The 101,509-nt window shown below is 34.8% G+C and overlaps 2 protein-coding genes, 1 long non-coding RNA gene and 1 pseudogene across 5 annotated transcripts; 3 read left to right on the top strand and 1 right to left on the bottom strand.

Moving 5' to 3' along the window:
- Positions 1 to 19,943: 19,943 nt before the first annotated feature.
- LOC122042398 (2-hydroxy-palmitic acid dioxygenase MPO1-like) lies at positions 19,944 to 27,861 on the top strand. Of its 2 annotated transcripts, none has more exons than XM_042602506.1 (4): positions 19,944 to 20,451; positions 25,335 to 25,453; positions 27,110 to 27,172; positions 27,276 to 27,348. In XM_042602506.1, the coding sequence occupies exons 1-3, from the start codon at positions 20,107 to 20,109 to the stop codon at positions 27,153 to 27,155; spliced, it is 510 nt and encodes a 169-aa protein (XP_042458440.1). In that variant the 5' UTR covers positions 19,944 to 20,106; the 3' UTR covers positions 27,156 to 27,172; positions 27,276 to 27,348. The 2 variants fall into 2 exon arrangements, with proteins under 2 accessions (XP_042458440.1, XP_042458439.1); XM_042602505.1 differs by lacking the exon at positions 25,335 to 25,453 and adding an exon at positions 27,417 to 27,861 and having other exon boundaries at positions 19,956 to 20,451; positions 27,276 to 27,347.
- A 2,214-nt stretch (positions 27,862 to 30,075) lies between these two features.
- On the bottom strand, positions 30,076 to 61,921 carry LOC122042399. Of its 2 annotated transcripts, XM_042602507.1 has the most exons (25): positions 61,765 to 61,921; positions 60,688 to 61,367; positions 60,495 to 60,619; positions 60,299 to 60,393; positions 59,981 to 60,208; positions 58,887 to 58,977; positions 52,772 to 52,823; positions 51,016 to 51,081; positions 49,327 to 49,463; positions 46,880 to 46,950; positions 46,480 to 46,674; positions 46,295 to 46,336; positions 42,422 to 42,529; positions 39,821 to 39,910; positions 39,638 to 39,713; positions 34,974 to 35,070; positions 34,812 to 34,881; positions 34,508 to 34,684; positions 34,180 to 34,302; positions 31,637 to 31,720; positions 31,331 to 31,515; positions 31,108 to 31,246; positions 30,972 to 31,031; positions 30,715 to 30,783; positions 30,076 to 30,626 (listed from the first exon to the last, which is right to left on the bottom strand). In XM_042602507.1, exons 2-25 carry the CDS (start codon positions 61,275 to 61,277, stop codon positions 30,501 to 30,503), a joined length of 3,096 nt encoding a protein of 1,031 aa, XP_042458441.1. In that variant the 5' UTR covers positions 61,278 to 61,367; positions 61,765 to 61,921; the 3' UTR covers positions 30,076 to 30,500. The 2 variants fall into 2 exon arrangements, with proteins under 2 accessions (XP_042458441.1, XP_042458442.1); XM_042602508.1 differs by lacking the exon at positions 51,016 to 51,081.
- A 4,439-nt stretch (positions 61,922 to 66,360) lies between these two features.
- On the top strand, positions 66,361 to 67,306 carry LOC122042401. Its single transcript, XR_006129212.1, has 2 exons — positions 66,361 to 66,839; positions 67,169 to 67,306. It is a non-coding gene; the product is annotated as an uncharacterized LOC122042401 (long non-coding RNA).
- Positions 67,307 to 68,325: 1,019 nt separating this feature from the next.
- Positions 68,326 to 69,417, top strand: LOC122044018 (annotated as a pseudogene).
- Positions 69,418 to 101,509: the final 32,092 nt, after the last annotated feature.

The raw sequence follows: 101,509 nt of genomic DNA on the forward strand, positions 1-101,509 counted from the left end.
GAAAGAGCCCAAAATGTAATTTGGGATTGGTGCGGTAGTTCAATAATAGTTCTCTAGTGGAATGAATTATTATTGATAAAATTAAGTTGTGTGTTCGGGGCGAGCACGGGATGCTTAATTTTATCGGGAGACCAAAACCAATTCCTCCTCTCGGTCCCTATCGTAGCCTCTAGTATATAGAGATTTATACCCACCGCATACCCACCTTTTTACCCATCCAATGGGGTCGGCCAAGGTAGCTTGGAACCCAAGCTAGGGCCGGCCAAGACCAAGTGGATGAGCCATGTAGGTGGTCGGCCAAAGCTTGGGTCCCAAGCTTAGGTGGCCGGCCACTAGAATATTAAAAAGGATTTTTATTAAAATTATTTCTTATGTGGATATCATGATTTTAAAAGAGAGTTTAAAAATTAAAAATTTCCTTTTATAGCTTTCTACAAAAGATTAAGAGAAGAGATTAATCTCTTTCCTTATTTGTAATTTAAAAGGATGGTTTTAATTTTTGGTAAAAACTTTCCTAATTTGTAAATCATCTACATGTTTAAAAGAGAGTTTAAAATTTGAAATCTTTCCTTATTTGTTGATTAAAGGAGGATTTTAAATTTTAAGAAAACTTTCCTTTTTAACCATATTCATGATTTAAAAGAGAGTTTAAAATTAAATATTCTCTTTTATAAGTTTCTACAAAAGATTAAGAAAAGATTTGATATCTTTCCTTATTTGTAGATTAAAAGAGTTTTTAATTTATAGAGATAACTTTCTTTTTATCCACATGTTTAAAAGAAAGATTTTAATTTATTAAATTTTCTTTTTATAAACCAATCATGAAGGGATAAAATTATTGGACAAATTTTATATAAATTTCTGGAAGCAAATAAGGAAGTTTTAATTTTTGTTTAAAATTTTATTTGCTTGGAGAATTTATGTGGTGGCCGGCCATTACAAATTGAAAATAAAAATTATTTTTAATTAAATAAATTTTTCTTTTCAATAGCAAAAGAATTAAGGAAGTTTTTATTAAATTTTCCTTATTTGCCAAGACTAAGGATTATAAAAGAGGGGGTAGAGGAGGCTTCAAGGCGAAGGACTCTATTCTATTTTTCTCCCTCTTTTCCTTGGTGTGGTGGTCGGCCCTTCCCTTTCTCTTCTCTCCTCTTGTTGTGGCCGAAATCTATCATCTCTTGGAGCTTGGAGGATGTGGCCGGATCAAGGAAGGAGAAGAAGGAGAGAAAGCATGCATCCCTTGGAGCTTGGTTGGTGGAAAATTCTTCATCCTTTGAAAGTTCTTGTGCTTGGCCGAAACTTGAAGGAAGAAGGAAGAAGGTGCCTAGGTGGTTCTCATCTCGGAAGATCGTTGTCCATACAACGTCCGAGGTTAGAAGAGGAATACGGTAGAAGATCAAGAGGTTTTTCTAAAAGGTATAACTAGTAATTTTTCTTTCCGCATCATACTAGTTATTTTTGGAAATAATACTAAATACAAGAGGCATACGATTCTAGTGTTTCGAATTTGTTTTCGATATAGTGTTCTTTTATTTTTCTTTTCCTTGTGATTTGATTGTTCTTTTCGGTTGACCTAAAGTTATTTTAGGAAATTAAATATTAGATTTCCTTAAAAGGTTTTGTCTAGTCGGTGGTGGTTGCTCCCATATCCAAGAAGGCCATGTGCCTCGCCACGTCAGTACTGGGAACCAATTTTGGAAATTAATATTTAATGGAATTAATAACTTAGGTGATTTGGATCAAACGTGTTAAGTTCCGCAGGAGATCCAAGTCAAAACCTAAAAGAACAAATAAATTAAGTTTTGGATCAAACGTGTTAAGTTCCGCAGGTGATCAAAAATTTAATTTAAAAGAACACATGGTAGCTAGGAAAAGGTTCAGACCTTTGTACAAAATTTTTGTACAGTGGAACCTCTAGGTTTTCCAAGTAGCAACTAACAGGGACTACATCAAAGAATCTGGAAGCAAGGACGAATCGGAAGCTGAGTCTGAGAGAACTCACGGATCTGTATCCATTTCCGAAGGGCCTGACCTCGCTGTAAGTATCTTGCGTTTACACAATTTAATAAATTATTTAATATGAAAATTAGCAAAATCAAACATTAGGATCAAGTCACTTCTAAAGGAGGTAACAACCCTTAAAGAAGTGACTAACTTCGAACCCTTGTCTGACCCAGTTTAGACTGAAAACTCAACTCAAGTCCAAAAGCTTGAGGAAGAAAATTCTAGCCTGAAAACTCAGGTCAAGGATTTGAAGAAAATGTTGGAACGGTTTTCTTTGGGCTTCAAGAACCTTGACCTAATTCATGAAAAACAAAGAGTCATTTACAACAGATCCGGATTAGGATTTAAAACTAAATATCGATCCTATCTATCTTTAGTTAATAGACCAAATAGTAAGATAGTTCAAGCCTGGGTACCCAAGTCCAACTTAGTTAATCAAGTTGGACTTGGTTAATATTGGATTCCCAAGGATCAAGTACATTACCTTGATAGACCATATCGAGGATATGATCTAGGGGGAGCCAAAAGAAAAACTATATTAATAAACAGATAAATCATTAAAAGAACATAATTAAAATATAATTAAAAATCTAATCTATAAATTAAATAAAAATATATAAAATTATCAATAATTTAGGTGGAAGCTCCAGAATAGCTGGCACCTCCAAAACTAACCTACCCGGCAGGGTAACCCAAACCAAACTACCCGGCAGGGTAATTAGAACTAATTAGAAAGTGAACGAGTTTAACTTGACCTATGGTACTGGTGAAATTTTGGATAATAGTACGTTAGGGAAGCTTAGTCTATGCATATCTAGGAAGATATGGCTTCGACCTGGTGCATTTGGCTAAGTGGAACTAATCAAAGCTACCCTTTATGGATCCTAACCAGCTAGACCAAGGTTTTGTATTAAGTTCAGTGAATAGGACTATTTGGAAAATCTCGAAGGCATGGTTACTTTAATGATGTCTAAGTGACTCACCATAGCCTAGAAGTTTATCCGAAGAATGCCTATTTGTTGAGCCTAAAATTAAACCTGAATCTAACATAAAGTTAAACCAAACCCTATAATTTAATCAAATTCATCTCACAAAATTATAGGATCCCCTGATTGATCATTTAGATTGGGTGAAATGGAAAATTAAATTGATTACAGTCAAACTATCCTCTAAAATCCAGTAAATTGCCCCAAATCAACTACTTTATGTAGGATCATAAAGATTTGGATCAATAGATGTTAGATAGTGGATGCTTCAGACACATGACTGGAGACAGATTGAAATTCACTAAGTTGAAACTCAAGAACCTAGGGTCTGTCGCATTTGGCAACAACGGAACTCTTAAGGTAATCAGAATAGGTAATATCCAGTTAAATTCTGATTTTTATATTCAAAAAGTGTTATTGGTTGAACAGTTTAGTTTCAATTTACTTAGTATTAGCTAGTTATGTGACTCAGGTTATTTAGTCACATTTTCAAAAACTGAATGTATAATTAAGAATATTAAAAATCTTGAAATTACACTTAAGGGAATTAGAAAAAAGAACATTTATACTATAGACCTACCAACTTCCTCACTAGAGTGTTTATTAATACAACAAGAGGAAATGAAGTTGTGGCACAGGAGACTGGGTCACACTCATACTAAAGTCATTTCAAAAATGAGTCAAAATGATCTAGTTAGAGGTTTGTCCAAATTAAAATTTATTGAAAATGTAACTTGTGATGCTTGTCAACAAGGCAAACAAACTAAGTCAAACCACAAGTTAACCAACCTAAACAAAACAACTTCAATACTTGAGCTCCTTCATCTAGACTTGTTTGATTCACATGGAGCCAAGTCATTAAGCAAAAATCAATATTGCTTAGTAATAATCGACGACTACTCAAGATTTACTTGGGTAAAATTTTTAAAAACTAAAGATGAAACTTTTGAAGTCTTTAAAATCCTTTGTAAATTAATAGAAAATGAAAAAGACACTCAAATAAAAAGGATTATAAGTGATCATTGGGGGGGGGGGGATTTGAAAATTATAACTTTATTGAATTTTGTGAACTTAATGGGTATAAGAATGAATACTCTTGCCCTAGGACCCCTCAACAAAATGGTCTAGTAGAATGTAAAAATAGAACTCTACAAGAAACCGCTAGAACCATGTTAAATGAATACAAACTATCTAATCAATTCTGGGCTGAAGCAATTAATACAGCCTGTTATATACAAAATAGGATTCTAATTAACAAATTTCAGAATAAAACACCCTATGAAATATACTATAATAAAATTCCTAACTTAAACTATTTAAAAGTATTTGGGTGTAAAGTATTCATTTTAAACACTAAAGACTACTTAGGGAAATTTTCGTCAAAAACAACCCCAGGAATATTTTTAGGGTACTCAACAACCAGTAGGGCATATAGAGTTTACAACAAACACACCCTAAAAGTTGAAGAAACAATAAATGTAATATTTGATGAAGAAAATAAACCACCCAATATAATAAATAATAATACAAAAAATATTAATTCAAGAAACACAGAAGATGATGACGAAATTCAACCTGAAGTTAATGAATCACAAGAACCAATTACCAATCCAAATATAAGACCAACTAGAACAAGTACTAATCACCCACCTGACCAAATTTTGGGTGACCCAACTCAAGGAGTCAGAACTAGGTCATCTTACAAGAACCTAAGCCAAATAGCCCTGATTTCCAAAATTGAACCCAAAACTATTGATGAAGCCCTACCAGATCCGGACTTGACCTTAGCAATGCAAGAAGAATTGGCCCAATTTGAAAGAAATCAGGTCTGGGAATTAGTGCCTAAACCCATTAACAATACCATAATTGATACTAAATGGGTCTTTAGAAACAAATTAAATGATCAAGGTGAAATAGTTAGAAACAAAGCTAGGTTAGTAGCTAAAGGATTCAATCAAGTAGAAGGGTTAGACTATGACGAGACCTATGCCCCTGTAGCCAGACTTGAATCCATTAGGATGCTGCTGGCCTATGCATCACATAAGGGATTCGAGCTATTTCAAATGGACATAAAATCCATATTTTTAAATAGATTTATTAAAGAAGAGGTATATGTAGGTCAATCCCCCGGATTTGAGGACTTAAAACAACCAAACCATGTCTTTAGACTAAAAAAGGCCCTATATGGACTAAAACAAGCACCTAGGGCTTGGTATGAACGTTTGTCCAATTATCTAATATTAAAATGGTTCAACCAAGGTCAAATAGATTCAACCCTTTTTTAAAAAACCTTAGAAAAAGATATTTTTATAGCCCAAATTTACGTAGATGACATTATTTTTTGATCAACCAACTCTAAATTTTTAAAAGAATTTACCAAACTAATGAAAAATGAATTTGAAATGAGTCTGGTAGGTGAACTTAATTTCTTCTTAGGATTACAAATTAAACAAACCAAAGATGAAATTTATATTTACCAAACTAAATATGCTAAGGAATTAATTAGAAAATTTGAAATGGAAGACTCAAAAAATATTAATACACCAATGGCTATCAATGTTAAAATTGACTCAGACTTAGAAGGTAAACCGGTAGACTTGAAATACTATCGAAGTGCAATAGAAAGTTTACTATACCTAACTGCGAGCCGACCGGACATTCTTTTCACAGTAGGTATGTGTGCAAGATACCAATCTTGTGCAAAAGAGTCTCACTTAACCTTTGTCAAAAGCATCCTAAGGTATATTAAGGGAACCCTAAAGGTAGGGCTATGGTACCCTAGATCTTGCACCCTTGACCTTACCGGCTACTCTGACTCAGACTATGCTGGGTACAAGATAGATAGAAAAAGCACAAGTGGTAGCTGTCAATTTCTAGGTCAATGTCTAGTAAGTTTGTCAAGCAGAAAGTAACATTGTGTTGCTTTATCTACCACTGAAGCTGAATATATAGCCCTAGGTGAATGTGCATCTCAACTGCTATGGATGATGCATACCCTTAAAGACTATCAACTAGAATATCATAAAACAAAAATTTCAATTGATAATATAAGTTCAATAAATCTAACAAAAAATCCAATTCACCACTCAAGGACTAAACATATAGAAGTAAAACACCATTTTGTAAGGGATCACGTAGCTAAGGGTGATATTATACTTGACTATGTTGAGTCAAAATTAAACCTAGCTAACATTTTTACAAAACCCTTACATGAACTTGAGTTCAATTCACTTAGAAGACAAATAGAGATGTGCTTAGTAGAATAAGACTTATCTTTACTTGAAAATTCTGCCTTTAAAACAGTTTGGTTTTAAAATCCTAGGAAAAATATTTTTCAAAGTTCCAAATTTTGTTAGTTTTTCAAAAAATTGGTTTAGCCTAGGACTTTACCCCCTAGAAATCATGTACCCCTAGTTTCAGCAAAGCATCTCACAAGCACACTAGGACTAACTTGCTTGTATTTGAAAATACTTAGAATGGTGTGAGATGCATAGGGTACTGTCTGGACTTCAGAATGCTTATGTCAGTGCATCGACATAAGTCTAGGCGTTAAATACTAAAAAGACATTAATCAAGTTAAGTAATCCTGTCTTAGTCAAATCTAATTGAATCACTGACTTAACTTGATTAACCAAGTGAAAATTGTTGCCCTCTAGGTAAACAGTGAATAGCAAATGGTTAGACATGTGGCTAAGGAATTGAAGTTACTCATGCTTGAACTGTAGGACTCTTTGAATGTTAGCTGTGAAAGTGGCCTTAACTAAACTTATTTAATCAAGGAGTTTTAAATCGATTTCTTTTCTCTTTCATGTTAAACATCTTTTATCCTAAAGTTTTTACATCCTTTTTCAAATCCTTTCTGCTAAATTATTTTTCAACCTTCCTTTAGCCAAATTTGTTTATATAATTAAGCCTTGAAATTTTTAGTTTACTTGCCCAAAAAATTCCTCTAAAAAGCTAAGTATTCTTGCAAAAAAAATTTTTACTAAGTACTTTTCAAAAGTATTTTTAAACTTTTACAAAAAAAAAAAAAGTTCCTCTAAAAAGCTAAGTATTCTTTCAAAAGGCTTTTTACACTTATAATAAAACTTTTCCACTTAGCTAAAAAGTGTTACAAGGAAATTTATTCTAAAAAGCTAAGTATATTAAGTTAGCTAAATTCAAATGATCTTAAGATTATTTTCTTATTTTTGATAAATATTTGTTCACTTAGCTAAGTATTTTAATATTTTACATATCTGTTTTCTTTAAGTATTAGCTAAGAAGATTTTGTGACAAACTAAAATTCTCTAAGTCGAAATTTCTTTTTAGCTAAGTTATACTAATAACTTAGGGGGAGAGTAAAAGTAAGTTTTAATATATGGCAAAGGGGGAGAGTATAAGAAAATTCAAAAGAAGTTAAGAAAATTCAAAGAAATTTAAAGAGAAGCTTTTATTAAGGGGGAGTTCTTCACTTACTGTACTTAATTTATACTATCATGCTTGTATTGTTCTTTGAAAATTCTTTATAGCATTATTTTACTTAACTTTGAATTTTTGTTGCCATGATTAAAAAGGGGGAGATTGTTGGTGCGGGAAGCATCCGACGATCGAACCCGAGTTTTGATAATGGCAAAAGGATTTAAAGTTAAGGTGTGGTGTTATTTGATATGTTGATTGAGTTGGTTAGTCCTAGAAAAACGTACCGGTTCCACTGTATAAAAATTTTGTACAAGTGTCGAACCTTTCCTTAAATAACATATTGTGTTCTTTAGAAGTTAAATTAGGAATCATAGACGGAACTTAACATCATTGATTCCAAATTTAACTTATCTGTTCTTAATGGTTTAGATTTCAATCGCAAGCGGAACTTAACACTATTGATTCAAATCCACCTATGTTATTAATTCCATTAAATATTAATTTTCACAATTGACTTCCAGGACTGCATGGCGAGGCACATGGCCTTCTTGGATATGGGAGCAACCACCACCGCCTAGACAAAGCCTTTTAAGGAAAGCTAATATTTAATTTCCTTAAATAACTCTAGGTTAACCAAAAAGAACAATCGAATCATAAGTTCGAAAAAGAAGAAAACACAAACTCGAAAAACTAATTCGAAAAACTAGATCTAATGCCTCTTGTGTTTGGAATTCTTACAAAAAGAAATAACTAGCATGATGCGGAAAACAATTGCTAATTATACCTTCTCTTTGTAAACTAATGACCTCGAGATCTTCTGCCGTATTCCTCGCCTCGCCTTGGACGTCGTGTGGGTGATGATCCTCCAAGATGAACACCACCCAAAAGCTTCCTTCCTCTTCCTCTAAAATCCGGCCACCACCACCACCACCACCAAGGAGAAGAGAGCAAAGGGAAAGGGAGAAGAGAGGGGGTCGGCCACCAAGAGATCTCTAAGCAAGAGAATAAGAGTTGTGTCTCATGAAGCCTCCTCTCCCCTTCTTTTATAATACTTGCCCAAGGCAAATAAGGGAAGAATTTTTACAAAAATTAAAATCTTCCAAGAGTTTTTTCTTTTCCCTTTTATTTTTCCTTTTTCTTTCCTATTGATTGAATCAATCACCAAATCAATTTGGATGATGATTTTATTTTTTTATTTTGGCCGACCACATTGCTTGGGGACCAAGCAAGGGTGGTCGGGCCCTATAAGAGGAAGGAAATAATTTTTCTTATAAAAGTTTAAAAGAAGAAAAACTCTTATAAAATTTTACAAACTCTCTTTTCTAAAGTAGGAGTTAAAAAAAGAAAGTTCTAAAAATTAAAACCATGTTTTAAAATTTAAAACTTCTCTTATAAAATTTCCCTTTTTAACATGGTGATAGAAAATTTAAATTTTAAAACTTATCTTCCTTTTTTCTTCTTAAACCATGAGGATGGTTAAAAAAAGGAAAATTTTAAAATCTTTTAAACTTTCTTTTAAAACATGTGGCCTAATTCAAATAAGAAAAGTTTTTGAAATTAAAAACTCTCTTTTAAAACTTATAGTTTTCTACAAAGAGAAGATTTTAAAAATTCAAAACACCCCTCCTTGTTTGAATTATTGTGGTCGGCCCCTACATGCTTGGTCACCAAGCAAAGGGTCGACCCCTATAGAAGAGGATGTGGCCGACCCTTGCTTGGTTACCAAGAATTGGACCGGCCTCCTTCTTAGACACCAAGATGGGCTTATATTTGGATGGACTTGAGGCTATAATGAGGCTACGACAAGACCTAAAGGAGAAATTAGTTTTGGCCTTCTGATGAGCTTGAGTATCCCGTGTTCGCCCCGAACACACAACTCAAGTTCATCGATAATAACTCATTCCACTAGAGAGTTATTATCGCACTACCACTCCAATCCCAAATTACATTATGGGCTCCTTCTTATCATGAGTGTGTTAGTCTCCCTGTGTTTAAGATAATGAATGTCCAATAATTAAGTAAGTTACTAACAACTCATTTAATTAATATCTAGCTCCAAGAGTAGTACCACTCAACTTTATTGTCATGTCGGACTAAGTCCACGTGTAGGGTTTAACATGGCAATCCTTATGAGCTCCTCTTGGGGGCATTCTCAACTTAGATAACTAGGATACAGATTCCTTCTATAATCAACAACACACACTATAAGTAATATCATTTCTCAACTTATCGGTCATATTGATTTATCGAGCTAAACCTCACCCTTTGATAAGTCAAAGAAATAAATATTAAACATATGTGCTTGTTATTATATTAGGATTAAGAGCACACACTTCTATAATAACTAAGGTCTAGTTCTTTTATTAAGTCAGTACAAAAAGAACTTACCTAAATGGTCCTACTCAATACACTTAGAGTGTATCAGTGTAATTTATTAATCAAGATAAACTAATACTTAATTACACTACGACTATTCCGATGGTTTGTTCCTTTCCATCTTAGTCGTGAGCAACTATTTATAATTTATAAAGAACCGACAACATGATCTTCTGAGTGTGACACCGCACTCCATGTTATCTACTATATAAATTAATTAAACAATTACATTTAATAAATAAATGCAGATATTGACCAATGTGATTCTTTTATTTCAAAAATAAATGTTTACAAAAGCTAGGCTTTTAGTATACACTCCAACAGCTTGAGCTTTGCAGGAAAGTCTTAGCTGCGGTTAGGCAGATAGAAAACCCTAGGGGGTGGTAACCCTAGGTCCTAGGGATGGTAACCCTAGGCAGAAAGTCTTGGCAGGTCAGAGGTTGGGCAAAAACCCTATGGGGCGGTAACCCTAGGTGGAAATCCTGGTGTCGCGAACCAGGTGAAAGTCTAGATGAGTCGTGGAGCGGGCATCCAGCATGAAGACCGGAAGATTCGAGTGTCGAGCAAAAGTCCAGTCGATCCGGAGGACCAAACTTGCAAAAGGTAACTTCTCCTGAATGGAGTAGGTGAGGGCGCGTTCCCCGGAAGAGGAAACAGTAGGCGTCGGTTCGACCTAGGATTTTCGATCGGAAATTAGAAGTCAGAATCGGACAGTCCGAAGACTGTCAATCTATTTACTTATAAATCTGTAATATTCTAACTCTGTTTTACAAGAGAACGTTTCTAACAAATTCTGTACAGGGTCAAAATTGACCGGGATCGGTCGATCGAACCCTCAAAGCAGCTGATCGGACTTCCAGCAAGTGGACCGGGCTCGGCCAGGGGATCGGTCGACCGAACCGGGGTTTCAGTCGACCGAACCAGGGATAACTCTTGACTAGATCGAAGCAGAACGAGTGGATCGGGCAGATCAAATAGGAGGAGACCGCCTGATCGGTCGACCGAACGTGGGGATCAGTCGACCGATCCACCTCGGGTCAAACCTGATCCTGAAACTTGGGGATCCAGATCAGTCTTGTAGAGCCTATAAAAGGGAGCCTCGGGAAGCAGCCTAAAATCAACTCGATCAGAACATCCTGTGCACTCATACGCTGCTCCGAATGCTCATGCAACGCTCTGCTGCTCCGAGAACTGACGACTAATTTCCATTCATCTCTTGTATTGTCGGTATTGCCTTAATTTGAGCTGTAAACTATTATACTTGTACACCTACACCTTCTCGATATTATAGTTGTTGCCCACCGAAAGCGATCAACGATCGTGGGCCTTGGAGTAGGAGTCATCCTAGGCTCCGAACCAAGTAAAGTCTTGGTGTCTCTCTATGTCTGTGCTTATTTTGTTTATCATTTTCGCTGGTTCTAACTCGAACGTTTTTTTGAATCCTAAACAAGTGAAAGCCACGAGCGCTATTCATCCCCCCCCCCCCTCTAGCACTTTCGATCCATCAATATGTGTACTGCGTAGGTGATATCCGGACGAGTAATGGTCAAATAAATTAGGCGTCCAACAAGTTGCTTATATAAAGAAGGATTTTTTAACAATTCTCCTTCATCAGATAATTTAAAATTTTGCTCCATGGGAAAATCCACAGGTTTGGCTCCAAAATATCCTCGATCTTTTAGAATTTCCAAAGTGTATTTTCTCTGTGAAATGAAAATACCTTTCTTTGAACGAGAGACTTCCATACCCAAAAAATACTTTAAGTCACCCAAATCTTTAATCCGAAAATGATTATGTAAAAACTATTTAAGAACAGTTATAGCAATTGGATCATTGCCGGTTATGAGGATATCATCAACATATATCAATAAGATAGTAAATGATTTGCCTTTCTTACATGTAAACAAAGAGTAATATGCTTTGGATTGAACAAAACCAGCATCTTGAATAGTTGTAGAAAATTTCGCAAACCATTGATAAGAGGCTTGTTTTAATCTTTATATGGACTTGTTTAGGCGACACACAAGGTTCTCCCCCTGTCACTGAAAACCAGGAGGAAGAGACATATAAATTTCCTCTAAAAGATCTCCATGAAGAAAAGCATTATGGACATCAAGTTGAAAAAAAGACCAATTTTGAGCAGCTGCCAAAGCTAATAAACAACGTACTGTAACCATTTTAGCAGTAGGTGAAAAAGTGTCATGATAATCAACACCTTTAAGTTGCGTGTAACCTTTTGCTACGAGCCTTGCTTTATAACGTTCAAGGGAACCATCTGATTTACGCTTGATTTTGTATACCCAACGACAACCGATAGCTTGTTTTCCAGGAGGAAGGGGTGTGAGAGACCATGTATTGTTAGCCTCCAAAGCAGCCAATTATGATTGCATTGTTGTTTGCTAATAAGATTGGGAGGCGACTTGGTCATAACATGTAGGCTCAACATCATTAGTAATAGTAGCAATAAAAGACCTTTGTTGTGGTGAGTAACGACCATAAGAGATAAAATTACTAAGAGGATAACATGTACCTTTACTTGGAAAAGATGACGAGGATGACAATGATTCAAGTGAACTTACTTGATTACAAAAATAGTCACGCAAGGCTACAAGGGGAACATGAGATCGTTGAGAATGACGTAAGGGGCCTATTGGTGAAGTAGTAGAATCGACAGGGATGTATTCTGTAGGTGTTGGTTGAACAGAAGAGGAATCTGGGATTGCAACAGGTATAACAGAATCTGATTGAGGCTCAACAGATATGAACTCATAGGGAAAAATATCTTCATAAAAAATAACATCACGACTAGTGAAGCCTTGATGAGTTTCAATATCATATAATTTGTAAGCTTTCTAACCAACAGGCTACCCCAAGAAAAACACATTTTGTGGCACGAGGAGCAAACTTATGTGAAACATGAACATTAGTGGCATAAGCTAGACAACCAAAAACTCGAAGATGGGAATAAGTAGCAACTTTTCCATAGAGTTTCTCAAATGGAGTTTGGTGAGAAAGTATAGGTGTGGGTAGCCTATTAATTATATGAACACCAATAGAGACACATTCTACCCAAAAATGTAAAGGGAGATGAGCTTGAAAATGAAAGGCTCTAGCTGATGTAAGGATATGTCTATGTTTGCGCTCGACCACCCATTTTGTTGAGGTGTGTAAATGCAAGTATGTTGGTAAGTAGTGCCTTGTTGTTTAAAAAAATCTCACATAGAAAAGAACTCTCCTCCATTGTCAACCCTAATATTTGCTATAGGAGTATTGAATTGGGTTTTCACAAAAGAGAAAAAATTGATTAGGAGATTTTTCATCTCATTTTTATGATGCATAAAAAAACCCAAGTAAAGCGAGAAAAATCATCCACAATAGTCAAAAAATATTTAGCACCAGAAAAAGAAGGAACTTTGAAGGGGTCCCAAATATCACAATGGATTAATTCAAATGGTTTAATGGAAGAAATAGAACTAGTTGAAAAAGGAAGCCTTGTTTGTTTTGCAGACGCACAAACATCACAATTATTATGTGGTTCCAAAGGGAAATGTAACAAGGTTTTAGACATAAAGTCTAATCTAGAAGAGGATAAGTGTCCTAGACGTTGATGCCACAAGGTAGTAGTGTTTTGAGAAGAGGAAGCTTTGATGGTATGGATAGATTGGACAGGATGGTGTGACTTATTTTTTGATATTGCAATTAAGTAATATAGTCCATCTCGTTATTTACCCAAACCAATCATCTTCCCCGTCATCAAATCCTACGAAATACACTAATAAGGAAAGAATGTTATTGAGCAATTTAAATCTCTTGTGACCCAACTCACCAACATCAAATCCACCTTACAAGATGGCACAACAAGAACATTCTTTAAATAAATAATAGGACTCAAAGGTAAATTTTCAGTAGAGATAATTTGAGTCTGGTCTCCATTTGGCATAACAACTGGTGGTAAAGAAGTGTTCTCCTTACTGTTGACAAGCAAAGCTGGAGAAGAAGTAATGTGATTTGTTGCACCACTATCGATTATCAATTCAGGTGAGGACAAACCTGAAGTAGTAGTGACATTATTTGCATTAGGAGTAGCTATTTGAGATGTTCCATTGTTCTGTATAATGGATAAAAGTTGTTGTAGTTGTAATTCAGTCAATCCAGTCATAATTGGTTGAAGTTGTTGCATCGCTGGAGTCTCTCTGATATTATGAATTGAAGATTGATTGCTATCATTGTGCTTGAAATGATTATTTTTGGTCGTTGAATGCTTGGAATGTCCAGGTGGATAACCATGTAGTTTCCAACATGTCACTCTTGTATGATGATCTCTATCACAATAAGAACAATGCAGCGGCTTGCGGTTATTGGAATTAGGGCAAAAAGAGGGACTAGATTTATATCGAACGGCAAGGGCTACTGGTTCACTTTTTTGACCAACCATGGCAGAAGCTTCTATTGTCTCCCATCTTGCAACTAAATTTGGTTGCTTTTCTTCTTGAATAATGGAAGAATAAGCTTGTGAAACATCAGGTAATGGGTTCATGAGAAGGAGTTGACCACGAATAGCATTATAAGACTCATTCAATCCCATGAGGAATTGCATCAACTTACGTCTTTTATTGTTTACACCACAAGTGCAAGCAACATCATTGTAGGATCCTAACTCATCCCATAATTTGTTTAACTTTGTATAATAAGACGCAACTGTCATATGATCTTGAGCAAGAAAAGTAATCTCTTTCTCGATCTGGAAAATTCGTGGTGAGTTTCTTTGAGAAAAGCGATTTTGAAGATCTTCCCAAACTTCATGAGCAGTGTCATAAAAAATGACGCTATCTGCAATATCAAGTGTCAAAGAATTAAGAATCCAGGATAATACCATATCATTGAATTTTTTTCCATGTCGCGGAGTCCTCTGGTTTGTTTTACGCAGATGGTGCCTCGAGGGTTCCATCAACAAAGCAAAATTTGGATTTTACATTTAAAGAGATGGTCATTGCTCTGCGCCAAGTTGAATAGTTGTCACCATCAAGAGATTTAGAAACAAGAATCATTTCGGGATGATCCAAAGGATGTAGAGAATAAGAATTGTTGGGATCCATGTAAAAATAGAGTAGATCGTCATCGCTCTGATACCATGTAAAAATAAAAGAAGAAAATAATAATATGTTCTACTTTTCTCATTAACAAGACGTAATATATATACAAGTGTGCATATCTTCCTCTCCTATAATTTAGTAATTCTCATAGGATAGTTACCATATTTATAGCAAGAATCATTAAATGTCATTTACTTCCCTAACATATTTAGAGCAATAATCATGGGATACGATTTTCTTTCCTAACATGAAAACGTATTATACTGCTAGATGTTAAGGTTGTACATGCACAAAAAGAACAATGGAGGAATAGAATGAAGTAACATGAATAATTTCAGATATTTGTACCTGTTGGTTACCCAACCCTTGTACATGTGATATCTGTACATGTTGGTTACCCAATCCTTATACATTTATGAAAAATAACCTATTTGATAATCATTTATAAAAGAACAATACCTTTTCTAGAAGTTCTTTCCAATGTGATAAAGCTCTAACTTCAGAACTGTCGGTATTCAATGCCTACAAACGAAATTGTAAAAAAATTAAATGTGCATCATGACATTAAAGGATTGACCACCCATCTTCAATTGTAACGTAAAAAATCATCACTAGATCTAAAACCTTATGAATAGATTATAGAAGTGAGTGTATGAGTGAATCTTGTAAAAGTATGTTTGCTTTGTTTGGTATACAGTAAGTAATAATCTTAAAATTGTTGGGTTCTCAAAAGTAATTATATTAACCTTTTATTGAACATCTTAATTTCAATAGGATGGGGAACCCAAAATAGAAGCAAAACTCGAACAACACGTTAAAACATGTCAAATTTTGAAGTGGTGTGATTAATTTCCTATCACTCCCAGCATCACCAATAGACAATTTCCTCTTTTTGACTTGTAATCTATCATATTAAAATTAGGCTAATTTCGCCACCGCATCCAAAAAATTTTTCAACCAGTGCCACAACAAAATACTACTAAAATCAAATCAAAGGCAATAAGAGATATACCATGTAAATTGATTTACCGACGTGGTCTGATCAGGCAGATCATAGGGCGGGCACGACAAGGTGAGAAGAAGACGAAGAAGGCAGAAGTGGCGGCAGCGGCGGAAGTGGTGGCGGTGTCGAAATCGACGGCGGTGGCAGAAGCGGCGGCGACGACGAAAGCGGTGGCGGCAATAGCGGGGGCGATGGCAGCAACAAGAGCAGCGACGAAGTGATTTAGGGCACAGGCTCGTGAGAAGCGAAGTTGAGAAGAGAAGAGAAATTAGAAAACAACATTAATAAAAATTTACAACTTATAACTTAGTTAATAAATAAAATCAATTTTCTAAAATATACTAATTTAAATATATAATATAATAAAATATAATAAAATTTCATTTTAAATTTTTAAAAAATCAAAAAATTCTATATAATCATATAAATTTATTTTCATGTTAATCCTAAATAAATTTAATTAAATTAAATTTATACAAATTTAGAACGTATAACTTAGTTTTGATAAATAAAATTAATTTTCTAAAATATACTGATTTAAATCTATAATATAATAAAATATAATAAAATATAATAAAAATTTATTTTAGATTTTTTAAAAATCTAAAAAATTTTATATAATCATTTTCTTATTAACTATTAATTATATTATTTTTATTTTCCTAAATAAATTTAATTAAATTAAATTTATACAAATTTAGAACTTATAACTTAGTTTTGATAATAAAATTAATTTTCTAAAATATACTGATTTAAATACATAATATAATAAAATATAATAAAAATTCATTTTAAATTTTTAAAAAATCTAAAAAATTCTATATAATCAAATAAATTTATTTTCATATTAACTATTAATTATATTATTTTTATTTTCCTAAATAAATTTAATTAAATTAAATTTTAATTAGTTTTAATTAATATCATCCTCTCTCTCTCTCTCTCTCTCTCTCTCTCTCTCTATATATATATATATATATATATATATTCTTATTATTATGTTATTTAGTGTTTAGGCATATCTTCATAATTCTTAAATTATCAATATGTTTTATTATATCATTAAGTAATAAATTAAATATTTAATATGTTTTATTTTCATAATTCATAAATTATCAATAGTACCTAAACACAAATTATAAATTAAAAAATTTCATTAATTAAGTTAAATTTTGAAAAAATATTTTTCTATGTTATTATTGTATAATAATTATATAATGTATATATATAAATCTGAGCTAGGACCATTCCGTGAAATGATATTGGACCTAGAATAGTAGAGTCTGTGACAGATACCGTGACCGTTCCAACGAATCATAATCAAGATAATTTGAGACAAATACTTTTTTACCGTCTTATTTGAATGTCTTATATAATTATATTTTCAACCGTCTTTATTAAGTGTCTTATTTAGTTGAATTTGAGACAAAATCTTAAATACTGTCTTAAATTTAATGTCTCCATGTAAAATTTTAAGACACCTATTATTACTATCTTAATTACGTAGTATTTGAGATGAATTTTGTCATTGTCTTAAAATATTTGTCTCAAAAGCCTAGTTTTCTAGTAGTGTGTTAGTGTACTCTTCACTGCTTATGATGATGTTGATGTTGTAGATAAAAGTGTAGGGACTTATGTTATAGAAGTAACACTCCAAGAATTACTTCCTTTGATCATATAACCACTTGACACTATCGAAGTTACAGGAATTGAATTATTGATGATAAATGTGTAGAGACTTTTGTAGTAAAGGAAAATCCCCAAGAATCACAACCTTTAGAGGCACCATCACTTGAGCCAGAGCTAGAGCTCTTACTAGGTCCAGAGGAAGTTGTTGGGATCTTGACGCCCGCCAGAGGGGGATGAATAGCGTCTCACCCAAAACGTCGCTTCCTACAATGATTAGTGTGCACAACGGAAATACAAGACAAACACTAACAAAAGAAGGCAAACCTAACACGTTATTTAATGTGGTTCGAAGATGAAGCTCCTACTCCATAGTTGTCTGTAAGGTGGACGATCCCGATCTGTCAGTGGATGACTCCTACTCCGATCCACAGCTATCCATAAGGTGGACGATCTAGATCCGGCTAGCTTGAGTAGCTCCTTGTAGGTGAAGAAACCTCGACACAACCTCATACAAGCACGCTAGATCACTTGGGCACTTAGAGACTCTAATTAGGGTTAACCACCACTAATTTTATCAACCTTGGCCAAGCACCCCGAGCTCTATTAAATAGAGCTCGGGAGGAAAACACCTACTATTTTCCTTGCCACCAGTCGACTGTTACAACCACCAGTCGACTGGTCCTAAGTGAAATTCAACCGTTACAAGCCAACGATTGACTATCAGTCGACTGATGAAAACACCAGTTGACTGCTACAGTAACGCTACAATGATGCTACAATAACGCTACAGTGATGCTACAATAAAATCATAATCCTATGATTTAACCTCCGAGTACATTCACTCAGCATAGGTTCTCGCCCGACCAACCTAGACTTAGCCTTCTAGCCTCCTCCATCAGCCTTGCGTCCCTCAGATGCCTCCCCATCCTTCATGTCTTGCCTTCTGGAGCTTCCATCAATATTGTCATTGTTGTCGGGTCTTCTTTTGTCAAGAGGTCGCGCGTTCGGGACTTCATCCATTGTCAAGTCACACTTGGACTTACGTTGCCAAGACTACATGCTTGGACTTACACCGTCAAGACTCATCCTTGGACTTTCCTCCTTTGCCAAGATCACACTTAAACTTTCCTTGTTGTACGTGTATCCTGCACACTCACAATGCATATCAAATACAATAATAAACCTAACTTAAACCTTTACCCAAATATCAAAACCTAGGGTCACTAGATTGCTCCAACAGAAGTTACATTCACTTATTTAGAACTTTCAAGTATCTTTCAATACTACAAGGTTAGTATCTCTAGTAATCCTTTAGAAAACATCATTGAGGTACCTGTAATTAATTTTGATGGGTGTGATTCTTTTTTTTTTATACATATTTAGTTAAACTTAATATGGTTCTAGTTCTTTCTTATCTCACATGCGTGTGGGAGGTGTACTCTTTCATTGGGTGTGCAAGTTTCTATAGGGCCAGGGATTGGATTCTTCAATAGAATCATCTCCGACCTCCAGGAAAAACCTTCAAAGAGATGAAGATGGAGGGAGCGATACTTCATAATATTGATCCCATGATAATAGCTCTCTCCACAATTTAGGTCATTAGCAAGAAAGTCTGAAAGTATCTTGTTTCGATAAGAGTGAGATTTAGAAGAACCTAATAAAGGGTCGAGCTAGTGATAAAAAACAAGTGATTCTTGGCTTAACGAGATGCCCTAACTAACTCTATAAAGGTTAGATTCCACATCTCTACAAACTCCTCATGCCTTGTGCTTGAAGTTGGCGAAGACCCTCACTTTGTGATTTTGGCAAACATGCAAGAACAGCGTGGGATGCTCTCATATAGCTTACACCAGACTTTTTCTAAAAAGACAATGTCAAGGCATGACTTAAAGTAAAATTAGCCTGATAGGACGTCTCTCACTTTGGAATGCATTGACCCTTATTTAGTTTTGTAATTTAAAAATTAAGAACTCGGATAAACCTAACTAGCTAGCATTGTATGGTGAAAACTTTTACGCGGCTGTTGAAGCTTGAAAATGTTACAGTAGGTACATGTAGTCCTTGAGTTTGAGCTCATAGCCACCAAATCCAAGGAGACAATGGTTGTAGATAATTTTAGGAGCTCATAGCTTTGCAAAGAACTACTACACCACTCAGGTATGGATTTATCCTTATTTGTTCAATGATTTAACCATTGTATGATTGCTCCGAGGGTGACATTCATTATAATTTTTTTTTTCAATTGACATCATGTATCTAAGATTTTTTTATTTTAATTTTATGAGTGGTCGATCCAACCTTAAGAAAGTGACATTCATTATGATTGGTTTAATTAGTAGTCGTATAATTTTAATTATCTACATATATTATGAGTCAATTGTACGACAGATCAGGTGCATTATTGTCTTGAGGACGGTGGTGGCCCCTCTGAGCCGGCCCAAGAACGTTCCACTCGCTCAAACTGGTTCAAACAACGTCATTACGGCGTGTACGCCCCGGCGACCTCTTCTTATCCTTTTTCGCGGCGGTTTGTTGGAAAATTAGACCTACCTGCCTCTCTTTCTTCTCACCGGAATTATCATTCGATCGATCCACCGGCAGCAGAACAGCAGCGATGGCGAAGCAGGCCCTTTTCGATCTCGAGCGCCAGTTCGCCTTCTACGGCGCCTACCACAGCGACCCCATCAACGTTCTCATCCACACGCTCTTCGTCTGGCCACTCTTATTCACATCGCTCCTCCTCTTCCAATTCACCCCTCCCTTCTTCCACCTCCCCTTCCATCTCGCCGATTCCGGCACCCTGCCCCTTAACTTCGCCTTCGTCTTCGCCCTTGTCTACGCCCTCTTCTACGTCCTCATGGACAGGAAGGCTGGATCCCTCGCCGCCCTCCTCTGCTTCCTCTGTTGGATCGGCAGCCGTGCCCTCGCCCTTCGCCTCGGATTCCCCCTCGCCTGGAAGGTAAGTTTTATTTTATTTCTGACAATTTGATACAATTTCGCTCGTTCTCGATGAAATTGAGAGCGTGTAGATCTGAAAATTTTCTTTCCCTGCTCATCTTGGAGCAGAAATGGTAAGATTTGGGCACACCTTCGTCCTAAATCATTTTATCTACTGTCTGCATGTCCTTATCAGTTTTCTTTAATTTTCAAACTTTTTTTTGTCTCTCCGAGAACCAAACACGGTGCCTGTATATTTTTTTTGCTTTTGTAACCTTATTAGAATGCCAAAGGTACTATATCTTTTAACTACTAGCTGAGACAATTTCAAATAGTTTTGTCCATTGAGTCTTTAAGAGTGGTGGGTATTTTGATATTCAGTAATTCACTAGTAAGGAGATGGGTTGTTGTCACTCTTCATCAAATTGAGGAGGGTTGTTTGTTTCTGCAATCTTAGATTTTGTAGAATATGAAAAAAAAAAAAAAATACCAGCTATCAAGCTCGCACTACAGGAAGAAGAAGAGGATATCGGTAATGAAGACCAACAATAAATAGACAATGGAAGAAGAGAAAGAGCAAACAAAAACTTGGCAATAAATGTCGAGAAAAAGAAAATCTCAGAGGCACAAAACCCTAGAGCTATGATTCCATGACAAGAAACGAAGAATGAAATTCTCTCTTACTTTTTTCATTATGCATATTAATGTGTATATACATTGTACATTGATTAAGTATATAAATCAAAAAATAGAAAATAATAAATTAAAATATTTTATTCCTAAATGGATCCTCGTAGCAAGGGATGTCCATAATAAGGGATGCCCCATATCAAGGATTTCCATGATCAACTTTCCTAAAATAATTATCAACTTTCCAACTGCATATGTTGTGCATTTTGCATCATATGATTGACATTTGCTTTTTATGTAAATTTGAATTCAATGTGCTTATTATTATCCATTATTGGATATATGTTAATTATAAGTAATTTTTTGTATTTTATGTCAACCGCAAATGCATCCTTATATACAATATGGCGTCCCCTCGAGGCGGTCTAATGGCTAGCGCATGAGGTTTTGCCTACTTAAAGTCTGGGGTTTGAATCTCGGCATAGTCGAGGTAAATGTCTCCCTCATGTGTCAATCACTATTCCAAGGGCTAGTAGTCACCCGTGATTTACCTCATCCGTGTTGTCTTGGGACGGGTTGGCGGGGCCGAGCATAATCGTCTTTTGCCAACTTATATGCAATATGACAATTGCATTCCACCCACATGTGCATTTAAAACTTTAGTTGCAAATGTTTTACGCATCCATTTATGCACTGTGCAATACATCAATTGCATGTCACCTACATGTGCATTTTGAAACCATCATTGCAAATTTTGGATTCACATTGTCTTGTTTCTTAGAGATTAAAATAAGTCATCCTTCTTCCTAAACAAGGACTTTATGTTTAATGTTGAAGTAACTAAAACCTAGGTTCCTACTAAGGTTCAAAATCCCAAGCTATGTTGAAATTTTCGTCTTTGACTAGAACAATATTGTTTGGTCTTGTGCCAACATTTCAATATATGCTGCTAGTGGTGAATTAGAGGTGAAAGGAGGAAAAACTAAATAAGAAAAGAATAAGATGACCGCATTATCTTAATTTATCTCTACCCATATTATAACATGTCAAGGGATATCAAGGGCTATTAAGTGTTGGCATAACATCATACAGCGACACAAAAGACATTGTTTGTACCGAGTAGTATCAAATTTTGGTAATTTATCCGTATAATACATTTCGACCATGCTGCACGGTACTATATGAGATTCCAAACCATGGTTCCTATCATCTCTCTAAGTGTGTGGAAAGGCTAGGATTTGGGTGGGAAGCCATGCAATGACTTTGATGGCTTAAGGGTATGCAACAACATGACATTTGATATGAGAGAATAGAGGGCATTGAATCCTTAGATTTTTCAATTTGCAATTGTGACTATGGGTTAGTGTGTTTGTTGTCATTGTCCTCTTGTTGTTCTTTTGTGTGACCATTGACCACTTGCACATATGGACCTTTCTTATCCAAGTTTTCTTTTAGACTGGTTTGATCTTTTGTCCATATTTCAAGTTAAGTTATCCTTGGTATTGGCGATCCTCTATTTGCTACAATTACTATTATTTGCTAGATTTAATACTTAACTCAATTTAGTGTTAGTTTAACTTCATCATATGTAGCTATAGCAATATGTTTTTCTTATAAAAATAATATTTCTTTACTATCAACTTGGTAGTAGTGCAAGTGGTGCCAGAAACCATTTTGAGATGGAAGATTCAGGTGTGAAGTAGTAGTGTGCGTCATCTCTCCTCCATGGTTCTCCCTTTCACATACTCATCTAGCTTTCATCCTTCAATGCAACAACAATGGCCTTTTTCATCTCCTTTATTAATGTAGTGTCCACCAGACACCTTCAAGCAATATTATGTTGCATCATCATCACAATCAAGGTTGCTTGGCCTTCTAATGAACTATCCAATTGTCACTCCATCGTCACATGTACTTCAGTTGTACTGATGCATGTCGTCCTATCTCAAGGCCTTGACAACGTTGATGAATAGATTTATCATCTACCTTTAGTTCATCTTCTTTGGACATATATCACATCTCTGATAGTTTCTTGCACCCAATATCAGGGCCTTTATAATACGATGCCTCCACAAACTCATCCATTATAAGTGCCCATTCCATCTAGTCAACTATTGTGCAAAAGCCTTCCATCCTATGGTGGCTTCTGGCAGGAAGCATAGTTATTAGAGTCATACAATTCATGATTTATATCATGTGATATGATACTATTCACATATAAAAAATATACCGCTCTTACAAATGTATTTGAAGTGGCACAAACCATAACGATTCAATATGATTTAATACAAATTTTGTTTTGTTATAAAAATAAGAAAGAGACTGCATTAAAAATAAATCTAACGACTAAAAGGAAATTTAACTTATTAAAAAATAAAATTAAACCAAAATGAACTTTAATTATATGATAGATGAATGATGTTGAGCTAAAATGCAATCTTAAAAATAACAATAATATGGAAAAAAAAAATCTTGTAAAATAGAAATTAAATCTTATCATATTGATTCATATAATACCAATAAGGGTAAAATTAATACAGACTTATAAGTCATATCATATCTAACTCATCTTCCATTTGACCACAATAATTGTCTTCATACAAGATAATATCATTTGAATTTATGTATATAGTTGTATTTTTTGTTTTTATCTGCGTCCTCCTTCCACTTCCAATTGACCACTAGCACAATATATCAAAACGGCGACATGATACCAAAATAATATCATTTCAGTTAAGGAAAAAAACCCTAGCACGACATGAAATTTTAAACTTAGGTATTTTCTCCACTTTACTCTCTTTTGAGATTAAATACTTGAACACTCATTTGCAATTTGTTAATTTTTTTCATCTTCACAAACTTGAGACCTCTGTGGTACCTCCAGCTTGACTTGAGTTCAAAAAAGATTACACCTTTTGAAATGCAAAATAAGTTGCCTTTTAACCATTGCATAGTATTGCATCTTTTCTAAATTGGGAGTAAGCAAATATTTATTTATTTTCTATTTTTGGGGGGATTTAATGGGACTCTTTTTTATTATGTGACAACTGCATGATTTTTCAGTAGCTTGAGATTATATTAGTTTAATGATTTCATACAAATTGCTAAACTGCTTTCAACTTTATCAACCCTAAAAAAAACTGATTCAACTAGATAAATCATTAATTTAGAAGTTAGACAGCTGTAAATTTCTGAATAGAAATTCTGGATTTGCGGGCTAATTAAGAAAATAAATTGTACATTATATAAATCTATATATTTTATTTAAATTTTAATTTAGTAAATTTTTTGAAACTCTTAGAATGCTACAATTGACTACAATGTCCTACACATTTTTTTTCTACTAAAATTTATCTTTGATTATTATGCTTAACAATATTTGGGCCAGTGTCAATTGACTGGAAATAATGATTTAAGAACTTATGTAAATGATGCAAAGGTAGCTGTAGGTTTATAATCTGTTTGTTCATTAATTTTTTTTTATGTTCTTTTGTCCTCGTCTCTATAATTCCTCTCTATGCATCTGCAACTTCTTTTTTATTTGTTACATTAGTATGACTATATAGAGCCAATGTTGGAGAAAAAAAGATGCATATACCACACTAATTATACTTGGAATTTAAAAGTTCTTATTTTTATGCCTTTTGTACTTCACTAAATGAATGTCAATGGTTGGTTTGAGTTGATCCTTTTTGCTTGTTTTTCCTACTCAAGTGACTTGCATGAGTTAAGTTATCATGCAGAATATGCTGACCTTATAAAATACCGATTTTGTAAGGAAGCAACTAGGTAGCCTCTCCTTGTTTCTACATTCTTATTGTACAGATGAAAAATGCAATATGTTTTCTTTCCTGTATTTTTGTTATATATCAATTCGTTGGAGTAACATCAACATCTGATATATAGTCGAGAAATCCCTAACTTGGTAAAATTTTATTTAGACATTCTTTTGGTTGCCTTTTATTCTTTGTATTAGTTTTTAACATTCCAATCATTGATATGTATAGTTTGAAAAATCAGTCGATCTCAATTCTCAACAGTGTTAGATGGCAAACTCCAATTTGATATTTCCTTGTAAATTTTGTCAAAACGATAAAGTGAAAGTAAACAAAAGTCTTTATTTTTTTAATTTCTTATATATATATAATCTTTTGCCAAAAATCAATGGAGTCAACGAAATCACTCTTAATTTTGATGTTGGGTACCTATGGTTTGAGATCTTGGAGTCAACATATCACTCAGATAAATTACTAAACTCAATACTATTTGGCATAGAGAATCTCTCCTTTATCGATGTTGATCATGGTGCATGCTACAAAAGGGCAATCGCATGAAGCTCTTTCCAATGCGGGATCTTGGGGAATGGTTTATTGGACACAACCTTCTCTTGCTTTGTAAGTGGCTGGTTTCGAGACTTAAACCTGTAACTTGTAGGTCATGGTGCATGCTACAAGACAAATCAAAATAAATTTAAATATTATTTGTTATTTTTTCTAGCTTATATTCATACAACATAATGTCAAAATCATATTTGAAATGTCACTAATTTTATCTTTATTTTTTTGGGGGGGAAAACAAAACATATATATATCTATAAACTTACATCAACACCGTCAACATGAAAGAAAATACTAAATTCTTAATTCTTAAATTAAGTGAACCTCTTTAATTAAACCATTGAGTTTCCGGATACTACAATATTAGTTCAATGAGAGACACAGAGTCCAAACTTGGCTAGATAGCTAACGTAGGCATATAGTTATTTCTCTTCTTTTTCTTCTTCATCTCCTTCCTCCTTCCACCTCAAATTTGTTGCACTATACATCAAAACATCGGCACGATATTGAAATAGTATAGGCCAAAGGCTGAAACTTTCACCATACTTGCAATAGTTTTAATGCACATATAACATAGTGGAGTAGTCAAATCAAGGTAGAGGTCAACCTTGGTGAAGGTTAACCTGCATCATTGAAGTTTTTTGGACAAGGCATATGTGCAATAACGTGTTGCTCAACAGTAAAGTTTAAACCTCGGTGTGGTGTCTGGTTGATGTGAGGTTTGTGGTCATTAACCCAAGATGCAAGGATGGCAGATGGATAACAGAGCTGTTTACATAAGGCAAATATGAGCTAGTCTCATCAGTAGTGTATTAATATGATTTTCTTTTGCCTATTTTATGTATTTATGTTAAGTACTACTAAAAATTAGATATGATTTGTGATTAAAGCACTATTTAAATATCTATATTAAACAGGCAAACAATCTCATTCAATCATGTAACTGGGTACTTATATTTAAATATTTAGATTTTTTAGATTTAATACAAATTACCAACTATTTTTAGGTGGGCTATTTAATATAAATTTTTAAACACTTACCTCAATATTAATCATCAAATAATTATCAACAATTTAAGTATTTTGTAACTACTAAGAGTTTAATAGATTTGCAATGTATGAACTTCTGTTGATCATTTGATGACTATAAGAAATTATTTTATGTTGTATAATAAATTTGATTTATTTAGTAGTTGAGAATATATTAATTTATAATTTTTCTAGTTTACAATATCATTGTATCCTGATTTCAGTTGTTTGCATAAAACTGATTTTAATATTCTCAGATCAGTTAATCCTGATTCCTGATCTGGATTCTGATTCTGCAATGTTTGACATTCTAAAAGAGACATAAATTTGCTTGTGCTTTTTCTATGACCAACGTGTACTCTTGACTCTTGTGATGGTTTCTTCTTGACTCTTGTGATGGTTTCTGAATTCTGAGGTTTTAATTCCATTAGGGGGTCTTCAATCCAAGTGGTTGGGTTTTATAGTTTGGTGCATATAGCCAAGTACATCAGTCAAGCTTCATGTCAGTTTGTTATCCTGAAACATGTTTTCTTCGCCTTCTTTTAATATCGATTAAAGTATTGTCGTACACAGGAAACTTCATCTACAAATTGTAGTCATTTTTGGATCTAAACCGCAGACGAGTATTGCACTTGATTTCCAGATTTATGTAGACTGATGCTCTGTCAAATGCATTTTGAACAGGTTGTTTTGGCAGCTCAGTTATTTTGCTGGACCTTCCAATTTATAGGCCATGGAGTATTTGAGGTGCATACTACTCACTGAATTAATAAATTTGATTATTGGCCAAATATATCTATCTATATATTGTTTCGCTAGGGATCAATTTGTTGTTTGCATACTATAACAGAAACGAGCACCCGCTCTTCTTGATAACCTTTTTCAAGCCTTCTTGATGGCTCCATTCTTCGTTCTGCTTGAGGTAACTTTATCCAACTTCTTGAACTAGGGAGGATCTGGTATGGAGAATAATTTTCTAGTTTTCATCCAGGCACTTAATTTTATCGGGTATGAGCCGTATCCTGGTTTCCACGCCAACGTCCACGCAAAGATTGAAGCGGACCGCAAAGAATGGCAGGCGAGCAAACAAAAGAAGTCTTTGTGAATGGTAGCAACTCAAACACTTGTCTGTGTGAATGTTCAAGTCCTACATTGTACATCTTAAAAATTAACACAGTCGATTTTACAAGAACAGAACCACGTTTGCCCTGATACATTTCCTGAATCATATGTGAAATATATGCATGTGCAGTCATACTTGTAAATTTTTTTTTTTTTTTACCCTATTGAATTGGAGTTTAAACATCATTGGTGTGCAACTCCTTTCTAGACTTGACACTCGAAGAGTGTCCAAAGCTTTCTTTGTAATTCTCCAACTTGTTCGGTGTTCCGTTTCTGTTGAATATTTGAGAATGTGCAGTGCCTTTCACCCTTTACATGGCAAAGTAAACATCTTATGGACAATTAGATGTGCAACGAGCATATGATATATTAACTCTTATCTCATACAATTATGTAAACCAAATGTCAACCTCAGACTGTAAATTGAAGGAAAAAAAAGATCTCTTTTGTGTAAACAAGGGGGAAGGGGAAATGAAGAGGGGGTGGTTGCAAATAGATTTTAATTTTACAGTGAAAGAGACAATCAAAGAAGAAAAGCATATTCAAGTGGAGTTGTCCAAAAGTATGGAAACTTCGCAGCTACCTAATTAAATCATAAAAAAAAACTACACCTCAAAATTATATACAAATTCAACTACACTCAACTTTCTTACCTCTTCCCTCTTCCTAGACTTCAATCTTCTCCCTTCTTTACTAAGAGATTTCATAAATGTCAATAAAAAGAAATGTCCTTGGCCAATGAGTAAGACCAAATGAGTATGCAGATGGGGAGTTCAACCTAGAAAGGTACCTCAGTGTTGATAAGCTCATTCTCAACAATTATGTATTTATATATCAACTTGGGATATTATCCCATTTCTATGTTTACCTATCCTCCATGCACACAAATCCATATTATATTGAACGTAAAAATTGCCTAATTGTTAGTGTGTGCACCCTTCTCATTTAGAATAGTGATGGTCTTATGTTAATATAAGGGATATACCAAGCTTTTCTTTTGATTCTTGCAATACAACAAACTCAAACACGAGGATAAATTCAAGTATGTGTATGTGATATATATATATATATATATATATATATATATATATACACACACACACAATACTAACTAATGGATAAAACGTGGTTTGTAGATTCCTCTTATTTCGCAATCATCCATATTACACTCGCATCGCACCACTAAATCATTTCTTTAAATGAGACGACGGAGTAAGCCTCTATGAATGTGACTATATGACATTATAAGTTCTGACAATAAGCTACGGAGCACTTAGTGGCTAGATTCTTTATAGTCAAGTAAAATCTTGATTTATAGTCTAATCATAAGTCAAGAAAACTCTTGAGATGGACACCCTTTAACGAAGACAATCACCAAGACTTGTTCACTTCCCATGACTATTTAGGTCATCCTAAGCAACTTTCATTGTTGTTGGAGAATTTCTAATGAAGGATACAAGACAATCACTTGCTTCTAGATTTAGCTCGATTTCAAGTAAACACACTTTGACTCAATTTGGGTCAAAGGAGGTATTGAGATTTGGCCCGATTTATTTGACTCTTCAATACTTGAAAGTCGATCTAAAAACAAGAGAACCTATCAGAGAACCTTTAGAAACTAGGATGAAACTCCTTAAATAATAAACTCCACCTAAAATTTGAATCCCAATAATACAATCAATCTCACGAATAAACCTAAGATTACCATAATTCAAACAACAAATGGACCTTTAGATCCATCATCAAACTCAATGCCCATCAACAAAATTGAAGCTCCTCACAGCAACTTTATAGTTGATCTATGAAGTTCACCTAAGCTCAATCACCTAAATCTTTTTCATCTCATGATAGCTACACAAAAACCAGTCAGTGATCAAATATAAATGTTTTACTTAAATTGTATTCCTAGAATATTAGGCCATAATAGTTAAACTCAACTATAAGGGAGGAATCACCGTCCTAATGTAAATTTAACAACCTTATACAGGGGCAGGCTTACTCTATCTAGTTAATCCTTTGTGAGCTGGTCTTCTGCGTGGGAGTAGAGTTTTTCATTCTCAACCAGCAGACACTGATAATCAGTGCAATGGGCGACATATCTCACCTGCTTTCACTTCTAAAACAGTCAGTGTTTGATATTTTGCTCCTCAAATCTTAAAGGCACCTGTTGGTTAATCTGCATTTGTTTTCTTGCTGTGCAGATGTCAGGTGATTCATGTTCTACTTTTAGTAGTAACCAAGCGTGCTGAGAATTACTTTAGCTCTGATGGCAATCAACACGCTTGAGTCATTTCTGTGTAGTAAACAGTGATTGACACAATCATCTAAGACAATGCACTAGATGCCCAGATTCGCCATCAAGGGCAGCTTCTAATAAATAGGCATTGAACTAGTTCATCATCTGATGCTTTTGGCTTTTACAGGTCATGGTCGATTGAGAATCAATTGTCTTCTCAGGAGATCAAGGTTTCAGAAGATCAATTGCCATGTACAATTTTTGACTAACACATCTCCGCAGACATTGCACAGAAACAGAATACAAAATGATATTAAGTTCTTTCTCCATGAGGTTATTACCATCGGATACAATACGACATCCAAGTTACTTGACATCAGTGTAGAGAAATAAGCAGCCTTTATTATATACATGACTAAAGTAGACACCTGCTTTGAGAGGGAAAAAAAAAAGGAGCTGCAGTGCTTGTTGGAGAAAAGGAAACCCATTCAAATGAGAACTACATACTGTTACAGATGTGCTATGCCCAGCATTGCATTGCATTGCATTGCGATACCTAAGAAAGAATGGAGTCTACATGGACTGCTTTAATCTTACAGGGATGACCAATTACCAATAGATAAAAGATAATTATAAAACCAAAATTGAGATGGAAGAGGTCAGAAACATTTTTCAACGGTATGGAGCTAGCCTCAAATCTGGAGATTTTCATTTTTTTTATCTTCCACGGATGTTCCCAAACCCAAAAGGTGATCTTGCCCGGCTCCCACCTTCGCCATATTGATCATTCCATTGCCTTAGTTCATTCATACTGGTAGCATCATAAGCAACCGAGGCACACACCTAATAGGAGAAACAAGTTTGGAGATGGAAATAATTCTAAGTAGATGCAAATAGGATCACGTATAGCAACCTGTAGTATTTTTAGTACCTTAGATTTTGCTTTGATAAAATCATCCAACTGTAGTGGCCTTAACGACGGCATGGTAACTTTACCTCTCTGATCACAGTAAAGTTGGTGTTAGGGAGCCAAAGAACACAGAAATACAAAAGACTAAATAGCTTAAAACAGGCAGTACTCAGTAGTTGCCTTTGAAAAAATTGACGGGAATTTTGGCATGAAAATCAAACTGAAACAATAGCTAAAAGATACATGATGGGGGGAAAGATAAAACAAGAGAACCCTACCGTCCGTTCTGCTTCTAAAAGCTCTTCAACTGGCCTATAAGCAGCTGCTATGCACAGATTCTGCATTTTAAAATGTCAGAAAGTGCAATTGTAGTCTGACAGTGAATGATGAAAACAATGTCAATTGTAAGTATACCTTCAAATCACTTCCTGAATACCCATCAGTGGCATTGGCAAGTTCATCAAATCTGAAGTCAAGTTCCAGATTCTCTTGAGCAAGAAGTACCTTAAGTATTTTGTTCCTATTACCAGAATCAGGAAGACCAACATAAATCCTGCAAGCAATCCTCTATTAATCAGTTATTGACATGAAAATAAAAAAGTAGATATTCGATGTTTTCAGGCTTCTCTCTCGTTACCTTCTTGGCAGTCGGCGTATTACTGCATCATCCAAATCAAAAGGGCGATTTGTTGCAGCAAGGACAAGGATCCTCTGGCTATCCTTGGTCTTTAGTCCATCCCAAGCTGCCATAAATTCATTTCGTATTCTTCTTGTTGCTTCATGCTCAAAAGCACCACCTCGAGCTCCAAGTAGACTATCAACCTATTAGACAACAAGAAAAAAGTTTCCAAGTAGGCATGACAGGACAACTAATACTGTTTATGCTTAGGAAAAGGATTGAGAATACAGCATATAAAACAAGTACCTAACAACCAATGCTTACCTCATCAACAAATATGATCACAGGTGCTAACCGACTGGCAAAAGAGAAAAGGGCCTTGGTAAGCTTCTCTGCATCACCAAACCACTGTATTCAAAGGAACACAAAAAGAAACCATCACGATAAAGAAATCAACTGCGATAAGAATAACTAAGAACAAAAAAAGGATGGTGCTGAAGTTTTGTGTACTCAGTCAATAAAACAACTAAGTTCGAACCTGATCTTAATCTGAACCAATATATAGCTGTTTTATTATTCAGAAGAAAAGAATTATATAAAAGAACATAATAGTATAAAGTATAATACACTGCAACCTGACAAGGTCAATGATCAGTTTAAACGTTTTTCTGTGGGCAAAACAAAGGTCAAATTTCTAAGAACTTTGATATACTCATATACATGATGAATCCCTTTTATGATTAACAGACAAGGAACTAAGTAAATACAAAAACTAAATACATGTATCCACTTGAAATCAACTATACATCTCAGTTCATTCTCCCACAAACATTCTCAAGCAGTAAAAGTTCAATGAGATAGAAGCACCAAATAGAATCAAGATGGATTCTCTGCATCTCAAAAGAGTACTTTTAACCAAGCTGTGGCCGCTTATAATTAGGATAAAGCCCCAAAATTCTTATACCTTGTGCCATGCTGCGGTGCCATAAAAAACTAACTTCTATCCTAAATATTGATTGGATATGACTTCCCCAATATTCAAATTGGGAAAGAGACACATCATGCTTAAAACCATTAATATCACAACCAGAGGATTCTGGATAGTAACAAATATACATCCTTATTTTTTCACTTTTCTAATTTAAACTTAAGTTGAAAAATGCAAAACAAGGGTTCCAAACATTCAAGATAAGCATACTACCCATCAAATCAACTTATCCTACTGATTTTGAATATTACAGTTGTTGCCTCAAATTTCAAAAACTAGAAATCAGTAAAATATTTAAAAATAGAAAAGTAGTCTGGACATTAATATATTATTCTATAGACAACAAATCATATAACAAAAATTATTCCAATTCCAATCTAAGAGTGGCCAGATAACAATTTGGTAAATTTGCCCTAATTGAGATATTTAAAATTATGCACCTAAACTTAGAATAATTAAAATAAATAAATATAGAAAAAATGCTTACAAAGCAATTGTCATATCTAAGTATTTTACAACTGATTTGAGAATTTGTACATATATTATGTAGCACCAAGATATATGCCAAAACATCTTGATGAGAATAACATGCAAAGAAAATTAGGGTTCATGAATCCTTAATACCCTATGCATGCAATTGTTATATTAGCTTTCTTTGTAAAGTTTTATCTATTACATTTACAAGTGTATAGTATGTTAATATAGAATTTAAAATATCAAGTTAGGTCCAGCATGAAATATTTCTCTATTAGTTTATTAATTTTTATCTTGTGCAAGGTTTAAAGTTGGGAACTTCTGATCATTGCTTGTCGGATTTTCCATCTAGGCATCCAGTGGATAGCCATAATGAGAAGGTGTCATTGATTGTTTGCATATCTTGTGTTGGTATGAGTTGCTATCGATCAACAAAAAACCTAGAATGGTTAATATTTTGAAATCCATAGGAAAAGCATGGAAGGCTAAGGTTGAAAAATGTTTTTGACAAGTTCATCTAAATGTGACAAAAATAATGACAAAAAAAAAATAATTAATTAAAAAATAAAAATAGCAGGTATTACATAATGCTTAGACAAAAATATAGGAAAAATGATATCTAACAAAAACAAATTTGATAAATAAAGATTCATCAAGATGACATAAGATGACAAAAATGTTCTATGACAGAAACAAAAAAAAATTGATAAATAAAGACCCATCAGGAAGCACAACAACTCAGTTAACCTTGGCATCAATAATTCAAATTAACTACTCAATGCCCATGCAAACCAATCACTAAAACCACAAAATTAGAGTTAGAAGGAATAATAAAAGTAAATCAGGGGTTAATCAGATGAATATTAGGCTATCTTTCCACGAATAACATCCAAGAAAAAATTTTGAATCAATAATGGAATGAAGAATTTGGAAGAATCAAATTTCATAAATTTAAATCTCCATTAAAATTTTTTTAAAAAAAAGAACTTTAAATGTAAATCCACTAAAAAACAACTCCAACCCTCATGCCTAAATCACAATTCCAAAGTGATGTTATGAATAAATAAAATGTGCAAAAGTTTTGGTTCAATAAAAAAATGCAATTTTGAACATACCAACTTAGATAAATTAAAATGTGCATACAAACAAAGAACATAAATAAACTTAAAAAATAACATTTCAAAACTAATGCCTGAACTGAACAACTTGTCTTTTCCTTTTCAAGTTAACAAAAAAAAAATCTGTGCATTATTGTGAAGAAACATTAGTAGAAGTGAGATGTGAAGACAGAACAAAGTCCATATGATTCTCGATCAGTGTCGCATGAAATACGCGTTACCTAGTCCGTAGTTTATAAACCAAACTGGAATAAATGAAACTTAATAGGTAAAGAAATTTTAATTACCTTTGATGTAAGTGATGAACTTGTTATATTGATAAAATTTGCCCCAGCCTCAGTTGCAAGTGCTTTTGCAAGAAGAGTTTTGCCTGTTCCAGGAGGGCCAAAGAGCAAGACTCCCTTGCATGGCTGAAAGTTTACCAGCTATTACAACTCGGCCATAAGTAAGACACAAAGATGCCCATTTAACAGAAACAGAATAACAAATAACAATAGTAACTTAATTGCATGGCAAAAGGAGAGGCAAGACATGCTAGCATTTTGAAATTAGAAGGAAATAAACTAATAGAATACAGAATGCAGAGAAGCATATTGTCCAGTGAAAGGGCATTACCCGTAAGAGATTGCCGCGAGAAAAAAGTTCAGGTCTCCTCATAGGTAGCGAAACAAGTTCATTCAACGTCCTCTTCACATCTTCAAGAGCACCAACATCATCAAATTTCACGCCTATTTCATTTGGGGGAATTAATGCTGACACAAAATTTTTCTCAAATTCATCTTTGGTAATTATCTGCAACAAATATATTTGCAATGAAAACCAAGTAATATGCATAATATGAACCAACAAATACGATATAGAACTACTCATTCTGGTTAAGGAACAGAGAAATAAAATATATCGATGATAGCATGTATACCGCTAGACTTTGAGAGTGCTTTTTGAAAATTGACTCCTCATCCTTTAATCTTGCAATTGCAATGTCCAAACTATATCACAAGGAGAAAAAAGTCACATAAAAAATATAAAAAAAAATCTTGAAAAATAAAGGAAAATCATAAACATAAGAATTATCGGTTACCTTTCAGAAGGTATCATCAACCTATCACCCTTGACTGTGGGAAGAAGAGACGAGGATAGATAGTGATTCTTAGCCCAGCCAATGACTTTCTCAGCTTCTACAAATATTTCAAATAAAAGACTGAGACTTTGGATGAAAAAATCAGAAAAATACCAATCAAGGAACATACATCTTAAAACCAAGGTTATTTAATCGAGGTTTAAATCGTGAATCGTATCAAATCGTGAAACATAAGGTTCGTATTAATCACATAAATAAGTCAAAAAATAAAAAAATACTAAAACTTATTAAAATATTCTATTCAACGAAATTAACCTAATAAGCACAATAGCAGATTGCCACAAATAGACAAAAGGGGTTATAAAAAAAAATGAAGTATCATAATAAAGTATGTGAAATCAAACATAATCATTCACTTATCAAAATGAATCAAAGTCTACCAGCAAGTGGGAAGTGAGTAGACACAGAAATACATATTCTGGTAGTTATCTTGACAGGACAATAACTTAGTTCCTGCCTGATAGTGATTGAAATCTGAATCTGAATTTTCTGGTAGTCTGATGTTTATCTAGATGCTAGAATCTAATAAATTTTGGTATTTTGGTTATGCTGAGGATGTCCAGTGGTATTGGAGTGTTGGAGTAAGGGCATGTGCTGATTTGCTGGTTTGTTAAAGGTACCTGGTCTAAGGCAGGTCCTTGGAGTGAGGCAGGTACCTGGTCATGCTGTGGTTTGCTAAATATGTGTGAGAAAGGCAGCCAACTACAAGGGATGCCCGACACTATCAAAAAGCCAATAAAGTAGTAGTCTCCGACAAAGAAAGTCAGCATCAATGATGCCGGTGGTTGATCTCCAAGTGTGTTGGTCAAAGTTGTTTGATGAGGACAGCGAACAAGTGAATGAACAAAGAGGGCATTTCATTGAATACAAAACACAAACAAATTTCTTAGCACAAAATCACTGAATTTACATCCTGTATCATGAATCAGCTATCATCGAACTGTATCAGTCAAACTAGAACTGAATTGGACTGATTCCTGGTTGATTCTGATTCGGACATGGGGTTCGAATTTATATAAGATGAATCAAATTGGATAATTCAAACACTGAATCATCTGATTGTGTTTACCATGCTCAAAACTACTACATGTTTTTTGCAAGAAAGACTCCATATTGTTCATTTTACTGTTTTTACTACTATTTTAAGAGATTCCAGTTGGCATGACCTAATATAATACAGGATCCCATTGAATTGTATCAGTGCAAGCAATGGCTGGTATCAATCTAACAAACATATCTTGCTTATAAGCAACAAGATATATGTGCCTGCAAATAATCTGGGATGATTAAACATAGAAGACCAATAAATCACAACAATGTGGATGCATTTATAGTGGATCTACTCTGTTAAACGAGAAATAACTGTCAAGTAATAACAGGTGGCTGAATGCTTCATCTCTCACTGAGGTGTGCAGTGTCCATATGTGCAGTAAAACTTCTTGGTCATAGCATTGGGTGGGTTTCAATTGCTCTATCTTTATCACTTTCCCTTGTATTTTGATATGCTGAATTTTCCTTTGAATCTATCGCTAGTAAGTAAACTCACAATACCATTGAACTGTCCAATGACATTTACAGACAATTATATTTCCATTCAGGATTTGATGGCTGATCAACATAGGGCATGAGTCTTGGGGGTTCTAATTCTAAGAGATGGTTGTACCCTCTTGTTATTGAATTGTCTCCACTCAATTAAATAGTCATCTAGGTTGTCCATGTCTACAGAACTTTAAAAAGACAATCTTAACTTCTTGAGTGTAGTCAATTAGAAAAATATGTTAAGAAGCATGCTTTTTTAGAGCATTCTAATATTTGGGATCCAAGTCACATCTACTCAAAACTTGATTTTAAATATTTTATAACCTTTAATGATTGATGACTACTCTATCCTAACATGATTTGTATGATTTGTCTTAACGTGCTCCTAAAGAATTTCCTTAACATAGAGGTTGTTGTTCAAGGGAAGATATTTCTATTCAACAATAAAAATATGTGCTTCATGGGTTTGAGAAAGCTAAGATGTTAGGGTCTAAGTTAGTCCCATTGTAGCAAAATGTGATTACGCTCACCTCAGGTGCTCCTCATAGCCCGTCCCCGGGTTAAGTTATGTGAAGGGAGGTAAATCACGGGATCGACTTATAACAGACCGCCAAATGACTAGGAGATGGGAGGAGTTTTTCTCCGAGGGCATGCGCTTGTCGGGAAGTCAGTTGTAGTCCCATGCATCATAATGCAAGGTCATCATTTAATTTAAAGAGGTAATACAGATCAGTTGGAAAACTGAATTACCTTAGAAACACCAAAATTTACCATCATGGTTATCAAAATTGATATGAGAACTATATTGGGCATTCCAAAATCTAAGGTATCAAATTGAATTGATGAGAAATAAGTGATATCAGAATCAATGAAAAAAAAACAAAAGGAAAAATAAAATAAGTTTGTATGGAATAAAAAATGGAGCACAAAGAATATGAATGATGAATTTTGTCAGATGGTATCATCTTATGTTGCAGTTTTAGTTCCCGTTTGGAATGAAATGATATAGTCAATATCCCACCATGCTGACACTTGACAAAGACAAATTTTGAAGTTTTTTGCCTTCTTAAACCTCATTTCACATTTTCACCTAGCTTGATAACTACCAAAAATAAAATTATAGCATTCAAAGAGGCAATTGGTTTAAGAATTTTTTAGAAGCAAAACAACATTAAAGCAGGCAAAGACAAATTTTGAAGTATTTTACTTATTTAATATAATTTTACTAAGCTTGTTCATTACCAAAAAAATTATAGCATTTAGATATTCAAAGCAAAACTCAATCACGTGTTGCCAATTTTTAACAAAAAACATAACTATTAATATAACAGTGTAAAATGCTATAAAACAAATATATATTCATCAATAAGTTAGAAGTAACAATAAACATTAACAACATAGTACTAATGTCAATGTTAATCTAATTATTAAACAGCATAATTGGTAAGTGAAGACTTTGTATCATCTGAATTAATTCAGGTGGAAAAAAGGCTCTTAAGTTGTTTAATCCGTACAAATACATAATATACTATGTTAAATAATATATTTATATGCTATATATAACATGTATAAATAATATCTTTTAAATATAACTGATTGCCAAAACCTAGTTTCAAACCTCAATACCCAACCCACACTTCACTTACTCGGTATCTCTTTTCAACTTGGCAGGTATATCAGTTGCCCTATAAGCCATTCAATGCCAGTACTTTTTCCACCCACGACATCAACACAACTTTCCTTTCTCCATGGTACAACCTCTTCCACACAGCTACCACCTTTCCTGCATGCTTGCACGCCAACTGGGCCCACATCCATATTCAATAGACAAAACAGCCTCATTTGTGCCCCTTTTGGAGGCAAAGCTCTTGTCTCAGTTGACACTGACCAAAACCAGGAATGTATTATCAAGTACCAACATCATTTCGACTTGTATTGGAAATCCTTTCATGCCAACTAGCCAACAGTTTCATTCAGCACCTAAATCCCATGCCAATCAAAATGGCGCAAAATCTTAAATGTTAGATGAGGACCCAGTTGTAAATATACAAACTAGAAGGATGTACATTGAAAATGGTAAATGAGATATTATACACATAGAGGAAACTTATGTTATGCAGACTCAGTACACGAGTTTAACAAGAATGTGGATATAAGTGTCTGGCAGATCAACGATGGCTGAAGTCAGCTATGCTAAAAGAAATTATACATGATCAGTGGTGACTAGGGGTGTAAACGAATCGAGCTAGTTCACGAGCTTTTCGAGCCGGCTCGATAAATATTTGTTCGTATCCTATCATATCGAATTCGAGCCGAACTCGAACATGTTTGAACTTTTTTTCGAGCCGAACTCGAGCCCAAATTTTTTAGTTCGATAGTACACGAGCCATTCGCGAGCCTTAATATTTTATTAATATAATATAATTATATATTAAATAAATAAATTTTGAACCTTTCGAGTACTTATTTTTGAGCAATAGTTCGAATACTCACGAACATATTCGAATCTTTCGAGCCGAACTCGAACCCGAGCTCTAATTCGAGCCGAATCCGAACCAAAAATTTTAAACTTTTTGAGCTTCAAATCGAGCTCGAACTCGAATATAACTAATTCGAGCTGAATTCGAGTCTTAGATTTTTCTTCATATTCGGCTCGATTCGATTCGTTTACACCCCTAGTAGTGACCTACCACACAGTGACAATGTTCAAATGTCAACATCTAACACAAATATAACGAGTGTAGATGCAGAGTACAAGCAGCAAAAGAGAGACTAATTAGGGAAACCCTATTCCACATTTAACAACTGGGAAACAGCATAATAAAAGGCTTTTAGTACAACTATGAATATAAACCTGCTACATCAATGATCAAGTAGATAGACATGATAAGAGCAAATTGGACTCAAATCATAATTTTTAAAAAAACATGAACAGAAATCTTATTAAATGTCTGGCATGTCTAATGGCATCAAATGAAAGAAACATTAGCCTTATTAAATCATACAGAAATCAACCATAAGGACGATAGAAAATTTTAGAGGTTAGTTGAAATGTACAGTCTTACTTTGCTTTGTTAGGAGCACACCATCAGTCTTGACATGCAAAAGATCCATGCATGATAATTCATGCTCTCCTAGCACCTATAGAATAAAAGAGCCCATCAACAATTATGAAATTACAACATGTAGCCTCTCATAAATGTAGGATATCATATTAAAATAAACAGAAAAAAGCAAGTGTATACAACCTTGTGCAGTTCAATAAGATTGCTCCTTGACAAAATAATTCTTCGGTCTTCTTCAATCTGCTTATTAAATATTCTAAGTTGTTCGTCATCCTGCAAGCAAAAGAACTGAATCATATTTCTACAGCACAAAAGGTTGCAAGTGTGTTTATACAGCCATAATGGTATAAAAATTGTGTCAATTTTAGCACACATGTGGCATCCCATCAGGTGTCTCTAAATAAAGGAAAAATGTGTTAACAACCAGCTTCCATTTCACTTTTCAATCATTTGCCAGAAAAGGAAATTTGTCATCATGAGACATGGAGACATAAGATCAATGCGGCTACCATATAATTGAAAATAACATGGATTTTTAGTTTTTTACCATTATTTTTATCTCATAAAATAGAATTTACTTGTATTGCACTAATTCAGATCATCCTCTATCTTAAATCAAAATTCTTACAGGCATTCAAAACAATTAACAACAATCATATGATATGAATTGATGTCAAGCACATGGTTAGCAGAATTGGTCAATCCCAATCAGGATTGACCAAGTTGGATTGGGATCAACTGATCTCTATCCACTTTTGAGAGAGAAATCAAACACGCTGAGACTTGTAAAATTTGGATTACTCAAGGAGAAATTGATACTCAATTCATAAGACGCAAAGACATCATGAGTTACTAGCCTCCATCAAATTGTTTTAACCTCCAGCCTCTATCAAATCCCTTATCTTCCTTACCTTTAACTCTATTTCTCTCAAATCCAATCACTTTTCCTATATCTCAACTAATTAGTAGCTACTAATATGAATTCAATATCAATTTCTACATGAATAATCTAAATTTTGTGTTTGATTTCTCACTCAAATGTGAATCGACATTAGCTGATACCAATCCAACTCAGGCAATCCAAATTCGAATTGACACATTCTGCCAACCATGTGCTTGACATGAATTCATATCCACAATTATATGATTGTTGTCAATTATTTTTAATGCCTGTAAGAATTTTAATATAAGATAGAGGAATTAGTTGAGATATAGGGAAAACGAGTGAATTTGAAAGAAATAGAGTTCAAGGTGAAGATGATCAGGGATTCGATGGATGTAGAAAGGCCAGAAACTAAAAATGACTCAATGGGATCTAGTAATTTGAGACATCTTTGTGTCTTCAGGATTGCTGCAAGTGCAGATAGGAAATCACAACTCCAACCCATCCACACCAAGTATTAATAAAAAATTAATAGTTAACCATACTGATAATAAAAAAATTTAAATTAATATATTATAGAATGTCTACTATATTAATAATTTAAGACAATTAATTTGGGTTTAATTATTATTAATAATTTACAAAATTAATTAATTTTTAATAGTTTATTGATAATTAATTAGCTTATCTAATTAATTTAATTAATAGTTTAAATATTATTATTTATTTTAAATAATTAATTAATTCTGATTTTAAATTAATAAATTAAATTCATATGAATTTGAAATTAATAAACTAAATTCATACAGATTTTAAATTAATTTGTTTACAATTAAATAAATCTAAATTTTAAATATAATTTAAATAACTAATATTAATAAATTAAATTAATTTATTTTAATCCGACATTAGAAGGGGAGCCTTGGCGCAAAGGTAAAGTTGTTGCCATGGGACCAAAAAGGGCACGAGTTCGACTCCTGGAAACAACCTCTTGCAAAAAGCAGGGTAAGACTGCGTACAATGGATCCTTCCCCGAGACCCCGCTGGCGGGAGCTTAGTGCACTCGGCTGTCCTTTATTTTAATCCGACATTAAAATTAATTTAATTAAACAAAGTAAAATTAGTTACATTAATTAAATTTAATTAGATTAATTTAAAAAATAGAAATGATTTAGTTAATTAAAATTAAGTAAATTAAGGGCAGCCCCATATACAAAACTCTCGCCAATATAAGATCTGAAGAAGGGTCGGACCACATTAGGTTTATTATAAGCAATCTTATCTATATTACAAGGGGTTATTTCGGAAACTCAAAATCACGGCCACAGTCACACAGCAACAATTTTACCGTTGAGTCAAGACTTCCCTTCATTTAAAAATTAAATTACTTAATATATTTTATTTCATAATTGAAATTGATTAAATTAGAATTAAATTGATTAAAATTTAAAATTAAGTTAATTAGGTTTGAAATTGATTTAACATGACTTAATTAACTAAAATTAATTTTTAAAGTTAATTTAATTAAAATTGTGTGTAAATAAAGCTAGCAAAGTAAAACTTCATTAATTTATAGTATTTGCATATACCCATCAATCATTAACAAATGATTTTTAGGTTTTTTTATATTTTTCTTGGTTATTTTAATGTTTCCTTAGCTTTTGAATTTTTTTTTTAAATTGATTCCAATCCCACAAATCCAATATGGAAGATATTCAAGTTTTTTGGATTCCCAATACTGCCACCCATGGTCTAACATCATTAGCTGGAACTTAACTACTCTTTTAAATATATCACTATATATCTTGGTAGCCAAACCATCTCTTAGAAATGCTAGTATGAATCTCGTATTATTTTGTGAAATAAAAGACACAGCACAAGCATAACAGAAAGCTACAAACCTCAGGTGGATGGATATATAGAGCATTAGTAAATAGTTTGAATATTTCTTTTTCTTCCAATGACTTGCTGACTCCCAATCCCTCAGCTACTCGCTTCAATGGAAGGGGCTGCAAAGAGAATAGTCCATGTCAACTGTTAGTAATGACCAAACATAGTATTTAACAAGTGCAAGGACCATTCTTTAATAAGCAGAGACCCAAACTAAAAGAATAGTTATAGCATAGTTGCAATCGTCTCTGGGTTGATAATTGTATGAATCATGTTAAATCACAGATTACAGAATAAAAACCATTATAGGTATCACAATACAACAAACAAATATGAACCGGAACAACCATTTGCCAAGTAGATTAGATAGATTGGTGTCAGCCAATAGGTAATTTAAATACAAAAGGCGCTATAAGAAAAGGATGATTCAATAAACATATTTAAAATAGATCATACATATTTTCCTTTTTGACCTTTTTTTCAAATCTTCATTGTATCATTCGCATTAAATTTATTTTAACACAACTACTAATATCATTGACTCTTGCAAAAAGCAAGGTAAGGCTGCGTACAATAGATCCTTCCCCGGGAATCCGCATGACGGAAACTTCGTGTACCGGGCTACCCTTTTTACTAATATCATTGACTCTAATGCAAAATACAACAGAGACCATTTCCTTTTGTGCAAATAGAGTATACAAAAGTACAAAACCCAGCTCATATGCTATAATCAACACAAGTAATTAACCCTTTTACATACTTTTGTGATTCGGCAAATTACCAAACCGCATAGGTAACTTTTTAAAATACCCAAATCATGTACCCAACTTTCAAAATGACCAAATCACGTACCCTATACTCATTTTACCCCTCCTCATTTACCCCAATCTCGATTAGGGTTATTTTTTAAAAAAAAATAGACCGATTTTTTTAAAAAAGATTGAATCGTGTTTAAAAACTCATTGTTCTCAATATAGTGTGCCAAATTAATATTTGAGAGTATGGATACAATCAGCAGAACTTGACAAACATATAGGACCTGATTTCATGTCATTCCAAGCTCTCTAGGTCTATTAGTCAATTTTGGCTCGAATGTGACTGAAACCGACTAATGGACTGACATGGAATCAAGTCCATTGTGTTCGTCTATAGGGTGCGTGATTTGGTCATTTTGAAAGTTGGGTATATGATTTAGGTATTTTGGAAACTTACCTACGCAGTTCGGTAATTTGTCGTTTGTGATTTATTCATTAAACGTAATTGTCAGTTGTCACTAGTCTCCAAGAAATCATTCCATAAACAACGAATCTCATGGAGCAGTGAGCAATGCAAGTTAACTAGTCTCCCTCACTTTCTTCTTAAAACATTGTTTGAGAACCAGTGATTAACACTATCTTCCTCTCTTTCCTATTAATCCATTCTATTCTTGTTAGAGATAATGCAGTGTCCATCTTTCCTCATTTTTGCCAATCTGGACTTGCTCAATTTTCTGACAGGCAAATTCTCACAACTCTAATTCCTACCTTTTTAACTAAATTTGAGCATTTTGAGTGCTTTTGACATTCTCTGCCATTTTCCAATTGATTACTTGGTCTCGGTTGACTTTTCATATTCCAATCAAATTCACTTATTTCGATAACCTTGAATATCTCAAGGAGGTGAGCATCTGAACCACAAAAAAAAATGAACAAAACTGAACAAAATCAAAGAGAAAGTGTTTGGGTATATAGATATATACATATTATTTTAAAAAATTTTAAGTTTAGTGGTCAACCAATGAAGTTCTCTAATAAACTGATAAACACAATATGTGTCAATCCTATTGTATATTAATGTGCTTACAAGGTTATTATTAATGACTCAACTGACCTACCCAGTGCACACATGGTGCGGAAATATTTCTTGCTGAAAGTTAATTGATGTTTTGCAGTAGATGAGAAGGTTGAGGGGTATGTTTTAGTGAAATCAATCCAGGGGCGGGTCCAAGAATTAGAGGTGGGCTGGGCTTTGGGTGTGGAAGGGGTGGAAAGCACCAAAACAAAATGAACAAGAGAAAAAGAAAAAAAAGAAAGAACACATCAATTCTGCTTGGTGCCAAGTTGTAGGCTATAAAATACCTATGTGAGTTTTTTTTTGGCTGGGCTAGAGCCCAGGACAGCTCTATCTTAGATCCGTATCTGAATGGATCCATAGTAACGAAGGAAAAACTATGGAGGGAGAGTTCAAGGTGAGCTTAAGGAGAAAGATTACAGATATTTGAGGAAATCTAGGGGTTATATGTGCAGTCGTGTTTGACTTGACCTGGTCCAAAAGATCCATGAAGGATTAAGTCAAAAAAATTTAGGGTTCTTTTTTTCCTTTTGTTCTAATTTTGTCATGGTCTATTGGTACTAGGATATTGTTGATTTACAGTCATGTGATGAAACCAATGTTCTGTCTCCATTATGATTGTTATGTCGCATATAATGCATTTCACATTTCATACTGATATTAGTTGACAGATAATGATAATCATGTTTTAACATTATGAATCCACTGCTATAGTTAATAGGCATGAGTTACCAACTATGGTATTTTTATATACTGTTAGCAATCTTTTTAGTTGTGATCATGTATAGAGTAGTTGATATCCCTGTTTTGTACATATTAACATAAATGTAGAGATGACATTTTATCTAATACACAACTCATACGTTTTGGTCATTTTGGCATAATCCTATAATTATGGCAAGGCACCCAAAATATTCGGCAACTCATAGAGTTTAAATTTTTGATATTTTTTGACATAGTATTTCTGACTAAGCAGGTATCAAGGCAATTAACATGTCGAGGTTGTGGGTCTCATGCTAATATCCATAGTTGTGGAAACCCACTAGTCACATGACATTGATGGTTGGTATCATGGATAGTGGGTATGCTCTTGTGTGGTTGTAGTTTAAGGAGTCCAACTGTTCAAATATGGCATTAACTACTGGGCATAAAAATTATTAGTTTTATTACAATAATATATCTGTATTATTTACACTCCACATGATTTGAGGGATATATCTCAATTGGGTTGCTGCAACTAGAAGCGGATGTCTAATTGTTCAAACGGTGATTAGTACCTTCTTCCTGGATGGATGACTTGTTTTTTCTAAGTAATTGGGGATAGGACTAAAACGTGATGCTAAAGATTTAATGGCTCCCCTAGGGTTCCCTCTTCGATAGCCCATGTGGAAAGTTTGATGCATTATATCCTCTGACCTTTAAGCTAACTGTGATGAATCAACCTAATTGCCTCCACCCCTTGAGAACTAGGAGATCGCCCAAAGGACGCCTTTGATATTAAGGGGTCACAAGCCAATCATAGATCCTGTTCAATAAGTAGAATTCATAGTTGTGCGCGCGACCATGCAAGTGCAACACCAATGACTTGGAACTCTAAGCAGCACTACAAGTGATTTTTGGAGATCAAAACTAACTTATTATTACATTTATCTTAATGATAATTATACATGGAGCCCATAATTCTTTAAACTATCTGATCCGAGATTCTCTAAAAAAATTCTTGTAACTCCACTTTCTCATGTTTGCAGTGCTCATAAATTATTTCTAGAGCTACTTTTTGCAGTTCAATCAGTTCAGCTAATCTTAACTGATCTGAACTGTAAAAAAGGTTTGTTATGACAAGGGGTCTCATGAATTGTGTACATTATATAAGGATCATGGTTCTGCAATAAGTGTCATAAGCTTTTAATATAGTATATAACCAACTCAAAAAGAGAGATAGGGGTACACGACGTCTATAATTGACCAACCTGCCTATATGAAGTTAGACGTTAACCATGTGCCTACTTGAATTAGAAAGTTCTAACTTCAAACACAATGTAAGAGTTATATACCAGCTGAGCAATGCGACCAAGACCAGGGAGCAACATTGTCGCCTGCACAAGTCACCAAGCATATCATCAAGGAGAACATATAAAAGAAGGTCGAATGCCTAACATATTCACAATAGCAAAAGACATAATCATCATAATAAATTTCAGAAGAAAATGTTCTCTTGATGCCCACAAGTTGAATATACCAGCTTTTCTTTCTCCTTAGACCCTGATTCCATTATGCTTTGACCACAGATGAAAACAACAGGGCCTGGTACTAGGTGAAGCATTTCTTCCACCTTCTTGATAAACTCTTTTCGATTTGACTTAGGAACAGCCCGTGACAACCACTGGGAACAGTCTGAGAAGTAAACAATAATTGGTTGTAGAGACGGCAAAATCTGCAAAATCATACAGCCAGTAACAATATGTTAACAGTTGCTGAAGTGACTTACTGAACATATTGTAGCCACAATGGTAGCATAAATTATAAATAGAATATGATATACAAAAATGGTGCCAGGATAGCCAAATAGATATGCATGTCCTGTGCATAGACAAAATGAGGACAGTTTAACTAAAATGTTTAAACCAATAATAGCATACCCCACAAAGTGCCTCCATTGCTATGTACCAGTCTTCTGCCAGGGTATCTGTGTCTCGCACAAGATCCTGAACTGAAAAGGAACAGAGAAAGGAATGTTTTAGTTGGCCAATACTATGGTGCATTAAGTAACAATACCATTGCATAATGCAAAATGCATTGAAGAATTGGATGTGCCACAAGTTACAAGGCAATGGTTTCACTGCCCTAATATGCAACTTGCTAAACTATACATTTGCAAATTAGTTTTTCCCAGCTCTCTAATTCTCTATAGCTCTCAGATAAGCTTTTGTGGATCACTCCAAGCATTAATTCAAGTAGAGATTCATTGATATTAGAATATCCTAAAGCATAATCTAATTCAGTCATCAAGTTAATTTTCATTAGGTTCAAGTATACAAAATTAAATTATTTATTTATAAATGGATCAAACAGGTAAAATTTAGATAGTAATTATAATCCTAATTCTAAGTGACAAAACATTTGCCTAATTGTCTTTAGATAAGATATAGCTACCAGAAAATTTGATCCCCTTCACCTTCTTGTGATTCCAGATATGAATCTCAAATTGTCATCCCCAATAAAAATTAACATCAAAATTTGAATTCACAGGATGTGTTATGTCCATAACTATTATGGAGTAAAGTACAAATATGTAGGGATCAAATTGTAAATCACAACTTCTTTGGGTATGAATGTAAAATACAATTAAACTAATACCTACTTAATAGAGGTATCAGCACTCATAAAAATGAACCTTCCAACAAGTTCTAATTGTTCAATTATGCATTACTTAATTCAAATGTAACCACTCGGCTCAAACTATTTGAATTTAACTTTTTGCAGGATATTGGACCTTGTGAGATTGAACCAACTCCATCAGCTTGGTCTAACCAGTGCAATGCCTTAGCTCGTGTTGGTACAGTTAACATTATTTTAAAACATCGTGCTCCATGGAAGATGATAAGATACATGTAAACACATGAGAACAGAAGTAAAACCTACAATGATTTTGAGAGAATATAAAGTGACACTCAAACTGTTGAAGGGTTAAGAGTGATTTCCCTTATCTTTGACATACACTTGATCTTATTTGGAGCATAAGGAAAACCACACTATTAAGTAGACTTTTATAAGTTTGACAAGAAATTTTCACTTTATGGATGTCAAAGACAGATATTTACTTAACAATTAATTAGGCACAAACAACTGAGTCCCAGAAATCATCATACGAGCTGTTCTTTAAGAGCAAGTTCAAGTTTGTAGTCAATGTTTGTTAAAATTCAAATGCAAAAGGAAACATAGTAATGCTTAATCTGTGAATAGGTACAAGGACAAAGCATGTCAACCAGGAGAGACAAACTAATAGTTTAGTAAACAAATAGCCACAACTTGTGGGATTCATATACAAGACTTTTTTCACTTTTAAGATGGTAATCAAGATTGTGATTCAGACCTAGGAATTTGAGATCTTTGGATCCAAGCTGACCTGCACAATCCAGATCGCTAGTAGCAACTACATTGCTATGGTCATATGAAAATACAATTTGATTTGTAATACCTTATCATTTCTACTATGATCTCAGCTCCAACAACCTTAACTATGTATAAATTCAATTAATGATGTTAAAGATTGGCATTGCTTGCTATCATATGAAAAAAATCACTTATTTGAGATTCCCTTTTAACTCCTAATTAGAAGTATCCTTACTATCGTTTTCATTCATGTTACAAAAGTTGTTATTTGCTATTTACAGATGGAATGATTAACGAACTGTAGTTTGTTTTCATATTTCAATATATAAATAGTTTAATCAATACTTCGTGATATTGATATGTAATTTGAAATTATCATAGTAATACTTAAAATTGGAAGTTGGCATATAATAATATAAATGCCAAATATAATTTTATAATATTTAATTAATTTGTAAAACTGTACAATCCTACATTCTGAACCAATAGGCCTCTCTGTTTCTAGGTAGAAAATAAAGTTTGACAGCCTTGATTTCCCCGGTTATGTAAGGCTGTGTTCTTAGTTAGAAGAAATATGTGAACTATGCAATGGAATTTAGAATATGTTCATAGTAATACTTAAAATTGGAAGTTGGCATATAATAATATAAATGCCAAATATAATTAATTTGTAACACAGTACAATCCTACATTCTGAACCAATAGGCCTCTGTTTCTAGGTAGAAAATAAAGTTTGACAGCCTTGGTTTCCCCAGTTATGTAAGGCTGCATTCTCAGTTAGGAGGAATATGTGAACCATGTGGCGGAATTTGAGTATTCCTTTATCTAGAAATTTTTGAGTATTTTGTACCAATAAATGCACAAAGAATCTGAAAAAAAAAAGCCACAATTAGATGCATGCTTATACACAATGCAAGCACAATTGATAATCATCAGTAAGCAGACACTATATTGAAGTGGAGTAAAAGCATACTGTCAATCCAATAAATAGATGGTTTTGCATCAGGTTCCTCAGAAGTATCAATATTTGGTTCAGCGTTGTCAAGAATAACAGCCACTTGGTCACCATTAATCTCAAACACTTCTCCACGCTGTCCAGATGATAGAGGCCTGCAAGATAAAGAGGTTGAAGATGAAATCATAGCGCCTAAACCAAAATCCTAATCTAGAAAAATAAATTTGAAAGAGAAAAACACAATTATCAAAAATCCTAAAATCAATTTGCAGGATACAAGATTGTTGAATACAGATTCAAACAAAGAATCAAACCTAATAGACATTTGCTACTTCAATTTTAAGATACAGCTTTTAAATAAAGAAAACAAATTTATCCTATTTTGCTGGTTGAATAAAATAGCCTCACTTGAAAAGAAAAGCAAAAAAAGGGTAGCCCGGTGCACGAAGCTCCCGCCATGCGGGGTCCCGGGGAAGGATCCATTGTACGCAGCCTTACCCTGCTTTTTGCAAGAGGTTGTTTCCAGGATTCGAACCCGTGACCTTTTGGTTACATGGCAACAACTTTACCGTTGAAAAGAAAAGCACTACGAAAAAAATTATATCTGCTCAAATTTTTAGTTAAATTGCTACAAATTAATGCTCAATTCATTTGTTAATAGTAGCTACACCACCATCTGCAAGGACAATTGTGTGTTGATTCACCACATTGATCATATTAACATATGTCAAATTCTTATAAGATGAAAAAAATGTCAATGTTCATCAACTCAAACAAATTTTCTATTAAATAATTGTAGTTGGTTGTAAATAAAATTTTTTTTATAGCAACAAAACATTGGGACTTCATTGCAGGGTATCAAGATAGCTTCTCTAATAATCACCCAGTGAATAATCAACCGACACGTGGATCATAATGTGCAAACCAAAAAGGAAAAAGTCCAAGTAAATATTCAAGTTCAGAAACAAAAATGGGGAATCTCAAATCAAACATCTTCTAAAGATGAAACTTTAAAGGAGGTAAAGAATAACCTGTCATACTACAGATAATTAGGTCTACACGTTACTTGAGGATAGAAAAAAAATGAAAGGGAATTGAGGAATGATAGAGTAAGTAGAAGGAATGATAGATGAGCTTCTGATGTTGTTTATTTACTACAGAAGATAGAAAGATGAAAGGAATATGTATCAAAAAATTAGTGATTACAGTACCTTGCATACCAGATCACCTTTTCATAACAGCTCAATACCACGATGTCATTTCATAACTACTCTATTTTTTTATGTTAATTCATAAGAGCTCAATGCTTTAAACAAAGTACAGAGGGGCAGAGAAATGTCTAAAAAAAATCCCTTCATAGTTCTTACCCTATGGGGCACAAAATGATCATATATGATATGACACCAAAAGTTCTCCATTTAATCGTCTACTCCCATTTCAAATCCTATTTATAAATGCTGAAATTTTGATAAATTATGGAAACTATTTTGCAGCATAACAAGGCACGAAAGAAGAGTTGATGATTAACTGAGGGCAACAATAAAAGATGAAAAAGGAGATATTTAGCATTTTCCCACAAGCAAACCTTGGAAAACTACTAGGAGTCAGCAATAGTTGCATTGTTGTATGAACATGACTACATGACTATTACAAGGTTCATCAAGACTAAGTTAACCTATGCTACATAGGAAAGACTTATGCACCCACCTGCCACTAAGAAAAGTAAAGGCATTTGTTGAGCCATCAGAAGTCGGTATCTTCCCCAGTATGATCCTGTGATCAAATATATTGCTAGGATTAGAATTGTATCAAGATGTAGCTCATTGAGGTAGGATGAAGATTTAAAAGGTTGGAGAAAACAACACTGGTTTAGGAAATAAAGGAGGTCAAATGATTTGAGTTTGCACCAATATAAAATGCCTATTTGAATATATCAGTTATATGGACCTATCTGGGATAAGCTTTTCAAATGCCTACTAAACTACATAAATAAGCAATTTATCTAGCAATAGATGTGGGTCAAAATGTCATTTGAATCTATGTAACTATTTGTTTGCTTAATGTCAAAAGAAAAAAATACTCTAGCTTTAAGCAATACTCACAAGAAAGAGGGAATTAACCTTCTAAAAGCATTTGAAATTCCCAATCCCAATTGATAGGAACAAAAAATTTGGTCAAAAAAAGACAATCATGAAGAAGTGATTCATTTCAAACATGTATACAATTAGCTACCATGAAAGAACAGCATCCTCCCTAAAAAAGTAAACACTTTCTCTTTTTCTTTACACATATAAGAATGTTATTTACATTCAATAAGGAAATTTCCTGACTCTTTAGTATTAATTCAGCACCAAAGGAGGGGAACAAAGGGTTAAATAAGTAAACTTCACTTCCAAGGGTTTTAAATGATGCTAAAGATGCTCATGTAACATTTTCTACATCAAATTAGTAGAGAAAAGACAACGTGTTAATTATGGCAAAAACCGGGAGAAGAAAATGGATTAAGGCCTCAAGCAACATATATTGATTAATACTCTTGGCATCCTTGATCATGTTTTAAGCAAGGAATGCCGTAGTTAGACTGACATTCTTTCAGAAGTTCACAATGATTAATAGTCTCTCACATTCAGATGTCAACTATAAAAACCTTACATAAAGGCAATGAAACAATTATCTAACCAAATTAGCAGTCAAAACTAATTTAAGGCAAGAGTTGCAACCAGCAACCAAACATATGAGCCAAGTATCAGAGGAAAAACTAAAATCTATTAAGATCAATCATAAAACTAGCAAGTTTCCCTGCGCTTATAGATGCTATATGAACCTCCAAATATGAATTGCAGAATTCGACATTAAGTGCTTCTGGTGTTTGGTGCAACCATGTCAAACCTAGAGTTGTTTTCCCAATTTACAAAGCCACTATAAGAACAGAATGGAAAAAGAAAAATAAAAAGCCAAAAAATATACATAATCCCTCCAACTTCTTGCTGGTGTATTCTTTCACTCGTAATCTCAATCAGAAAAACTACTATATCAGACAGATTTAATTTATTTGGCCAACTGAAAACACTTCAGCAGTTGAGATCCTCTAAAACAATGTGAGTTTTCTTCAAACCCAACATAAGAGCAAGAAGGCAGGCTCCAATACAAGATGAAGCCTTTTTTCTGCCTCTAACATCCTGTTCATCTAGGTTACCAAAATGTTTTCCAAAAGATTGATGAGCAACTAATATATAATTGGTTTCATGAGGCAAAGATAAAAATGAAAGCTTGGAAATTATCAAAACTAACATGAATTGAAAAAATACTATGAAATGTCAAGTTAATCAATGTCCAACAAGAATTTAATGTCAACCAAGAATCAAAGTAGCTATTTCAGAAAATAATTCCATTAAGAACAGAAAAGTTACATTTAGCACATGTTTCAGTACCATGAAATAAGGTCAAAAATCTAGTAAAGCACCTGTTACCAACTTCAATTTGAACTGAAGCACCAACATACTTCACACGATCCCCTGAAATAAAAAAAAAAAAAACAAGAAGATGGACGTGTCATGCACAAGATTATAAAGATAAAGAATGTATTAATCTAAAATCCCTATTTAAATGAATTGAATAAGCTAACTTACAAACTAGAAATGCATCCTGATGCAGTAGAGTCTCTAGATACGAAGACTAGATTTTAGCATAAACAAGAATGTAAATATCGTGTCGTGGCAGTCGGCATCTGCCCACTGACTAGTACCACAACCCTGATGTCGTCGCGACCTCGCTGACCCTATTAAATTTTTCTCTTTTGTCCATTAACTTTTTTCTTCATTATTATTTTTTTCCTCTTTCATTCATTGTTTTTTTTCTTCATCAAAATAAACAAAGAGAAAAAAAAATACCTCCTAAGATAAATAGAGGGGAAAAAAAACCTCTTGAAAGATAATTACCCTTTTCCCTTCTTAGATAAAAAAAATTAAATATAATATAATCAAAATATATAAACTAAATTATTTTATATATAAATTGGACTTAATTATAAACTATTCAAAATATATCTAAATTAAATATAGCTTAAACCTTTTTAATAGACTTTAGTTAACCAAAATCGACTTTTACTCAATAAAAATCAAACATTTCATATTAAAATTTAAACTAACATCTCAAATATAACTTAATAATAAATATCTATAATGATCAAATATTAATAAAAATATTTTAATTAATATATTTTATATTTTAAAAAGTACCGAAACAGTATCAGCGTATCGTTCCGGTCATATAGCGAAACTTCGGCACGGATCAAAATTTTAAATCTTGAGTATAAATGCTTCAAGAAATCAAGATCTAAAGTTTCCTGACTTAGGTAGATATGAAGGAAAATGACTAATATGGACCTGAAGAGAACAAATGTAAAATAGATAGATATATATCTAGGCATATTTAGCTTAAGCTCAATAGCATAATTGTTTGTTATTTCTTTAAGCTGACATTTGATTTTAATACTGAATTCAGAAGACCAATAAAGGACCCTTGGCGACAGAGATAAGATTGCTCCTTTGCAACCTAGAAGACCAATGTACAAGAAAACAGCTTCCACTAAATGTAAGGATAATGTAGATTGATCCTACCACGCCCATTATCAGTCAAAAACTCGTACCCTTGGAAAGATCCAATTAAGAAAGCAAACTAAAGAGATATGGATAGAATAGGGATTCTACAACCTAAGATATTGTAAACCAATTTTATTTGATGATTTCTCTTTAACTCAGTCTCCTTTCTTTCTCACAACTAGCTAGATTGACAATAATGCTGTGGGGGAATAATAATGGTGTTAGTATTGCAACTCAGTTAACTATATGTTTGTGTAGTCTAGATAAGTTCAAACGAATTTGGAGAATTCAACTTGATTTAACTTGAGTTCAACCAAGGTTTACATCTTGATAACACAATAATATTGGTTCTTGTGGTGATGTCTCATGCTATTTATATCAATATGAAACCGTCAAGCTACCTCCATATGCTTCAAAGAGAATCCTTGTTCAACTAGGAAAGCCAAAAAGTGTTACATGAAGAATGCATGAAAAAATCAACCAATCAATAAGAGTTCCTACTGAAAAATCATCAATAGGAACCCAACCTGTATGATATCAAAATAAATTCACAAGGAAAGGTCAACCAGTATAGATGCAAAATGCATTTGTTGTATCTCAATCCTCACATGCTATCTAATATTGGCTGTTTGGAAAACAAGTAAACAAGCCATCAAAACTCAACTGACAACTTATATTGGTAAAACTAGCATAGCTATGTAGTACCGCACAGCATGGAACACGGCTGTAGGGCTATGTAAAGGAAAAAAAACAATCCAATGGGAGATCAGTGTCATGATGTAACTTAGTCCAAAATAGCATGAAATGCAGCACTTAAGTTATAGGAGCAGGCCTCACCAGAAGCAAGTAGATTCACACAGATCACTATAGATGCTTGATATGTAGGAGATGGTAGTTGTTTTTGTTTCTGACATTTTCAAAAGTAAAAACTCAAAATTATTTAGTTTCTTAATTACTTTTTCTTTATAAGACAGATGGTATTTCCATTGTGTATGTGTATATATATTGTAATTCTATTTCTGTAATGATTATGAAAATAAAATCATTTTCCAAAAACTAGTTTCATGGTATCAGAGTCTTGCGCCTCTTTTCATATTAAATTTTTTCCTTCTCCTGTTGAACCCACATGATGATGAGTTCAGTGATGCAGAATTTGAGCTCATGCAACAATGTGTATGCGCTCGAATCTCGCCCATCTATAGTGGTTTCACGATCCTTTCATGAATATTTGTCATTACATATTACAGAAATAAGTTAGAAAACAGATCAAGGAACCAAGCAATGAGTCTTTCTGAATAAGACCCAAGTAGAACAATTGCACAAGCTTCATTGACAAGTATCCCATTGCTATTATACTTTTATCCCGCTTGTCATGGGAATTCTTAAAATAACAGATGGAACATTCTTTGCTATTGCTGTAAATAGTTAAATAGAACTGTCTAAAACAATTGCTCTTCATATTATGATGCACATACCAAATTTAGCCTGTAATTTGATTTCTATTAGCAAGGTGACTCAAACATAATTACACTACTACTTTCTTTGCAATTTGTTGTGAAATTGAGGGGCTTTATTTCAGGAGATGATTGGACAAGATGGTTTACTCTACTATTTAAGCATGATGCTTGAATGAAAAAAAAATATATAATGCTTTAGAATAACTCCTTTTGTGTTTCCAATAATGATAAAATAACACCGTGGGACTCTAGAATAAGCCACTCCAATCCATTATCTAAAGCATTCGTTTCCAAATCCATTTATTATGAAATTTATCAGTTAGGTAACACAGGCATATAGCATCGTCAGTTAAACTATATAGAGTCTCATCCTTTCTCATATCAAAAATCTCAGGTAGTCAAAGGTTCATACCGTTTATTGATAACCACACTAGGGTCTGCAAGGTCTACCTTGTAAAAGAAAAGTCTCAAACGATAAAATCATTGAATCATAAAGAAAATCAATTCCACACCTACATACCTTGAGAATTGACAATGGAAAAGAATCTATCTCATCCTCAATAAAATGGTGCGACAAAACGAGAAAAATTGCTACCTTCTTAAATTGCTAGAGCTTTAGGGGTGATTCCCATGACGGAAGGAAATCCAAAAGAAAATAAGTTGCTATAAATTTTTTTTTCCAGAATGCGCTTACCCTCTATTTCATTTGACAGAAAAAAGGAGCAAAAAATAGATTTACATTATATTGCTTCAATCTGATTTGGATGGAACCCTTACTTCCACTTGCAATAGAGCTCAAATCTAACATTAAAAATTTTGAATATTTGTTCTTTTTCAAATATATTTTTTTAATAATATTTTCATATTTTTATTTAACATATAATGTTTTAAATTTAAACTTAAATTTCCTCTCCTCTTTTCTTCCTGCAAGGAAAGAGTCAAACAAAAAATATTTTACAATTATTTTGCAGAGAGTTTTTTTCCTACTTTATATCCCTAGTTGTTTTTTCCCTTTGTAGAAACCAAGGCCTTAATATTTACTATGCATGTTCCAAAATATTTTTAGGATGTAGCAGTTCTAATATAGCCTGTCTATGGAGAAAAATGTATGCCCTTTAGAGTCATAAGTTTTCATTCTCCAATATCACTTTTTTTACAAGCATATCAAAATTTTGGTTTATCTCATCCAATTCTCTTTAGGATCTTATGCATTGCTTTTGTAAATATTGAACCCCTGTACTCTAAACACTCATTCACCCTCCCAAAAGAAAGCCCATGCCTATTCCCTCATGTACTCTAGACATCAATCATCCCCTCCTAGCGTCAACTCATCACCGCATGTTTCACATAGCGCACCTAGCGTCGTCAAGAGATTCTCAACAACCCCTATCATGCCCCCCTTTTTTTCTTCTCGTGTATCTAATTAGATATTCACCTCACTCTATGTTTATGCTACTAGCATTTCAACAAGGACTGCTACATGAGAACTTGGTGTAGTGTTTCTCACACCCTGGTTGGATAAGAAACATTAGAATACTTATTATCTTAGCTTTGAACGGAATGTAGGAACCCTCACTGGTAGTGGTGGTAAAAGAAATTATTAATGTAATTAACATATATGCACCTCAAATAGAGTTAGATGAAAACACCAAACATAAATTTTAGGAAGGCCTAGATGAGATAGTACAAAAATGAGATGGGTTTAATAGGAGATATAAACGAGTATGTAAGGGTAAAAATAAGAAATATGATATGGTGCATGTGAGCTATGATTTTAGAACAAGAAATGAAGAAAAAAAAGTCATATTAGATTTCGTAATAGCATATGAACTTATAATAACTAATATATTTTTTCAAGAGTGAATAATACTTGGTCACATTCAAAAATGGGGAAAATAAATCGCAAATTGACTTTGGTCAAAAAAATATATATAAAAATTGTGAGGTCATCCCTAGAGAAAACTTAATCACCCAATATAAGTTAGTAGTATTCGATGTGCACCTCAAGCGTAGTATTAGTAGAAGAAAAATGTGTATGAATCCTATGATCAAATAGTGGAAGTTAAAGAATTAAAAGCAAAGTATCCCTAAATAAAGGATAGAAACACAAGTATTAGGAGAAATACATAGATATTCGAATACAACATAGGATAAAATGGCATCAAATTTGAAAATGATGGTAAAGAACCTACTCAGTGGCACCACTAAATAAAGAATTTTTATATTAGAATGAGGAAGTACAAGAGAAAGTGACATAAACAAATAACCTATAAACTTTTTAAAAAATAATAATATTTAGTAACTGAGAAAGAGATAAAAAAAGGCAATAAGAATGATGCTTTCGAATGCTTGTATTGACAACTTGATACAAAAGAAGAGAAAAAGGGCATCTATAAAATAGCTAAATTGAGAAATGGATTAAAGATGAATTTAATAGCATACTAGTAAAGGATGAGGAAATAAAGAAGCAATGGAAAAGTATTTTCATCAACTTTTTAATGAAAGTTCAGGTGACTAACTTAGCTTAGAAAATTTAAGTAATTCAGAGGAATATCGAAATTTAAATGTTTATTGTAGAATTCAGTATTAAATGGGATGCAAAATGGAAAAACAGTTGAACCAGATGATATTCCAATAGAAGTATAGAAGTGCTTAAAAAAGTATGGTGTTGAATGACTTACAAAGGTATTCAACCAGATATTAAAAAATGAAGAAAGTGTCTAATCAATGGAAGGTATGCACTATAGGCCCTTGTATAAAAACAAATGAAACATATAAAATTGTGCAAACTATGGAGGTGTTAAGCCAATGAGTTATTCCATGAAATTTTGAAAAAGAATGATAGAAAAATGATTAAGGAGAATAAGATAACTAAAATCAATTTCGATTTATGCCTGAAAGACTAATGATAGATACTTGTACAATGAGCAACAACAACCAAACTTTATCCCACTAGATAGGGTCCGCTCGATGATAGATGCTTGCATTGCGACAAAATTATGTCAAGCATAGGAATAAAAATTAAGTAAAATAGGTCATTGCCCAATTCACCTATCTTCTTAAAATTGCAACAAATGATGTTTCATTTATATTTTTTAGAGAGATGTAGCTTCTACCTTGTACTACCTTGTACTAGGTATTCATTCAGTTGTGTGTAATTTAGTGGTTTCACAAGTCTTTATCCACAATAGTCTACTTTTCCTTTATCATTGAGGATTTTTTAATGTTTGTTTTATGTTCATGCTTTGGGACTAGGACATGACATGCCTTAGAGATGGATCCATTTATGAATCTTCATTAAATTGAAGAGTATATCAAGACAAACATAATTAGCCAACTTTTGCAGAGGAAAATCATCCACTATAAAACAAATATATACTAGGTTAGAGCCTCAGAACTCGAAAGACACAAAGAATGGACACCACAGGAAAGAAAATAATAAAAAGATGCAAGCTAGAAATCTAAGAAAACTTCAAAAAGCATGGAGTAATAAACGTAGACAAAGAACTAGGATTATTGCCTTTCTTAAGTGGCCTTTTTGATTGCTCAGGTGGTGTAGCAGCATCTAAATCTTTTGATGTAGAAGCATTCTCAACTTCTCCAGCAACTCTCTACAGTTAATAAAAAAAACAAAGATGTAAACTCAAAGATTTGATGATACCACCTAGAACTATGAACCCCAAATCAATGAAAGACAGATAATTAGCAAACTAGACACTAATGCCACCTATATATTCCTCAGGCAGTAAAATATGTGAAATATCCATGAACTATAAATGAAGAATTATAAAAATTTCAGTCTTAAGTCCACCAAATTCTAACAATCCTAGATTCTAAACTTTGTGACTATCCTTATCTTAACAAACACAAAGCTGGAAAATCACAAATGAGAAGATGAAACGCCAAAAAAAAATTGTTTGAAAAACCAATAACAGTCATTGAAGCAAAGGATCAAATTTCAATTGTATTATAAATTTTGTCATACAGCCTAATATCTTAGTAAAGAATAACAAAATGAACATCCTAAAAAAGGTCCAAGCTGTCATACAGAAAATACAAGCTAATAAATATGTTTAAAGAATATTTAAAACACAAGAGGAATAGTGGCCATGTGTGCCCATGATCGTCGCAGATCAGCAATAGGAACCTATGATTTAATTAAATACTTAAGTTAATAAATTTAATAAACTCTTAACTATGAGATAATTTAAAGAGGTTTAATTAAAGACTAATAAAATTATCCCATTAATTTTATATATATATATATAGTTTTTATTTTTAAATATTTAGATTAATTTTTTTTAGTAATATATTTTATATTTAAAAAATATCAAAACTATATCAGCACGGTACGATACTAAAACTATATAGTTCCCGTCTGAGATTAAAACCTTGGCATGCTCGAGATTTTAAACCATGGTTTTATACAACCATAGAAATCTTCCTCTACTTCTGGAAGGTTTTATTCTGCAATTAAATTGTCTGTATAAATGGATGCCACAAAATATTAGCATCCAAACATTAAATGGAGAAAGGAAAAAAAAGCAAACTTTTGAGTTTCAGAGCAACAGCAATCCTGCACGGTGACTTGCAATCTTTTTCTGGCTTACTTACCTTTGCAAATTCCTCAAGACTGCATGGTTCAAGCTTCTTGAGTGCCTCAACAGAAGCTTGCACATCATCACTATCACTTTCCCCTGACTTGTTTTCGTTATTACTAGTCCATTCTTCATTGCTTTCAGCATTTTCATCTTCAGCATCAGACTCAGATGTACATTCTTCTCCTGATTCCACATGACTATCATCTGTTTCACTTTCAGAAGCATTTTCTTGACCAAAGTCCTGCGTGAAAAACAAGAGTTGTCAGATCTCTCATCAATCATCAAGTCTAGATCCAATGGTGTGTATAAATATAATATAAGCTGCTCTTACATATGGAGTGAGAACATTGCTGTCAAGCACTAGCAGTGGGACCTGTAAATCCCGAGCCAGAGCTCTTACCATTCTTTCTCTCAGAAGCTCGGTTCCTGGAAACATTAACCAGATTTCAAAGATTTTGAATTCACAATTTGGTGTGGAAGGAGAAAAAAGCAAAATTGTACATAGATAAAAAAATTTCTAAAAAAACCTGGTACACCCTGTAGCAGTATCCTCCCAGTCGAAGAGATCAGCCGAGCACCATAAGATGATGCAAAGTTTTTGTGTCTCAAATGAGAAGCAACGCATTCAGTCAACAAATTCTTTGTGTGCTCCCTGGTAGGATAAAATAAAATATGCGTGGATCAAATGATATCACCTAAAAAGATCTCAAAAGGCCTTACCGAATATGGTATGGGAACTTATCCCATGACACCCTGATCTTTTCCCATGGAACAACCCTCCGCATGAATTCCTTTTTGAATCGCTGTCGCTTGGTTAGCAAAGGGGATCCTTTTATTTGACTATCAATTGACAACTTCTCACAGCTAAGCCAATCAAGCTGGTCTTGTTCCCCAAGCGAAGCATGTTCATTACAGTGATTTGAATCAGAAATAGCCTCTTCTTTGCTCACTTTTTCCTTGTCAAACCCAGTGACACTTTTAACTGGCACATGTTTACCACCGCTGGCATTATTCCCATCACTTTCAGAACTGTAAAATCTACAGCATGTATATGACATGCTGGTACTTGACCTATTGCTTATTCCCACATCTCTTCTCTGTGAGGAAAGTGAAGTTGTGTAAGGAAGTGAAGCTGAACTAAACCGTCTAACAAGAGAATCTCTCAGTAGTGGAGGGTAGTCATAAATGTTACATCTGTCATAACAGCTATGGGAAAGATCCCTTCTTATTAGCCTGGGCAAGTACCAATATTCTTGTCCTACAGAACTCCGTTTGAGTATCCTACATTTTAATCTCGTTGAAAACATCATGATGTTATTCTATGGGTACAAAACTAAGTGCAAGCACAAACTCTATTGTAGATCAATATTAACTAGAGGCTCCGGGGATGAAACCTGAACCTGGAAATCCAAAAATAAATAAACAATTACTCGAAGTAGAAGGCTTTTGGTAAATATAATAGAAACTTTTGCTAGAAAAACAATAATTTATTTCTTTTACACGAGACAAACAACATAAAACCGTGACCACAAAGAAGCAAATTTTTGCCCATCACATTAAGAAACCAAATTATACAACTAATGGCGCATGTAACGCAAAAATGCCCAGGAAGAAACGCGAAGAGCAAGGGAAGCAGCAGTAAAAAAGGAAGAAACAACCACATACCCACAAATCTCTCGAGAAACTCATAAAACGTTGGATCAAATTTTCCGCATATTCCCAAAGGATCACAAAAACCAAACTTCGATAATCTTCGGACAAACCATTAGTTGCAATGAGCATGATACGTCAAATTACCTCAAAGTAGTAGCTGATCTGAGCGCGGAGAAAGGGGAGACGGCGGCCGAAGAGAAATATTAGGTCAGGCGTGCGAGCGCCGGGAAACGGTGGAAGGGCTAGGTTAGGTCTGAGGAGGAGCCGAGCCGCGCTCCTGCTTAACCGCTATTTCACCCAACCAATCGTGCGGTGGTATATAATCAACAAGCGCCCTTTTTTTTTATTGTAATGCTCCATTTTATATTTATTTATTTCTTTATTTATATTAAAAATATGTCTTATTTGTCAAAAGATCTTATTTTTTATTTAGAGTAATTTGATTAAAATTACTTATATGTAGAGTTTTGATAAATAATTAAATTGTATTAAAATGATTTTGATTAAAATAAAATACTTTTAATTAAATTAAAGTAATTTTATCAAAGTTAATATATATATATGTTTTATGTTTAATAATTTTAATTAATTTAGAATAATTTTATTAAATGATGCGCTACTAGTTTTGATAAAATTACTATTATAATATGATATAATAAAAATAGTTTTAAAATAAAAAATAATATACTATTTTTAAAAAATTATATATACTATTTTTATAATAAAAAATTAGCATATATCAAGGGCAATTGTTGACTATCTATGATTAAAGGGACAGTCCCAAAACTACCTAGACAAGTCTAGGTTACAAGAATATTGTTCTCTACAGGTGAGGCTCATTAGAAGAAAGAACCACAGACAAAGAAGATATAAAAACCAATGTTTTTAATAGATAATTATGAAATGTTTATTATCTTTTAAGATAATCATGAACTGTCTACATTATAATTTTGTTTGTAATTTAGTATTCATAATTATTGTTCACAATTACGGTTCACAATTACTGTTTACATTTATTGTTCATACTGAATAACTGTTCACAATTATTGTTATTACCAAAATTTAGTATTTTTTTTTATCAGAGTCTAAAGATTACGTTTAAGGACCTTTTATGCCTAAACAATAATTACCCCTGATATATAATCATTGTCCAGAATTAAAAATTAACAAAGAGTTTCTTCTTGAAATTCTTGAAAAGTTAAGTTATAAATGGGTTGTTGATGTATTAGGCAAGAGCCTTTACAAGTATTTTGGTCTTTACAATGGCAATTTGTTTGACTATTTGTTATGGGAGGTACTACTTTAGATGGAGGTAATGCTGATAAGGTAGGGATATTGTGAGGAGTATCTCCATATTTTTGTACTGATGCTGAATAGTCGGAGACAATAGGAGATACAATAGGAGTTGAGAGAAAAAGAGCATAATCTTTAGTCAACAGGAGAGCACGGTCTGGTTGGACAAGAAAATTGAGTCCTAGTATTACCTCCATCTGGTTGAAAAGTGTTAGGAGAAACTCTTTGCTAATTTTTAATTCTTGACAATGATTATATATCAGGGGTAATTGTTGTTTAGGCATAAAAGGTCCTTAAACGTAATCTTTAGGCTCTGATACCAAAAATACTAAATTTTGGTAATAATAGTAATTGTGAATAGTAATTCGGTATGAACAGTAGTTGTGAAAAACAATAATTGTGAACAGTAAATTACAACCAAAATTATAATATAGACAGTTCGTGATTATCTAAAAAGATAATAAACAGTTCATAATTATCTATTAAAAACATTAGTTTTTATATCTTCTTTGTCTGTGGTTCTTTCTTCCAGTGAGCCTCAGCTAGTAGATCTCTCGGCCATTGGTTTTTATACTTCAACTTTACAATTTCATAACTACGATTCCTTAGTTGCTACAACACAGGCTTGAAGTTGTAGTAGTTACGAAATTGTAGTTGTTACTACACAGACTTGAATTGTTCAATTATATTATAGCAACTACTGAACCATAATTGTTACAACATAGGTTTGACATTGTAGCAGCTACAATTCTGTAGCTGCTACAGCACGGTATTGACTTGTTCAATCACTTTGTAGCAGCTATAATTTCATAGATGCTACAACATAGGTTTGATATCCCCTTATGTGGATGATTTTGTCTAATGGGGTGACTAAACATATACATACAAACCCTCAACCAGATAAATGATTTTTACTCTTCTCCTACTCATATACTTTTGCACGTCTATTAATGAGCCAAGTTATAAATCTAGAATTGATTTTCAACTCCTTGAATTAAATTTCACCTACTCCTTCCTAAACTTTAACTCTAGAATTGATGAAATCATATCATTATAAAGATAACCTCCTAGCATATGTTTACCCTTTACTTTCATATCATGGCACAAGACACTTCCCACATCATGACACGTTTGTGTCACTGAAAACCAATATCTTCTTCTAGTCTCGTGATAGTGCCTGATGATTTGAGTTCTGACACTTCTAAGGGATCATCAGAAGACTCTTCCCTCTCCCTGCCTCTGAACATCTTGGTAGGGTCGTCTACACCAGTGGATCCTCAGGACGACGAGTGATATTTCATGTCCCAATAATCCCTTTTCCTTATATATTTGACAGTAAACTGCAGAAATCACTCAAGTGAACTCTCATCCTAGTATTGATCTTGGTCCCTAATTTGCCAATCTAAGAAGTGTCCTTAGGCAGGATATTCAACTGTATCTAATTTTGGCGCAAGTGAAAACCCTGAAGCAATAGTAGAATTAAGCGGTGAGCGAGTTAAAGGATGCCCTCAAAGAGTGTAAAAGACCATGCCACACTTATAACAAGCTGAATAAATAAGTGACAAAGGTTAATGTAGCTCTAAAAGAGGCCATGTATATGTTGGAAAGCAACAATTACTAAGGGAGGGGATTATTTTAAAAGACAGTATGGCCTTGGATTATTTTATTGATCTTCCTTCTGTTGATGTCTTATAATGACTATCTTCATTCTATTGTATGTCTTATGGACTCAGGAACTTATACTTTTAATGTTGAATAATGAGTTAATCTATCTCAGTATATTGAACCATAGCTGCTACAACACAAGTTTGACATTGTACAAGCTATGAAACTATAGTTGCTATAACACGGTTCGCAACCTTCTTCAAACACATTGTAGTAACTATAGTTTTGTAGATGCTACAACACAGACTTGAGTTGTAGCAGTTATAAAACCGTAGCTACTACAATGTGGACTTGACTTGATGTTGTAGATGCTATAACACAAACTTGAATTCTTCAATTATGTTCTAGTAGCTACTTAATCATAGCTGCTACATTACAGACGTGCTCAAGTATTATATGTAGCAGACACAATCGATATGAAAATGAAATTGTAAATCAAACACTAAAAATATTTAAATATTGTAAATATAAATATATAATAATCTCATATAATATTTAAATACTAGTATGTTAGATTACATGCATCAAATATTTACTTACATATTTCAATCTCATACAAAATGCTTAGAATTTCATTGATCCATTGTGACATTTACTTACATATTTTAAACATCATACAAAATGCACAAAATTTCATTGTAACATTTATTTAAATGGTTGGAGGAATCCTATAAGATTGACGATTATGACCTAGCAATGAACACATTGTACACCTTTTCTGAATTTTGCCACTATGTCTACTTTCAATGTGTGTTTTTTTATCATTTTCTTGGTTGTACACTGTTAGAGTGCATGCTAAAAGTGTAGCTTTTTGTATAAACATATAAGAATCGCATTGGCCAAATGTCTATATTTATGCTAAGTGTAGTTGTCCATTTAATTTATATTGTAGATAACATGGTGTGAGGAGACACATAGAAGATCATGTTATCAAATCCTTATAAATTATAAACAGTTGCTCACAATCAAGATGGAATGAGATAAACCATTGGAGTGGTCGTAGTGTAATTAGGTATTAGTTTATCTTGACTAATAAATTACACTAGTACACTATGAGTATATTGAACAAGACCAATTGAGGTAGTATCTTTTTATACTGACTATATAAAAGAAAAATACCTCTGTTATTATAGAACTGTATACTCTTAATCATGATATAATAACAAACACATATACTTAGTATTTATTTCTTTGATTTATCAAAGGTGTGATTTAGCTCGTTAAATCAATAGGTCTGATAAGTTGAGAAATGATATTATTTATATGGTGTGTTGTTGATTATGGAATGAAACTATCCTAGTAATCTAGGTTGATGATGTCCCCTTAAGGAGCTCATAATGATTGTCATGTAAATCCTGCAGGTGGACTTAGTCCGATATGACGATAAGGTTGAGTGGTACTACTATTGGAACTAGATATTAATTAAGTAAATTGTCAGTAACTCATTTAATTAGTGGACATCAATATCTTAAACACAGGGAGACTAACACACTCATGATAAGAAAGAGCTCATATAGTAATATAGGGTTGGTGCGGTAGTGCAATAATAACTCTTTAGTGGAATCACTACTAGAAATATAACATATTACGACACTTTCTTCATGACATTTAATTTTAAATGTCACTATAAATATTTTTTAATGACATTTATCAAAAAGAATTATTTTAAATGTAAAAATATCATTTTAGACAATATATAGTGACAAATTTCACTAATGTCATCATATACCACTAATAATCACTTAATAATTAGGCCATATTATTTTTTTTTGCCTTGACCTGCTAACCCCTCACAATTCCCTCACACGTCGATTTTCTTTCTTTCTCCTTTGTTCTCGCTGTCTCACTACTCACCCACGACTCAAGCGCCGCTCCGATCCTCTCCCTTTTTTTCCCTAAGCTGCTCTCGTCGTCGCTGCTTCTCTCCCTTGCTCCTCCCTAATCTGCTCTCGTCGGTGCTCCTCTCCTTGTTTCCTCCCTCTGCTCTCATCGTTGCCGCTCCTCTCCCTTTTTCCTCCCTAATATGCTCTCACTATTGCCGCTCCTTTCACCCACACTCACGCATACCTGTGTCGCCGTCGGCCTCCATCGCGTGTCGCCACCATGATTCCTCCACAGCACTGCCTACACACCGTGATTCTGCCTGTCTCCTCCCAAACCCATTCTCGTCGTCGCGGCTCCCTAATCTGCTCTCAACCTAGAGGTGTTGGTTCTATAAAATTACCTTATTTTACCTTCCCAAATTGCTTTTTCTTTCAAAGGTAATGTTTGCTTATCTGATTGTTCCTTGTCATAATTATTCTGTTGATTGATCTATTGTTGTTCTTGCTTATCATCGACCTAGTTTCAATTATGTGATCATGGATCTTCATTTTTAGTTACATATAAATGATTTTATATTATTCATATCATGAACTAAATAATAAGAAAATTTTCATTTTATCATCAAGTTATGTTTGATCCATAATATTTGTCAATCTTTAGCTAATATTTTACGGTTCTATTTTTCTATTTCTGGTGAACCTATTATGTGGCTCCTTGAGTCCTTTCTTGGATGAATTGTTCAATAAACCATATCTGATTTCTTCAGGGGATAGATTGGAATTCATTTTTCTATAGAAATGAAATTGAAATCGAAGGCTCAATTTGAAGCGGAATTGGATGAAGGGACATGCTTACTATGGTGGAGCTCTATCAGATTGTGTTGTTTACTAGCACATCTAATAGGTTAGTAGTCTAAAAAACTTTCAAAGAATACAATCCTGGCACTTTATTCACAAATTCTTTGAAAATATTGTCTTTTCTTCATACTTGTCAATATTCTAATAATATGCAGTACTTGATAAATCATAGTTCTTAGTAGTTTTAGTATCAATGTTGTTCTTAGTAACACAACTAAAAGAAGAAAATTGGTTTCTAGTGATTTTCTAATACTCTTATCTGCACCACATTAACAACAGATAATGAAGTCGGTATGTTTCTTGCTGGTACCACCTGGACCAGCAAATTTACTGTATTTTTATGGAATGTTGATTTCACTGAGTCGAATTGTATTTCTTTTGTCAAATGGAGTTACACAATGGTATTAACACATACTTTCAACCATCAAAGTTTTTGAGCCGAGTTGATAGTTGATCATACATTATTCTATTGTTACTTGGTCATAGAGCCAGTTGTCTTGCTGATGAATTTCTTGCGATCCTATAGCCTACAACGTAGTCACTGATAGTAACTTGCATGCAGACATATATGTAAATTTGGTTATATTCCTTCAGTATCAGATTTTATTTGAATCCACAAGAATTAGAATTATAACAATACAAATTAACTAACGGAAAATAATATTAACAATTGATTTGAAACAATGTTCTATTTGCTTACACTAATTTGTTTTTCACATTCTAGGCTAGTATAAATGTATAATGCCTAAGAGAATTGCATGAACCAGCTTTACTTTAATCAATTTAAATGCTAAGTTTCTGTCTGTCATCTTGACTTAAAGTGGGACAAAAATGGATACTCTTCTTCTCATTTCTCTATACTGATCATGACCTTATTTGATTGGAAAAGATGATATATTTTTCACATCAAGTTAATATATATAGCATGTTGTTGTCTATCCTTATATGTGGTAATACTCTTCTTCTAATATTAAGAGTTTAATAGGGCATTTTAACTGCAAGATTAGTATTTTTCTCTAGATTAATGCAATAATGACTTCTTATGAAAGCTTGTTCATCTGTTATTATGCGCTCATCTTTGAAGGAAGAGAGATTGGGAAGTTTAAGGCAAAGATTGGAGATCCAGTGTGATGGCTCTTGTTTGGATCATCAAGTACCACTCTACATTGATAATGACTATTTATTTATTTTTTTACATAGTACCTTCTACAGCCTTTTCGATAATTGCAAGCTGACAGATTTATGTTGTAGGATGCTCTGAGACATCTCTGGCAAGTTGCCTATCCTAATAGAGAAATTCCTCCTCTTAAATATGAATTATGGAAGGAAATGGGTTGGCAAGGCTGTGACCCATCAATAGATTTTAGGTAAGTGGAACTTTAGTTCTACTGATACCTTAAGAAAAGATTTGACTTTTTACATAATTGTGATGCTAAATGTGTTTGTAGGGGTGGTGGCTTCATATCCTTGGAAAATCTCTTTTTTTTTTGCCAAAAACTATTTGGTAGTTAATTTTTCCTTGAATTTTCTTTCCTTTTATTTTAGTTCTTTTGTTTCATTGCCCAAATCAGTGTTTGTCTTGTCGTATGGATCAGAATTCTTTCCAAGCGTTGTTACACAAGAAAGAAGGTAGAAGAGCTGAACGGGAGTACCCTTTTGCTGTAGCTGGTGTTAATTTGTCATTTATGCTGATGCAAATGCTAGATTTACAATCAGGTAGTTTGTCAACTATTAGCTGAAAGGTCAGTGCTGTACATTGATTTAAATCTTAGTTTTTTCCCATTTCAATCATGCCATCTAGCAAAGCTGGAATTCAGTTCCTGGAATTGCTTGGAGAAGATTTAGAAAGCTGGAGCGTGAGCTTTCACTATAAGATGTGACCAGTGTGAAAGATTTGCCTGCGTACAACATGATGTTGTAGCAACCTGTGATTCATTGTTTCAGCTCCCTGTGAGACAGTAATATATATATCCTTTGAGAATTGTGTATATCAGTTTTAAGTGAAGGTGAAGAATTCTCTACCGGTTTTGTTAACAAAACCTACTGTGAATTACCAATAATGTTCAGTTCATGCAGTCTTTCTTTAATGTGTGTTCTTCCTTTTATGTTGGCTACTTCTTGGCTAATCAGAGCTTACTTTGTTAGTTTTAAAATTCAATGATTTGTTAGTATTTAATTAGCATTGGATTCAATACTTTTACATTAGTACTGCATTTGTACTTGTGTAATGATGGAATGAATTGTGATGATATGGTGAATGAATTGGATATTTTGGATATAAAACGTTTCTATCCTTTATTGTGGAGAATTGTGATGATGGTTAAATTGTGATGATGTACAACTTTTTCTATTATGTGATGAATGTTTTGTATTTTGAATAAATATTAGTAATTTATTGTGGTGTATTCTAAATGTTTCTATTTAATATTTTTATAAAATATTATAATTGACATTTAATAATGTCATTATAGATTATATAAGATGACAATTTAAAATACCCTTATAAATTATCATTATTAACATATTTTATTGTCCTTATATAAAAATTTAAAACATTTATAATTGTCAATATAAATTAGTTTAGGTGACATTTATATTTGTCCTTATTTAGATAATAAAAAGACATTCATAAATGTCCATGAAATATTTTTTCTTGATATTTTCGATTGTCATTATATCCCTATATTTAAGATACTTTTAAAGTTAGCATAAATATTTTATAAGGATATTATACAAATGTCAGGAATACTAGAGGGTCTATACTAACACCGCATTTCAATACATTTTTTGGTGATGTCACCATAGCTTTAATGTCACTAAAAGTATACTATAAGGACGTTTATGTGTGTCCTTAAAGACCTTAATTATAGTAGTGAATGAGATATTATTGATGAACTTGAGTTGGGCGTTCGGGGCGAACACGGGAAGCTCAAGCTCATCAGGAGACCAAAACCAATTCCTCCTCTCGATCCCTATTGTAGCCTCTTATTTATAAAGTCTTATATCCACTCAAATTCAACTTCTTACCCACCTTAAGGTGGCCAGCCAATCCAAGCTTGGAGCCCAAGCTAAGGCCGGTCAAACCAAGGTTAGATGGGTTCAAGTTGTGGCCGACTCTAGCTTGGAGCCCAAGCAAGGGTGGCCGACCACATTGAATTCAAAAGAAGTTTTATTTTGTAAAATCTTTCTTTTTATAGAGATCCATTAAAAGGATGATTTTAATATAAATTTTTTTTTTTTAGATCGGTCATAAAAGGAAATAAAAGGGAGTTTTTATTTTGTTGAAAACTTTCCTTTTATGTTGGTTTTAAAAGAGATTTTTAAATTTTAAAATCTTTCCGTTTATAGCTTTCTACAAAGGAATAAAAGAGAGATTTGAAATCTTTCCTTATTTGTAGTTATCTACAATGTGAAAGAAAGATTTTAATTTTTTGATAAAACTTTCCTTTCTTGAAATCATGTTTTATTTTAAATCTTATCTTTTATAGATATCCATAAAAGGATTTAAAAGAGAGAGATTTTAATTTATAAAATATTCCTTTTAGAACTATCCACAAAAGGGATTTTTAAAAGAGATATTTTAATTTTTGTTTAAAATCTTTCCTTGCTTGGAGAACAAGCATGTGGCCGGCCATGACAAGAAGAAAAGGAAGTTTTAATTTTTGGTTTTAAAACTTTCCTTTTTAGTCATTGTCAAGGAATATAAGGAAGTTATAATTATGTTTAAAACTTTCCTTATTTGCCAAGACCGAAGAATATAAAAGAGAGGGTAGAGGTGTCTCACCTCACAACAATACATCTTCTATTCCTCTCCTCTCTTCCTTGGTGGTGGCCGACCCTTACTCTTTCTCTCTTCTCCTTTGTTTTCCCTCTTGGTGGCCGACAACATGTTGGTGTGGAGATCCATTATGTTGGTTGGTCCTAGGAAGATCGTACCGGTTCCACTGTACAAAAATTTTGTACAAGTATCGAACCTTTCCTAAACAACCTATTGTATTCTTTAGAAGTTAAATTAGGAATCGCAAACGAAACTTAACATTATTGATTCCAAATTTAACTTATCTGTTCTTAATGGTTTAGATTTGGATTGCAAGTAGAACTTAACACTATTGATCCAAATCAACCTATATTAAAAATTTAATTAAATATTAATTTCCAAAATTGATTTTCAGGACTGCATGGCGAGGCACATGGCCTTCTTGGGTATGGGAGCATCCACCGCCGCCTAGACAAAGTCTTTTAAGGAAAGCTAATATTTAATTTCCTTATATAACTCTAGGTTTAACCAAAAAGAACAATCGAATCACAAATTCGAAAAATAAAATAAAAGAAACACAACTTCGAATATCTAATCCGAAAAACTAGAATCTAATGTCTCTTGTGTTTGGAATTCTTACAAAGAAAAATAACTAGTATGATGCGGAAAATAATTACTAGTTATACCTTCCTTTGTATGCAACAACCTCTTGATCTTCTACCGTATTCCTCTTCTTATCCCGGACGTTGTGTGGGCAACGATCTACCGAGATGAGAACCACCCAAGCCCTTCTCCTTCCTCCTTGCAAGTTTCGGCCAAAACAAGAATCCTCCAAGGATGTAGAATTTCGGCCACCACCACCAAGCTCCAAGGGATGCAAGAAACAAAGCCTCCTTTCTCTCCTTCTTCTCCTAGCTAGAACCGGACGCCATCAAAAACTCCAAGAGAATGATGAAACCAGTCACTAAAGAAGAAGAGAAGAGGAGAGGGAGAACCTCTAGGGTCGACCACAACCAAGGAAGAAAAGAGAGGAAGAAATAGAATAGAGTCGTTCAATCATGAAGGCACCTCTACCCCCTCTTTTATAATCCTTGGTCTTGGCAAATAAGGAAATTTTAATAAAACTTTCTTATTTTCTTTGCCATGAAAGAAAAAAATTAATTGATAAAAATCAATTTTCTATTCTCTTATTAAAGTGGCCGGCCACAAAGAATTCTCCATCAAGCAAAGTTTTTATTCACAAGAATTAAAACTTCCTAATTTGTTTCCGGAAATTTTTATTAAAATTTCTCTAATAATTTTTCCCTTCAAGGTGGATTATAAAAAGAAATTTTATAAATTAAAATCTTTCTTTTAAACATGTGGATAATTTTCAAAAGAAAAGTTATCTCTAAAATTAAAATCTCCTTTCTGTAACGACCACCCTTCTTACTACTACTACTCTCTAAGGATGACCGTTACTTATTTACTAGCTCTACTTAACCGGTATAATTAAAATCCTCGAAGAAACCCTATCGAAAAAAATTCTAGCAGAGTCTCCCCTGTACCGGTAACCATAATCATTAATACATGACATAATATACACAGCCACAAGCGGCTGGAACACATATCAATCAACCACGCAGTTTATATATCAAAAAGAAGCACAATGCCAAGGAAAAATCAACTCTAACGAATACACGACAAGACGAACCAAATAATAACATGCACAAGTTCTAAATACGTTAAACACTTAAACCGAAACATTCTAAATAAATTCTGGTTCAATCTCTTAGTTTACTCCATAGTCCAAACATCACACACCATCCGCGCCACCTTGTCGCCTTCCTTGCTATATCTTTTCCTTTCCTATATCTGCAGTAAGAGGAAGTGCAATCTATAAGCAAAATTTGCTTAGTAAGCGCTATCTAACTCACAAAATCACGAATGTGCATGTATACGAAAAGAACTAGAAACTATATGCTCTAAGAAGAAATAAAGCATAAATATAACTGCTCATGTCAAACTAATAGCAAAGAAAAGCTAAGAAATCTACTCATGTAATTCTAATAGCTAATCATGCTACTCATCTAATAGGTAAACATGAAAACTACTCATCCACTAGATAAACATGGTAGAATAAAGAACTAAACTTTCTGATTTTTAGAACTATATGACACTTATTTCACTTGTTCTAACTTAATCTCTGATACTTTATGTTTATGTAAAACTCGTTTTACTTGTTCAAAAACTTATACTTATAATACTTCAAAATAATAATCAACTTCTCTTGGGCCCGACAACTGTGCTTTTACTTTTGCAACGACCTGACCCATTTGGCGACCCTATGGTCGTCGACCGTCGACCGTCGGCCGAGTTGTTACTACTAGGTTATCTAAACCTAGGGACGACTATGGGAGCCCAACCTAAGGACAGAGAGTCCAGTACAGTGTCACTGATAAAAGTAAAATACTTGTTATCTTTTAATACTTCTAATATATAATGCCTCGGCATTTTCTTTAGCACCTTGTGTGCCAAAATCCCTAAAGTCTTGACTTTGGGATCTACTTAAGGCCTTGGCCTTTTTCTTTCTTTTCTTTATCTTTCTTATATTTTTCTTAAACTCTTAAAAAGAATATAGGCATGCTACAATAGAATCAAATCAAAGGAAAGAAAATCTGACTTCTATAAGCATGCTATATCAGAGACAAATCAAAAGAAAGCATATCTAACTTCTTCAAACATGCTACAACAGATTTAAAACAAAGGAAACAATTCTGAAATATTTAAGCATGCTAAAATGAAAGCTGTTCAGATTTGTTATAATGCAAAGGAAACCCAAAACTGCAACGTGCACTGGCATAGCTGTTCCTACTCATTGGAGCTAATAAACTTGAAATCTGCATGCATAAAACTAATAAGGAAGGATCTATATCAAAACTAAGCAATGGAAATGCTAACAGCACAAAATCACTCTACTACATGCTCGTTAAAAGGCCTATTCCTACACATGGCATTAGAATTCGGACTGTAACAAGCTCCAAGAGGGGCGGTTCTACCTCATTACGGCAAGGAAAAATCAAACTAAGGTGCTATACAAAACTAAATCTGTAGAACGTTAAAATTGCATACTTTAAGAACTAGAACTAAACTATCTGTTTATAACACATGCACCCAAACTAAGGCATAAAACTCATGACATGCCAATCCTAATTTGCATACATAAAAACATAATGTACAGTAAATCTGAATGCATTTATACTAGCATAGACATGCACGAAACTAAATCTGAAACTTTATACACCAAACTAAATTTGAAACTGAATGCCACGGCAGAAAATCATAGAGAACTGAATGCTCAACGTGCTCAACCCCTACATGCTCCTTCTTTGAGACTCACGGCAACTAAACACAAGGACAGTGCAACAATTTGATCGAACACAAATGCCGAAATCTAAACATGTCTGAATCTGATGTACTTGATCATAGCGGCGAAAGAATTCAAACTACATGCTCAAACTTATACAAATCATCCCCTTTCTCTCCTTGGAACACACGGCAGCAAGCACAAAACCTAACTCCCTTAAAAATCAAAACGAGAAGCCAACGCGAATCCAAAGCTACTCTACTGCAGGTGAGGAAGCACTTACATGGAGTTTTCTTGGACTTACTGCCGGAGAAAGGAACTTCTAGGGTTCGGAGAAACTCCAAATCTCGCGGCTCCTTTGTGTTTCTGAGCTCCCCGCGTCGAGGTGGTCACGCACGGGTGAAGACCGGTCGGAAAAAGCCTTCGCCGGCCGCTAGAGGGAGGAAACCCTAGCTCCTTCATGTTTCCGCCCGAGAGAAGAACGGCGTCGCGCCGCGAGAAGGAGGAGGAAAAGGTTTCGGGTCGGGAGAAATTAGGGCTCGGGATTTTACCTCCTCAACTTATCCCTCTTTATAATCTCCATATTCTGTTAACTTGTTAAATAAATTTTCCTACCTTTTCTAAACAAAACCGACGGCTGGATCACTTGGTCAGTCGGGTTTTGACCGAGCCAAAGGCTGCAGGTTCAAGTCCCCAGCCAAGCCTTTTATTCTCCTTTTATTCTGCTATTAACTATTTATTACTAAAATACAATTCGACCCTTATTTGATCAAGTAATAACTGCTAGCCCAGTTGGTTAGCTGGGTTTTGCTCGGGTCAGGGGTTGCCGGTTCAAGCCTCAGCTTGGACATTTTTTGTCGAAACTTCTTTCGTTTAGTAAAAATACCAAACGACCTCCAAAAATTGCATAAAAATATTCTATAAATTCCTAAAAATCTCTAGAATTTTTCTAAAGCATTTCTAGATTTTAATAAGGTCCTTTAGGACTCCAAATCATGAAATTTGAGGTGTTACACTTTCAATCTACAAATAAGGAAAGATATTTATTCTTTTTTTAATCTTTTGTAGAAACTTATAAAAGGAAATATTTAATTTTTAAACTCTCTTTTAAATCATGAACATAGTTACAAAAAAGAAAGTTTTCTTAAAATTAAAATCCATCTTTCAATTTACAAATAAGGAAAGATTTCAAATCTTTTCTTAATCTTTTGTAGAAAGTTATAAAAGGAAAGATTTAAATTTTAAACTCTCTTTTAAAACCATGTTATCTACATAAGAAAAAATTTAAATAAAATCCCTTTTATATTATATGTGGCCGGCCATACCTAGAATGAACTCCAAGCTAGGGCCGACCACTAATCTTAGCTCAATCCTTGGGTCTTGGCCGACCTTAGCTTGGGCTCCAAGCTAGCTTGGTCGGCCACCAAAGAGTGGGTAAGAAGGTGGGTATAGGTGGATATAATTTTCTATATACAAGAGGCTACGATAGAGACTGAGAGGAGGAATTAGTTTTGGTCTCCCGATGAAATTAAGCTTCTTGTGTTCGCCCCGAACACACAACTTAACTTCATCAATAATAATTCATACCACTAAAGAATTATTATTGAACTGCCGCACCAATCCCAAATTATATTTTGGGCTCCTTCTTATTATGAGTGTGTTAGTCTCCCTATGTTTAAGATGTCGAATATCCACTAATTAAATGAGTTACTGACAACTCACTTAATTAATATCTTAGTTCAAGAGTAGTACCACTCAACCTCATCGTTATGTCGGACTAAGTCCACCTACAGGGTTTAACATGACAATCCTTATGAGCTCCTCTTGGGGACATTCTCAACCTAGATTACTAGGACACAATTTCCTTCTATAATCAACAACACACACTATAAGTAATATCATTTCCCAACTTATCGGGCTTATTGATTTATCGAGCTAAATCTCACCCATTGATAAGTCAAAGAAATAAATACTAAATATATGTGTTTGTTATTATATTAGGATTAAGAACACACACTTTCATAATAACTAAGGTCTAGTTCTTTTATCAAGTCAGTATAAAAAGAACTTACCTAAATTGGTCCTACTCAATACACTTAGAGTGTACTAGTGTAATTTATTAATCAAGATAAACTAATACCTAATTACACTACGACTATTCCAATGGTTTGTTTCTTTCCATCTTAGTCGTGAGCAACTGTTTATAATTTATAAAGAACTGATAACATGATCTTCTGTATGTGACACCACACACCATGTTATCTACAATATAAATTAATTGAACAACTACACTTATCAAATAAATGTAGGTATTTGACCATTGTGATTCTTTATTTCTAAATAAATATTTATACAAAAGCTAGGCTTTTAGTATACACTTTAACACATTAATGGTCGGTTGCTTGAAGGAGAAGAAGAAGAGAAGGAGGTTCTCTTGTCTAGCATCCCTTGGAGGAAAGTTGGTGGCCGAACTTCATCATCTCTTGGAGAAAGTTGGTGGCCGAAACTTGAAAGGAAGAAGAAAGCTTGGGTGGATTCTCGTCTTGGTCGATCGTCGTCCACACGACGTCCGAGATAAGAAGAGGAATACAATAGAAGATCAAGAGGTCTATAAGTTACAAGTGATATAACTAGTTATTAGTTTCCGCATTATAACTAGTTCATCTTTTGTATAGATCTTGAAAAACCAAACACAAGAGGTTATCGATTTTAATTATCATTTTTGTTATCGATTTTCATTTTGATTTCATGTTTCGATAATGTGTTTCTATTGAGGTCTCTATTGTTAAACCTTGTTTACTGTGAGAAGTTTAAATATCTGATTTCTTTGAAAGGCTTTGTCTAGGCAGTGGTGGATGATCCCATACCCAAGAAGGCCTAGTGTCTCGCCACGTTTGACCTGGAAGTCGATCCTTGAAATATATATTTGATCAACTTCTGTAATATGGTTTAATTTAGGAAGATCACATCGTTTGAACTTGAAGTAAGAATGTTAAGTTTCGTTCCCAATTCAAGTTTAACTTCTAAAGGGAAAATTTGGATTAATAATGTTAAGCATCGTTTGCAATCCAAATTTAACTTTAGTAGAACACATGGGTAGCTAGGATAGTTTTATGCTTGTATAAATTTTTGTACAAGGGAACTAGGACGGTATTCCGAGTAACAACCAACAATTAGTATCAGAGCTAGGTTTTAACCTCTGTGTGTTTGGTTTTAGTTTAATTATGCACATGTCATGCATATTTTAGGTAGGATAATAGTAGGATGTGCAAATAGATTAACTCTGTGGTTGTATACTCCAACTATTATAGTCTATTGTGATTGTGTGTGATTGGACCCTCGGACATGTCGAGGGCATTTTATGTGTGTGCATGATTGTATGTATTAAATACAGCAGGAGCTGTATTAGTTTTAGGATTTTACTTTTTGTTCGATCTAGATTACATGTGCATTCCTTCGTGGAATATAAGATTGATAAATGTAAAATTCTATTTTTGTTGCGGATCGTATCTTTGCAAGGTGTGGTGTTATTTGAGGACCAAAGGTGCAGCGAAAAAAGAAGCAAGATAGATACGACAACTAGACCCGATTGTGATGGCTAAAGATGGCAGCAGTTAGGGTTGGCAGCACATGGAGGAAAGTGATGGAAAAGGCCATAATAGTTAGAAAATTATTTTTCCATATTTATTGCTTTTATTTGATGTGATATGTGTGTGCATGTTAAAATCCTCATCTTAAATAACTAAGTGAGAGAGGGATTTATAAATAAATTCCATGATCTTCATTACTGGTTTGTAAGTGATGCAACAAATTTGAGTGTTGGCTCTAAGTGCCTCCCTCCACATCGGATGAGTTTGTTTGCGGATCGCTAGATCAAACTTTCTTTATAGATGATTATAGGAAATTATTTAGGAGCGTGTGATCTTCTCCAACTGAAGGAGCACAATCCTATTTAATGGACTAAGTATCAAGTAATAGTATACACTTAGGTGCATTTAATATTATCCTCTCCAACGGAGTCACTGTTATTATTTGTGTGACCGAAGGAAAACCAACTATTAATTTGTCATAAAACTAGGTAAAACCCCCTCTTACAAATGTTTGAATTTGTATACGTCTACACTAACGTGACATACAAAATTCATGGTGTTTGAGGTAATTTTATTTATCATAAAGTTAGGTTGATAAAATAAAATGGGTAAAACCTAGTCTTACAAATAATTGAATTTGTATACGTCCACACTAATGTGGCATACAAAATTCATAATGTTGAGGTAATTTAAGGTTGACAAGATAATTAATGGGTAAGACCCTCCTCTTACAAATGTTTGAATTTGTATACGTCTACACTAACGTGACATACAAAATTCACGGTGTTTGAGGTGTTGGTGAATTTAAATAATATTGTTTTGAGGAATCAATATTATTTTAAATTCAAAAGTTTTGACTAAATATTTGATCGAAGATAGACCTATTAATTTTGTTTATCATAAAGATAGGTTGACAAGATAATAAAATTAATGGATAAAATCTCCTCTTACAAATGTTTGAATTTGTATACGTCCACACTAACGTGACATACAAAATTCACGAGGATTTTGAGGTGTTGGTCTTGACCAAATATTTTTGTGATTCTTAGGATTTCAAATATTTTTCAATTCTCTAGCTGTTATACTAAAGAATAGACTTAGTAGTCCCAATTATAATGATTGGAAACAAAACTTAGATATTAAGGTGGACTGTCCTCTCAGAACTGAGAACAATAAAGGTGTATTTTATTCATTAGTTGTTGAAGCATATTTAGTAATGTTATCTACCGTTACCTAGTGTGTAGATACGGGAGCCACTGATCATGTCTGTAATTCATTGCAGGGATTCCAGGAAACCCGACAACTATATGAAGGGGAAATCACCGTCTATATGGGCACTGCTACAAAAATAGCAGCTGTTGCAGTGGGAGATGTTTATCCTCTGATAGGAATAAAACATGGATTTTGAGAAGTTGTCTTTACGTACCAAGTTTTAGAAAGAACTTGATTTCAATTTCTAAACTATTCAAAGAACTTGATATTCTGTCTATTTTGATAACAAAGTTGTTATCAAGAAAAATAGGGAAGTTATCTGTTCTGGTACGTTGGTTGGCAATTTATATATTCTAAATCAAAATACTTCCACGATGCAACAAATGGAAATTAATAACACATCTTCTAACTCTAATAAGAGAAAGCAACCTTCGGAAATAAACCAATCATATCTTTGGCATCTAAGGCTAGGTCATATTAACTTGAGTAGGATTCAAAGGATAATAGCCGATGAACTTTTGAGTTCATTGGTGGTGGAAAACTTTCCAACCTGCGAGTCTTACTTGGAAGGAAAAATGACCAAGAGGCATTTTAAGACTAAGGGGCATAGAGCCAAAGCTGTGTTGGAATTATTCTGATTTGTATGGACCTATGACTATCCAGGCAAGAGGTGGTTTCAAATATTTTGTCTCTTTTATAGACTACTATTTGAGATACGAGTACATTTACTTGATGTGCCGTAAGTCTGAGTGCTTTGATAAGTTCAAAGAAAATAAGGCTGATGTAGAGAAATGTCATGGTAAAAGTATCAAGACACTACGGTGAGATCATAGTGGCGAGTACCTCTTAGAAGAGTTCAGGAGTCACTTATCAGAAGTCAGGATTCAATCCCAGCTGACTGCACCTGGTATACCCCAATAGAATGGTGTGGTAGAACGAAGGAATATGACTCTTATGGAAATAGTTAAATCAAAGATGAGTTATTCAGAATTACCAAATTCATTTTGAGATATGCTTTGGAAACAGAAGTGAACATAGTACCTTCTAAGTCAAAACTCTCTACTCCCATAGAATTGTAGAATGAGCGTAAGCCTAATCTGAAGCATATTCGGATTTGGGATAGTCCAACATATATGCTGAAGGGAGACACTGAACAGGAGTTCACTTGTTTGTGGGGTATCCTAGAGAAACGAAAGGAGGTTATAGTCCTAAAAATCAGAAGGTCATTGTTAGCACCAATGCTTGATTTTTAGAAGAGGACTATGTAATGAACCACAAACCTATAAGTAAATTTGTTCTTAAGGAAATAATAAAGGACACGTCTAATCTAGTACCAACAGTACAAGATGAGATACCACAAGAAACTGCAACACGTGTCACAAATGATACACAACTACAGACAGTGCCTCATCGTAGTGGGAGGGTTGTCAGACAACCTGAAAGATTCATGATTTTGGGAGAGTCGTCGGACTTGATCCCAGGTAAACATCAACCTGACCGCGCACATATGATGAAACACTCAAGATAAATATGCAGCATCTTGACAAAGAGCAATGAATTCAGAAAAAAAATCTATATATTCTAACAAAGTCTGGGAGCTAGTAGAACCTTCAAATAGTGTAAAAGCTATTGGATGTAAATAGATCCATAAAAGGAAAAGAGGGACAGACGGAAAGGTGGAAACCTTCAAAGCAAGGCTTGTTGTAAAGGCGTATACTCAGAAAGAGGGAATTGATTATGAGGAAACCTTTCGCCAGTAGCTATGCTTAAGTCTATCCGGATACTCTTATTTATTGTTGCTCATATGGATTATAAGGTTTGGCAAATGGATGTCAAGACAGTTTTCCTTAACGGAACTATTAAAGAAAACATCCATATATAACAACCGGAGGGGTTTATTGCAAAGGGTAAAGAACATCTAATATGTAAGCTCAATCGTGTAACAACCCAAATTTCCTCAATTAGAGTCCTAAAAATAATTTAAAAATATTTAAAAATGCTATAGAAATATTCTAGAGATTTTTAGAAATTTTTAGAGTATTTCTATGCAATTTTTGGAGGTCGTTTGATATTTTTACTAAACGAAAGAAGGTCCGACAAAAATAATGTTGAAGCCGAGATTCGAACCGTGGACCTCGGACCTAAACCGAGCCTTAACTGAATCCAGCCAGCCAACTGTTCCGCGACCTTTTCATGAACATATAGAGAACAGAATTTATATAAGTAGTAGAAGTTAATAACAGGAAATAATAGGAAGAAAAGGGTTGTAGCCGAGATTTGAACCCACGAGCCAAGCCTTGAGCAGAACACAGCCAACCAAGTGTTCCACAGGAGTTTTGTTAATCAAGTAGGGAACAAAATATATATAAACTATAGTTGGAACCGAAAATAACCTTAAGTATAAAGATTTGATTTTATTCCCGAACCCTAACTTCCTTACCTCACCTTTCTCTCCCGACGGCGCCTTCTCGTCTCGGACGAAATCGCAGCAGCAAGCAAAGGTTTCTCCGGCGCCGGCGAAAGGCTTTTTCCAGCCTGTCTTCACCCTTGCATGACCACCTCGACGAGGGGAGCTCAGAAACACAAAGAAGCCGCCGAGATCTTCACCTTCTCCGAACCCTAGGATCTCTTCTTGGTTGTAAGTGCAAGAACAAGGAGTAAGTACTACTCACCTGTGGTAGGAGTTGCTCCGAACTTAGGGTTTTCGTTTCCTTGCTTTCGGATTTTGCTGTGCCGAGTGGAATTATATGCTAGGGCTTTTCTTTCCATGCTCTGTTTATCTAGCTGAATTGCTAAGGTTAGGTTGGCTATGCCGAATTGCTGTGCTAAGGTTAGGTTGGCTATGCCGAATTCCATTTGTATGAATTTCCTATTAGTGATGTTAGATTCTTTATGCTGGAAAGTTCCATGATGAAACGGTAGTTTCAGTTTGTAGTTAGATTTCAGCAAGTTAGCTAATTTAGTTAGAGTTCAGCAAGTTAGCAAATTTCAATTATAGTTTTCTTTACTATGAAATGGGCACGAACAACCCTCCTTGAGCTTACTGTTTGGACCTTCCTGTGCTAACTCAATAAGGTCGATCAGTCCTAATTTTCAGCATTTCAGTTCTAAGTTCCTTGTTTTCCTTGGTTAGCATGAACAACCTTATTATAAGGATTCAGAGTTAGCTTATTTTGCTACCTTATCTAGTATTCCAGTGTTTGGTTTCTTTGCATTTCAGTTGCTTAGTTTCCTTTGCATTTCAACATGCAATTCAGTTTCAGAATTTCACAGCTTTGCTTTAAGCAGGAAAGTTTCTTAAATAAGCATGAGTAGTTCCTTATCCAAGAACAGTCCTTTATTTAGTTAGAATGGGTTTAGCATTTTCCTTGCTACTCAAAAAGGCAAGAACAACCTTTATTTAAAGCATGTAGTTAGTTTCTTGGTTTTTCTTGAACATGAACAACTATTAAGCTTATCTTGTAGTTTGATTGGCTTTGCTTTATTTTATAGTATGCTCAGTTAGTTGTAATTCTCTACTTGTTAGATATACTTACAGTGTTCTAGTAAACTCTATTAAGGGATTATGAGAAGTTATGAGTAGAGAAAAGACTAAGGTTTAGTTAGAAAAGATAACAAGAAATTTAAAGTAAGAGGCTAGTACTTGACTTCCAAGGTTGTCGTTAAACAAATCCAGGTGACCAATTCCAAGGTCTTGGCCCTGGTAATACCAAGGTCTTTACCCTCATAGGACTGGAGGCTCGCTACCTCAGTCTCTATTAGAGAGCGTGCATTTGGTACTAAGCCTGGGCCCAAGAAAGAGAAGAAGAAAGTTAAATATTAATTTTCAAGTATAAGGCTATAAGTAAATGAAACAAGTATCACCTATGTTTAGAACTAGCAAAGTTTAGCTCTTATAATTCTAAGCATACAGTATTGGTTTTCATTTGCTTTCCTTATGAGTTTATTGAGCATGATTAGCTTTATTTTCAGCATGCAGATTTATTCTTGTATATCATGAGTATGTAGATTATTTAGTGCTTTGCTATTAGATGAGCATGTGTAGCTTTTCTTTTTAGCATTTCAGTTTTAGCATCCTTTGTATCTTATGTACTTTCGAGTTTTTGTGAGATAGTTTAGTACTTACTAAGCATTTCACTTATAGATTTATTTTCCTCCTACTGCAGATAAAGGAAAAGCTAAAGTATAAAGAGGAAGGCGACAAGGAGGATGCGTGATGGATGTGTGTGATGTTGAACTATGGAAGCCTCGGGACCTGGCTAAGAAGTTGTTTAGAGTCCTTTAATGTTATTAGAGGAGTTGAGATTGTTAAAGGGTTGTTTCCTTTTTCTTATGTTGATAATTGAGTCTATTCCGCATTGTTAGTTTGGTTGTTCCCACTGTTGGAGCTTTATTCATTTGCTATTGTTAGAATAGTTTTTTTTGGTTGTTATGTCTTATTATTGCGTGGTTGTGAAGTATATATACCAGTCGCATGTGGCTGATGGTTTATTTTGCATGTATTGATGATTATTATCACCGGTACAGGGGAGATTCTGTCGAAATTTTTTGGTAGAAACTTCTCTGGGACCGTGATAAATTTAAGTGTTGCTAATAATAGCATAAGTAATACTAGTTAGTAGAGTAATAGATAAGTAACGGTCGCCCTCAGAGTGGTAGTAAGGAGGTGGGTCGCTGCAGTTGGTATCAGAGCAGTTCTCATACTCCAGCATCACACACATCAACATCATCCTTGCCGTCTTCAAGTAAGAAAGTATTTAAAATTTTCCTTTTATGCTTTCTTTATTATTTGCAGTAGAGGGTAATTGCTTATATATATACGCTTTAGTAAGATAGAAGTTTTGTTTTCTTTATTCATACATATGTTTGTTTAGAAAGGATAGAGAAGATATCAAGCCTTTTCTTTACATAATTAGATGGCAAGAAGAGGGCGTCCTCGTACCGCTCGTACTGAGGACCAGGTTCAGGAGAACGAAGGCCCAGGCTCAACTGAGCCCAATCTCTCTGAAGTTGTTGCTCAACTCCAGAAACAAGTAGCAGAGCAGCAGAAAGTAATTGCCAATCTGATGGCAAATCAGCAATCAGTTCCTCCCCCTCCCCAGCTATCACTGCAGAGACTTCAGTGGTAACTGAGGTTCCACCAGCTGCCCAGGGAGTCGTCATAGTACCTCAGAGACAAGAAGCTTACCTCATACAGTGGCTGAAACTGAAACTAGAGAGCTTCTCAGGCACTACTGAGCCCTGGGATGCCCAGGCTTGGTTCAAAACACTAGAGAGCACAATGGAGCTTCTTGACTGGCCAGAAGTCGAGAATGTCAAGTGCGCCTCTTTCTGCCTGTCAGGAGGTACTCGTATGTGGTGGGAGAGGATAAAGACCAAGAGGGCAGCCAATCAGATGAGCTGGGCTGATTTCCAGTCAGAGTTTTATGAAGAGTACTTCCACCTACAGATCACCAACAAGCACTATGAGGAATTTATAGAGTTCAAATAAGGTGACCTAACAGTGGAAGAAGCAGTCAAGAAGTTCAACAGACTAGCTCGTCTCTGCCCAGAGCTAGTAAGTACAGAGAAGGAGCGAGTCAGACTGATGCTCAGAATGCTGAGACCACAGATAGCACTGAATGTGAGCAGTGGAGCTCACCGGCCCCAGACTGGTGAAGAGTTGATCAGTAGGGCATTAATTGCTGAGCACTACCTGAACGGCATCAAAGCACAATGAGTGCAGCACAAGCCAGTGAAGATAGAGGACAAGACAGTGGGGAGCCAGAAATCCCAGTCAAGTAAACAGAACTGGAAAGATAAGGGTAGTAAAAGAAAGCAGTGGAACTCAGGAAGTAACCAGAAGGGAGGAACAGCAAATAAACAGACCAAGTTCCCTCCCTATCCCAAATGTGGGAGAACACATCCAGGAGCCTGTCTTCTCGATAAGACCGGATGTTATTCCTGTGGTCAGGAAGGACACATTGCTAAAGAATGTCCTAACAAGCTCAAAGCACCTCAGCCACAGCCAGTGCAATATGGAGGCAAGCCTGCACAGTTATATCACATGGAAGTAGCACTAGAGGGACCCTATATCAGTCAGGGAAGGTTGGAAGCTCCACCAGTTCCAGCCTTTGATAGTGCCAGAGTATTCTCCCTCACCAAAGAGGAAGCTGCTAGTGCCTCCACGGTTGTAACAGGTCAAGTAGTTATTTTTCAGCATTTAGCTACTGTACTATTTGATATTGGGGCGACCCATTCTTTCATATCAGTACCCTTTGCCAGTAAATTACAGGTGCCTATAGAGAGTATGAACTCCAAGTTCTTGACGACCCTACCTTCTGGGGAACTCATGGAGTCCAATCAGTGGTTTCGAGCTGTACCGGTCAGAATTGCAGACCAAGAACTATATGTTAGCCTGGTAGTCTTCGCCATGCAAGATTTCGATATCATTTTGGGTATGGATTTCCTCAGCAAGTATAGTGCTTCAGTAGACTACCGCAGAAGGAAAGTAATCTTTAATCCAGAGGGAGAACCACCTTTTGAATTCACGGGAGTGCCTAGGAAGAAGACCCAGAAACTTCTCTCTTCTCTAGCAGCTCACCAGATGTTAGCTAAAGGGTGTGCTGGTTTTCTTACATACATAGTAAATGCAGAAGAACATAAAGGACTCAAGCAGGAGGATGTTCGGGTAGTATGCGAGTATCCAGAAGTATTTCCAGAAAAGCTACCTGGACTGCCTCCCAACAGAGAAGTGGAGTTTGAGATTGAATTGGTTCCTAGTACCGGTCCAATTTCAAAAGCTCCGTATCGCATGTCTCCAGCAGAGCTGAAAGAGTTGCAAGAGCAACTTCAGGAGCTACTTGACAAAGGCTTCATTCGCCCTAGTCACTCACCTTGGGGAGCTCCTGTGTTGTTTGCCAAGAAGAAGGACGGATCTATACGGATGTGCATAGATTATAGAGCTCTGAATCAAGTGACAATCAAGAACAAATACCCCCTTCCCAGGATCGACGACTTATTTGATCAGTTGAGAGGGGCAACAGTATTCTCAAAGATAGACCTGCGCTCCGGGTACCATCAGCTGAAAGTGAAAGAAAGGGATATGCCCAGAATGACTTTCAAGACCAGATACGGACACTACGAGTTTGTAGTCATGCCTTTTGGTGTGACTAATGCACCAGCGGTCTTCATGGACTTAATGAACAGAGTGTTCGGAGAATACCTTGACAAATTTGTCATCGTGTTCATCGACGACATTCTAGTCTATTCCAGAACCCCAGAGGAGCATGACATGCACTTGAGAATAGTACTGCAGACCCTACAGTAGAAATAGCTTTATGCTAAATTCTCAAAGTGCGAATTCTGGTTAAATCAGGTGGCATTTCTAGGTCACATCGTTTCTAAGGAGGGTATCCAAGTGGATCCTGCTAAGATAGAAGCAGTCAACGATTGGCATAGGCCCAAGAACGTTAGGGAGATTAGAAGTTTTCTTAGTTTAGCGGGATATTACAGAAAATTCATGGAGGACTTTTTCAAGATATTCTCTCCACTAACAGCCCTGACCAGAAAGAACAAGAAGTTTGAATGGTCAGACAAATGTGAGCAGAGTTTCCAAGAGCTGAAGAAGAGACTGACCAGTACTCCTATTCTGACTGTTCCAGCTAGTGACAAGAGTTTTGACATCTACAGTGATGCCTCCAAGATGGGTCTAGGAGCTGTTCTCATGCAAGAAGGAAAAGTTATAGCTTATGCTTCCAAACAACTCAAAGATTACGAGAAGAATTACCCCACTCATGATCTTGAGCTGGCAGCTGTGGTCTTTGCACTGAAACTCTGGCGACATTACTTGTATGGAGTCCAGTGCAGAATCTTCACAGACCATCAGAGTCTAAAGTATTTCTTCACCCAGAAAGATTTAAACATGAGACAGCGCAGGTGGCTAGAGTTGGTCAAAGAATATGACTGTGAAATCCTCTACCACCCAGGCAAAGCTAACAAAGTGGCAGATGCACTAAGCCGGAAATCCAGTGCATCCCTGATGTCTTTGTCATCATTAGCCCTGCCACTGCAGAAGGAGTTGACAGGTTTTGGAATGGAAATTATTTATGGGCAGCTCTCTACATTGACCTTAGAGTCAACCTTATTTGAGGATATACAGAGAAAGCAAAGTGAAGATCCAGATATCCAGGAAATCAAGCAAGGGATTCAAGAAGGAGATAATTCGGAGTTTCGAGTATCAGACAATGGAATTCTTTATCAGGGGAGTCGCCTTTATGTTCCCAATGATGAAGAGTTGAGAAAGAAAATTTTAGAAGAAGCCCATAGTACCCCTTACTCCATGCATCCTGGTTCCACCAAGATGTACCAAGACGTGAAACAGAAGTTCTGGTGGTCTGGACTCAAAAGATACGTTGCTAAATATGTCAGTACCTGCCTGACATGCCAGAGAGTCAAAGCAGAACACCAGAGACCAAGAGGAATGTTACAACCTCTTCCGATACCAGAGTGGAAATGGGAAGACATATCCATGGACTTCATAGTAGGTCTTCCAAGAACTACAAATGGATATGATGCAATATGGGTAATAGTGGACAGATTGACCAAGTCTGCCCATTTCCTAGCCATCAAGGTGTCCTATTCTATAGAGCAGTTGACACAACTGTACGTCAAGGAAGTGATCAGACTTCATGGAATTCCTAAATCTATTGTTTCTGATAGAGATGGGCGCTTCACCTCTCACTTTTGGGAGTGTGTTCAGAATGCACTAGGCACCAAACTCAAGTTCAGCACAACCTTCCATCCTCAGACTGATGGTCAGACAAAGCGAGTAAATCAGATTCTGGAAGATATGCTCAGAGCTTGTGCACTAGATTTCAAGGGAAGTTGGTGCAAGTATCTATGCTTAGCTGAGTTTGCCTACAACAATAGTTATCAAGCCACCATCAAGATGGCACCATATGAAGCGTTGTATGGCAGGAAGTGCAGATCACCCATTTGCTGGCAAGAAGCAGGAGAAAGAAAAGAAATGAAAGTAGAGCTGGGCATCCAGACAGAGATGATAGATGAGACCACTCAGGCTATCCAGAAGATCAGACGGAGGATTGAGACTGCCCAGAGTAGACAGAAGAGTTATGCTGACATACGCCGTAGGCCACTGAAATTCCAAGTAGGAGATCCAGTCTTTCTCAAGGTCACTCCTATGAAGGGAGTGATGAGATTTGGCAAGAAGGGAAAATTAAGTCCTCGTTACATAGGACCTTACCTGATCATAGAGAGGATTGGGAAAGTAGCTTACAAGCTGAACTTACCACAAGACATGTCAGCAATACATAATGTATTTCATGTCTCCATGCTAAAGAAGTGTCTCCACGACCCTAGCCAAGTGATTCAGCCTCAGTCAGTACAAATCCAGGAGGATCTTAGCTATGAGAGCAGACCTACACGGATAGTGGACAGAGCAGTCAAGAGACTAAGAAACAAAGAGGTGCCACTAGTGAAGGTCATCTGACAGAATCAGAAGCATGAGGAAGTTACTTGGGAGCGTAAGGACAGTATGAGACAGAAATATCCAGAGATATTCTAAGTTCGAGGACGAACTTTTTATAAGGTATGGGGAATTGTAACAACCCAAATTTCCTCAATTAGAGTCCTAAAAGTAATTTAAAAATATTTAAAAATGCTATAGAAATATTCTAGAGATTTTTAGAGTATTTCTATGTAATTTTTGGAGGTCGTTTGGTATTTTTACTAAACGAAAGAAGGTCCGACAAAAATAATGTTGAAGCCGAGATTCGAACCGTGGACCTCGGACCTAAACCGAATCCAGCCAGCCAACTATTCCGCGATCTTTTCGTGAACATATAGAGAACAGAATTTATATAAGTAGTAGAAGTTAATAACAGGAAATAATAGGAAGAAAAGGGTTGCAGCCTAGATTTGAACCCACGAGCCGAGCCTTGAGCAGAAGGCAGCCAACCAAGTGTTCCACGGGAGTTTTGTTAATCAAGTAGGGAACAATATATATATATAAACTATAGTTGGAACCGAAAATAACCCTAAGTATAAAGATTTGATTTTATTCCCGAACCCTAACTTCCTTACCTCACCTTTCTCTCCCGACGACGCCTTCTCGTCTCGGACGAAATCGCAGCAGCAAGCAAAGGTTTCTCTGGCGCCGGCGAAAGGCTTTTTCCAGCCGGTCTTCACCCGTGCGTGACCACCTCGACGAGGGGAGCTCGGAAACACAAAGAAGCCGCCGAGATCTTCACCTTCTTCGAACCCTAGGATCTCTTCTCGGTTGTAAGTGCAAGAACAAGGAGTAAGTACTACTCACCTGTGGTAGGAGTTGCTCCGAACTTAGGGTTTTCGTTTCCTTGCTTTTGGATTTTGCTGTGCTGAGTGGAATTATATACTAGGGCTTTTCTTTCCATGCTCTGTTTATCTAGCCGAATTGCTAAGGTTAGGTTGGCTATGCCGAATTGCTGTGCTAAGGTTTTCCTTTCCATTCCATTTGTATGAATTTCCTATTATTGATGTTAGATTCTTTATGCTGGAAAGTTCCATGATGAAACGGTAGTTTCAGTTTGTAGTTAGATTTCATCAAGTTAGCTAATTTAGTTAGAGTTCAGCAAGTTAGCAAATTTCAATTATAGTTTTCTTTACTATGAAATGGGCACGAACAACCCTCCTTGAGCTTACTGTTTGGACCTTCCTGTGCTAACTCAATAAGGCTGATCAGTCCTAATTTCCAGCATTTCAGTTCTAAATTCCTTGTTTTCCTTGGTTAGCATGAACAACCTTGTTATAAGGATTCGGAGTTAGCTTATTTTGCTACCTTATCTAGCATTCCAGTGTTTGGATTCTTTTCATTTCAGTTGCTTAGTTTCCTTTGCATTTCAACATGCAATTCAGTTTCAGAATTTCACAGCTTTGCTTTAAGCAGGAAAGTTTCTTAAATAAGCATGAGTAGTTCCTTATCCAAGAACAGCCCTTTATTTAGTTAAAATGGGTTTAGCATTTTCCTTGTTACTTAAAAAGGCAAGAACAACATTTATTTAAAGCATGTAGTGTTAGTTTCTTGGTTTTTCTTGAACATGAACAACTATTAAACTTATCTTGTAGTTTGATTGGCTTTGCTTTATTTTATAGCATGCTCAGTTAGTTGCAATTCTCTACTTGTTAGATATACTTACAGTGTTCTAGTAAGCTCTATTAAGGGATTATGAGAAGTTATGAGTAGAGAAAAGACCAAGGTTTAGTTAGAAAAGATAACAAGAAATTTAAAGTAAGAGGCTAGTATCCGACTTCCAAGGTTGTCGTTAAATAAATCCAGGTAACCAATTCCAAGGTCTTGGCCCTGGTAATACCAAGGTCTTTACCCTCATAGGACTGGAGGCTCGCTACCTTAGTCTCTATTAGAGAGCGCGCATTTGGTACTAAGACTGGGCCCAAGAAAGAGAAGAAGAAAGTTAAATATTAATTTTCAAGTATAAGGCTATAAGTAAATGAAACAAGTATCACCTATGTTTAGAACTAGCAAAGTTTAGCTCTTATAATTCTAAGCATACAGTATTGGTTTTCATTTGCTTTCCTTATGAGCTTATTGAGCATGATTAGCTTTATTTCCAGCATGCAGATTTATTCTTGTATATCATGAGTATGTAGATTATTTAGTGCTTTGCTATTAGATGAGCATGTGTAGCTTTTCTTTTTAGCATTTCAGTTTTAGCATCCTTTGTATCTTATGCACTTTCGAGTTTTTGTGAGATAGTTTAGTACTTACTAAGCATTTCGCTTATAGATTTATTTTCCTCCTACTGCAGATAAAGGAAAAGCTAAAGTATAAAGAGGAAGGCGACAAGGAGGATGCGTGATGGATGTGTGTGATGTTGAACTATGGAAGCCTCGGGACCTGGCTAAGAAGTTGTTTAGAGTCCTTTAATGTTATTAGAGGAGTTGAGATTGTTAAAGGGTTGTTTCCTTTTTCTTATGTTGCTAATTGAGTCTATTCTGCATTGTTAGTTTGGTTGTTCCCACTGTTGGAGCTTTATTCATTTGCTATTGTTAGAATAGTTTTTTTTGGTTGTTATGTCTTATTACTGCGTGGTTGTGAAGTATATATATCAGCTGCATGTGGCTGATGGTTTATTTTGCATGTAATGATGATTATTGTCACCGGTACAGGGGAGATTCTGCCAAAATTTTTCGGTAGGAACTTCTCTGGGGTCGTGATAAATTTAAGTGTTGCTAATAATAGCATAAGTAACACTAGTAAGTAGAGTAATAGATAAGTAACGGTCGCCCTCAAAGTGGTAGTAAGGAGGTGGGTCGCTACAAATCGGTTTATTTATGAACTAAAGCAAGCTTCAAGGTCTCGGAACATCCGGTTTAATAAAGTAATCTAGTCGTATGGATTTATTCAGTGTTCGGATGAGTCTTGTGTAAAGAAGAAGTATGATGGAAACGTGGTGGTATTTTTTGTACTATACGTAGATGACATTTTGTTAGTTGGAAACAATATCAAAATGTTGTCGGAAGTAAGGGTATGGTTGTCTAAGCAATTCGATATGAAGGACTTGGGAGAATGCACACATATTCTCGGGATCAAGGTAATAAGGGACCGCAATAAAAGAATGTTGTGCTTATCCTAAGCTTCATATATTGATATGATCCTAGCTCTATTTAGCATGCAAGACTCCAAGAAAGGTTTTCTACCTTTTAGGCATAGAGTATCTTTATCTAAAAAGATGTCTCTGAAGACATCAAAAAAGATAGAAGATATGAAGGCAGTTCCTTATGCTTCAGCTGTAGGAAGCCTAATGTATGCTATGTTATGCATGAGACTGGATATCTGTTTTGCTGTGGACATGGTTAGCAGATATCAAAGTAATCCAAGACAGAGACATTGGACTGCCGTAAAGCATAGAGATTATATACTGGTTTACCAAGCAGATAATTTGATCCCTGTGTGTTACACGGATTTTAACTTCTAATCAGATAGGAACAACAGTAAGTCGACCTCGGGGTTTTGTGTTTACTTTAGGAGGTAAAGTCATAATAATGGAGGAGTGATAAACATAGATGCTTTTCAGACTCCACATGGAAGCTGAGTATGTGGCAGCCTTTGAGGCAGCCATAGAAGCTGTATGATTGAGAAACTTCATGATGGACTTAGATGTGATTCTTGGTTTGCCCAAAAATTATTACAGTGTATTGTGATAATAAGTGGTGTAGTAGCAAACTCAAAGGAACCATGAGCTCATAAGGCAAGTAAACACATAGAGTGCAAGTACCACCCAATACGAGACATCGTATAATGAGGAGAAATTGTTGCCGCTTATATTGCATCAGATGATAATCTGAGAGATCCTTTTACTAAGGCCCTTAAGGCAAGAGCTTTTGATGGGCATGTTGAAGGGTTGAGAAAGATGTATGGCAGGGTATATAGCAGCATAGTCTTTTAGTATAAGTGGGAGATTGTTAGAGTGTATACTAAAAGTCTAGCTTTTTGTATAAACATATAAGAATCACATTGGTCAAATGCCTACATTTATGCTAAGTGTAGTTGTCCATTTAATTTATATTGTAGATAACATGGTGTGAGAAGACGCACAGAAGATCATGTTATCAAATTCTTATAAATTATAAACAGTTGCTCACAACCAAGATGGAATGGGACAAACCATTGGAGTGGTTGTAGTGTAATTAGATATTAGTTTATCTTGACTAATAAATTACACTAGTACACTATGAGTGTATTGAGCAGGACCAATTGAGGTAGTATCTTTTTATACTGACTATATAAAAGAACAATACCTCTGTTATTATGGAACTGTATACTTTTAATCATGATATAATAACAAGCACATATACTTAATATTTATTTCTTTGATTTATCAAAGGTGTGATTTAGCTCGTTAAATCAATAGGCCGGATAAGTTGGGAAATGATATTATTTATATGATGTGTTATTAATTATAGAATGAAACTGTCCTAGTAATCTAGGTTGATGATGTCCCCTTGAGGAGCTCATAAGGATTGTCATGTAAATCCTGCAGGTGGACTTAGTCCGACATGATGATAAGGTTGAGTGGTATTACTCTTGGAACTAGATATTAATTAAGTGAATTATCAGTAACTCATTTAATTAGTGGGCATTCAATATCTTAAATACAGGGAGACTAACACACTCATAATAAGGAGCCCAAAATGTAATATGGGATTGGTGCGGTAGTGCAATAATAACTCTTTAGTGGAATGAGATATTATTGATGAACTTGAGTTGGGTGTTCGGGGCGAACACGGGAAGCTCAAGCTCATCAGGAGACCAAAATCAATTCCTCCTCTCGGTCCCTATTGTAGCATCTTATTTATAAAGTCTTTTATCCACCCAAACTCAACTTCTTACCCACCTTAAGGTGGCATGCCAAGCCAAGCTTGGAGCCCAAGCTAGGGCCGGCCAAACCAAGGTTAGATAGGTTCAAGTTATGGTCGGCCCTAGCTTGGAGCCCAAGCAAAGGTGGCCAGCCACATTGAATTCAAAAGGAAGTTTTATTTTGTAAAATCTTTCCTTTTATAGAGATCCATTAAAAGAATTTAAAAGGATGATTTTAATATAAAACTTTCTTTTTTTAGATCGGTCATAAAAGGAAATAAAAGGGACTTTTTATTTTGTTGAAAACTTTCCTTTTATGTTGGTTTTAAAAGAGAGTTTTAAATTTTAAAATCTTTCCATTTATAGCTTTCTACAAAGGAATAAAAGAGAGATTTGAAATCTTTCCTTATTTGTAGTTATCTATAATGTGAAAGAAAGATTTTAATTTTTTGATAAAACTTTCCTTTCTTGAAACCATGTTTTATTTTAAATCTTATCTTTTATAGATATCCATAAAAGGATTTAAAGGAGAGATTTTAATTTATAAAGCATTCCTTTTAGAACTATCCACAAAAGGGATTTTTAAAAGAGAGATTTTAATTTTTGTTTAAAATCTTTCCTTGCTTGGAGAACAAGCATGTGGCCGGCCATGACAAGAAGAAAAGGAAATTTTAATTTTTGATTTTAAAACTTACCTTTTTAGTCATTGGCAAGGAATATAAGGAAATTATAATTATGTTTAAAACTTTCCTTATTTGCCAAGACTGAAGAATATAAAAGAGAGGGTAGAGGTGCCTCACCTCACAACAATACATCTTCTATTCATCTCCTCTCTTCCTTGGTGGTGGCCGACCCTTACTCTTTCTCTCTTCTCCTTTGTTTTCCCTCTTGGTGGCCAATAGCATATTGGTGTGGAGATCCATTAATGGTCGGTTGCTTGAAGGAGAAGAAGAAGAGAAGGAGGGTTCTCTTGTCTAGCATCCCTTGGAGGAAAGTTGGTGGCCGAACTTCATCATCTCTTGGAGAAAGTTGGTGGCCGAAACTTGAAAGGAAGAAGAAGGCTTGGGTGGATTCTCATTTTGGTAGATCGTCATCCACACGACGTCCAAGATACGAAGAGGAATACAATAGAAGATCAAGAGGTATAACTAGTTATTAGTTTCCACATCATAACTAGTTCATCTTTTGTATAGATCTTGAAAAACCAAACACAAGAGATTATCGATTTTAATTATCGTTTTTGTTATCGATTTTCGTTTCGATTTCATGTTTCGATAATGTATTTCTATTGAGGTCTCTATTGTTAAACCTTGTTTACTATGAGAAGTTTAAATATCCGATTTCTTTGAAATGCTTTGTCTAGGCAGTGGTGGATGATCTCATACCCAAGAAGGCCTAGTGACTCGCCACGTTTGACCTGGAAGCCGATCCTTGAAATAGATATTTGATCAACTTCTGTAATATGGTTTAACTTAGGAAGATCACATCGGTTAAACTTGAAGTAAGAATGTTAAGTTTCGTTCCCAATTCAAGTTTAACTTCTAAAGGGAAAATTTAGATTAATAATGTTAAACATCGTTTGCAATCCAAGTTTAACTTCTAAAGGGAAAATTTAGATTAATAATGTTAAATATCGTTTGCAATCCAAATTTAACTTTAGTAGAACACATGGGTAGCTAGGATAGTTCTATGCTTGTATAAATTTTGTACAGGAGAACTATGACGGTGTTCCGAGTAGCATCCAACAATACCTAGGAGGGAGCAGATGAGGATCAGTTAGCTGACGTTTCTAATACTCCTTACTTCTAGTTCCATTCATAATATTATTGTATGTGTTTATGTAGTATAATGACAAATAGAAATCTTCACAATAGTGTTAGAGTGTATACTGAAAGCCTAAGCTTTTGTAAACATTTATTTTGAATAAAGAATCACATTTGGTCAAATTGTCTACATTTAGTTGTAGTTGTTCAATTAATTTATATTGTAGATAACATAGTATGTGGTGCCACATATAGAAGATGATGTTATCAATACCTTATAAATTATAACAGTAGCTCACAACCAAAATGGAAAGGAACAAACCATTGGAAGGTCGCAGTGTAATTAGGAATTAGTTTATCTTGACTATATAATTACACTAGTACACTTAAAGTGTATTGAGTAGGATCATTAGAGGTCGTTTCTTTTATATTGACTTTATAAAGAAACAAATACCTCAGTTATTATGGAAGTGTGTGCTCTTAATCCTAATATAATAACAAGCACATATATTTGATATTTATTTCTTTAATTTATCAATGGGTGAGATTTAGTTCGATGAATCAATAAGCCCGATAAGTTGGGAAATGATATCACTTATAGTGTGTGTTGTTGATTATAGAAGGAAACTGTGTCCTAGTAATCTAGGTTGATAATGTCCCCAAGATGAGCTCATAAAGATTGTCATGTTAAACCCTGCAGGTGGATTTAGTCCGACATGACGATAAGGTTGAGTGGTACTATTCTTGGATGAAGATATTAATTAAATGAGTTGTCAGTAACTTACTTAATTAGTGGACATTTGACATCTTAAACACAGGGAGACTAACACACTCATAATAAGAAGGAGCCCAAAAATATAATTTGGGATTGGTGCGGTAGTTCAATAATAGTTCTCTAGTGGAATGAATTATTATTGATAAAATTAAGTTGTGTGTTCGAAGCGATGCTTAATTTTATCGGGAGACCAAAACCAATTCCTTCTCTCGGTCCCTATCGTAGCCTCTTATTTATAGAGTACTATACCCACCTATACCCACCTTCATACCCATGAGAAGGGGGCCGACCAAGCTAGCTTGTGGTTCAAGCTAGGGCCGGCCAAGCCTTGGTTCATGGGTGGCCGGCCCTAGCTTGAACCCAAGCTTAGGTGGCCGGCCCCCATTAAATTTAAAAGAATTTTAATTTTAAAATTTTCTTATGTGGAAGATATAATTTATTAGAGAGAATTAAAATTAAAATATCTCTTTTACAAAAGATTAAGAAAAGAGATTAGATCTTTTTCCTTATTTGTAGATAGGAAAGATATTTTATTTTTTTTCTTTGAAAATTATTCACATGTAGAAAAATTAAAATTATAAAAATTTCTTTTTATCAACCATGAAGGGATTTTAAAGGGAAATTTTATTTTTTAAAATTTCCAAAGACAAATAAAGAATTTTTAATTGTTGATTAAAAATTATCTTATTTGCTCTCCATGAGGTGGCCGACCAAATACAATTGATTAGGAGATTTTATTTAATTTTTCTTAATTAATTGTTATCAAGGAAAGTTAAGGAAATTTTATTGTAATTAAATTTCCTTATTTGCCAAAGCCAAGGAATATAAAAGAAGGGGTTGGGGTGCCTTCATGACACACAACTTTTATTATTCTTCTCCCTCTCTTCTTCCTTGGTATGGCCGGCCCCTTCAAGTTCTCTCTTCCCCTTGTTATGGCCGAACCTTCTCTTCCTCTAGGAGATTAAGTGGTGGCCGGATTCAAGCTTGGAGAAGAAGGAGAGAAAGCTTTATCCCTTGGAGCATTGGTGGTGTTTTCTCTTCATCCTTGGAGGAGCTATTGACTTAGCCGAACCTTGCAAGGAGGAGAAGAAGGTGCATTGGTGGTTTCTCATCTCGGAAGATCGTTGCCCACACAACGTCCGAGGTTAGAAGAGGAATACGGTAGAAGATCAAGAGGTCTTTCTAAAAGGTATAACTAGTATTTTTCCTTTCCGCATCATACTAGTTATTTTTGGAAATAAATACCAAATACAAGAGGCATGCAATTCTAGTATTTCGAATTTGTTTTCGATGTTGTGTTTTTTTTTAGTTTTTCTTTTCCTTGTAATTTGATTGTTCTTTTCGGTTGACTTAAAGTTATTTAAGGAAATTAAATATTAACTTTCCTTAAAAGGCTTTGTCTAGTCGGTGGTGGTTGTTTCCATATCCAAGAAGGCCATGTGCCTCGCCACGTCAGTACTGGGAGTCAATTTTGGAAACTAATATTTAATGAAATTAATAACCTAGGTGATTTGGATCAAACGTGTTAAGTTCCGCAGGAGATCCAAGTCAAAACCTAAAAGAACAAATAGATTAAACTTTGGATCAAACGTGTTAAGTTCCGCAGGCGATCCAAGTTTAATTTAAAAAAACACATGGTAGCTAGGAAAAGGTTCAAACCTTTGTACAAAATTTTTGTACAGTGGAACCATTAGGTTTTCTGAGTAGCAACCAACAAATAGTTGTAAGGATCTAGATGAGCTTGCCCAATTGCATACATTGCATGAGAACATGGGAAACCATGAACGTTGAACTTACGACAAGTACAATATCTTTTAAATAAGTCAATGACATATATAGCGGTACTGGTGCTTACTTAGAATTCTATATTAGAACAAGGGTCAATACTATAATGTATGCCTCAACTGTTATACATTTTTAGTAGACTTCAACATAGGGAGTTATCTTGGTTAATAATTTTTCGCCAATTTGCATACAAAAATGAAATTATTCAAATAACTTTCTCCTGGTGTACTCTATCATGTAAGATATTGGCAATTCATGTATAGGTTTCAGGACTATATTCATGCACTCTGGACCATTAGTAGATATCATGTGTCTAGGAAAGTAGGCATTAGCTCATTTACTTTGGCAACCTCTCATAACTCTCAGTGTGGTACATTCTCATTTCATCCACGCACTCATTATAAGTCAACTTAGTGCATGTATGTGCTGCAACCCATAGCAATTTTGTAGCCTCTCTATCTTTATAATCTAATATCAAATTCTTGGAAAGGTGAACAAGACAGTAACCATGGCATGACTCTGAAAATACATCCGTAATAGCATGTAGTATACCAAAATTTCTATCACTTATAATTGATATGTATTTATCCCCTATTATCTTATTTCGAAGTTTAGACAAGTACCATTTCCAAGCAAGCCTGCACTCAATTTCTACAATAGCAAAAGCTTTTGGGAATGATCCATTGGACTCATCCACAAAGTTGTTATTATAAGAACTCCAGGATACTTCTCTGTAAGGTGGCAAATATTAATACCAATAACTAGATGTAGGAATTCAGCAAATTCACGAATACAAGCCCTAATAGACCATAAGATTCGCTATAAATGACCATCATGTGTAGACCTTACGTGCACCATTGTCTAATTATCTCCAATCTTTAATTCTATAGTAAATCCCTTCATATCATTATATGATTCAATATAATCCCCATGTATATTAGTCATTTCTTAGAGTTTAGCTCTCAATGCTTTCTGGTATGATACTGTCACTCTAAATCTTTTTTGAATGCTTGCTATAATCATCTTTAGATTGTACTTTTCACTAGTCATTGTTGGGATTGAAATGTAGCTAGAGGGGGGGGGGGGGGGGGAATAGCTCGGCGCGATCTCGTGCTCGTCGTTGCTTGTTTCTTGAGATGATATGCAGCGGAAAGTACAAAGAAACAACACTCAACGCTAACACTAGGGATTTACTTGGTATCCACCTCAAGAAGAGGTGACTAATCCAAGGATCCATACACTCACACACCCTCCACTATATAAACACTCCTTTTCGGTAACTACTGAAGGCGGAGAAGCCCTACAATACTCTCAATACAACAAGAAACAAAGAGAAGCAAATATAAGGGAAAGCTTACACGGTTTACATAATAAACTCTAATCCTAGCTTTTTCTTCTTGCTGTAGATTCGCCTCTTGACTTGAAAATGCTTCCAAGAACCTTCAAGATCTGGCGTGAGAGTGACTGTGGAGAAGCTCTGTGGTCACTGTTGTCGCTGGAGAAGAAAGCCGAGAGATCTGTCGAGAGAAACGCTCGCCAACAGCTAAATACGATGCCAACGGTCGAATCCCAATCGATTAGGGAGGCTTTGGATCGATCGACCGATTGATCCAGAGCACCTCTGTGCTCCTGGGAATCACCTGGATCGATTAGCCGATCGATCCAGGGCTTATCGCATAGAATCGCGACTCCCAATCGATCGGCTGATCGTTTGGAGGCTCTGAATCGATCAGCCGATCGATCCAGAGCCATTCTGTGCGATCACGAGCTTCTCCCAATCGATCCACTGATCGATTGGGAGGAGACTTGTCACAGGGACTCACCTAATCGATCAGCCGATCGATTGGACATGAGCCAATCGATCGGCTGATCGATCCAGCTCAAGGTTTTTGCTCAAAACTAAGTCCAAAGTCCCCTTAACCAACATCCGGTCAACCATGACCTGTTGGTACATCATGCCTAGCATTCGGACACCCTTGACCTGCCAGGACACCCTCACTAAGTGTTTGGTTAATCCCTTTGACCCACTTAGACTTTTCTCCTCATGCCAAGTGTCCGGTCCTCCATGACCCACTTGGACTTTCACTAGATGTCTGGTTAAATCTTGACCCATCTGGATTTCTTCATGCCAAGTATCTGGTTAATCCCTTTGACTTACTTGGACTTCCCAACTGCCTGTCTTCACTTACCAGGTCATTCATCTGGTTTCACTCACCAAGATTTCCAAACTGCCTAGCTTCACTCACTAGGTCTTTCACATGGCTTCACTTACCAGGATTTCCCAACTGCCTAGCTTCACTCACTAGGTCTTTCACCTGGCTTCACTCACCAGGATTTCCCAACTGTCTAACTTCACTCATTAGGTCTTTCACTTGGCTTCACTCACCAGGACTTTCCAGTCTGCCTAACCTCCCAGTTAGGACTTTCACCTGGCTTCACTCACCAGGATTTTCCAACTGCCTAGCTTCACTCACTAGGTCTTTCACCTGGCTTCACTCACCAGGATTTCCCAGTTTGCCTAACCTCCCAGTTAGGACTTTCACCTGGCTTCACTCACCAGGATTTTCCAGTCAAGTATCCAGTCAACCTTGACCTACTTGACTCTCCTTCACAATCTCCCCACATGAACAATCACACCTGCAATCTCCATGTGTTGTCTACATGTATTGTCAAACATCGAAACCCAAACATCAAGACTCGAACTTGACCCAATTCAAGCTCAGTCAACCAGGTCAACCTTGACCTAGGGAATATTGCACCAACAATCTCTCCCTTTTTGATGTTTGACAATACCACTTTTAAGTTACACTACAACAAATATAGCTTTTCACGGCTCAGCATCAACGACACACATTTAAAGCACGCCGCCAATGTTAGTATTTACGGCGCGCTCATCGATGTGTGCTGTTAATATTATAACAACTTATACAAATAACGACATGCAAAAAATGCATGTCGTAAATAGTTATTTCAACAGCAAACTATATGTATGCTGTTAAAATTAAATATTTACGGCGTACATTGCACGCTGTTAATAGTGTTACAATAAATTTTTTAATTTATAATAAAATGTAAGATTTACAGCGCTCAAATCACGTTGTTATTCCTTAAAGATTACAAATATATTAATATAACAAACCGCCAAATCCCTAAAATCCCCAAATCTCTTGCGCCATCCTCTTAGCGCCGATTCTTTTTCTCTTCGTGCACGCCTTTTTTCTCCCCTTCAGCAGCGAAGATTTCTCGTGCTTGTTCTCTCCTTCAGCAGCAACAGGTTTCTGCCGCTCTTGTTCTCTCCTTCGGCGGTAACAAATTTCTTGCGCTCATCTTTGTTCTCCCCTCCAGCAGCGACAGATTTCTTGCGCTCTTGTTCTCTCCTTCAGCGACAACAGATTTCTTGCTATTCTCTCCAGCGGCAGTAGATTTCTCTACATCTAAAGCATTCTTTGTTCTTATTTTCCTTTTTCTAGCAAGGAGATTTGTGTCATGGTTTCAGATTTATACTGTGCTTCTCATCTCATGTAAACCCCCTGTTTCAGAATTCTTTCATTCTTATTTTCCTTCTAGGGGTTCTTGAAATAATAACACTCCATAGCTGGAGACCCTATGAAGCCTCAATATTTTTGAACTCTATAGAAAATATGAACGTTTTTATAAGCTTCAAAG

The sequence above is a fragment of the Zingiber officinale genome, chromosome 2A (assembly GCF_018446385.1).
Source record: "Zingiber officinale cultivar Zhangliang chromosome 2A, Zo_v1.1, whole genome shotgun sequence".
In the NCBI taxonomy this organism is placed as follows: domain Eukaryota; kingdom Viridiplantae; phylum Streptophyta; class Magnoliopsida; order Zingiberales; family Zingiberaceae; genus Zingiber; species Zingiber officinale.

Excerpts from the sequence above, each read along its gene's own strand:
- LOC122042398 (XM_042602505.1), top strand. The coding sequence starts at position 20,107 with ATGGCGAAGCAGGCCCTTTTCGATCTCGAGCGCCAGTTCGCCTTCTAC. Across the intron at positions 20,452-27,109 it reads GATTCCCCCTCGCCTGGAAG|GTTGTTTTGGCAGCTCAGTT; the intron begins GTAAGTTTTATT and ends CATTTTGAACAG. Across the intron at positions 27,173-27,275 it reads TAGGCCATGGAGTATTTGAG|AAACGAGCACCCGCTCTTCT; the intron begins GTGCATACTACT and ends ATACTATAACAG.
- LOC122042399 (XM_042602507.1), bottom strand. The coding sequence starts at position 61,277 with ATGATGTTTTCAACGAGATTAAAATGTAGGATACTCAAACGGAGTTCT. Across the intron at positions 35,071-39,637 it reads TGTGCTCCTAACAAAGCAAA|AAGCTGAGAAAGTCATTGGC; the intron begins GTAAGACTGTAC and ends AAATATTTGTAG. Across the intron at positions 31,721-34,179 it reads GTTCATCACTTACATCAAAG|TGGTTTGGTGATGCAGAGAA; the intron begins GTAATTAAAATT and ends CTTTGAATACAG.